General features: G+C 48.6%; 2 protein-coding genes across 2 annotated transcripts; one reads left to right on the top strand and one right to left on the bottom strand.

The window, feature by feature from the left end:
* Window positions 1-5,229: 5,229 nt before the first annotated feature.
* LOC144892455 (galactoside alpha-(1,2)-fucosyltransferase 2-like) lies at window positions 5,230-95,201 on the bottom strand. The gene is made up of 3 exons (XM_078779389.1): window positions 95,185-95,201; window positions 92,265-92,386; window positions 5,230-6,793 (listed from the first exon to the last, which is right to left on the bottom strand). Exon 3 carries the CDS (start codon window positions 6,756-6,758, stop codon window positions 5,880-5,882), a length of 879 nt encoding a protein of 292 aa, XP_078635515.1. The 5' UTR covers window positions 6,759-6,793; window positions 92,265-92,386; window positions 95,185-95,201; the 3' UTR covers window positions 5,230-5,879.
* An 8,757-nt stretch (window positions 95,202-103,958) lies between these two features.
* LOC144892077 (uncharacterized) lies at window positions 103,959-105,387 on the top strand. The gene is made up of 2 exons (XM_078777244.1): window positions 103,959-104,197; window positions 104,632-105,387. Exons 1-2 carry the CDS (start codon window positions 104,026-104,028, stop codon window positions 104,991-104,993), a joined length of 534 nt encoding a protein of 177 aa, XP_078633370.1. The 5' UTR covers window positions 103,959-104,025; the 3' UTR covers window positions 104,994-105,387.
* The last annotated feature ends 38,792 nt before the right edge of the window (window positions 105,388-144,179 follow it).

Raw genomic sequence — 144,179 nt, forward strand, 5'->3', positions numbered from 1 at the left:
AATTAACTCAACCTGACACGGAATTTAAATGTACAAAAATACCGGCTTTATTAAAGAAATTGCTGGTAACAGAATATAACACGGCAAAATAAGATTCCTAAACGGGTTGTCCCCATACAGACTCGAATTCACACAGAGGGAAAAATAAAGGTGAAATTAAATGCTTGTTATTTTTGTGGGCACTTAGCTCCGAGCTGCTCTTGAACCTCGTAGGAGTCGTCCATGCCCCAAGCGCGCAATCCGGACACGGCACCGGCCTTGGCGGGGAAAAGGGCCTCTGCATGCCCTCGTTCACTCAGCCGCGCTCGTCCTCCCGATCGTCCAGACTTCCAATGTCGCCAGCGCAAGAGTGCTACAAAATGTTCACGTGCTCGTCAATGAATTCCCCTCATGCAGGAGCGCTATGAACTCCGACCGCTTACCGTGAATTCCCAAAGCAGAGAGAGAGATAGGTAATCGTGAGCGTTCACCACCAAAGGCAGAGGATGAGTGGAAGTTAAGAAAGAGAAAATGTCCCGGGAGACAACCGCTCACCACCAAACCCAGAAAACGAGAGCACGCAAATATGTCCGCCTTTCACCAACACCTCCATGACCCGAGAGAGAGAGAAAAAGAGAGAAAGGGGGAAACGCACCTTACCCTCTTTTCGCTGACGTCACACTCAAACCAATCCCCACGCCCCACCACTCCAGTCCATGACCATGACCAATCTTTCCCTTTGGGACGGGCCCCTTTTGCCAATCGGAAAATGTGCTGGGTATCTGTCGGGCTTGTGCTGTAATGTGCCTGAGTTCGTTTCCTGACAACCCTCATCTTATCGCAGGCCGATTTATTATAACCACAAAAGTCAGATCACAAGAGGTAGGATGGATTGGGGGATTTATTCTTATTCCCTAAGCTGCATAGCACAAGAGCCACCCTCCGTATGGCCACACGTCACACTTAATCGGAACACACGGAGCTGAATTAAGTTACAGGTTTCTTCTTCTTCATGACATACGGAGCATGGTAATCTATACACTTCTACCTGGACTGAGGTATTCATTGTCTACCCCCCACAAACGTAACAATATCATGCATGTTCTGATCCTATCAATGACCTGATCTAACATGTTATATTTTTATGCATGTCCTGTTCCTTTCAATGACCTGATCTAACATGTTTTATTGTCATGCGGTCTGATCGTTTCATTCACCTGATCTAACATGGTATAATATCATGCATGTTCTGATCCTTTCAATAACCTGATCTAACATGTTATATTGTCATGCATGGTCTGATCCTTTCAATGACCTGATCTAACATGTTATATTGTCATGCATGTTCTGATCCTTTCAATGACCTCATCTAACTTGTTATAATGTCATGCATGGTCTGATCCTTTCAATGACCTAATCTAACATAAGTAATCGTAATAATAATTGGCAATAATAATAATAAGGATAATAACATGACTTCCCCCCGCACCCCCCTGCCGCTCCCGTAATGAGCGTGTGTATTAGTTATGTAGAATGATGTAAAGATGAACCGATTAGATTTTGGGGTCAAGAGGTCAAAGGTCGAAGTCTGCAATGGGTCTATAACTTGAGAATGGCTGAAGTGATCTAATTCCAACTTGGTACAGGCATGTATAATGAAGTAATGATTAACTGATTAGATTTTGGGGTCCCGAGGTCAAATGTCAGAGGTCATGTCAGGTAAAAATGTGATAACTTGTGAACAGCTGAAGGGATTTAAATTAAAACTTGGTACGGGTATGTATCGTGATATAAACATAAACTGATTAAATTTTGGGGTTAAGAGGTCAAAGGTCGAAGTCTGCAATGGGTCTATAACTTGAGAATGGCTGAAGTGATCTAATTCCAACTTGGTACAGGCATGTATAATGAAGTAATGATTAACTGATTAGATTTTGGGGTCCCGAGGTCAAATGTCACAGGTCATGTCAGGTAAAGATGTGATAACTTGAGAACAGCTGAATGGATTGAAATCAAACTTGGTACAAGTATTTTAATGATGTCATAATGTGGGCGGATGCATATCTGTTGACGTCGTGACGTCGAAGTGTCGTTTTAGTTTACAAATGTTATGGGTTGTATTTATATATCATTTATTATCCTTTAAAAGGAATTTTTTTGGTGATGTTGGTTTATATATGAGAAGATGGAAATGCAGTGGGGAATATATGTTGAAAAAATGCATCTCTGGACTGGGATTTGACTCAAATCTTCTTCTTGTAACACAAAAACAGGCAGAAACTCAAATTATGACTTATTAGCCAACACAGATTATATGTGGTTGTTTCTCATATTTAACACAAGAACGTGAAGATATTGTCGCGCGGACCCTTCGGTTAATACCAGGGCTCGTGGATGGACCAAAACGGACTTACTTGAGGCGACGACCAAACACGGATTTTACTTATGCAGTGCGGGAAGAGAAAGGGAAGTGGAAAGCTGCGGCAAAAGCACTTACCTGGAGCGTGCCGACCACGGCTTCGATCCTGCAGGGAAATTAATGAACCGAACAACCACAAGATTTCATGTACGAAAATAGAGATTTATTCACGGACCCGATACAATGAAACGCGACGGCAATCAATTAAACTAAATCCTAATTGGGATCCCACACACCAGACTCAACAACAGGACACAGGAATGAATTACTAAAATAATTGTCTCGTCGTGTAATGCAAAATGTTCCGTGGGTGCGGCCTTATCTTGTCTGTCATCTTGTATTGTCTGCCGTCCAAACACGGCTCCGTTCGGCCCCGCTCGCGCGCCACCAGGCCTCGCTCCAAGCTCCAATCGATTGCACACCAGAAGGTCCGTGCACCACTCTAAGCTCCAAAGCACCGAGCATCGCTCCGAGCACCACGCAGTTGTCGAGCCAATGACCACCAGGGACCTCCCAAGACCAAGCAGGGAAGCGCAGAGCTTCTAACACACCGAGACAACCAGAAAGCACAAGGGTTCGAGCTGGACATGCAAGAGGGCCAGAGGGACGTGCTGCGCAAGAGAGAACTGCTCGATGTGCAAGACAGACATGCTGCGCAAGCAAGAAGAGCCGGATGTGCAAGACCGCAAATGTCGTTCGGCGCGCCCTCATATAACCTTGCGGCGGTGACGTCAGCCTTGGCGCGCCACCAACCAGCGCCCTCCACCGAACCTTCCAGCTTCGCGCCTCCCGCACTCGTTGGCTGAAGGTTCACGCCCACCGCGCCGACCAATCACAGGCCTGTAGCGTGGTGATAGCTCGTGGCACTCTATTTTCCTAGGCCTGCCAGAGGTGTAGCTGGCTGCGGCCCATGCGGCCTGCGGTGATGCGGCCCATGCGGCGGTGCCCCGAACTGGCCTCTTGCCTGTTCTCTTCCGAAGTCCTTGTCAGGGAAGGGAATTCTTTAATGTTGCGCTAAGGGCCTGTCCAAGTGTCTATGTTGGTGTGCATTGCCATAAGGGACAAAGGTTTGATTACCAGTTGTGACACACAGGGGTTTATTCTTAATCCCTACACTATCTAACACTCGAACATCATGGTATGTTCACAGGTATACATCTTAACCCAACAAACCGGACTACACATGGCACTTATTACAGGTAGATTCCCTATCGCGACAGTCAAAGCAAGTTACCTATTCAGATCTACCTGACTCTAGATATTGCTTTACCCTACCGACATAACAATATTCTGTTTTAGGCATGTTTGATGGAGCTGATGCAGTGGGCTATGTTGAAGTCCTGCCAACATTTCCTGACGCTAAGTTCGGGGTCGAACTCCATAGCCTCCAAGATGCGATGGAAGGTGCGGCGGGTATAAGTTTTGAAAGTGGCAACTACCCCTTGATCTTGTGGTTGGATTAGGAAGGTGGTGTTGGGTGGAAGGAAGTTGATTTCCACATTGGGATGGGCCACCTTCAGCTCCTCTGGGTGGTCTAGGGTGTTGTCCACTAGGAAGACCTTGAAGTCGAGGTCCTTTTCTGCCAGGTACCTCTCCACTTGAGGGACAAAACAGTTATGGAACCAATCCATGAATATGGCAGTTGTTACCCATGCCTTTGTGTTGGCCCTCAAAATGCGGGCAGAGTGTGTTTGTTTTTGTCATTGAGGGCACGCGTGTTCAGGGTACGTTGCCGCATCATTGGCTTCATCATGCAGTCCCGTTTGGCGTTGGCGCAGAGGAGAAGAGATACCCGGCCTTTGCAGCCTTGAACCCCGATGCTGTCCTCTCTGACTTGGAGATGAAAGTTCCTGTGGGAATTTTCTCCCAGTGTTTCTTCTCATCAGCATTTAAGAACTGCTCTTGTAGATAGCCCTTCTCTGCAATCAGCTGTGCGGGTTGAGCAGGGAAAGTTGCAGCTGCCTCATGGTCTGCTGAGGTATGCTCACCTGTGATCTTCACATTGTGGAGGTTGTAGCACTTCTTGAAGCGGTCAAACCATCCCTCATCTAGCTTGAAAGGGGCTGAGGCCACTTGTACCCGCATCGCTCATGCTTGCTTCACTCATAATAGCAGCACCACCCACATCACCAGCCGCACCACTTGTATTATCAACACCACCCTCACTAACCAGATGACCATACATGCGCTTTGCCTTTTCACAAATGATAGGTCCACTTAAAGGAACCTTTTTCTGCACATTGTCCTCAAGCCATGCATTCAATGCCTTCTCAATTTTCTCAATATGGATGTCCTTGGTCTGTGTAACGACTTTGGCACTGGGTGCTGCGCTACCTATGACACTTTCACAAATCGCCTTCTCGTTTTTCTTCATGTCCCGAACAGTGGACTCGTTCACACCATAACATCTGCTCACAGAGGCCGCACTCTCACCCCTTTCTAATTGGTTAAGCAGCTCCACTTTCTGGCTCAAGCTCAACACTTTTTCTCCCTCTTGGGAGTAGACGCATCTCCTGCATGACTCCTACGCTTAAGACCCATGGTCGATTTGAAACAATGAGCACAAAAGTTCATGAGCTCGAGGAATCACAGCAGGTCAAGACTGCGGCAGAAGAACAACGAGTAATACCCAGGACACGCTGTGCAGACTGACCCGTGCAGGGGATTGTGGGTAGGGGATTATCAGTAAGGGAATTGTAGGTAGATGGAGGAGGGGGGCAGTGTGACCATTGTTTATGGGAGATGTTTGTGCGAGATGGTGGTGGGGGGAATTATGTGTGCCAACATAAACCGTGAGTATCTGGAGCACGAGGACCCGTGAAGGTAGAAACAGTTCACATTTTCTATACCTCGAATAGTTGGGTTCTGCAAAGTGCGAATCTGCGATTGTTGGGATTCTAACGCACTGATACGTGATCATCGTTTTCTGTTAGATAGTTGTTTTTTTTTCCTATAATAAACCACTGTTGCCATGTCCTTTTGTAGGTCAGAGCAAAAAAATTGTTGTTTGTTCAGGATGCCCATTCATTGTACTAATTCAATCACTTCTGCAAGCCTCGACTATGTAGAGGAAAAAAACCCACTAATCCGACAGTTGAAAGGCAGGTCGGGAATCAAACCCAGATGAGACACCCGTTAAACTTCATGGAAGTCAACATAGCTCATGGCTGCCACTGTCAGTTTTTAGTGTGGAAGAAAAGACGTCCGAAGTGTCCGATTCCCAGTCAATTCTGTTTATTCAAAAAGCAACTGTATATAACCCGCTCATCCTTCTTCCCACTATCCTGGTACTGTAAATCCCTCGATCAACCAGAACACAAGCATAAAAGCACAGATGATGGTGGTGAACACAACATGATGTCACCAAAAGTTAAACTTTGCTCTTCCATGAGGCTCGTTGTTGTATTAAAATAAATAAATCGAGAATTTGACTCAAGTTAATCGGGGTGATCACAAGAACCTGAATATGCAATACTGCACTTCAATCATTTTTGATAGCTGATGAATTGGCTGGGATACCTTTCCAATGAGGGAGGTAAAAAGCTTCATACCGAAAAACTTTAAAAAATGGTGAATTTGGCATGACATATTTGTCCATGTATATGACATCACCACCTGATAGGTACCCAGCCCAAAACCCGAAAGTTCCAATTGTCATTATGGTGTGATTACAGGCCGCCAGGACTGCAAGGTCCTGTCCTGGGCTTGCGTTAGGGATGCCATCAGCTGCAAAGTACACATCTCCTCGTGATACGTTGATGTTTTGACGACACCACGTTACATCATCACTCGCCACCACAAACACAGAGTCAGGGTGGCGCCCGCGCATGTGCGTCATTGCCTTGATTAAGTACTGTGCATCTGCTACGACACCTTTCCATACATTTGGCATAATCCTCACGTAGTCTCCTCTTCGTACATGCACACCTACAAAAATTATATTAGCACCTGAGAGTTGGCTACTGCTTTTTGCTGCAACACTCCTGAGGAATGTGTCTGCTGTTTCACGAATCACCGGGCGGAATGTGAATTCCCGAAGAATTGCATCGCGGTAGCGGTCATAGAATGTCCAGGAGTTTAGATACCCTGTCAAATGAACACGCATTGGGGAGATATGTTCATACGATTCCTCCATCCAATCATGGAGCAAGAAATTGTTAAAATCCTTGTTCTCGTTCTCAGGTAACCTCGGTAGTGTCAGCTGAAAAATTGCTCCCAGTTCATTGGCTGAATTAACTGACAGATACGCTTGACGTCCATTCATTTGTGCAAGTCCATAAAGTGCTGCATATGCACCCATCTGGTTTCCAAGTCGTCCAATTGTTGATGAAATCCACACTCCAGGCAGTGGGTGCAGCATGGAGTTCTTGAAGCTCGTATTTCTACGCCATGGCACTGAAAGAAAACGTGGGATTAAAAAAGACACTTTCTTTTTTGTATACAAGATCATGTAAGAACTAACATTCAACAAAATCATAAACGTGCACATAAAACATGTAATAAAGGGAGTGGGAGACAATATAGAGAGAGAGGGGGGGAAGCACACAAGGACAACAACAGTAGAGACCAGGTGACATCGTCAGATCTGTGGAAGGGAGAGGGCTGGGGGATGGGGGAAGGTGTACACGGTATAAAACAAATTCACAACAACAATATGCATTTTAAAGCCATTTCCCCTACTCAAGCGGGGTTAGCCTTGCGGGCCCCATGACAATCTTCTCCATTTTGCCCTATTTTCTGCATCTCTACTTGTTAACCCCCTTACCCGCATTTCTTCTTCCACCATCTTTAGCCAAGTCTTTCTCGGTCTTCCCCGTCCTCTACTTCCTTCTACATTCATTTCCATCACTCTTCTCAACCAGTCACTTTCATCCTTCCTCAACACATGACCAAACCATCTCAACCTGTTCCTCTTCACAGCATCAATCACAGGCTCTATTCCCATCATATTTCGCAATTCATTATTTGTCTTCCTCTCTCTCAACGATACTCTGCACATCCACCGAACCATTCGCATTTCCACCCTTTCCAGCCTTCATTGCTGCTCTTGTTACATGCTCCTCCCCAAACCCCGGTCACGGTGTACCTCCGAGCCCCGAAAGGAGTCAGGGCAGAAAGATGTGCTATTATGTGGGTGTACCCAATGAGCAATGGTAGAACCACACCAAGCAATTGATACAAAACCAATTATTGTATTCAAACTCACACAATATTAACACTTAGGGCAAAGGGGGGCATTAAGCTCCAGGGGGCATTAGGCTCCACGACACAAAGGGGGGCATTAAGCTCCAGGGGGCATTAGGCTCCACTACATTGTAAATGCATTTTATAATAACTTCCTGTACAAGAAAAACTCATTCTGATTGGTTCTTGAGTCACTGTTGCCCAGAAACAACTTGCCTTCGTCTCCTGGAAAGCAAATCCAACGGAAGGAAATCTCATTTCCTTTCACAAAGCCCGAAACATGTGTGTGTCCACCCTCAGGAGAGCCAGGAAACAATATCTCTCCGTTCTCAAGACCAAACTCTCTTATCTGTCTCCCTCTTCCAAATCCTGGTGGCGTCTGGTCAAATCGGTTTCTGGTGTTTGTTCCCCCTCCATCCCCTCCCTTACCTCAAACGGCTACACAGCTGACTCCGCACGTGAAAAAGCTGAATGCCTCAACTCTGTGTTTGCCTCTAAATCTTGTGTCCCAAACCCATCCCTCTCTGTACCTACCATACCCAGTCGTACCCAGCTGCTCCTGGACTCCGTGTCCTTTCCGCCTGACAAGGTGGAAAAGTTTCTGTCAACCCTCGACTCTGATTCTGCAACTGGACCTGATGGCATCAGCCCACGGGTCCTAAAATCCTGTTCTTCCGCTCTTTCACTCCCTCTCTCTGTTCTCTTCACCCTCTCTTTTGCTCAAGGTCAACTGCCATCTGCTTGGAAATCAGCCAACATCACCGCTTTGCACAAAAAAGGTGCAAAAACAGATCCTAGCAACTACAGACCAATCAGCCATCTCCCAATTATCAGCAAAGTCATGGAATCCATCATTGCTTCGGATATGAAATCTTTCCTCTTCTCCAATGGCTTGATCTCTGATCATCAATTTGATTTCAGACCAGGTCACTCTACTCTGGACATGCTGCTTCTGCTGTCTCAACAATGGATGGAGGTCCTCAATGCCAAACAGGAAATTAGAGCTGTCTCCCTCGACATATCACGTGCCTTCGATATGGTCTGGCACCCTGCTCTGCTCACCAAACTCTCCTCCTTTGGTATCCATGGAAATCTCCACGCATGGCTGGCGGACTTCCTCTCTAGTCGTAGTCAACGTGTGGCCCTGAATGGGTTTCTCTCATCTCCTCTTCCTGTTCAGGCTGGAGTTCCCCAAGGCAGTGTTCTGGGCCCTGTGCTTTTTCTGGTCTTCATCAATGATCTCTCTGACTCTCTTGAAAATCCTCTCTATCTCTTTGCTGATGACTCCACTCTCTGCCGCTCCATTCCTCATCCCTCAGATCGGCAGTCTGCAGCCTCCTCACTCTCTGCAGACCTGGACAAAATCACAGACTGGGCAAACAAGTGGAACATGTCTTTCAATCCTGACAATTCTCACACTCTTACGATGTCTCTCCGAAAAGACCGACTGGACAACCCTCCCATCTACTTTCTGAATAATCCTCTCCAAGAAGTTCTGTCACTCAAGCTTTTGGGTCTCACTATCTGCCATGATCTTTCCTGGGAAAACCATATTTCCAAGCTGGCCTCCAAAGCCAGTCGCCGACTGGGCATCCTTCGTCGTGCGAAGTCCTTCCTTGGCACACCTGAGCTCCTCACGACATACAAGGCTTTCATCTGCAGCTCAATGGAGTACTGCTCTCCCCTCTGGGCTGGTGCTCCTGCCTAACACCTAGCTCGTCTTCACGCTGTTGAAACCAAAGCGTTCAGAATCATTGGAATCTCCCGCGATGACGCTATCTCCGAGGGCCTTTCACTTAATCACTGCAGGCAGGTTGGTGGTCTTTCCGTCTTCTATCGACTCCTCTCCGGCCTTGCTCCTCCAGCTCTCTCTGGGCTCTGTCCCTCAAATATTCCTGCAGGTCGCACAAGATCTGCCTGCAACCCTCTTATGGTTAAACTGCCAAACTCAAGACTCTCTGCTCACCTTCACTCCTTCATTCCTCTTTTCTCCCGCCTCTGGAACAAACTCCCTCACTCTCTTCAATCCCACTCCTCCCTCCAGGTCTTTAAAACGGCTGTTCACCACCATCTCTTATCTTCCCCAAACCAAAACCTTGATCTTTTCTACCCCCGCTAATTTCACCCCAAATCCACTTTTTTGAGGTGACTTTTGACTTCTTTCCTGGAAGTCCTTGGTGTCCTTGCATTTTATACCTATCCTGCCTCCCCCCAGGCCCTCTCCCTCCAAAAACATCTCCCGATGTCCCTGCTCTCAAATGTTGTGTTTGTGTGCTTCCTCCCCTTCTCGCCCCATCTTGTCGACCGCTCCCCTTTTTATATACTTTGTTTGCTTGTTTGTTTGATTTGTTTGTTTGATAAATGTTCGCTCTTTCACGAGCCTCGACTCTGTATACAACAAAAAAAGCAAAAAAAAAAACTTGAGAACATGGCTGGTGTATCATGAAAAAAATATAATGCATTTACAATGTAGTGGAGCCTAATGCCCCCTGGAGCTTAATGCCCCCTGGAGCCTAATGCCCCCCTTTGTGTAGTGGAGCCTAATGCCCCCTGGAGCTTAATGCCCCCCTTTGCCCTAACGCAAGTACAAGGAAACTCTCACTTGCACATCATAAACCATGCAATTCCTATGATGGTACCACCAATATATTCCTGAATCAATAACTCACAGTACTCCAATGTGAGTGAACTGTAACATTCCCCAAAGTCACTGTGTCACGCCACCAGGCCAAGGTCGATCCCCGCTCCAGTGATCACAATAAAAGGTCGTACTGAGACCTGAACCCAGGACGGCTGACAGCCAACACTGCAGAAGAGCCGCTTGATGAGAGGCCAGTCCGACGTCTGTCCGGTAATAGTTCAACCACAAGGTGATTGGGAATTCACACCTTCCGTTCACCAGACAATGAAGCTGACATGAACGATCAGCAGTTCCCAAGCGGAGATCGCTCCAGGGAAAATCCACGACACACACGGGAACCAGGCCAATGGCTGGTACGAGGTGAAATGGCTGACCGGCCGATAATGGAGGCGTCAGCTTGCCCTCCAACAATGATTCACTCTCGAAACCAAAACCCGTAACGCAGGTTTATTTGCAACAGCAATAACGACACTGTCACGGGAATCCCCGTCATGGGAATCCCTTTCCCGGGAAACCAATATTCGCTCGCAACCAATGTCCACAAGGTCAGCTCGACACCACGAAGCAGATAGGCCTTTCTTCCCCAATCTCACTTGATCCTCACGCCCGCCTCTTCTTCTTCTTCCGGTTTCTCCTTCACCCTTGAGCCAAAACCTTGATCTTTTCTACCCCCACTAATTCACCCCAGATCCACCTTGTTTGAAATTCCAACTTCTTTCCTGGAAGTCCTGGCAGTGTCCATATGTTTTATACCTCTCCCACCCCCCTCCTTCACATGACTCCCCCCCCAAAGCCCTCTCCCTCCCACAGTTCTCTCGATGTCTCCATGTCTCTCGGTCCCTGCTCTCAAATGTTGTGTTTGTGTCCTTCCCCCTCTCTCCCCATCTTGTCTACCGCTCCCGATGTTATTTGTTGTATGTGTCTGTTTGTCTTCCTGTGTGATTAATGTTCGCTCTTTCACGAGCCTCGATCTTGTATACAAAAAAAAAAAACCCAAAAAAACCCATTTCGTGTTTCTTCGGAGACTATTTTTTACCTTTGAAAACAGTTATCTCCATTTCACACTGAAACCGTAACAATAATACGAGTAGTACATGAAACTAAAAATGCTTCAAGTAGATGAAAACCACAAAGACGGAAGTGACGAATCCGTAACACTCTAAGTTCATTACCCATGTCTCGCTCCCATAAATCACAACACTCTCACACATGCAGCATACACCTTTCCCTTCAGCTTCAACGACACTCCCCTCCTCGTCAGCAAGCCACTCAGTTCCTGAAACTTCTTCCATGCACATCTCACTCTAGCAACCATTGCCGAGTCTGATCCACCTTCTACATTCAGAATGTCTCCTAGGTAGCAAAATGTTTTCACACCTTCCAGCTTCATGCCGTCTCCAAGATCCAACTCAACATTTCCTCCATCTGCAGCTCCCTCTGTGCACACCTTACACTTGGATGTAGCTGCCACACTGGTTTTGAGCCTCTCAGACCACTACATTTTTGATGAATCCACTCAGCGCACATTGTACATTGAATGGAGTTCACTCCGACACCATTCCTGTTCACAGCACACGGCCAACTTCCAAGTTTTTTCCACCTCACCACATGCTTTACTACTTGCCATCACCTTCGTCTTTCCGATATTTACCTTCAGACCTTTTGCTTCTATACCTTCCACCTCCATAACTTCCAACCAACTTCCTTCCTGGAAGTCCTTGCAGTGTCCTTGTGTTTTATACTTCTCCCACCCCTCCCCCCTTCCCACGCCTCCCCCCCCCCCAAGCCCTCGCACAGATCTCCCGATGTCTCTGCTCTCAAATGTTGTGTTTGTGTGCTTCCCCTTCTCTCCCCGTCTTGTCTACCTCTACCCTTATTATATGTTTTGTGTGTCTGTTTGACTTTTTGTGTAATTCATGTTAGCTCTTTCACGAGCCTCGATCCTGTATACCAAAAAAATATATATATATATATATACTGTTACAGACGCGGATTAAAGATGTTACTTTGCCGAGCGAAGGCTCCGCGACCGAACAGTTACTCCCTGCTTAGAACCCGATTTCACCCAAACGTTAGCCGGATCGCACCGCAGCTAGTCAATAGGGAAAAGACAAAGGCGACACGGATGTGAAGAAGAAGAAGAAGAAGACAAAAAGGTTGGAAATACCACTAAATTTATTCCTACTATTTACATGCTCAAAGTAACCAAGGAGAAGGAAAGATAATAAAATAATATACAGAAGGATCAGAGACACAATGCAATTATTAACTTATACCAGCTTAATTAACCCAGGACAGAACAAACAGAACAAACTCACGTACACAAGAAGGATGGACTGGCAGGAGGTGGATGGCTGGAGGGAGAGGAAAGTCCAAGGGGGTCCCGCAGCTCAACCGGCGTGTTTAGCAGCCGCCGTTCCTTTACGGCCCTGCTCCAAACCGCCGTTCAGGCCCCCAAGCTGCTGTTGTGGCTACTGTGGACGTCGCGTGCTTTGCCAGGCCTTGTCCGACTCGTCTGGTCCAAACCCTCAACTCGTTCTTGGTCCACTCACTCTTTGCCACCGACTCCTCACCGCAACCAACGCAACCACTGACTGACCCTCCACTCACGACCAACACTCTCTGGCAACCGACCCACTTGCTTACTGCGTGCGCGCCTTTATAACGCCTCCGGCGCTTAAGCCGCCGGCCTTTTGGACACGCCCATCGGGGTGCTCACCTCGGCCCTGGTTGGTCGCGCGACCCTCGGGCTCCGCCCTTGATGACGACGGGCGGGCACGCCCCTCTTCCCCTCTATGACGAGGTGGAGACACGCCTTTCTTCCCCGACTCGAGCACATGGTCAATGGTGGTTTTGGAGGGGATGTAATATGGGCAATCGAGGCTCAGCAATGACGAGAGGGGATGTAATATGGGCAATCGAGGCTCGGCAATGACGAAAGGGGATGTGAAGGAAATGTGGATTTTGGGGATGGGAATGAAAGGGGATCTATTCTCTTTCACTGGTGCAATGGAGTACTTCAATTAATGGGAGACACAGCCTTACCCTAAAACACAGAATAAGAGATAACTATCAACAGGGGTATTCTATTACTTGGCTGATGTGTATGCTTGTGGACTAATTATGGGATGCCCTTTCACCTTTACACAGCTCCGGAGGTAGGGGGGCGCAGAATAAACAATAATAATAATAATACAGCACACAATCAAAAAAATACAGTCCTCATCTCCGCAACACTGCACCCTCCTCCTCTTAGGCACGCCCCGGGCCTACAACTTTTATTTAGTGTGACACGTAGGTGTAGTTACCTCTACTTTTAACCTGACCCTGAGTGCGACAGTTTTAAAACATAAATAAATGTGTCCCGCTGCTCCATTGCACCCTGCCTAACAGACTTACGCCCACAGTTAACCGAATTGCGGAATGGTCTTCAAACTACACACTGACGGTGGGAAGCATTATTTACACTTGACGCTACTTTTATTTACAAGACTAACCCAGGACCTGTAATTGTTCTTTCTGGGGGGGAGACAGTCTGCTGTGCATCGACGCACCATGAAAGCACCCAAAAACGCACCCAAGCACCAATCGGCGCACAGTCATCACTGTTCATGAATAAAAATAACCAAACAACCCCTAACCCTGCAGGTGATCTCTTGCTCTTCGGCTCCCTCTGCTGGTTATTATTATTTGGTCTTCCAGATGTTGTCATTCTTTTGCTTTGCTTACTGGCGGCCTATTTGTATTAAAACTTGCACCCAATGTGTCCTTTTTATTTATTTTATTTATGGCCCACAGGGCCGACTAGTGTGGTTCACCTGTGGGGCATCGGTGCCCTGTGGCCAAGGTCCGCCAGCAAGATTTCGGGCCCTCATGGCCGGTTCCAGCAGAGGGGCCATGCCCCAACCCATGGGGTCCATAAGTGGTGCTCGGCCACAGGCATGTGGTCCATAATGTGGTGCATCGATGCAGACAGCTGGTTCTGGGAATTTCGGGCGCACAATGGAGGACTCACGCACGCTCCCCTCGGCACCCAATGGCGCACAGGTCATGTGGGAGACAAAAGGGGAAAGACAAATGAGCGAGGGGTAAGGTCACAAGGGTACACATCAATAAGGCAATGCAAGGCGGAATGCGTACGGAGAGCGAAATGAGAAAGCTCGTCCCTACCGTACGTCACCCCCCTGTCACCTACACTACCCTTGCCCTTACCCCATATGTACAAAAATCTACACATTACCAATCCATCACTACTGTCACGTCTTCCCCATATTTCCCCTATACCAAATTCGTCGCCACAATCCCTCTACTTCAAAATTTGCCATCACCAAATTCATCATCAATCCTCATAAGGAGGCAGAGATGGAACATCAAAGCACAATGTCACACCCACGTCATGATGCGTCTCACAATCCAAACATTTGCACAGTAAAAAATAATTAAACATGGCATGGTGCGGAGTACCTGTCACCTCAGGTGAGTGGATGCAGATGGTGCGAGGAGATCCTTCTTCCTAACTATCCTCTAAATGACTTTAACAAACTTTACACTACCCGGGGTCTCTCCCTGCCAATCCATTGGCCAACTTACACTCTGGGTTCTAAAAACCAATTCCCATTGACCAAACTGTGGTGCTTCTCAATTTGGGGTCTCACTCCCCCGATTCATCTCCCGGTGCCCTCGCACAATTTCTGGGCCGCGACGTGTAGCTCTCCCGGCAGGTCTACCCACCTGCACACCTCCACCACTGCAGTTGCCACCCGAGCTTACCTAGCTCCTCACCCTAACCTAACTAACTGGGGAAGGCCCTCTCCTGGCTCTGTCACCCCCTGGTGCCCTCTGGCACTGGGCTACCCGGGTCCGTCCTCCGGATCCTCAGGCCCCATCCACAACTACCGGCTCCCAGAGCCCACCTGCGGCCTCACCTGGCCGACATCCTCACAGTGGTGGAGTGCCCAACCAACTACACACACTAACAGGCTACACGCCCAGCCATTTCCACAACACTAATGCACCCATCCACAGACCATTCTTTCACCCGCACCACAGATGCCAATATCCAACCACAATTTACCTGTACCCTCTACCTAACACTTACACTACCCGCCCCGGGTATCCGTGATGGGGGTCCACTCTTCCCCCATTCACACCTTCGCACCATCCACTCCACTCCACAATTTCCACCATACTCACTCCACGACCATCCATTCCAATACTCCATACCATTTATTTCATACAACCATTTATTTCACACAACCATTCTCCATTCACCTGTTGTTGCACACCTGTGCAATCACACCTGGTGCCACCTGCACCCTCCTCCTCTTCCTGGACCATTTGGTCAACACAACACACCTCACCATTACTCACTCATACACTGCTCCACACACCTGTTCAGTTGCACACCTGTGCAATCACACCTGTTCAATCCTCAAACACACGGCATCATCTCAGCTAACTACTCCCCTCTGAAACTTGCGCTTCCCAGTCGTCCCTTTAAACTATTGCGCTCCCACGTCATTATCATCCACACTAAACTACCTGCGTCCCCACTACAGGTATCAGTCACTAACTAATCTTAACGTTACCTAATGTCATCTTCGCTAGATCCCTACACACGATATCTCCTAACCCACCCGGGCTAGTTTTCACTGCCATACACCCCATAAGCTATAGCGCATTTGCCCCCACCTGTCTGTGAGGGATGGTGGATTTGCCATCCCACCACATCGGGGGTCTCTCACTATCAATTTCGCACACCTAAATCCAACCAATCAAAAATTCTGCCAATCATCTGCCAATCACCGTACCAATCATCAAATTTCGCCTTTTTCTAATTTTGAGTCCAAAACACTATCCTCATCACCCGTCTACTTATTACATCCTCTCGGTGCGCCAATTCACGTCTACAGCCCGGCTTCGTACAGCCGAGCAATGAACGCGGGTCGTTTTGTGCCAGCGGCTGGATACGTCCGGCACTCGGTGCAGGGACGGGGGCGTACCCGGGCCGAGATCCCACGCACCACCTCGGCGTGGAGCCATCCAATGTCCCGATCTCGACCTGCTGGCACGTCTCAATAGACAGTGGTCGCCATGACGACCCTTCCTATCGGGCTGCCCGCTCCGCCTAGTGGAGCCCGGACGCGGCCGTTCCAAGCGAGGCACAGCGTGGATCGCATACGGCGGTTCTTTCGAAACCGCCATGGTTCGGATCCCCGCTGGTCCTCGCGGCACGCGAAGCTGCCCGACGCGCACCGAGGGCCCGATTCGGCTATAAGTCGTTCTAACCTCTAACCCGGTTACCGTCGATGCCTCACCTGGATGCTTACAAGCATACGCTACCCCTTTCTTGCTCATACCTCCAGCTGTTCCCATGCTCCTCGTACCTTTCCTTACACACCCAGGTACACTCATTCCACTCACAGACTTGGTCACACACCTGACCACCGAACACCTTGGCACACATTCGTCGCTCGCACACCTCACCAACACACCTCTTCGCGCCCCCTCCTCGGTCACCTCCTCTGTGACAATCACAGGTGTGCTCTCACTCGCACACCCAACCACGTGCCTCACTACCAATTCCAGCGTGCATTCCCACTCACGCTCTACCATTCCAGGTGTGCATCCTTCCATTCCAGGTGTACATCCTCGCTCACTTGTCACAACCAACTCACGCTCCTTGTCACTCTCACTACTCTCACCACCACTCTTGACAACGCACTCACCCTTACTCCCGACAGCGCACTCTTTCCTCATGCACCTGTCCGTTACACACCTTTCTCGCGCACACTCTTGCGCACACTCTCCCGTTACACCCTCTGTAACACTCACCACAGGCGTGCATTCTCCTTCACTCTTGACAGCGCACTCTTTCCCCATGCACCTGTCCGTTACACACCTTTCTCGCGCATCCTCTTGCACACACTCTTTCGTTACTTCCTCCGTAACACTTACCACACCGCGCTTCCATGTGCCCCCTCGCACACGCGCTTCGACCAACTCACTCTTGACGGCACACTCACTCCTCGGCGCGCACTTTTTCCTCACACACCCCATGGTCGGACATTCTCGCACACCTCTTTTTTCGCACACCAGACCTGTCGCACACTTCACCAACGGCCTCTCACGAACACCCGGATCCATAGCAACCCCCAAGCCGACTGAAGCTTTCCTCACATCATATACATTGCCACTCACCTCCGTACCTCGTCTCCGCACCTCCTTTGCCACCTGCAAACTCTTTATTTGGTTAGTGAGCATCACATTATGAGTTGAGCACCGACCTTGTACCAATTCCATTACCTCCTCCTGGATTTCTCTCTTAGTTTCTGTCCGTCTCTTCTTAATTTCACTCACCTCTTCTTCCACTTCCTCTAATTTTTGTTTAACCTCTTTTATTTCTCGGTGCGTCTCCTCAAGTTCGTCCTCTAAGGCTACCGTGACCGTCTCTATGTGCATCCTCACCTCTCGGTCCTTCGTCTCCATTATCTCTGTCACCTCGTCCACCCTCATTGTCAGTTCCTCACGTACCATCTGACATTGCCTCTGCGTCGCTATTAATTCGTTTTTAATTTCTTTTTGTGTCGCCTTTAACCCTCCTAGTACCGCAGTGTTCTTTTGAACCTGCTCCACTAGTTCTTTTTGTCCCTCCGTCAGCTGTTCCACCTCCTCCGTCAGATCCTCTATTCCCCCTTGTAACTTTGCCGTATTATTTCTCACCTCTTTCTCCATACGCTTCTCACCTCGCTTTACCTCCTCGCGTAGCCCCGAAACCTCCTCACTTACACCTCGTCGTATCCCCTCCATCTCCCTTGTAGATGCCACCCTCATCGGTCCCAATTCATCCCTCTGAGCATCCAGTTTACTTTCTAACCCGATTTGCACCTCCTCTATCTGGTTCCCCATTCGTTTGATTTGCCTGGCAGATTGTTCCCCTATTTCCCGCAATTTGTCCTCCATCCTATTTTCTAACCCCATTAACCCATTTTTCACCCCCTCTATCTGATTCTCCTGGGCAGCCATTCTATTTTCCACCCCCGTTAACCCATTCTTTTCCTCTTTTATCCCGTTGTCTAACCCCTCACCGGTACCCCTCGCTTCGTCCCTCATTACCCCCATTTGGCCCTCCAATCGCTCACCCAAACGCTCAATTTGGCTCCCCATACTCATCTGTACAGCTGCCTGTAGCTGCGCAATGAGGGCCTGCATGTCAATCGGCTGCATGTTAAAGCCCGTTGATACAGCGGGCTCGGCTACCGCGCGCTCGTGCGAGGCGCCTTTTTGCGCGCCTGAAACCTCGTGCGCGAGAGCGCCATTTTGTGCGTCTGATACTCCCTCAACCGCCTCCTCATTGCTCCCCTCCATTTGATCCTGGGTTACCCCTAACCCCTCCTCTAGCTCACCCACCGGCATCCGATCGCCTTGACCAGCCATGGCGCGATTTCAAAATTCGGGTTTTGTAAAACAAAACAAATTTCGGCCGCTCCAAATTTTGACCAAATTTTTTTTTTTAGATGTTTTAAAAATTTGGTTCGGGCCCCGAATCTCACTCCCAGACACCAATTGTTACAGACGCGGATTAAAGATGTTACTTTGCCGAGCGAAGGCTCCGCGACCGAACAGTTACTCCCCGCTTAGAACCCGATTTCACCCAAACGTTGGCCGGATCGCACCGCAGCTAGTCAATAGGGAAAAGACAAAGGCGACACGGATGTGAAGAAGAAGAAAAAGAAGAAGACAAAAAGGTTGGAAATACCACTAAATTTATTCCTACTATTTACATGCTCAAAGTAACCAAGGAGAAGGAAAGATAATAAAATAATATACAGAAGGATCAGAGACACAGTGCAATTATTAACTTATACCAGCTTAATTAACCCAGGACAGAACAAACAGAACAAACTCACGTACACAAGAAGGATGGACTGGCAGGAGGTGGATGGCTGGAGGGAGAGGAAAGTCCAAGGGGGTCCCGCAGCTCAACCGGCGTGTTTAGCAGCCGCCGTTCCTTTACGGCCCTGCTCCAAACCGCCGTTCAGGCCCCCAAGCTGCTGTTGTGGCTACTGTGGACGTCGCGTGCTTTGCCAGGCCTTGTCCGACTCGTCTGGTCCAAACCCTCAACTCGTTCTTGGTCCACTCACTCTTTGCCACCGACTCCTCACCGCAACCAACGCAACCACTGACTGACCCTCCACTCACGACCAACTCTCTCTGGCAACCGACCCACTTGCTTCCTGCGTGCGCGCCTTTATAACGCCTCCGGCGATTAAGCCGCCGGCCTTTTGGACACGCCCATCGGGGTGCTCACCTCGGCCCTGGTTGGTCGCGCGACCCTCGGGCTCCGCCCTTGATGACGACGGGCGGGCACGCCCCTCTTCCCCTCTATGACGAGGTGGAGACATGCCTTTCTTCCCCGACTCGAGCACATGGTCAATGGTGGTTTTGGAGGGGATGTAATATGGGCAATCGAGGCTCGGCAATGACGAGAGGGGATGTAATATGGGCAATCCGTCGTGCGAAGTCCTTCCTCGGCACACCTGAGCTCCTCACCACATACAAGGCTTTCATCCGCAGCTCAATGGAATACTGTTCTCCCCTATGGGCCGGTGCTCCTGCCTCACACCTAGCTCGGCTTCACGCTGTTGAAACCAAAGCTTTCAGAATTATTGGAATCTCCCGCGATGAAGCTATCTCTGAGGGCCTTTCACTCACTCACCGCAGGCAGGTAGGTGGTCTTTCTGTCTTCTACCGACTCCTCTCCGGCCTTGCACCCCCAGCTCTCTCTGTGCTCTGTCCCCCAAATATTCCTACAGGTCGCACAAGATCTGCCAGCAACCCTCTGATGGTTAAACTGCCGAAATCTCGGCTCTCTGCTCACCTTCACTCTTTCATTCCTCTTTTCTCCCGCCTCTGGAACAAACTCCCTCACTCCCTTCAATCCCACTCCTCCCTCCAGGTCTTTAAAACAGCTGTTCACCACCATCTCTTATCTTCCCCCATCCAAAACCTTGATCTTTTCTACCCCCGTTAATCCACCCCAGATCCACCTTGTTTGAAATTCCAACTTCTTTCCTGGAAGTCCTGGCAGTGTCCATATGTTTTATACCTCTCCCACCGCCCCCTTCCCACGCCCCCCCCCCAAAGCCCTCGCCCTCTCTCAGATCTCTCGATGTCTCCATGTCTCTCGGTCCCTGCTCTCAAATGTTGTGTTTGTGTCCTTCCCCCTCTCTCCCCATCTTGTCTACCGCTCCCTATGTTATATGTTTTATGTGTCGGTTTGTCTTTCTGTGCGATTAATGTTCGCTCTTTCACGAGCCTCGACCTTGTATACAAAAAAAAAAAAATAATAATAATAATAATAATAATAATAATAATAAAAAAAAAAAAAAAAAATCGAGGCTCGGCAATGACGAAAGGGGATGTGAAGGAAATGGGGATTTTGGGGATGGGAATGAAAGGGGATCTATTCTCTTTCACTGGTGCAATGGAGTACTTCAATTAATGGGAGACACAGCCTTACCCTAAAACACAGAATAAGAGATAACTATCAACAGGGGTATTCTATTACTTGGCTGATGTGTATGCTTGTGGACTAATTATGGGATGCCCTTTCACCTTTACACAGCTCCGGAGGTAGGGGGGCGCAGAATAAACAATAATAATAATAATACAGCACACAATCAAAAAAATACAGGCCTCATCTCCGCAACAATACATTCCTTCCACTTGTTCATCTTCTCCTTCAGTCCATCCATACTCTCCACATTCAACACCAGATCATTTGCATACAACTCCCACGGTAAACCCTCCTGTACGTTCAGAGCCAGCACCTCCATTAATTCTCTTAAAAACAGAATCACCATCTTGAGCTAATCTTAAATGATATACTTCTCTTAATGACCTCATCTGACCTTGACCTAAGCCCCGCCCACTTTTCGCGAAGCCCCGCCCACTTTTGCTAAGCCCCACCCACTTTTCCTAAGCCTTGCCCACTTTCCCTAACCCCCACCCACTTTATAAACTCTACCATTGCATCATTTCCAGTTAAGGCTTGCCCAGGCATGCCCAGGGAATTTCCAAAGGAAATGACACCAGACAACCATTCTTATAAAAGGCACCGACCACACAGGCTAAATTTAAACAGACTTCCTGCTTCTCTTGAGAATGGACTACTGTGCCGAGATGGAATGGGATGACTTTGCAATTCCTTGGAGTCCTACTACCTGTATGGAACTCAACCTTCAAATTGATGAACTGGATTCAAACCTCTTATCAATGGAGGTAAGAGTTGTTGTTTTTGTTTGTTTTTTCTTTTACAAAGTTTGATTTATACATATAATAATATTGTATTAAATTAATACATTGTTATTTTCTCTCACAGGAAATTCTATCTGAGATGCAATATGAAAATACCGCTTTTACCGCAACTTGGGGTGAAAGGATTGATTTGTTTGAAGACCTTTTGAGCAACCAAGACCCACAGAATGTGTTCAACCCTGATGACCCAGCCAAAGAGTTATACCTTGGAGACTCACTAAATTTGGGTAAAACATATTATGAGGTCTGCCTAGATCAGCGGTCGGGAACCTATGGCTCGCGAGCCGTATATGGCTCTTCCGGTGACGGCATATGGCTCCCAGACAATTTTGAGTTGAAAAAAAAAAAAAAAAAATCAGTTTGGAATGTCCTGCAAAAGCTAGCTGGCTTTACGTCCAATCTCCTGCAGTCATTCAAAGCACGTTTTGTAGAATTTCGTGCGCGCACTGGTCTTTTCAAGTTCATCACTCATCCACATGAGTGTGCAGTGGGCAAAATCGACCTGACATGCATCCCTGGGGTCTCTATCGGAGACTTTGAGCTGGAAGTTGCTGACCTGAAGGCATCAGACATGTGGATGAGTAAGTTCAAGTCACTTAATGGAGAGTTGGAAAGTCTTGCGCGACAGCGAGCAGAGCTGGCGAGGGAACACAAGTGGACAGAAATGAAAAATCTTCAACCTGAAGACCAGCTGATTCTTAAAACTTGGAACGAGCTTCCTGTGACATACCACACAATGCAGCGTGTGAGTATTGCCGTATTGACCATGTTTGGCTCTACATATGCATGTGAGCAGTCATTCTCGCATATGAGGAACATTAAGACCAACCTACGCTCACGTTTAACTGATGGAAGCCTCAACGCCTGCATGAAGCTCAACCTCACCACGTATGAACCAGACTACAAGGCCATCAGCAAAACCATGCAGCACCAGAAGTCGCATTAAAAGTAAGACATATTTAATTTATTATACGTTAAAAATACTATATGGCTCTCAATGAAATATATTTAGAAATATTTGGCTTTTATGGCTCTCCCAGTCAAAAAGGTTCCTGACCCCTGGCCTAGATGGTTCTAACTGTGGAGCCTACCACCTTCTATACACCCCGGACTTGGCCCTCGAGTGTCCACAGCGGTGTATAGTAGGGGATTGTGAAGCGCCAACCCGTTGCTTTCAAGGGTATAATTTGCTTTGGTTTTGGTTTAGGGTGAGGAAAAGCAGATGCCCCCTTCTATACACCCCGGACTTGGCCCTCGAGTGTCCGCAGCGGTGTACAGTAGAGGATTGTGAAGCGCCAACCCATTGCTTTCAAGGACATTATCTGCTTATTTGTGTCTTTTGTAATTCTTGTGAATAAAATGAACCCAAGATTTCTTCCCCATTCAAATCATATAATTTGTAGGTCCAAGGAACGGTATCCATTATATCAACGATTTTAAAAAATTCATTAGTCCATCTCTTTGTATAACCTTTCTCAAAATGGCTTTTCCATCTGTATATTCTTACAATATCACCAACTTTGAACTTGGGTTTTCTCAAATTAATCTCCTTTTCATATTCTAATTTTGTTAATGTTCCCGATGGTTTTGATTTTGTTGATGAATGAACTGTATTATTGTAATTATCTACAATGTCCTGAATTATAGGTACCCATTGTTGTGAACCGAGTTGTGTGAATTTTTTATATAGTCTCTCTTTCAAAGTGCGATTAAAACGCTCAATAACAACTGCCTTTCCTTCATTAAAGGTGCTGTATAATTTAATACCCTCCCCCTTGAGAAATTTCATAAATATTTTGTTCTTGAACTCTGTTCTCTCATCAGTCCATAACTTCTTTGGTTTTCTTTTACTTTTACTAAATATTCCACTGAAAGCTAACATAAGAGTATTACCCCTTTTGTTTTTCAAAGGAGCAACCCAAGCATATCTACTCCTCAAATCAATAACGGTTAAAGCATACTTGTATCCCTTATCATTATTTAGTTCAATTAAATCAGCGGACCATATGTGGTCGGTGGCTATGGAATAAACTTTCCTTCTTTTAAACTTTTTGATTACAGGTTTATGCAATTCATCAGCCAAAAGCTTTCAGTCTTGATAACATCATTAGAGCTTAATAGTTTTTTGAGGGTGAAACACCTGGATAACCAAGACCAAGTTTCAATTTAGCACTTATCAATTTTTTCACAATAAACCTATCAACTTTCTCTCTCAACGTTGGATTTTGTATCAAAGACAAATTATACAACATTTCTCTGTTGGCTTCGTGTTTTTCATCCAATATAGTGGTATTCCCATAATCAATATCGTGCTTCATACACACTTCATCAACCCTATTTAGAGGTTTAGACCAAGGTTTAAGATTGCCAGCCTCATCTAATCTTTTATCCAAGTTTGTTCCTGGACCACAGAAAAGAATACCCCAGTAGGTGTAATTCCCCATGGTATTCCAGTTGTTGTAAATTTACTCCCTGACAAAAACTTTTAAATATCTTTGACACTTTTGTGCTCAGAAATGAATTGACACTTTTTAGAACCACACACTAAACATATCCCCTTTTGATAAACTCTGTTATTTTTACCTTTAACATACGATATATTTTTAGTATTAGTTTTCTTTTTACACTTAACACAATAACTCATTTATTTATGAGAAAAAATCATACAGAGTGTGAAAACTTTTTCTATCTTGATTTTTAAAAGATAAATAATCCTTAGGAATGCCTTCACTCTCTCCTCCATTTATTCACAAATAAAACTAACTAAAGTCAATAACACCAACATCATCAATCACATAATCTTTTCCTTCTTCTTCTTTATCCACACTTTCTCATTTAAATCTCCTCCCAAAAATTGAAGACAATGATGCCGTTTTTCTTGAAAATAATATTTTCGTTAGACTTTGAAATTCTTCATTTTCCTCCTCAGTGCGTTGAGTTTGATTTATTTTCCGTAATACCTTCAATCTTTTATTAATCTCACTGGTTTCCATATTTTTATATTTTTCCTTCCTGTCTCTTTTCTCCCTCTCCTCCCTCTCTCTTTTCTCCTTTTCTCCCTTTCCTCCCTTTCCTCCCTCTCTCTTTCCTCCCTCTCCTACTTCTCCTTTTTCTCCATTGCCTCCCTCTCCTCCTCCATTTACTCACTTTCCTCCCACTCCTTTTTCTCCCTTTCCTCCTTCTCTTCTTCAACTCCTTCCTCATCCCTTGCTACCCTTGAGTTTGAGCCCCAGAGAATATTGCTGTGGTTTTGAGGTTTGTATAATAAAGGTTAAATTTCCCCCTCATAGTTAGTCACACAAACAACACGTAGCCTCGCGATAGTTTAGTTATTTCATAGTATGTGTGAGAATAGTCCTTTTCCTGTGTTAGTTTTGCATTGAGTAGAGTAATGAGAATAGGTCCTTCTCATACTTCCATTGCCTTATCCCGCCTCCATTGCCTTATCCCTCTTACGCCTCTCTATGCTGCCTTTGGCTTTTTGGTGCAAATTAACACGAGGCCGGCCTAGCAAATCGAGCAGGGACCGAATGAGGACGGAAGAGAAGCTGACGGTAAACGCGAGCCGAAAATCAGGGCTCACAGGGTGTGGCTGCAGCACTGCGTCACAGGGCATGGTTGGAAGGTTAGAGAAGGCTCAGGGCGTGGCAGATATTAGCTGTTGCCCAAAGCCACCAGGATCAGTAAGTGGAGGTCTGCAGTAAGTTGTGTCGAGTGTCGAGCAAGGAGTTGGCGGTGAGTTGGCATTGAGTGAGGAGTTGAAGGAGCGCCGTCAGCAGTAGAGCTTGAGAAATAGGAGATCGGAGAAAGATGCGCATGAACCAAGATACGCGCTCATATGAAAGTGACGCTCGGTTGAGCTTGAAGCCGAGCCGCTATAGTACATTGAGATACACGAGTGATAGCGCGCTGGTTGCTAAACGCGCTGTGGAACCGCCAGCCATGCCGAGAGATGCGTACATTCCTTCCCGCCTTCCTGCCTCATCATCGGCCTTTTGTTCGGGAGATGAGCGATGAGGATCCTTCCACCGCCTGCTTGCCATCGTCGCAGGACGAGTGTGACCGAGGAGAGCCGGAGGGCGCCGTTCCTGGACGACCAAGCCGGCGCATTTGGCCTGAACATCATCCTGCCTGCAATTCCCTGTGTGAGTGTGACCGGGCCCGAGTCTGGGCTTTTAAGAATAAGACTGCTTAAGTTCTGCTCTGTGTCTCTGCTTCTACCGATCATTGTACATAATATTGGGGATAATAATTAAACCTGTGTTCTTCCTTCCATTCGATTGTTCTCGTGATTTCCATCATTGGCTAAGCGTGGTATGAGTAAAACCGCTCGAATCGGGGTCCAATACTAACGGTGACTGCACGGACCACATGGTATGCAATCCGCTCGGTGTACTCAAATTACACGTGGCTCGTGCGAGGCTTGGTTCCCCACTTCCGTGGCGGCGCGGGTATCTAGGTACGAGCGAGACTTGGTCCCGAAACCATAACTTGCGCTTGCCCGGAAGAGGCATTTCAAGTCTCTCGGTTACGCCAGGCCCAGAAGAAACAAGGGGCTTAATCCCCCCTTGGTAAGGGTAAGAAGGGCAGCAGAAAACCATAACAATTGGTGTCAGGAGTGGGATTTGGAACCCTAACAAAAAAAATTTTGGACGAATTGGCTCCAAATTGCGAGCGGACAAAATTTAGTATAAAAACCAATCTTATATTCGTACCATGGCTAGTCAAGGCGGCCGAATGCCGGTGGGGGTAGATGAAGAGGAGAAGGTAATGACTCAGGACCCACAGGAAGAGTTGGTAGACGAAGGGAGAATTGAAGAGGGGCCGGCATTATGGGTAGAAAATGGCAGCGCCTCGCACGTGGTGGCGAGGGCCGAGCCTGCTGCGCAAGTGGGGCTTATGGACATGCAATTATTACTGAGACAAATGTTAGCGCTCGTGAACGAGAACATTGATCAAATGGACAGCAGGGCAGAGGCGAGACGTGAGGAGAATAAAAAGATGAGTGGAAAAATGGACACCGAAATAATCGAATCCAGGTGCAACATGGACACAATGGGGGAGGACATTGGGCACAGGTTGAGCGAAGAGGTCGCATTGGGACTCAACGGGGTGTAGCGATGTTAGGAGTGCGTGGAGAGCGAGCTTGGGCAGAGCACAGCTAAGTTGACCGGGGATAAAGAAATCGCGACGCGGGGTGTAGAAAAACCGGCGATCGTCAAATTGGATAAAGAAATGTCGGGAGCGCCGGGGAAGGTCGAATTGGAAGACGAAATTTTATGCGCGCCGGCGGTTGTCGAAGAAATGGTTATAATTGAAATTGAAGAGACGGGAGAAATAGGAGATAAATCGCGGGAGAAAGAGATGGGATTTGTACAAAGTTTGTATTTGCATCGTGATGTCGTGCTTGCTAATGAAATCAAAAGTTTACAAGTGCTGGCAGAAAAAGAGGTCCCCAAGGTGAGTAGAATTAATGGCGCGAATGTGTTTGGCACAAAAATGGTTTTGGCGCGCTTGGGAAAGAAACGAAACCCGGGCGGTCGTGGAAGGTCCATCGTGCGGTGTACGAGGGCGACTGGCGTGCGTGTGAGAGAAAAGTGTGCACCGGAGCGTGAGTGTGTGTGAGAGAAGTGTGTTACAGAGTGTGAGGGAGAATGCACACCGGACTGTGTGCCGGAAGAGTGTGTAACAGGAGAGTGTGTTACAGAGTGTGCGAAGGAGTGCACACCCGAGAGTGGGGAAAAAGAGTGTACGATGATTGGGTGTGTACCAGGAGAGTGCACACCCGTGGGCGTTACGGAGTACGTAATGAGAGAGTGTGTAACGGAAGAGTGTGTGCCAGGGTGTGCGTGAGGGTGTGCGATGATTGGATGTGCAACAGGAGAGTGCACATCTGTGGGTGTTACAGAGTGTGTAACAGAAAAGTGTGTTACCGAGTGTGTAATGGAAGGTATGAGTGCACCCAGGTGTGCAGGTGCGAGTACGGTGTGCAAGGGAGAATGCACAACAGAGGACGTGGAAGGAGAGTGTGCGGTAACAGAATGTATGGGAGGGGCAAGGATGCCTAGGTGTGCGAGTGCGGAGTGGGTCGCGAGTGGTGAGAACACGGCTCAAGCATCGACACCGACCGGGGTGGCGTTTAGCGCGACGGATAGCCGACGTGAGCCCTCGGTGAGTTGTGTGCAACGGGGACCGGCGGGGATCGATGCCGCAGCGGTTTCACAAGGACCGCCATGCAAGACCCATGCCGGACCCCGCCCTGTATGGTTGGTGCCGCGCCGTGGTGGCAAAGGCAAACGGCAAGGTTCAAGGGGAGGTAGGAGATTTCGGAGCCGCGCACCTTTGCGGGTGCGATGCTCCGACCATGGGCGGTTGGGGACCATCGTGCGTGGGACCACGAGGCCCCGTGCAGAGATGGAGCCCTGAACCTCGGCTCATCCATGCCTCCCCCTTTGGATCGAAAATGCCAGACGGACCCATCCTACAGGAGACAAACCCACCGCATGGATCGCTCGGCCTTTCGAAGCCGAGCTGTGATGACGTACATCCACATGGAGAGGCTTGAGTATAGTGGACTGATGGAAATAGTGTACCCTACATGGAGGAATGGTGGTTTAACCATTCCTCACATGATCAGGGCCCATGAGCATTATATTAGGGGGATGGCAGTGACAGGCACATGGGGGGCCAGCGATGGTTACCTCCATGGGGCACCGAAGCTAGCCGAGGGAGGGCTAGGATAATTGTTCGGGATTTAGCAGACTTAGAGACATGAGAGTTAAGTAGTGACACTGTACTGTAGTGGGGACTTATGTAGATTAGATGGTTGATCATGACGAAGGGAGTGCATAGTGTAACGGGATGACGGGGAAGCACGAGTATTAGGGGAAAAGCAGTTAGATAGATGATGCTGTGTGTGTGAGGAATTGTGTGAGAATAAAAGGAATTGTGTGTGGAAGACAAATGGAACTGTGTTTGAGGTGTGCGAGGAAAAAGGTGAGTAAGCACAAAAGGTGTGCTAGAAAAAAAGGTGTGCGAAATAAATTGGGTGTGAGAATATTTGGTGTGGAATGCTTGGTGTGGGAATAAAAGGTGTGGAATGCATGGTGCAAAGGATTGAATGGGGGAAGAGTGGAACCCATTCGCGAAAGCCCAGGGGGGTAGTGTAAACCCAGGTAAAGGGTATAGGCAAAATTTGTATGGATATTGACACCTGTGGTGCGGGTAGTGGCAAAGTAGTGCTTTGGAGGGTGCGTGAGACTGTGAAATCCCTGGGCGTGTGGTTTAATTGGTGAGTATGGTTATTGGGGCACTCCGCCACTGGTAGTGCGTCGGCCAAGTGAGGCCGCAGGTAGACTCTGGGAGCCAGTTAGGGTCGTTGTGTGTTGTTGAGTGGGGCCCGAGGATCCAAAGGAAGGACCCGGGTTGCCCAATGCCAAGGTGGGCATCAGGGGGTAAAGAGCCAGGAGGGGCCTTCCCCAGTTTAGGTAGTCGCAGGAGCAGGTAAGCTCGGGTGGCGACTTCAGTGGCCGAGGTGCGCAGGTAGTTGGACCTTCAACGCAGGTAGTTGAAGCAGCAAATAGTGGAGCCACATGACCCAGCCTCGAAATTGTGCAAGGGCACAGAGTGAAAATTTGAGGGAGTGAGACCCAAATTTCAAGGGCACTGCAGAGTGGAAAATGGGAATTCGGTTTTTAGAACCACATCGTTTAAAGAGGCCGATTGGCAGGGCAAGACCCCGGGTAGGTTAAAAGTAAATGACAGTAGTGTAGTTAGGAAGAAAAATCCCCTTCGTGCCATCCACAGCCATTCACCAAGGAGGACGAAGCTCCGCACCAACGCTTGGTAAACTGATTGAGTAAGTGAGATGCATCAGGACGTAATGAGACATTGTGTTTGTTCCATTCCTTCCTTCCTGGGAGGGATTGGGGGACGAATTTGGATTAGAGGGGGATATGGGAGACATGACGTAGAGACGAATTTGTAAATACAAGGAAGGGCTAGGGTAGTGTAAGCCGATGATGGGGGGTACGGACGGCTAGGGACGAGCCTGCTCTGCTCGCTCTTCCGCGCCCCTTGTGCTGCATTACCTTGTGTTGCTGTGTACATTTGCACCCTTGCCGCTTTGCTGGTCATGATTTGTCTCTCCCCCACCCCACGACCATTTTGGAGGTGGAACTGTGCAGCACCATCCACCTGTGCAGCATTCCTTGCTGCACCTTGCTACATATGTGCAGCATCCCTGCTGCACTTTGCTACATCTGTGCAGGCAAACGGCGCAGCACTTTGCTGCCATATCCTTTAGTATAACTTTGCTGCACCCGTGCAGCACCTTGCAGCCACAAACACTTTGCTGCACCACACACATTATGGACCACAAGGTTTGTGGCCTGGCACCTCTGCTGTGCAACTCTTTGCTGCAAAATCACCTTGCATCTTCGGACCACTTGTTTTGAGTGGCATGAATGTCATGCAGTTGGACCACATAAGATTGGCCCTGCTTGGCAAAGAAATAAAAGCATTTTGTTGTGCATTTTTATTATGGTGTGCTAGGGACGAGAAGATTGGTAAGTTTAATTAGCCCTGAAGAGCAGGAATGGCCTGTATGCCGGTCCGGGGGCTAGCCGGTTGATATATGCACACAGAAGATGCAAGAAGCAAGATGCAAGAAGCAAGCAGCAAATGTGAATTTTTGAGTGTGTTTTTTTGTATTTTGCTGTGCTTTTCTCTCCCCTCCAATCTTCTCTTTCAAAAAGGACAGGTCCTGGGTCATATAACTGTAAATAAGGTCGTTTTTTGTGCTTGTATATAAAATGCTGCCCACCGGCTCTATGTTTAGTTTGACAAATTCCGGATTCGGTTAATTGTGGGCGTGATTCTGTTGGAGTCGCTACTCAACGCAATAGGTGGGACATATTTAGTGTTTTTAAAACTGTCACACCCATGGGTTAGAGTAAATGTTTGAGGGAATCACATCTATATGTCACATGTAAAAGTAAAAGTTAATTTCCAGATCATTCTCAAAACCGGTCGTTCCATTTTTTTGTTGTTGTTGTTAGGTTCGACTCGGGGATGAGTCTGACGAGGGAGAGGGGTAGTGTTGCGGTTTTGAGTTTTGTATAATAAAGGTTAAATTTCCCCCTCATAGTTAGTCACACAAACAACACGTAGCCTCGCGAGAGTTTAGTTATTTCATAGTTTGTGTGAGAATAGTCCTTTTCCTGTGTTAGTTTTGCGTTGAGTAGAGTAATGAGAGTAGGTCCTTCTCGCACTTCCATTGCCTTATCCCGCCTCCATTGCCTTATGCCTCTTACGCCTCTTTATGCCGCTTTAGCTTTTTGGCGCAAATTAACACGAGGCCGGCCTAGCAAATCGAGCAGGGACCGAATGAGGGCGGCAGAGAAGCTGATGGTAATCACGAGCCGCCAATCAGGGCTCGCAAGGTGTGGCTGCAGCACTGCGTCACAGGGCATGATTGGAAGGTTCGAGAAGGCTCAGGGCGTGGCAGATATAAGCCATTGCGCAAAGCCACCAGGAGCAGTAAGTGGATGTCAGCAGTAAGTGGAGTCGAGCGTCGAGCAAGGATTTGGCGGTGAGTTGGCATTGAGTGAGGAGTTTAAGTAGCGCGGTCAGCAGTAGAGCTTGAGAAATAAGAGATCGGAGAAAGACGCGCATGATGCAAGATACGCGCTCGTATGAAAGTGACGCTTGGTTGAGCTTGAAGCCGAGCCGCTATAGTACATTGAGTTATGCGAGTGATAGCGCGCTGGTTGCTAAACGAGCTGTGGAACCGCCAGCCGTGCCGAGAGACGTGGACATTCCTTCCCGCCTTCCTGCCTCATCATCTGCCTTTTGATCGGGAGACGCGCTAAAAGGATCCTTCCACCGCCTGCTTGGCATCGTCGCGGGACCTGCTGTGACCGAGGAGAGCCGGACGGGGCCGTTCCTGGACGACCAAGTTGGCGCGTTTGGCCTGAACATCATCCTGCCTGCAATTCCCTGTGTGAGTGTGAACGGGCCCGAGTCTGGGATTTAAGAATAAGACTGCTTAAGTTCTGCTCTGTGTCTATGCTTCTACCGATCATTGTGCATAATATTTGGAATAATAATTAAACCTCTGTTCTTCCTTCCATTCGATTGTTCTCGTGATTTCCATCATTGGCTAAGCGGGGTATGAGCAAAACCGCTCAAATCGGGGTCCAATATTAACGGTGACTGCACAGACCACGTGGTATGCAATCCCCTCGGTGTACTCAAATTACACGTGGCTCGTGCGAGGCTTGGTTCCCCGCTTCCATGGCGGCGTGGGTATTTAGGTACGAGAGAGACTTGGACCCGAAACCCTACCTTGCGCTTGCCCAGAAGAGGCGTTTCAAGTCTCTCGGTTATGCCAGGCCCAGAAGGAACAAGGGGCTTAATCCCCCCTTTGTAAGGGTAAGAAGGGCGGCGGAAAACCATAACAATATCATTCATATATTCATCTGGATTTTGAGATATTCTTGTATCTGTAATTATTTTTCTTATAATAGGATACCAATAACATTTGTTGATGATTTCTAAAAGAGTTTTATATTTCATAACTTTTAGAAGTTGATTTTTATTTAATATTTTAATCAAATCTTCTTTTGAGGATTTATCAATATCACTGTAAGGCCAGTCCTTAATTACAAAATTCCCATATCTTTGTTGTAATTCATAAGGAATGTAATATCTAACACCCTTTTTTTGTAAGTATCTTTGAATACAAAAATTATAATTCTCTTGTAGACTTCTCCCTGCCATTTATGGATAAAAATAATTCATGTTTCTGAAATATATGTGAGATCAATATTATGACAGGTAATACCACCCCATCTTCCAATAATTGTTAAATCGGTTTGTATTCCTCGGCTTTCTATCTTTATCCGATTTCCTTCCTTCTTTGTCATATAAACGATCACTTCGCCATCATATAATTTTCTATTCTTGAAATCGTGTAATTGTTGTCTGTTATTTATGCTTCCACATATCTCATTATCCACACCAAGTCGGTAATATTCTTCGATCTGAGAATTATTGAAATCGTGTCGGTCTTGTAAGTTTATTGAAAAAGCCTAATTATACCCCAAATCAGGTATAACATACCCCCATTTTTCTATTCTCATATTAACTAAGCGTCCTTCTTCAAAGAATTCAATTTCAAGTGGATTGTTAAATTTAATAAGGAAAGGTGTATGGTTTGCAGGACCAGATGTTGTGGTTGTAAATTCTACTTGTTTGATAAAGAGGGCTGTCGAATATTTTGTTAAATCAATGAACCCCACTCGCATAACTCATTCAACCCTGTTGAATCATTCACCTCTGTGGGGCTTGGATAATTGATTAATTTATAAGTATTTTTCATATTAATATTTTTTGTTATATTATATTTTTGTCATTCAGCCTGTGCCTTTGTGTAATAATTTGATAAATCAATATCCAACTTTCGGGATACTCCAAAGATAGAACCATCTTTTCCAACATGTCATTTATATTAGATTAAAAACGACATCATAAAAATTTTCATTATTATTGAGTTGAAATAATACATATAAACATAATTGACCACAACATTTAGATTTAATGTCTTGGACTTGAAATGTTTGATAAACACCATTCTGTAAGAATTGTATTACTTCAACAGGTGGTGGTATACCATAACTATCAAAATAATATTTATCCTGGCTATTATGAATACAAACCCAATGAGAACCATTCTGTGTGTCTAAATTCATAATAATATTCTTTGTATTCTTAGATAACTTTGTTAATTCATCTCTCATACAAATATCCACATTATCAATTTTAAGTTTTTTACAATACTGAGCAAGTTCTACATTTGACGTTGTATTCTTTCCAAATTGTTGAAACCATTTATCCATTTATTTATGAGAAAGATATAATCCATTACCCCTGTTAGTTAATTTAACACCTACCTGTGTGAAAGAAGAAAGCATATCTCCAACTAACAATCTCGCTTTATCAGGTAGGCTTTCAAGCTTTTCAGCAAAATCTACAATTCCACCACTTCAACTAATTTGTTTCTCCAACTCCTTGTTATGTCTTTCCAATTCTTTTTGAGCCTGTATTTGAGCCTTCCTTTCTTTAGCAGTTTTTACCACTGCTGAAATACCACCCGTCAATGCTCCTGCTGCACTTAAACCAGCAAATAAAGGAATTAGAAATGGAAGAAATCCTCCTCTGGTCTCCTTTATTGAATATTTCTTCAACATAGGTTTTGACATTTTAAATGTAAGTGAGCCAGTATCATTTAGTGTTTTCACCTGCTCTCTTGTGAGCAAAACATCAATTATTTCTATGCCTTTTCTTTGAATTGTATAAACATTAATAATACAAGGCTTTTGATTTTGAATACAAGACAATAGTTTATTAAGATTGATTTGATTAATATATACCCCAGTTGGTTCTTTCCTACTCCATTATTTATTAGAAAAATCTATGTGATATTAATCATAACACCATTATCTGTATTAATCTGCAATTCTGTTTCTTCCAAAAGCAAACAATATGTATCAACTTCTTCACTCTCCCCTCTTTCAATGTATAGAGAAGTATCCACCCTATTAGACTTTATGGTTTCCTTTTGAGAACTCAGGTCAATTGCGTAGATTGTATGAAGTTTTTGGAACGCATTCATATCCAAAATAGGATCTTTATTACCATTGCTTTCACACACCTTTTGGTAAGACTTGTAGGCTTCCGCATAATCTTTTTTTTTTCCAATCAATTTCCAATCTATCTTGCGTGTAAAATGTACCATCCAGAGAAACCCAAAGTTGTTTCACCTTAGCATTATCACTCAGCGCATTATTCTTATCAGTACCTTCAACTCCATCTGGTTTCTTAAAAATGAGCCATAGGTATCGTGGCTTTCCTTGAAGAACACCCAAATTCCAAGTGTAGGTAGTGTGTTCCAGTTTAATGTGTTGACATCTTATTTTGAGGTATGTTACATTTAGCCGCTTCTTTGAGTTAAGACTTCCATTCAACATCTCTTCCGTTTTAAGATTAGGAGTACATTCACTAATATACCAACATAAATCATTAATAACAAATTTATTATTATCACCAAAAGCATGAGCAGCCACAAAAAGCAATCTATTTACATTATCATTCCTTTGTAGTTGAAATCGAATTTTAAGTCTATACAAAACTTTATCATAATCACAAAATCCAAATATACCCTTAAGGGGTACTGCTGCGGTAAAACTATTCTCTTCTTTGGTATCATCCTTATACATTGCCTTTCTTTGTCTATAACCAGTGTCTGCATTTGTTCCCGTTGACATATCAGGAATAAAACCTTCAACAGCTCCCTTACCCATTCTATCACCTAATGAATATAGTGTAAATTTCATCATATCAGATGTAGCAGAGACATAATCAATCGCTTCAACCTCTTGTGTTCCAATATACAGGCGGACACTATCAAACATTTTCCAGAAGAAATCATTTACGAGTGTAGCATTTGTGTTATTCGCAGCCTCAGTGAATTTAAATTTACACAACAAGAAACTGTCAGCTTGATTCAAGTAAGTTTGTTGATTATTTATTTCAAAACTTTTTGTTCCGTTTGAATTCCAGTCTGTTCCTGTTATAGCATCTACCTTATAATAGTCTTCCTTTTTAGTGGAGGTTGAAATGATAATCATATCATCCAAATCATAAATACTATCAATCGCTTCCACACTTGTATTTATTTAGTAAAAAAAAAAGATGCTAAAACTTTTGAAACCCTGACCCAAGTATTTGAATGGTTTTTTTTGTCGTTCTTGTGAAGATAGTTTAGTTTTGCCTTTTTATTTCTTTGATTGCTTGTAACTTATGAGACTCCTTTTGAGCATCTTTTATACTATTTATAGCACCTGCTACATTTCCCACGGCAGAAGCAGTTGAACCAATTAGGTCTTTATGTTTAAGAATGGTTAAACCAATACCCATTAGAGTATCAATTATTCCATCTCCTTTATTTCTAAATTGATGTCCTACACCCCGTTGTCTCTTAGGTTTATAGTGCCCTCTGCCAAGAAACATACCTTCACCCTTATGGTATGGTGAAAGGTACATGCCTTCCCCATCTTTTGTAATTATTTTATATTTTCCCAACTCGTGTTTTCTCACAATCATTGTATTTATTTATTGGAAAACTTCACGTAGGTGAATTCAGATGGATGTAATTTCTTCATTAAAGGAAATCATGTGATTATCTTGATCGGTTATCTGAAAATTTGGTTATCCTATCCTAATCCTAAATCATGAAGCTGGAAGGTGTGAAAACATTTTGCTACCTCGGAGACATGCTGAATGGCGAAGGTGGATCAGACTCGGCAACGGTTGCTCGAGTGAGATGTGCATGGAAGAAGTTTCGGGAATTGAGTGGCGTGCTGATGATGAGGGGAGTGTCGTTAAAGCTGAAGGGAAAGGTGTATGCTGCATGTGTGAGAAGTGTTATGATTTATGGGAGCGAGACATGGGTAATGAACGTAGAGCAGCAACGAAGGTTGGAAAGGGTGGAAATGCGAATGGTTCGACGGATGTGCGGAGTATCGTTGAGAGAGAGGAAGACAAATGATGATTTGCGAAAGATGATGGGAATAGAGCCTGTGATTTATGCTGTGAAGAGGAACAGGTTGAGATGGTTTGGTCATGTGTTGAGGAAGGATGAAAGTGACTGGTTGAGAAGAGTGATGGAAATGAATGTAGAAGGAAGTAGAAGACGGGGAAGACCGAGAAAGACTTGGCTAAAGATGGTGGAAGAAGAAATGCGGGCAAGGGGGTTAACAAGGAGAGATGCAGAAAATAGGGCAAAATGGAGAAGATTGTCATGGGGACCGCAAGGCTAACCCCCGCTCTAGCAGGGAAAATGGCCTTTAAAATGCATGTTGTTGTTGTTGTTGTTGTTGTTGGTTATCCTAAAATTTACTCTGTATATGGTTTTTCCTGACACAGGTAAATAGACAAGTGAAGAGGAACAGGTTGAGATGGTTTGGTCATGTGTTGAGGAAGGATGAAAGTGACTGGTTGAGAAGAGTGATGGAAATGAATGTAGAAGGAAGTAGAAGACGGGGAAGACCGAGAAAGACTTGGCTAAAGATGGTGGAAGAAGAAATGCGGGCAAGGGGGTTAACAAGGAGAGATGCAGAAAATAGGGCAAAATGGAGAAGATTGTCATGGGGACCGCAAGGCTAACCCCCGCTCTAGCAGGGAAAATGGCCTTTAAAATGCATGTTGTTGTTGTTGTTGTTGTTGGTTATCCTAAAATTTACTCTGTATATGGTTTTTCCTGACACAGGTAAATAGACAAGTTTTTGGTTCCATATTGAATTCATAACCAATCGGGGTTGAGTATGCACTGAATGAAAATATTGTATTTGTTCTTAGTTCATCGTTATAAGCACCATCAATCAAATCACAATGAATTAACACCGAATTTATACCGGAGGATATTTGAATGACATTATCACTGTGAAACATCCCGTTAGTTTCAATCTTTTTTGAAGAGAACCTAATAGCTCTCTGAATGAATTATATCAATCGTAAAATAAAAGTATTGGCATTGTTTCTTATTGAGCGATGATGTAGTTGAAGGTATGATTGACTGAGATAAATGCAATTACAAGAATAATGTCTCCCTCTTGTATAGTAGCTATCCATAACCGTTTGGTTTCTCTCATTAACGCAATCACCAAAGATAACGAGGTTCTTTTTTGGTTTATCTAAATCTTGGGGTGAAGGTATATCATCCGTATTATCACTGAGAATACAAGTTATGGGTTTTGGTTTTGGTTTTGATTTCTGTGTATCACAAAATAATAGTTGTATTATATCTTCAATGTTATAATTATTTAGTTTTTTTGAAGATTAAATAAACTGCTTATATCTTCTTTTTGAAGGCTCGCATTGAAACCTTGGGTGAGTAGTTGATACTCGGGTCGAAAACTTGACTTTGTGAAAATTATTAAATTATCATAAACTAAAAAGTTGGGGTTAAGGAGCATCTTTAAAAGCAAACAGGTTTTTGCACAACCGCTTGAACCAACTATTAGACATCTTAATGAATTTGATAGAATTTTATGGTTGTTAAGTTTCATCTTATTTTCCCAAATGGGTAAAAAAAATCATTCATTTATATATTTGGAAAACAAGTCATGTAATTTTTTATGAGCTTTTTTAGAAACTCTATATTTTATCCTGAGTTCAGGTTTAATTTCAAGATTATTCATTATTTTATTTATATAATATCTTGGATATTTCCCTGAAAATGACAATTGTGAATAGCAAATAACATTAAACCCCTATACAGTTCTTCAATACAAATAGTCCCTTCCCTTGTAAGAAATGGTGTATTATCATCATCATACTTAACATTCATTTCCCTTGTTAAACTTGGAAATTAATTCATTTTTGGTGTAATTTTAAAATAGTTATATTTATTTTTATATTTTTTATGATCATTAATTAAAAGATAATCACAGAATAAACATTGTTTATGGGCTTTTGACTCTGTGTTTAATCCTCTTCTTTCACAAGCCGGACAATCCTCTAATTTATCATATGGAGAATCAGGGAATTCAAGAGGCTCAATATCTGGTATGTCATTTGGATTTATCATATTTATATAGTAAAAGATTACTTAAACTAAAAATCATCAGTATTAGTAGTAGTAGTAGTAGTAGTAGTAGTAGTAGTAGTAGTAGTAGTAGTAGCGTAGTAGTAGTAGAAGTAGTAGTAGTAGTAGTAGTAGTAGTATAATCATCATCTTCATCATCTATAAAACTACTTTCATAGCTATCATTAGAACACAAACTCTCACTATAATAACTGTCGTATGTTCCAATAGAGATACTATCATCGCTATCATACTCCCCAAAGTCTTCACTTGAATAAAAAATAAAAAAACCACCTTTAGAGGCCATTTTTTCCCCGCAAGCGGAGGTTGGCCTTTTTCGGGGACTGTGGTTGTTGTTGTTTTTCGGTCCCCTTTTTGAAGCAATGTTTTACGGCCGGATGCCCTTCCTGCCGCCAACCCTTTTTGTCGCCTTTTACGACAAGCAGGGAATTACCAGTGAACTGGTACTCAATTAGCCGACCTCGGAAGGATGACAGGCTGAGTCAACCCCCCTGGCGTTAATTCAGCGATCGACTGGGATTCGAACCCAGGATCCTAGGTATCCTAAGCTGGCACCCTAGCCGATAGCCCAACACCAGGGCACCAGGGCACTTGAATAATGACTCATATTTAATTAGCAGAAAAAAATATTACCATGAAGGAGCTGGGGCTCCCACGTCGATCGGAAGAATGGACGCGACAAAAAGCTGGAATTCATCCGAGTTGCTTTAATCAAACCAAACACTCAGGCACTCTGAAAAGCCCGTTTATCGGGCAGCAATATATATACATATTATCCCGGAGCGTTTGCCCAGGAAAGGCGAGAGGGGGCATGCCCGGGCGTCCCGACCGAGGCCTGGCAAGTTGAGCGCGGCCTGCCCGGGCGTCCTGGACGAGCCCGGCATGGTGATCGCTCCGCGTCCTTGATAGGTGCAAGGCGATTGTGAAAACCCAGCGGTAGCCGCTACACACGTCCCCCCAGAATCGACTTGCACCGGCAGGGTCAATTTGAGGGGGGTCCGGATGACCCGGCCGAAGCGACCCCTGGCGGGTCGTGGGAGGGGGTCCGGTGTGGTGGTGGGCGGTCGAGTGGGGGGCACCGTGGACGGGGGGCGGCCTCGCCGCGGCGGAAGGGCCACCCGTGGTGGGTGGTCGACGTCCACGTGTGCCGGCTTGAGGCGGTCCACCGCAATCCGGTCCGACCTGCCGCCAATGTCGAAGACGAACGACTTGTCGTCCCGTCGCAGCACCCGGAAGGGCCCGTCGTACGGCGGCCGGAGTGGCCCCCGATGTGCGTCGTGACGCACAAAAACATACTCCGCTGTGCGAAGTGCTGGGGGGACATAGGACTGGGGGTCACCATGGTGGGATGTTGGCACGGGGGCAAACCGTCGGGCGGCCTCCTGGAGGTCCGAGCGCTGGTGAGCTGCGGACCAGGGACTGGTAGCGTCGGGCACGAATTTGCCCGGGACGCGTAGCGCCTGGCCATAGACAAGCTCGGCGGTGGATGCCTGGAGGTCCTCCTTGGGGGCCGTGTGGAGGCCCAAAAGGACCCACGGCAGCCGGTCGGCCCAACCGCCTTCTTGAAGGCCGGCCATGAGCGCGGCCTTCATGGAGCGGTGGAATCGCTCGCACAACCCGTTTGCTTGGGGGTGGTAGGCCGTAGTATGGTGGAGCTTGACCCCCAGGTTGCGGGCGATCGTGCCCCACAGCTCGGAGGTGAACTGTGGTCCGCGGTCTGACGAGATGTCCGCCGGTGCGCCGAAGCGGGCGACCCAGGTGGCGATGAAAGCCTGCGCCACGTCGGCGGTGGTGGTGGAGACGAGGGGAACGGCCTCCGGCCACCTGGTGGTCCTGTCCACCATGGTGAGCAGGTGTGTGAACCCCCGTGACGGGGGGAGGGGGCCCACCAGATCCACGTTGACGTGGTCGAAACGTCGTTCGGGCACGGTGAAAGGTGCCAGCGGGGCCTGGGTGTGTCGGTGGACCTTGGCCCGTTGGCAGGCCGTGCAGGTGCTGGTCCAATCGCGGACGTCCCGACGAAGGCCGTGCCAGACGAATCGCGCCGACACCAGCTTCTGGGAAGCTTTCCGGCCCGGGTGGGAAAGGCCGTGGAGGGAGGCGAAGATGCGGCGTTGCCAGGTGACGGGCACGATGGGGCGAGGCTGGCCTTGGGAGACGTCGCAGAGCAGGACAGTGTCCGCGAAGGGGATGTCGGCCAGGCGGAGGCCCGTGTCCGCCGCCCGGAGGGCTTGCACCGTGGTGTCGGTGGTTTGGTCCGCCGCCATAAGCGCAAAGTCCACGCCCAGGTGGACCGCGTTCGCGCTGGCCTGGGAAAGACAGTCGGCCACGGCGTTGTTTTTGCCGGCGACGTGCCGGATGTCCGTGGTAAACTCCGACACGGCGGAGAGGTGGCGCTGTTGGCGGGCCGACCACGGCTCCATGACCTTGGCCATGGCGTAAACCAACGGCTTGTGGTCGACGAACGCCGTGAAAGGTCCGCCCTCCAGGAGGTGGCGGAAATGGCGGACGGCCAGGTGTAGACCGAGGAGCTCCCGGTCAAACGTGCTGTATTTGAGCTCGTTCGGCCGGAGCTGCCGGCTGAAAAAAGCGAGTGGCTGCCAAACCCCGTTCACCCATTGCTCATGTACGGCACCCACCGCGTAGTCGGAGGCATCCGTGGTGAGGGCGATGGGAGCGTTGAGCACCAGGTGAGCGAGCAGTGTTGCGTCGGCGAGGGCCCGCTTTGAGCTTTGGAAGGCCGCATCCATTGCTGCGGACCAGGCGATGTCGTGCTTGGCCGGCTTGCCCCAGAGGGCTTCGTAGAGGGGCCGCATGAGTTGAGCAGCGCGGGGCACGAAGCGGTGATAAAAATTCACCATTCCCAGGAATTCCTGCAGGGCCTTTATGGTGCGGGGATGCGGGAATGTGGTGATGGCCTCGACCTTGGATGGCAGCGGCACGGCCCCGTTCTTGGTGATGTGGTGGCCCAAAAAATCAACGGCCGTCGTGCCGAAGTGGCATTTGGCCGGGTTGACGATGAGGCCGTGCTCGCTGAGGCGCCCGAACAGTGTTCGGAGGTGGAGGAGGTGCTCGGCCCGGGACGTGCTGGCGACGAGGATGTCGTCCAGGTAAACGAAAAGGAACGGCAGGTCACGCAGCACGCCATCCATCAAGCGCTGGAACGCCTGAGCCGCGTTCTTGAGACCAAACGGCATCCGCAAGAATTCGAATAAGCCGAACGGCGTGATGACTGCCGTTTTAGGGACATCGGCCGCCCTGACAGGTACCTGGTGATATCCCCGTATGAGATCAATTTTCGTAAAAAATGACCCGTCCCGCCAGACGGGCGGAGAAGTCTTGGATATGCGGGATCGGGTACCTGTCGGGGGTGGTAGCGTCATTGAGACGGCGGTAGTCGCCACACGGGCGCCATCTACCCCCCGGCTTTGGCACGATGTGCAGTGGCGAGGCCCACGCGCTATCGGAGCGCCGCACGATGCCGAGGTGCTCCAACGTGTCGAATTCGGCCTTCGCCACGGCGAGCTTGGCTGGGTCGAGGTGGCGGGCCCTGGCGTAGACCGGCGGGCCCGTGGTTGGTATGTGGTGCTCGATCCCATGCCGTACTGCGACGGCCGAAAACGTCGGCCGCGTGAGGGCCGGGAACTCCGTGAGCAGGCGAGCAAACTCGTTCGCCGCCGGGACGGCGCATGCCAGCTCGGTCGGCGCGGAGCTGCTCAATGTGCATACCAGGGAGCTGAAGGTTTCGGCGTTGATTAAACGACGCCGTTGGACGTCCACCAGCAGTCCGTGTGCGCAGAGGAAGTCGGCGCCTAGCAGAGCCATGGGCACGTTTGCGGTTACAAACGTCCAAGCAAAGCGTTGGCCGCCGAAGCAGAGGGTGACGTTGCGCGGGCCGAAGGTGTGGATGGTCGATCCGTTGGCCGCAACCAAGGAGGGGCCGCAAACCGCGGATTGCCTGTCCTGGTCAGAGGCGGGAATGACGCTCAGTTGGGCGCCGGTGTCGCACAGGAAGCGCCGTCCGGACGCTTTATCCGTGATGAACAGTAAGTTGCCCGTGTGGCCGGCGCTCATGGTTGGTAATGAACGCCGGCCCGGCCGTTTCCCGGCCTGCCGAAGGTGCACGGGGGTCGGCATGTCCGGGCCTTCTGTCCGAACCTGGCATGATAGTAACACCACGCTTGGTCAGGTGGAGGCCCCGGTCGTCGTGCTGGAGGTGGTCGGCTCGGTGTAGCGGCCGCCAATTGCGTCGGCAGTTCGATCGTCGACCGTGCCGGGTGCTCGGGCGCCATGGGTGTTGCGTCGGACGGCGGTGGGTCCCATGTCGCCGCTGCGATGCGCTGTCCTGCGGCGGAGATCTTGTCGGCTTCTCTGGCAAGGGCCCGGGGATCTGTGATCGTCGTGCTTGCCAGGGCGAGGCGTACCGGGTTAGGCAGCTGACGGAGGAACAGCTCCCGGAACAGGAATGCCGGAGAGTGCTCGCCGAGCAGTGAAAGCATGTAGTCCATTCGCTCGGAAGGGTGCGTGTCGCCGAGCTCGGGCAGGTCGAGCAGGTGCCGTGCGTGTTCCGCCGATGGGAGGGTGAAAGCGTCGAGGAGAAGCTTCTTAATCGCGCCGTATTTGTCCGCGGCTGGCGGGCTCTCGAGGAGGCTCAGGGCGCGGGCCGCGGTGGCCGAACCGAGCGCTGCTACCACATGGTGGAAGCGGGTGTCGTCGACCGTGATGCCTCGCAGGGCGAACAGGGAATCCGCCTGTGCGAACCAAACCACCGCGTGAGCCTCCCAGAAGGTAGGCAGTTTAAGGGCGACTGCCGTGTCCATGTCGGTAGGTCACCAATGAAGGAGCTGGGGCTCCCACGTCGATCGGAAGAATGGACGCGACAAAAAGCTGGAATTCATCCGAGTTGCTTTAATTAAACCAAACACTCAGGCACTCTGAAAAGCCCGTTTATCGGGCAGCAATATATATACATATTATCCCGGAGCGTTTGCCCAGGAAAGGCGAGAGGGGGCGTGGCCCAGCGTCCTGGCTGCGGCCTGGCAAGTTGAGGGCGAGCCTGCCCGGGCATGCCCGGGCATGCCCGGGCATCCCGACCGAGGCCTGGCAAGTTGAGCGCGGGCCTGCCCGGGCGTCCTGGACGAGCCCGGCATGGTGATCGCTCCGCGTCCTTGATAGGTGCAAGGCGATTGTGAAAACCCAGCGGTAGCCGCTACAACCATCTATATCCATATACTTTTTTTCGTTAACAGATTCAACTACTATATCTCTAATATTAAAGGTAATTTTAAAATGGTTCCTAACTACTATTGAGTGAAATGTCATTTCTCCTGTTATATTAACATCTTTCATTTCATCAACATTAACATCTTTAGGCTTATTAAAGAATATAGAATTTTCACCGTGTTTAGAGCTAATAGTTTTATCCTCCTTTTCGATAGCTTCAGTAAAAAGAGTTTTGTTTTTTGATACTTTTACATCTTTCATTACCTCCTCTAGTTTGTTATAGATCTCCATAAACAATGGTGAAACTTTTGTTGTAATTACTTTAATTGACGACCTCCCAAAGACAGAGAATGCTCTTCCTTTAAAAGGGATTGAGTAGCTCATATTATCCTTCATAATAGGTTTAATCCAAAAGTTATTGTAATCATCTTTGTTCAATTTTACATCAGTGCAATATATTTCAGTATCATTTTTAAATGAGGAAATTGATTGAAATTTGTCTTTTGTGTTTTGAAACATTGTATTTATTAAGTAAAAACGTCAGAGGGGTAAACAGTCTCCTCCAAAATGAAAATTGAAAAATAAGGTCTAAAACCTTAAACAGTCTCCTCCATGGAGCCATACTAATTTGGATCTGTGCCAAGAACTGATTTTCTATTTCAAGTGGAAAAGTATCTATAAATTACCACGACATTTTCAACAAGAAAATGTTATTTTCAGTAAAGTTTTACTATATAAATATGGTGAATACAACGTTTTGCGACGTTTGTAATCATGAGTATAAATATTACAAGAAACACCTCCAAACCCACAAACACACATTCAATCTTTTTCAGCTGATATCCCCGCTTGAACGAGAAAGAAAACATTGTGATGTCTGTTCTAAAGATGTCTTGAAGAAGGGTTTTCCTTGACACCTTCAATCACAAAAACACAAGAAGAATGAAGAGTCAGTTGGATACTCTATTTAAAAATCTGATGGAGCATTTAAGGGACACATTAAGATAAGGGTTTTTGAGTTTGGAACCCCTAGACCTAAATCAATAGCTGATGCGATTCAGATGGTAAAACCTGCTGTTGAAACACTTGTAAAAGATACGTTGACTGAGATGAATACCTTAAAGTTTTATATGGGGGTAAAAATGTGTATGGTAAAAGATGGTGTTGAAGAAACTCCTTATATGAGAACAGTCCCTCACTTTATCACATCATTCCAAGATTTCTTATCATCAGGTGTTTGTGGTGAACTTATAAAACAGGAGCAGGATGTAGATAATACTGTGGTGGGTAGTGGATATAGTATTAGTAAAATCATTTTCCTAGATATACACATTCTGAAATCAGACCCTCTTCATGCTTCTTCTTATATTGATTTACCAAGAGAAATTAAACTTTAAAAAGCATTTGTTAATATTCAAAACATAGATAATAAATGTTTCCTATGGTCTGTTCTCACTCACCTTCATCCCCCACATTGCAAACCTGAGAGCGTATCTCATTATTAGAAATATGAGAATACGCTAAATGTTAAAGATTTCAAATTCCCAATGTCATTAATAGATATTTCTAAATTTGAAATATTTATAAGATACTTCTAAATGTATATGGATTAACAAATACAAAACATAGTTCAGATATTAAAAATTTCTGATAATATAAATAATGAAACACATATTGACCTTCCCTACTTTGCTTCGAAAAAAAAATTACATTATGCATCAAAAGTTGTGCATCAAAAGTTGTGCATCAAAAGATTAACCACTTCACAAGTAATCAATAAAAAATGTAAAACATATACATGTAAGCGATGTCTCAACTTCCTTCAAGCAAAAGAACGATTAGATCAACATTCAAAATATTGTAGTAATCATAAATCAACTGTAATCAACATGCCAAAAGCAGGATCAGGTATATCATTCAAAGATTTTAACAAATCCATAAAACATCCGTTTGTAATATATGCTGACTTTGAAAGTATCCTTGAAAAGATGGATGCTGCTTCTCCAGACCCGAATGGGTCTTACACAAATAAATATCAAAAACATACTCCTTGTGGTTTCTGTTATTATATCCAATCATCCGGTCCCGGTGTGTACCCCGGTTTAGCATAGGTACACCGTATCCCTGCGTGTTGTAAGAGGCGACTAAAAGGGTTGGCGTCAGGAAGGGCATCCATCTACATGTGGGATGTGTGTGTGTGTGTGTGTGTGTGTGTGTGTGTGTGTGTGTGTGTGTGTGTGTGTGTGTGTGTGTGTGTGTGTGTGTGTGTGTGTATGTATGTATGTATGCATGTATGTATATATATATATATATATATATATATATATATATATATATATATATATATATATGTGTGTGTATATATATGTGTATATATATATATACATGTGTGTGTATATATATATATATATATATATATATATATATATATATATATATCTTATTTATATAAAGCAGTAAAGTATGTTTGTTTGTTTGTTTGTTTGTCCTCTTATAACTCGAGAACTACTCATCGCAGAGCAAAACCAAAGGCATATTCGGAATCAGTACGTCTCAGAGCAACTACAGCACACCTTAAAATTTAAAAAAACTTCGCGTTTTAAAATTATGACGTCATCAGCGTATTTCGGAACGTTAATTTTTCAACTTCATATTCGGAATCAGTACGTCCCAGAGAAACTTCGTAACGTTAATTTTTCAACTTCATCCGATTGACATGGGACCAACGGCATGTGACAGAGAGTGAAACATACATGCTACACTTATTTGACGACAATGACGTCCGACTTCCGGGTTCTGAATGCGGGACCAATGCCATTTGACAGGGAATAAAAAATAAATGCGACATTCAATTGACGACAATGACTTCCGACTTGACTCCCCCCTCCCCCTCCCCTCCCCCCTCCACCCACCCCTTCTCCACCCTGCCTCCCCCTCCCCCTACCCTCCCCTCCCCCTCCCATCCCTCGCCCTCTTCTCCCCTCCCCCTCCCCCATCCCATCCCTCCCCCCCCCCTCTCCCCATCCTCTCCTCCCCTCCCCCCTATACACATATATACACATATATACACACACACATATATATATATATATATATATATATATATATATATATATATATATATATATGTGTGTGTGTATATATATAGATTAAGCCCCTTGTTCTCCTTGGGTCGTCGCAACGGCGAGACTTGAGTCGCCACTTCCGGTCAGATGCGGGACAGGGTTTCGGGACAATGTTCGCACGTACCTAAGTACCCACGCCGCCGCGGAAGCGGGGATCAAGTCTCGCACGAACCACGCGTAATATGAGTATGCCCGAGCGGATTGCGTTCCACGTAGTCCGTGCTGTTACCTTGGTATTGGAACCCGATTAGAGCGATATAATTTGTACCATTCTCAGTCAATAATGGAAGGGACGAAACGGTCGAATCAAAGAAATAACACGTTTAATTATTATTTACAATGATCGGTCAAAGAACAGAGACACAGGGCAGATCTTAGCCAGTCGAAACTTTACCCAGACAATGGGCCCATTCACACTCACAGGCAGGATGAAGGAAGGATTGTTCATGCGCTGAACGCGCCGCCTTGGTCGTTCAGGAACAGCTCACCCGGCGTGGCCCTCTTGCGGTCACCGCACGTCCCCGGACGAAGGCAGGCAGGCAGGCGGGAGGGATCCTCGCAGCGCGTATCTCGAACAAAGGCAGGCAGGAAAATATGCGCGTCTCTCGCCCGGCACGGCGGTCCTTCACAGCGCGATTAATACAACTGCGCACTTTCACTCTCGTAACTCAATGGAGGATCTGACTCGAGCTCAACCGCGAACTCAACTTGTAACTCGGCTGCCTCCCTTCCTACAACTTGGCGCTCTGAACCGACTCTTGCAACTTGGCGCTCCAAACGCTCTCTTACAACTTGCTCAACACCGTGCACCCTCTGCACTCACAAGTGCCTCTCCCCATAACTGAGGTGGGGGCTTCGGGCACAGGGTTATATTGCCACGCCCTGGCCCGTCTCGAATGTTCCAAACCATGCCTTTTGACGCAGTGGCAAGCCACTCCCCTCGAGCCGTGATTGGCGGCTCGTGCTTACCGGTCACTCCCACTTCTCCTGTCCCGCCTTCCTTCGGCCTGCATCGACTTGTCAGGCCGGCCTCGTGGTAATTTGCGCCAAAAACCAAAGCATCGAGGCGGCATAAGCATTGGAAGGAGACCTAACTCTCATTAATCTACTCATCGCAAAACGAACACAGGAAAAGGACTATGCTTACATTTACGATGAAATAACTGAACTATCACGAGGCTACGTGTTATAGTGTGACTAAACTATGAGGGGAAATTAACCTTTATTTGTAAAACACAAAACCACAACACTACACCCCTCCCTCATCAGACTCGTCCGCGAGTCGGAACCAACAAATGAAACGACCGGTTAGAGAATGACATGCAAAATTAACTTTTACATGTGACATATAGGTGTGGTTCCCCCCAAACATTTACTCTGACCCGTGTATGCGACAGTTTTAAAACACTCGATATGTCCCTCCTATTGCGGTGAGTAGCTACATATCAGAATCACGTCCACAACTAACTGAAATCCGGAATTTGTCAAACTAAACACATAGCCGGTGGGCAGCATTTTTATATTTGCAAGCACAGAAACTTAACCTTATTTACAATTCTAAGACCCAGGACCTGCCCTTTTTGGAAGAGAAGATTGGAGGGGAGAGAAAGCACAGCAAAAACACAAAACACTCATCAATCATGACATTTGCTGCTTGCTTCTTGCATCCTGCTTCTTGCTTCTTCTTTGTGCATATATCAAACCGGCTAGCCCCTGGACCGGCAAACAGGCCATTTTTGATCTTCAGGGCTACCTAAACTTACACATCATCTCATCCCGAGCACACCATAATAAAAATGCACAAAAAATGCTTTTATTTTATTTCATTTCTTTTTCTTTGCCAGGCAGGGCCACCGTCATGTGGTCCAACTGCGTGACGTTAATGCCACTCAAAACAAGTGGTCCGAAGATGCAAGATGATTTTGCAGCAAAGTGCTGCACAGCAGAGGTGCAAGGCCACAAAGCTTGTGGTCCATAGTGTTTAAGGTGCAGCAAAGTGTTTGTGGCAGCAAAGTGCTGCACATGTGCAGCAAAGTTACAGCAAAAGGATATGGCAGCAAATGCTGTGCCTTTCGGCTGCACAGATTTAGCAAGGTGCAGCAGGGATGCTGTACAAGTCGATAGTGCTGCACAGTTCCACCTCCAAAATGGTCTTGGGGTGGGGGGAGAGACAAAGCACGACCAGCAAAGTGGAAAGGGCGCAACGACACACAGAAACACAAGGTAATGCAATGCGAGGGGCACGGAAGAGAGAGCAGAGCAGGCTCGTCCCTAACTGTCCGTACCCCCCCACCGTCCGCTTACACTACCCTAGCCCTCCTTGTATTTACAATTCGTCTCTACGTCTTGTCTCCCATATTCCCTTCTCATCCAAATTCGTCTCCCAATCCCTCCCAGGAAGGAAGGAATGGAACAAACACAATGTCCTATTACGTCGTGATGCGTCTTACAACTCAAACCAGCTTACCGAGCCTCGGTGTGGAGCTTCGTCCTCCTTGGTGACTGGCTGTGGATGGTGCGAAGGGATTTCTCATATCCTAACTACTCTAGTAACATTAACTCTGTTAAACTACCCGGGGTCGTACCATGCCAATCGGCCATCTTTAAACTATGTGGTTCTAAGAACCCGAATTCCCATTGCCCACTCTGTGGTGCTCTTCGAATTTGGGTCTCACTCCCACAAATTTTCTCTCTGTGCCCTTGCACAATTTTGGAGCTGGGTTGTGTGGCTTCACCAGCAGGTCTACCTACCTGCGCAACTCCGCCACTGAAGTCGCCACCCGAGCTTACCTGCTCTTACGACTACCTAAACTGGGGAAGGCCCCTCCTGGCACTTTACCCCCTGATGCCCACCTTGGCATTGGGCAACCCGGGTCCTCTCCTGGGATCCTCGGGCCCCACTCAACAACTCACAACTACCCTAACTGGGGAAGGCCCTTCCTGGCGCTTACGCCCTCTGTGCCCACCTTGGCATCGGGCAACCCGAGTCCTTCCCTTGGATCCTCGGGCTCCACTCTCAACTAACCTAACCGGCTCCCAGAGCCTACCTGCGGCCTCACCTGGCCGACAAACTACCAGTGGCGGAGTGCCCCAATAACCATACCCACCAATTAGGCCACACGCCCAGCCATTCCACATACTCATGCACCCAAGACACTACTTTGCCACTACCCGCACCACAGGTGTCAAAATCCATACAAATTTTGCCTATGCACTCTACCTGGCTTTACACTACCCCCCCCCCCCCCCCCGTGCTTTCGCGAATGGGTTCCACCTCCCCCCATTCACTCCTTCGCACCATGCATTCCACACCTTTTATTCCACACCAACCATTCCACACCAAATATTCTCACACACCATTTATTTTGCACACCACTTATCTCACACACTTTTTGTGCCCACACACCTCTTTCCTCGCAGACCTCAAACACAATTCCAGTTATCTCAACACAATTCCTCACACACACAGCATCATCTAGCTGACTACTTCCCCTAAAACTCGTGCTTCCCCGTCGTCCCTTTAACCTAAGCAGTCCCTTGTCAATATCATTCACCTAACCTATCTACATCCCCACTACAGTACAGGTGTCGCTACTTAAATCTCTTGTCTCTTCAGTCTTATAATTCCCTCACATTATCCTAGCCCTCCCTCGGCTAGCTTTGGTGCCCCATAGAGGCAACCATTGCTGACACCCCCATGTGCCTTTCACTGCCATCCCCCTAAACTAATGCTCATGGGCCCTGGGTGTGAGGAATGGTCAGACTACCATTCCACCATGTAGGGTATACTACTCTCATCAGTCCACTACACTCAAGCCTCACCATGTGGATGTACAATTTCCATTGTCATGGCTCGGCCTCGGCAGGCCGAGCGATCCATGTGGGTGGTTTGTCTCCTGTATGTTGGGTCCGTCTGGCATTTTCGATCCAGGGGAGGAGGTATGGATGGGCCCCATCCCTGCGCGGGGCCTCGCGGTCCCACGCACGGTGACTCAACCAGCCACGGTCGGAGCACCACACCCGCCAAGGTGCGAGGCTCCGAAATCTCCCACCACCCCTTGAACGTCGCCGTGCGCCTTTGCCGTCACGGCACGGCATGGCGCCAACCATACAGTTCGGGGGCCGACACGAATCTTGCACGTCAGTCCTTGTGAGACCAACACAGCACCGATCCCCACCGGTTCCTGCTGCACACAACTCACCGGGGGCTCGCGTCTGCTACCCGTCCCGCTAAATGCTACCCCGGTCGGTGTCGATGCTTGAGCCGTGTCCTCACATCTCACGACCCACTCTGCTTTCACACACCCAGGCGTCCCCACGCATTCCCATACACTCCATTACTGAACTCTCCTGTGCACACCCTTCTCTTACACACTCAGGTGAACGCCACCCAGGCGCACTCGTACCTTCCACACAATCCGTTACATACTCTTCCCGCACACAGTCCGGTGTGCATTCTCGCTCACACTCCTCGGCCATCGCACACTCTGGAGCACACCCTGGTGCACACTTTTCTCTCACACGCTTCGGCGCACACTCTCTCTCGTGCCGCGTTCCACACTCTCTCCTACACCGCACAATGGACCTTCCGCGAACGCCCGGGTTTCGACTCTGTCCCAAGCGCGCCAAAAACCCGTTCGCGCCAAACACATTTGCGCCATTATTTCTCACCTCGGGGTCCTCCTTCCCCGGCTGCACCTGCAAACTTTCCATTCCGTTAGTAAGCAAGGCATCACAGTGCAAATGCAGACTTTGTGCGCATTCCATTACTTTTTCCCGCGATTTGCTCACTTTCTCTCCCGTTTCTACCATCTCTTCGGCCCCAATCATTTCTTTAATTTCAATTATCTCTTTTTCCTCGACGACCGCTGGTGCCGTTAAAAATTTTTTCCAACTCAGCCTTCGCCGGCGCCCCCAAAATCTCTTTGTCCAATTCGACGATCGTCGGCTTTTCTATACCCCGCGTCGCGATTTCCATAGCCCCCGTCAATTTGGCTGTGCTCTGCCCAAGCTCACTCTCCACATGTTCCTCACACCACGTCACCTCGTCGCGCACCACTGCGACCTCCCCGCTCAGCCTGCGCCAAATGTCCTCCCCCAATTTTTCCATATCACACCTGGATTCCTCCCTCATCTTTTTTAATGTCTCCCCACGGGTGTCCATTCTTTCATTTATTTTATTTATGTCATTCTTTTGGGCGTCCATTTTTGCATTCAGTCGATCCCCCATTTGGTTCATTTCCTTGGTGGTTTTGTCACTTTGGGCATCCAATTTTTTCATTATTTGGGCCAGGTATAACCCAATGTCGAGCCCGGTCCACACAGCGGGCCCGGCTGCCGCTGCCACGTGCAAGGCGCCACCATTTTCTACCCCTGCTGCCGCCCCTTCTTCGGCTTGCTCCATTACCAACTGTCCCTGCAGGCCCTGGGTTATCAATTCTACCTATACTTCATCTTCTATTAGTCCCACCGGCATTCGACCGCCTTGGCCAGCCATGGTACGAATAAAATTTGGATTTTATACTAAATTTCGTTCGCTCGTAATTTGGAGTGCGTGAAGCGCACTCCAGGTCCAATCACACTCCCGGACACCAAATGTTACGGTTTTGCCCGACCCCGTTCCCTTACCAAGGGAAGATTAAGCCCCTTGTTCTCCTTGGGTCGTCGCAACCGCGAGACTCGAGTCGCCACTTCCGGTCGGACGCAGGACAGGGTTTCGGGACAATGTTCGCACGTACCTAAGTACCCACGCCGCCGTGGAAGCGGGGATCAAGTCTCGCACGAACCACGCATAATTTGAGTGCACCCGAATGGATGGCGCACCACGTGGTCCATGCTGTTACCTTGGTATTGGAACCCGTTTAGAACGATATAATTCGTACCACGCTCAGTCAATAATGGAAGGGACGAAACGGTCGAATCAAAGAAATAACACATTCAATCATCATTTACAATGATCGGTCGAAGAACAGAGACACAGGGCAGAGCTTAGTCAGTCTTAATTATTTACCCAGACAATGGGCCCATTCACACTCACAGGGGGGATGAAGGAAGGATTGTTCATGCGCTGAACGCGCCGGCTTGGTCGTTCAGGAACAGCTCACCCGGCTTGGCCCTCTTGCGGTCACCACACGTCCCCCGATGAAGGCAGGCAGGCAGGCGGGAGGGATCCTCGCAGCACGTATCTCGAACAAAGGCAGGCAGGAAAATATGCGCGTCTCTCACCCGGCACGGCGGTCCTTCACAGCGCGATTAACACAATGGCGCACTTTCCCTCTCGTAACTCAACGGAGGATCTGGCTCAAGCTCAACCGCAAACTCAACTTGTAACTCGGCTGCCTCCCTTCCCACAACTTGGTGCTCCAAACCGACTCTTCCAACTTGTTCAACACTGCGCACCCTCAGAACTCACAAGCGCCTCTCCCCATAACTGAGGTGGGGGCTTCGGGCACAGGGTTATATTGCCACGCCTTGTCCCCTCTCGAATGTTCCAAACCACGCCTTTTGACGCAGTGGCAAGCCTCTCCCCTCGAGCCCTGATTGGCGGCTCGTGCTTACCAGTCACTCCCACTTCTCCTGTACCGCCTTCCTTCGGCCTGCATCGACTTGTCAGGCCGGCCTCGTGGTAATTTGCAAGCATCGAGGCGGCATAAGCATTGGAAGGAGACCTAACTCTCATTATTCTACTCAATGCAAATCTAACACAGGAAAAGGACTACGCTTACATTTACTATGAAATAACTGAACTATCGTGAGGCTACGCATTGTAGTGTGACTAAACTATGAGGGGAAATTAACCTTTATTTGTAAAACACAAAACCGCAACAATATATATATATATATATATATATATATATATATATATATATATATATATATATATATATATATATATTAGCTTGGGTCGGCTCGCGCTTGCCTCACCATGCGTCGTTACTGAGCAACGGGCTTATTTTAGCTGAGGATAATGACTGTACCTGAGTTGCTGTGTTGTCATGATTTACACCAATCATAATACTGTAGCGGTTACCGCGGGATGTACATAATTGCCTTGCACCGGCCAGAACACGGCCAGACGCGCCTCTCCCGGGCATGCCCGGACTCACTGTTCCCGGGCACGCCCGAACCTCCCGGGCACGCCCGCTCTCGCCTTTCCAGGGCTCGCCCAGAGCGTCCGGGCATGCCCGCTATCGCCTTTCCAGGGCTCGCCCAGAGCGTCCGGGCATGCCCGCTATCGCCTTTCCAGGGCACGCCCAGAGCGTCCGGGCATGCCCGCTATCGCCTTTCCAGGGCTCGCCCAGAGCGTCCGGGCATGCCCGCTATCGCCTTTCCAGTGCTCGCCCAGAGCGCCCGGGCACGCCCAGCCTCGACTTGCCAGGCCGCAGCCAAACACGCCCGGGCAGGTCCAGACTCGCCTTTCCAAGGCTCGCCCTTGATACCCGGGCATGCCCGGTATAGCTTTTGCCGGGCAAACTTCCCGACATAAAAGTGTATATATATTGTTGCCCGAAAAACGGGCTTGGGAGAATACCTGAGCTGTTTGGTTTCAATAAAGCAACTCGGACGAATTCCGTCTTTGGTCGCGTCAATTCTTTCGACTCGCGTTGGAGCGCAGTTCCTTCATTGGTGACCTACCGACATGGATACGGCAGTGACGCTTAAACTGCCTACCTTCTGGGAGACTCACGCGGCTGTTTGGTTCGCCCAGGCGGACTCCCAGTTCGCCCTGCGAGGCATCACCGCGGACGACACCCGCTTCCACCATGTTGTGGCGACGCTCGGTTCCGCCACCGTGGGCCGCGCCTTGAGCCTCCTCCAGCACCCGCCGGCTGCTGACAAATACGACGCGCTGAAGACGCTCCTCCTCGGTGCTTTCGCCCTCTCACCGGCAGCACGCGGACGGCGCCTGCTTGACCTGCCCGAGCTCGGCGACACGCGCCCGTCCGAGCGCATGGACTATATGCTCTCGTTGCTCGGCGAGCACTCTCCGGCATTCCTGTTCCGGGAGCTGTTCCTCCGTCAGCTGCCTAACCCGGTACGCCTCGCCCTGGCTGGCACGTTGATCACGGATTCCCGCGCCCTCGCCAGGGAAGCCGATAAGATCTCCTCGGCGGGCCAGCACATCGGCGCGGTTACCTGGAGCCCGCCGCCGTCCGTGGCGACGCCCACGACGCCCGAGCGCCCTGCGCGGTTGGAGGCCGAACTGCCGGTGCAACTGGCGGCCGCCACGCCGCACCGCCCGCTTCCGACACGACGGCCGGGGCCTCCACCTGACCGGGCGTGGTGTTATTACCACGCCAGGATCGGACACAAGGCTCGGACGTGCCGGCCCCCGTGCACTTTCGGCAGGTCGGGAAACGGCCGGGCCGGCGTTCATTCCCAGCCATGAGCGCCGGCCACTCGGGCAACTTGCTGTTTATTCGGGACAAAGCGTCTGGACGGCGTTTCCTGTGCGACACCGGCGCCCAACTGAGCGTCATACCTGCCTCCGAGCAGGACAGGCTGGACGCAGTTTGCGGCCCCTCTTTGGTCGCTGCTAATGGCTCGGCCATACGCACTTTCGGCCCACGCGTCGTCACCCTCTGCTTCGGCAGCCAGCGCTTTCAATGGACTTTTGTTACCGCCAGCGTCCCCGTGGCTTTGCTGGGCGCCGACTTCCTCTGCGCACACGGGCTGCTGGTCGACGTCAAACGACGTCACCTTGTCCACGCCGAGACCTTCAGCTCCCTGGCGTGCACAATGAGCAGCTCCGCGCCGACCGAACTGGCGTGCGCCCTCCCGGCAACGAACGAGTTCGCTCGCCTGCTCGTGGAATTCCCGGCCCTCACGCGGCCGACGTTTTCGGCCGTCGTGGTGCGGCACGGGATCGAGCACCACATACCCACTACGGGCCCGCCGGTCTACACCAGGGCCCGCCGCCTCGACCCAGCCAAGCTCGCCGTGGCAAAGGCCGAATTCGACGCGTTGGAGCACCTCGGCATCGTGCGGCGCTCCGATAGCGCGTGGGCCTCGCCACTGCACATCGTGCCAAAGCCGGGGGGTGGATGGCGCCCGTGTGGCGACTACCGCCGTCTCAATGATGCTACCACCCCCGACAGGTACCCGATCCCGCATATTCAGGACTTTTCCGCCCGTTTGGCGGGACGGGTCATCTTTTCGAAAATTGACCTGATACGGGGCTACCACCAGGTACCTGTCCGGGCGGCCGACGTCCCGAAGACGGCCGTCATCATGCCGTTCGGCCTGTTCGAATTTTTGCGGATGCCGTTTGGCCTCAAGAACGCGGCCCAGGCGTTCCAGCGCTTGATGGACGGCGTGCTGCGCGACCTGCCGTTTCTTTTCGTCTATCTGGACGACATCCTCGTCGCCAGCACGTCCCGCGCCGAGCACCTCCTCCACCTCCGAACACTGTTCGGTCGCCTCAGCGAGCACGGCTTAATTGTCAACCTGGTCAAATGCCACTTCGGCGCGACGACCGTTGACTTTTTGGGCCACCGCATCACCAAGACCGGGGCCGTGCCGCTGCCGACCAAGGTCGAGGCCATCACCACGTTCCCGCGTCCCCGTTCCATCAAGGCCCTCCAAGAGTTCCTCGGCATGGTGAATTTTTATCACCGATTCGTGCCCCGCGCTGCTCAGCTCATGCGGCCCCTTTACGAGGCCCTCCGGGGCAAGCCGGCCAAGCATGACATTGTTTGGTCCACGGCCATGGACGCGGCCTTCGCCAGTGCCAAACGGGCCCTCGCCGACGCAACGTTGCTGGCTCACCCGGTGCTCAACGCGCCCATCGCCCTCACTACGGACGCCTCCAACTATGCGGTGGGCGCCGTCCATGAGCAATGGGTGGACGGGGTTTGGCAGCCACTCGCTTTTTTCAGCCGGCAACTCCGGCCGAACGAGTTAAACTACAGCACGTTCGACCGCGAGCTGCTCGGGCTATTCCTGGCCGTTCGCCATTTCCGACACCTCCTGGAGGGCCGCCCGTTCACGGCTTTCGTCGACCACAAGCCGTTGGTCTACGCAATGGCTAAGGTCACGGAGCCGTGGTCGGCCCGCCAGCAGCGCCACCTCTCCGCCGTGTCGGAGTTCACCACGGACATCCAGCACGTCGCCGGCAAAGACAACGCCGTGGCCGACTGCCTTTCGCGGGCCAGCGCGAACGCGGTCCACCTCGGCGTGGACTTCACGCTCATGGCGGCCGACCAGACCACCGACGCCTCGGTGCAGGCACTCCGCGTGGCGGACACGGGCCTCCGCCTGGCCGACATCCCCTTCGCGGGCACCGTCCTGCTCTGCGACGTCTCCCAGGGCCAGCCTCGCCCCATCGTGCCCGTTTCCTGGCAGCGCCGCATCTTCGCCTCCATCTACGGCCTTTCTCACCCGGGCCGGAAAGCTTCTCAGAAGCTGGTGTCGGCGCGTTTCGTCTGGCACGGCCTTCGACGAAACATCCGCGACTGGGCCAACGCCTGCACGGCCTGCCAGCGAGCCAAGGTCCACCGCCACACCCAGGCCCCGCTGGCACCTTTCGCCGTGCCTGAACGGCGTTTCGACCACGTCCACGTGGACCTGGTGGGTCCCCTGCCACCCTCGCGGGGGTTCACCCACCTGCTCACCATGGTGGACAGGACCACCAGGTGGCCGGAGGCCGCGCCCCTCACCTCCACCACCACCGCCGACGTGGCGCAGGCGTTCATCGCCACCTGGGTCGCGCACTTCGGCGCACCAGCGGACATCTCGTCCGACCGCGGCCCACAGTTCACGTCTGAGCTTTGGGGCGCGGTCGCCCGTTCGTTGGGGGTCACGCTGCACCGCACCACGGCCTACCACCCCCAAGCCAATGGGTTGTGCAAGCGGTTTCACCGCTCCATGAAGGCCGCACTCATGGCCGGCCTTCAGGACGACGGTTGGGCCGACCGGCTGCCGTGGGTCCTTTTGGGCCTTCGCACGGCCCCCAAGGAAGACCTCCAGGCGTCCGCCGCCGAGCTCGTCTACGGCCAGCCACTCCGCGTCCCGGGCGAATTCGTGCCTGACGCTACCAGTCCCTGGTCCGCCGCTCGCCAGCGCTCGGACCTCCAGGAGGCCGCCCGACGATTTGCCCCCGTGCCGACGTCCCGCCACGGTGGCCCCCAGTCCTACGTCCCCCCGGCGCTTCGCACAGCGGAGTACGTCTTTGTGCGTCATGACGCACACCGGGGGCCACTCCGGCCGCCGTACGACGGGCCCTTCCGGGTCCTGCGACGGGGCGACAAGTCTTTTATCGTCGACTTCGGCGGCCGGCCGGACCGGATTTCTGTGGACCGCCTCAAACCGGCGCACATGGACGTCGACCAACCACCACGGTTGGCCCTTCCTCCGCGGTGAGGCCGCCCCCCGTCCACAGTTCCCCCCGCTCGACCACCCACCACCACGTCAGACCCCTCCCCACGACCCTCCAGGGGTCGCTTCGGCCGGGTCATCCGGACCCCCCTTAAATTGACCCTGCCGGTGCAGGTCGATTCTGGAGGGGCGTGTGTAGCGGTTACCGCGGGATGTACATAATCGCCTTGCACCGGCCAGAACACGGCCAGACGCGCCTCTCCCGGGCATGCCCGGACTCACTGTTCCCGGGCACGCCCAGAGCGTCCGGGCATGCCCGCTATCGCCTTTCCAGGGCTCGCCCAGAGCGTCCGGGCATGCCCGCTATCGCCTTTCCAGGGCACGCCCAGAGCGTCCGGGCATGCCCGCTATCGCCTTTCCAGGGCTCGCCCAGAGCGTCCGGGCATGCCCGCTATCGCCTTTCCAGTGCTCGCCCAGAGCGCCCGGGCACGCCCGGCCTCGACTTGCCAGGCCGCAGCCAAACACGCCCGGGCAGGTCCAGACTTGCCTTTCCAAGGCTCTCCCTTGATACCCGGGCATGCCCGGTATAGCTTTTGCCGGGCAAACTTCCCGACATAAAAGTGTATATATATTGTTGCCCGAAAAACGGGCTTGGGAGAATACCTGAGCTGTTTGGTTTCAATAAAGCAACTCGGACGAATTCCGTCTTTGGTCGCGTCAATTCTTTCGACTCGCGTTGGAGCGCAGTTCCTTCAATACAAACAATTATTTTGCACAAATTTATTTGTTGTGTTTGTGATATCACATTTTTATAGACTGGTTCAATTTCCAGCAAATGTGATTGCATGAGGCATTTTTGAGGAAAAGCAAACAAATAGGTTTTTCTTAAAGGGAATTTTGTGCTGAATATGAATATCTTGTTTGTGTTTCCCAAACTTGCCTAATTAGGTCATTAATTAAGGTCAAAGGTCAATAAGTGCAAAATTCAAGTTTTCACAGAAATTGTTTTATTTTTAATATTCAATACAGTGGTAAAAAAAGATTTTCCAATATCTATCATATTAAGCCATACATTGCATGTCAAAGATTTGAATTTAATGGAAAATGTGAAAGAAATGTTTGCTTCTGAAGAGAATATCTCCGTAACGGTTGGACTTTTCATGCATTACCATATGGGTTTAACCCCTACCAGTTTAGGTATGTCAATGCACTAGTGAAATGGTTTTTCTGGCTTCTAAATTCTGGCTTCTTCTTTTTTTCTCCAAAGGTGAATTACTATGGAACCAGTTATAATCCTGAAGGGCCAGATAGAGGTATCCTTTGAGCTGTGTATCATATGTCAGCTGAGTGGTCGAGCTGAAGATGAGCCGTTTAACCAGACCAAACGGGGCTTAACTACCGTAAAAGAAGCAACGGAGATGAGGAAGAAGCTACGGAATGATGACTATAGGGCTGCCGTTGACAGGCTGACATCGCTCTTCGCAGAAAATTCAGAACCTGCGCTAGAACTCAAGTGGCACAGAGTGTGTTATTCAAAGTACACACATAAGAACAATATTAATGCTAAACTATCCAATGAACAGCGTGTAATGAACAGTAGGCCTACTGATGAAGGTAGACCAGAACGATACTTGCGCAGCTGTTGTAACAAAATGGACTGGAAGTTATGCATTTTCTGTCAAGACCCGAAAAGCAAGAAGACAACGAGTAATGTATCTACTATGAATATGAGTTCAAACATATATAATAATGCAAAATATGTTCATGAGGTATTTGTACGCATTGCAGATACAAATGACTTGCTTGCAGCTGAAGGATGTTATCATTCAAACTGCCTGAATAAATTCTATGGAGATGCTAATAGAGCCAAAAGTGATAACAAATCGACTGACTTGGCCATAGTTTGGCTCTGTCAAGAACTGAAACATTCTGCTGTGAAAGGTCATGTTCTTGAACTTTCCTCTGTGCTTGAAAGACACAAAGATCTTTCCAGCGAGGCAAACTGCGAAATACCATTGTCGTTTCTTAGCAGGATTACAACTTTCAAAGATACTTTAGTGAGGTTTGTTAGTAACAGTTATGAATTTGTAGTCATGCGCAATGCAATACCATCCGAAAGACAAACCTTCTTAGTTCCAACAATATTCTATCATGTACCTGTGTCAGAGACAGTAAATGAGCCTGTCCAAGAAACTATTCCTATTTTCAAACCAGATGATGATGAGTTTAGGTCCATAGTTCATGTAGCACTGAAACTTCGAAGTGATATATTGAAGGAGGGGTGCAGATATAATTATATAAATGTTATATAAATGTGCAGATATAATTTTATATAAATGAGGAGAATATATTTATATCACTTCAAGCCTGGCGAAGGAGGGGTGCAGTGTTGCGGTTCTGAGAAAGTGTACATATTGATTAATAAAGGTGAAAGGTTTTGCCCCCATAGTTAGTCCACATGCAACACGTAGGCCACTATAGAACGTTAGTTATGTCATAGTATATGTGAGATAAGGCCATTTCCAATAGTGATACCTGCGTTGTGTAAAATAAATAAATAAGAGTAGGCCCCATTCATTTTACAGCCCAACCTCCAATCGACCTCATTGCGCACCATCCAGTCTGCACCCCATTCCCCATTGCGCCCATCCAGTCTGCACCCCATTGCCCCTTGCATTCAGATGCTGAAACCAGCCAAATGCCACGAGGTAAGCCTGGAAAATGGGCGGAGCGTGAGGTTGGGGGTGTGGCCACGTCAAGCAGACGTCAAGGGCGGAGCTGGTAAGACCCCAACAACCAACCAGGGCTCAGTGGGCATGGCTTAAGGGGCGGGGTGAGAACGTGTCTGGCAAATTCCAGAAGGTTCGCTGGGCGGTGCTATATAATCGCGCACGCAAAGCCCTTCCACAGGACTCATGTGATAAGGACTTATGTGCATGTTGGAAAAGGACTGACGCAGCGGCAATCATTGCAGAGGACTCTCGTGGAAAAGGACTGTCCAGGACTGGAGAGTATAAGCGCTTTGTGAAAGGATTGTCACGTTTGGCATTGGTGGAAGGACTCGTTGAGGGTTTGGCTTTGAGCTTGCTGAGACCGCCAGTATAACCACCAGCCGGTTCGTTTATTACGTACGCGGCTAAGCCGTGAAATAACCGCCCAGCCTAGCTCACCTTTCCCCATATAATTGTCCGATCCACGCCAATGACACGTGGAGAGCTTGCCTGCCGTCTACCATCTTCTTCGTTGTACGAGTCGGGGACCGGAGCGAGCTGTGGACGCCATATGTGGACCCTCAACCCGACCATCTACAACCCCCATGTGAGTCTGAGTGCGAACGGGCCCGTGTCCAGGGATAAGTTAAGACCGTATAAGGCTGCCCTGTGTATCTGCTTCTTCTTCTTCTTCTTCTTCTTCACTGTACATTGCTTCTTCCTCTCCATTGTACAAAGTGTAATAAATTCCTTGTTATTCCTGTTTCCTCTTAATTCGACGGTTTTAGTGATTTCTCAATTGGGTAAGCGTGGCACGATCACAACCGCTCAAATCGGGTTTAGTACCTGTTAACGGCCCGAATCGTGGCTTGCTATCGCTCGGCATGACCACTAAAACCGTGGTTCGGGCGGGGTTATTTCCTCGCTTCCTGGGAGGCGCTGGTAATTAGGTAATAGGACTAATTCGACCTACCACCCTATTCAGCGCTGACCGGAAGGAACGTGATAGCCCCGGATCGCGTCGGCTAGATAAAAGACAAGGGGATTCATCCCCCCTTGGTAAGGGGATGGCCGACGTTTGGAGATCCGCAACAATATATATGTGCAGTGTCTGTGTTGTCACTGAACTCCTCCCTCAACCTTTTGTGAAATCCTACCAAACTTCTGGTATGCACCTACCTCTCCCGTGTGTATGTCCTCAGGGTATTTTTTTTGAATTTTTTTCCAATATATATATTATTGTTTTTGAATTTTTTTTTTTTTCAACTTAAGTCTTCAACTTCAATTGTTTATACAAACGTAATATCACGTATATTACAAATACATTTGTGCAAAATAATTGTTTGAATTATGATTCGTGTAAACCATGACAAAACAGCAACTCAGGTACTGTCATTTATCTATATATCTACATGTCTGGGAAGTGTCTGTGTTGTCACTGAACTACTCCCTGAAACTTTTGTTTCCGTGGTTGTGAAGTGTTTTTATTAACGTGGTGGTAGTTTTGAATCACGCGGTGGTGAGGTGTTTTCATTTACTTGGTGTTGAGGTGTTTTTAATTATGTGGTGGTGAGGCGTTTTTAATTAGTTGGTGGTGAGGTGTTTTGAATTACTTGGTGGTGAGGTGTTTTGAATTACGTGGTGGTGAGGTGATGTAAATTACGTGGTGGTGATGTAAATTACGTGGTGGTGAGGTGATTTAAATTACGTGGTGGTGAAGTGTTTTGAATTATGTGGTGGTGAGGTGTTTTTAATTATGTGGTGGTGAGGTGTTTTGAATTACATGGTGGTGAGGTGTTTTGAATTACGTGGTGGTGAAGTGTTTTGAATTACGTGCGGTGAGGTGTTTTGAATTACGTGGTGGTGAGGTGTTTTCAATTACGTGGTGGTGAGGTCTTTTGAATTACGTGGTGATGAGGTGTTTTAAATTACGTGGTGGTGAAGTGTTTTGAATTACGTGCGGTGAGGTGTTTTGAATTACTTGGTGGTGAGGTGTTTTAAATTATGTGGTGGTGAGGTGTAATCATTCCAAACTTCCAGTCTGCACCTCCCCCCCCCCCCCCCCACTATCCCCCCTACCGCCCCTCCCCCACCATCCCCTCCCTCCCCCCCCCCCCCCCCGTATGTATGTGCTGAGGGGTTGTTTTTTGAATTGTTTTTTTTTTTCAACCTAAATCTTCAACCTAAATTGCTTATCTCACTATAATTCACCAAATGTCCATCTGTCTGTTCGAAGGCACCGTAAAAACTGCTGAACCGATCGCAAAGATATTTTGGGTGGGTAATCCTGGGACCCCAGGGAGTAAAATAGGCTATTTAGTTTTCCCAATTTCAGCTTTGGTCTCCAGCATTCTCAGGTTTGGACTCCCGCATAACATTCGCGTTCGCATAACGTTCATTGTGACAATGTTCTCATTGTGACGATGTTGTGACGATGTATGTGTTCACGGTAGTGTTTGATGTGACGGTGTGAACGTAATTTCGTAATGTTTTTAGTTTCGTAATCCTTTAATGAACGTTTAATGTTTAATGAACGTTTAATGCCCTTCGATGTCCGGGGCCGCACGCGCGCTACACTGGACGGGCCAGCGTGTGCCTTGCCCTTCGCCGTCATGCTCGGGTAAACCGCTGAGCCCCATCCGTGATGGGGACTGGGGCTTGAGACAGTGTCCCACGAACGAGGAATTCCCAGTAAGCGCGAGTCATCAGCTCGCGTTGATTAAGTCCCTGCCCTTTGTGCACACCGCCCGTCGCCGCACAAACATCACAATAAAACACAATCACAATTCACAGTGATATGGCTTTTATTGAAATTCTAAAGATACTGTTTTGATTTTGATGATTTATGTGTGATATGATTTGACGGATGTTTATATGAATCGTTTAAAATAAAAAAATTCTGCCTTTAATTTCTGATATTTTGCCTTTTCATTTCGGCTTCCCAATTGAAGCCCCGCCGGTAGGGCGGGTGCCGTTGCTAGTAAAATGTAATATCACAAACACTACAAATAAATTTGTGCAAAATAATTGTTTGTATTATGATTGGTGTAAATCATGACAACACAGCAACTCAGGTACAGTCATTATCCTCAGCTAAAACAAGCCCGTTCCTCAGTAATGACGTGTAGTGAGGCGAGCACCGCAAGCCGAGCCAAGCTAGTATATATATATATATAAAATAAACTCAAGGTACCGCTATGGGTACTCCTGTTGAACCGTCATACGCTAACATCTTCATGGGAATGATAGAGGCCAAGATCAATGCACAACCTTATCACGGCATCTTGGAAAAATCCTGGGTACGTTATATTGATGACATCCAGTTCATCTGGTCAAAATCCCCCCGTAGTCTCACACAATTCCAAAATGAATTAAATTTGATTCATCCGACCATCAAGTTTACATTCGACAGCTCACAGTCCGAAGTTCACTTTCTAGACACATCACTCACGCTTCAAAATAACAGACTCGAAACAGAACTATACACCAAACCAACAGACACTCACTCTTACCTTCTCCCTTCTTCATCTCATCCTAAACATACAATTGCAAGCATACCATACAGTCAAGTACTCAGAGTAAGACGCATTTGCTCAACAAAAATGGCAGAAGAAACTTCTCTCTGCCAATAAGAAACACACTTCATTGCAAGAAACTATGGCCCTCACTCTGTGAAAGAAGCAATAAACCGAGCAAAACGCATACCGAGAGCAGACCTTCTGACTTACAAACCCAAACCTGCAACTAACCGTGTCCCACTGGTAACCACCTACTCTGCTACCTCGACCCAATTGCCAAGTATTCTGAATAAGGCCCTTCCTCTCCTCCATCAATCAGAAACACTCGGCACCACATTTCCTCAACCTCCACGAACATCATTTTGACGTGGTCGGACACTCAGGGACCTCTTGGTAAAAGCAAGGCACCCACAGCCCCACAACAAAGAAACTAGGATACCTGGCTTCTATAAATGCACAGCAAACAAATGTATTATTCACAAGCATTTACTAGAAGGAAACATATTTTGTAGTTCTAGCACTGGACAAAAATTCCCCATCACCTCCTATATGAACTGCAAATCTACATGGGTCATATACCTAATCACTTGCCAAAAGTGCAACAAACAATATGTTGGTAAAACTGAGAATACACTCTACACACGATTTAATAACACCCGGTCAGAAATCAATAACTTCCACACCAGTCAGGGCAAATCTCTACCTTACACGATACACTTTAATCAACCGGATCACTCGATAAATGACATTCAAATCTCTGCCATTGAATCAATCACAAATCGATCACACACCACGATTCTGAAACGTGAGTCCTTTTGGATACACAAACTTCGGACAAAAATCCCTCATGGCATAAATTTTGATGATTAAAGCATGTTCCTACATCAACCCAATCAAATTGTTAACCGTAACCCATTCATTCATTCATTCATTCTTTCCTTCCTTCCTTCCTTCCTTCCTTCATTCATTCATTCATTCATTCACCCATTCTACCTTTATATGTCATTTATATAAATATATAAATATATTATATGAATATAAATGGTACATGAATATATGCTTGTGTGTTTATGTATGTATGTATCTCTATATTTGTATATGCACGTGCACCGGAACTATAACGCAAACGGTAACTGTAAGGTGCGCTTCACTTCCGTTGAACTTGGGGCCTGTGAGTGAGATTCGGCGTGGCTCTTCCTTTTGTATGCATTTTCTACACATATCACACATCTTACACACATTTAACGAGACATACTTGACTGATCTACATAACTGCTGTTTTTGTAGACTTAGCAGAACACCTTTGTTGGTCGAAAGCTTGTCAAATTAAAGATCGAAGTCCTGAAGCTACGTCCGCGTCTGATTTAATCTCCCGATTATATATATATATATATATATATATATATATATATATATATATTTATATATATATATATATATATATATATATATATATGTATATATGTATATATATATATGTATATATATATATATGTATATATATATATGTATATATATATATGTATATATGTATATATATATATGTATATATATATATATGTATATATATATATGTATATATATATATGTATATATATATATGTATATGTATATATATATATGTATATATATATATGTATATATATATATGTATATGTATATATATATATGTATATGTATATGTATATATATATATGTATATATATATATATATGTATATGTATATATATATATATATGTATATATATATATGTATATGTATATATATATATATATATATATATATATATATATATATATATATGTATATATATATATATGTATATATATATATATATATGTATATATATATATATATATGTATATATATATATATGTATATATATATATATATATATTGTTGCAGATCTTCGAAGCCCGTTCCCGTTACAAAGGGGAGATTAAGCCCCTTTTTCTCCTTGGGTCTTCGAAACCGCGAGACCGAGTCGCCACTTCCGGGCAGACGTGGAAAAGGGTTTTGGGACAATTTCACACGTACCTTCAGTACCCACGCCGCAGCGGAAGCAGGGATCGAGTCTCGCATGAACCACGCGTGATTGAGTACACCCGAGCGGAATGCGTACCACATGACTCGGGCTGTTACCTTTCTATAGAACCCGATTAGAGCGATCTAATTCGTACCATGCGAGGCCAATGATGGAATTGACAAAACGGTCGAATCAGAAGAAATCAAAACATAACCTTCCGCTTTTGCGAAGGTAATAACAGAATTTATTTACATGAGTTACAATGATTGGTAGAAGGACAGGGACACAGGGCAGAACTTAAGCAGTCTTATACTAATCCCCCAGACAATGGGCCCACTTACACACACGGGGAGATGGAGGAAGAATGTTCGCGCGCCGAACGCGCCAGCTTCGGTCGCTCCAGGAACAGCTCACACGGCGTGGCCCTCTGCCGGTCACAGCACGTATCCCGGCGAAGGCAGGCAGGAGGGAAAATCCTCGCGGCACGTATCAGGCAAAGGCAGGCAGTAGGAAATATCGCGCGTCTGTGGCCCGGCGCGGGTCTCTCTTTACAGTGCACGATTAATACTGCGCAGAGCGTGGGGAGCAGGGCAAGTTCGTGTACAACGGGGTTATTCAGTTCATACCGTATGACTCGATACGACGCAATCTCACGCGCGTTCTCAACTCCGAACTCCAACTCATCTCAAAACCCCGAACTGAACCAGGACTCACTTTCTCTCATCTCAACTTGAACGCTCACCTTCTCTCATCTCAACTCTGGTGGGGGGCTCTGAGCAGGGTTATGTCGCACCGCCCTAGCCCGACTCGAATGTTCCAAACCCCGCCTTTTGCCGCAGTGGTAAGTCACTCCCCTCGAGCCCCGATTTGCAGCTCGTGCTTACCGATGGCTCCTCCTCCGCCTTCCTTCGGCCTCGGTCGACTTGTTCAGGCCTGCCGCGTGGTATTTCGGCGCCAATACCAACCCAAAGCACCATAAGGACACCTAATTTTCATTATCCTACTCAACGCAAAACTAACACAGGAAAGGTCTACGCTTACATTTACTAAGAAATAACTGAACTTAAACGAGGCTACATGTTGTAGTGTAACTAACTAGGAGGGGAAATTAACCTTTATTACAAAACCGCAACAATATATATGCAGTCACGTGAAAAAGTAGGTACACCCCATGTAAAGTTTTGACTTTTTCAACATATTTCAACATACAGCTATTTGATCTTCATTTCAACAATATTGAGAGATAAAGGTGATATAATATAACAAATATCATGAAACATTTACATTTTGTAGTCCATTGTATAATTTAAATAAACATAAATGCAAATTTCGCATGTGGAAAAAGTAAGTACACCCCTACATTTATCACCACTTCAAATACCTAAAATTATAATCAGGTGCACTAGCTCAGGTGCAAATGCTTAGAACATCGTTAGAGAGGATCTTGGAGGAACCTGTCTTATTTAAACCTCAGACATTTAGTTTGGTTTGCTCTTTGTTGTTGAAGTTTGCGTCGTCACCATGCCGAGATCAAAAGAGCTCTCTGAGGCCTTCATAAATAAGGTTATAGATGCCTACGAGTCTGGGAAGGGATTTTAAAAGATCTCCAAACAATTTGAAATCAATCATTCGACTGTCTGGAAGATCATCTACAAGTGGAGAAGATTCCAAACAACTGCCAACTTGTTCAGGCCAGGCCGCCCCGGCAAGTTCAGGCCAAGAGCAGACCGCAAGATGCTGAAAGAAGTCTCTAAGAACCACAGAATGTCATCACGGGACCTACAGGTAGCTCTTGCCACTGTTGATGTCAAAGTGCACGAGTCTACCATTAGAAAGAGGCTGCACAAATTTGATCTACTTGGGAGGTGTGCCAGGAGGAACCTTTGCTGTCCAGAAAGAACATCAGGGGCAAGACTAAAGTTTGCCAATGAACAACAAGGCAAAAACCAGCACTTCTGGAACAATGTGCTCTGGACAGATGAGTCAAAGGTAGAGCTATTTGGCCACAGTACCAGAAGACATGTTTGGCGAAAACCAAAGACAGCATTTTACCACAAGAACATGATACCAAATGTAAAGCATGGTGGTGGAAATATTATGGTTTGGGGCAGCTTTGCTGCATCAGGGCCTGGGAAGCTCACCCTCATAGAATCCACGATGAATTCTTCATTGTACCAGAGGGTGCTTGAGGATAATGTGAGGCCATCTGTGGGAAAGTTGAAGCTCAACCGAAGGTGGAACTTGCAACATGACAATGACCCTAAACATACCAGTAAATCCACCAAGGAATAGCTGAAAAAAAGAAATGGAGGATTCTGGAATGGCCAAGTCAAAGCCCGGATCTAAATTCCATCGAGATGTTGTGGGGGGATTTGAAACGAGCTGTGCAGGCAAGAAATCCCTCAAACATCGCACAGCTGAAAGAATTCTGCATGGAGGAGTGGGCAAAAATTTGGCCCAGTCGATGTCAGAGTCGAGAGTCGAATCTCCCCCCATACCATTCCTCTCCAATTCTCCCTCCTCCCCCCTCCTCCTCAAAGCTGCCTCCTCCCCACTTCGTCTCCCTTCTATCTCATGCTTCCACCCCCCCCCAACCTTCTACTTTCCTCTGCCCCCCCTCAAAGAACCCCTCACTGTGCCTCATCCCTTCACCATCAAACCTTTCATCCTCCTCATCCTTCCCTTTCTTGGAACTCTTCTGTAATCTCTGACACACTACCAACTGCTCTTCCTACCTCCCCTCTCATCCTTCATCTTATCCTACTCCTCCCCTCCCCTGTCCTGTACCCGATGCTCCCCCTCTCTCTTCGTTAACGGTATGGACCTCAAACATCCGGGGCCTTCGCTCAAACCTGACCGATCTCTCCATACAGGTTGCTTCTGACAATCCAGACTTGATCTGCTTAACAGAAACTTTCCTCCTTCAAGATGTCTCTGATTCCTTAATATCTCTTCCTGGTTACTCCCTCCTCCGGTATGATAGACCTGAGCCTCGTCCTGGTGGTGGGGTGGCTATCTTTATCAAAAACTCTCTTCCTCACTCTCCTTGCACTGCCCTCTCTCCTCCTCACCCCCAGGAGTACCTCTGGCTACGGCTTCCTCTCCGCTCCCACCTTTTGTTCATATGTGTTCTGTACCGTCCTCCAAACAGTGATGACTCCATTTACATTTCACTGTCTGACAACATGGACCAACTTCTATCCACTCATCCCAACTCTCTCTTCCTCATATGTGGTGACTTCAACTGTCATCATGCCAGCTGGTTGGGTGTGGGTTCCTCTCTCACCAGTCATGGCACTTCAGCAAAGGACTTCTGTGACTCAATGGGATTGACACAATCTGTCAATTTCCCGACCCGGATCGCAGCCAATGGAGTATCTTCTCTTCTAGACTTGGTTATGACAAACTTCCCTGCTAATGTCTGCTGCTCTTCTTCTGCTCCAATCGGTTCTTCTGATCATGTGCTTGTCAAAGTGGACATCTCTCTGGCCATTCTCAGAGAGCCTCCTCAGCGTCGACGAGTCTGGCATTTCACTCAGGCCGACTGGGACGGTCTTCAAGCAGCCATCAATCGTCTGGATTGGTCTCCCATCTCCTCTGCCTCTGACATCAATTCTTCCTGGGAATTCTTCCAAAGCAAACTGCTCTCTCTCATGCACAGATTTATCCCATCTCGTCTTCAGTTGTCTCACCCTTCCTCCCGTCCATGGTACACTGAATCTTGTGGTGAGGCAGTTGCCCTGAAACAACTTGCCTTTGCCTCTTGGAAGTGTTACGTGGTCCCTTCGGTGAATACCTGGTCTCGGTGACCCCCGGACCGTGAGAGGAACTCCGCCAGCAAGCTGTACTATATATGCGCTTTCGCCACGCAATCCATATGAATTTCACCCAGGAGACAACTGATGTTCAAGGATATATTTCCAATGGTAATGATACCATACAATTCCAATGACACAACCACGGAGATTTTCCCCGAGCAATCAACAATACACAACCATCAACAATATTTCCCAGCCACAATCAATTCCCTATGAGTAAGATGGCCATCTTATATATGTGTGTCCCGGTGAGTACTCACACCCCCTTTCGGTCTCTGCTCCTCACAATGTCTCTGGGCCCCTCCTGACCAAGATACTGGTCGGCGTCTCCGCACTCGGGCGGTTGAACGAACCCCGGGTGGACGTTTCTCCACCGGGCAGGTATCGTACCAGGCACCGTGGCTGCAGCCCCTCGTGGCCACGCGGAGCGGGTACGGTAGAGCAAGCCAAACCCCACGCCGCTTGCAAGGCGCGTTAGGCCCCAACGTGCGACCCGCACGCGTCTGTTTAGACGGTGCCGCGAACGATACCAGACGCGGGGTCGATGCACGGCCCCACGTCACTTGACGTCTCCACCTGGCAGGTACACGTCCCGGTGATTCCTCTCGCCAGACAGGCTTCGGAACGCCGCTTTTCCACGCAGCGCAAGGTCGATCCCGCCTTTTGGTCGGAGCGGGGCGAGGAAGAATAATACTCGTCCTTTTTTCCTCGTGTCTTTTTCTCTTCCGTTTCCGGTCACTTCCGTTTCCGGCCACTCCCTCAGAAGGGCTCCTGACCCTCCAACCACAACAACTACACAACAACTTAATATACTACACACGGATAAGCAAAGACCTGAATGGTAATTCACATACATTCACATAAATATTGTTATGAATTTGGTAATGCAACATCTAGAGCTAGGTAGATCTGAATAGGTAGGTATTCGGCTGTCGTGACAGGGACTCTACATGTAATAAGTTATTGATGTTCAGGCGGTTGTCGGGGTAAGATGTATGAGTGTGGATCTACCTGGAGATTCGAGTGTTAAATAGTGAGGGATTAAAGGTAACGCCCCTGTGAGTATCACCTAGTAATCAAACCTTTGTCCTTTATGGCACTGCAAACCACATAAACATTAGTTAGGTCCTTAGTGCAACATTAAATAATTCCCTTTCCCTGACATTGACTTCGTAATAAATGGGCACCACCAGGCCAAGAACACCGCCACAATACACCGCCACCGTTTACACCTCCAAGGCCTACAAACCTCGCCTGCGCACCTCAAAGGCCTACCAACCTCGCTGGCACGTGTTACACCAGGACCGCGGGGTCACGGACGGGAGATGTCAGGAGTCGCATGCCGCAGAGGGCGTGACCTGGGCGAGTTGGGAGGCTATGATTGGCTGAGGAGCGCGCCAATGTGACGTCATCGGCCACCAATATAGGCGACGGTCGGACGCCATTTCGGCAGTTCGAGTGGAGTCCAGAGTTGAGAGAGTTGAGTCGCAGAGTTCGTTGTTACAGTTCCGTACCAGAGTTCGTGGCAGTTGGCACAGGACACGGTTCGTTGCACAGTTCGTCGGAGTTGGCACAGGACACGGTTCGTTGAACATTCGTGACCACAGCTCGTTGCAGTTGGCAGTTGGCACTTGGTTTTGGTTGCTTCGTGCAGCCCTGCGGTGGACCGTTGGAGCAAAGGAGCTCGTGGTGTGTGTGGGCCGTTGGACCGACGAGGCCTGGTGGCGCTTGGAGGCGGACGCAGAGGGCCGTGGAACTTGGAGCGAGGTGTGCGATCGGGCCGAAAGGAGCGGTGTTGGACGGCAGCCACAAAGACGACGAAAGACCAGATAAGCCCGAATCCGCGTACATTTTGAACGACGTGACGTGTTCTTTTCGTAATTAGTCTCCCTCGTTTTGTGTTTGATATCAGTCGTGTGGGGACGTCCCGATTTAGTTATTAGTATTACCGGCGCGTGTTTTTTTCACTGTTATTACTTTTCAATAATAAATCCTTATATTATTTTCTGTACATATTTGAACGCAGTTTCCTGGGTGTTTCATTTTAATAGATAAGGCTGTGGAGCTCGTTGCGTCTGGCCTCCCGCGCGTTTAACTTTGTGTTGAGCTTGAATCCGCCATTGAGTTTTCGCCTCGGGAGTGTAAAGTCTCGCAATCGGTCACCCGTGTTACCCTACGGTGTTCACCAAGGGTAGTCACGCGACAAGTGGTGTCAGGAGTGGGATTTGAACCCGTCGGACAAATTTTTTTTGTCCGCGGCGAGACATCGACACGGTCGGACAAATTTTTTTGTCCGCGGGGCGACATCGACACGGTCGGGCGTACATTGCGCCCGACGTTCGAACGCAAAATTGTTATAGGCGAGGCGGAGAAATTTAGTAATCAATTGGGCATACGGAGCGCGATATCGCGTCTTCGTCAAATTTAAATTGTGTTACTGGAATTATTAAAATAAATACGCGCGCGGGAAACAATCTTCCGGAAAGCGGATGTCGGAAATTGACGAGATGGAAGTACGCAGCGAGGCCTCCGTCAGCGTCGGGAGTGAGCCGGAAATGGGGGATAAGGAGGATAGCGTTGGAACTTTCCCCGCCGCTGGGACGGCCCCGATAGATCTCCAGACCATAGTAAATTTAATAAATGCTCAGAGGGCCGAGGGTGAGCGAAACCTTGCAGAAATTCGGGGAGACATGAGGGCTCAGAGTGAGCGATTGGAGAACCAAATGGAGGTAATGAGGGACGAAGCGAGGGCTCGGAGTGAAAAATTGGGGGTAATGAGGGACGAAGCGAGGGCTCGGAGTGAAAAATTGGGGGCAAGGAGGGACGAAGCGAGGGCTCGGAGTGAAAAATTGGGGGTAATGAGGGACGAAGCGAGGGGTACCGGTGAGGGGTTAGACAACGGGATAAAAGAGGTGAAAAATGGGTTAGAGGGGTTAGAAAACAGTATGGAAGGAAAAATTGGGGAAATGGCACAGCAGCTGGGGGAAGCTAAATTGGGAATGGGAGAGAGTACGGCCCATGCAGATGTGCACGGGGCTCAGGAGCCGGGAATGGCAAAATTGGGAATTGCACAGGGAATGGCAATTGAAGTAAATGGGGAGACCGCAGGTCCACAGGTGGATGGGGAATGTCCACAGGTGGATGGGGAATGTCCACAGGTGGATGGGGAATGTCCACAGGTGGATGGGGAATGTGTACAGGTAGAGGGGGAATGCCTGCAGGTAAACGTGGAGAGTCCACAGGTGAGCGGGGAAGGAAATTTGGAATGTGAGAGTTGTAATGGGGAATGTTTCCCACATTCTGGCCTGGTTGTTTATCGGGACCGTGTGGATGTCACAACACCCCAACCGGGGGATGAATTTGGAATTGTGCAGCACCAGGGCGGTGGTGCGGAGCAAGAGGGGGTAGAGTTTTTGGGGGTCCATGCGATAGAGCCGGACCGGGTATTTATTGGGGATATTGATCAAAGCCTGGCGGGGCCAGGAATGATTTCTAATGATGAGGATGAGTTGATCCAGCGGCTGGAGACCTGTGACAGTCCCATGGAGGTAGAGCTTGTTCAGGCCCAAAGGAGCCTGGGAGATGAGGTGAGTTGGTCCGAGGAGGTGGTTGGAATGACCGAGGGGACGCTCACTGTACACTGCTATTTGGAAACAGAGGCTCCAAAATTGGACGACCAGTTGGGGGAGTGTGTTGGCTCCGGGCTGGATTTGGATCTTGGAGGATCGGGAGATAGAGCTTCTGGAGATTTGGTCCCTGTAGGGAATTTGGATCAACTGCAGGGAGGGGCAGAACAACCGGTGGTAGAAGTTGTTCCCTGCAGCTGCGGTTTGGCAGTGGGAATGAAAATTTGTAAAATAAAATTACAATGGGAACTTGATTTGGAGCAGCCATGGTTGGGATTGGTCCCCGGGCTGCGGGATCTGGATATGGAGAGGTCATGGGTGATGGCCTCGGGCAAAAGTTGCCCCTTTCAAAATTTGGGTATGCCAGCCAGCTGGGGGGCTGTGATGGCGAGATTTGGACGTGGGGTCCAGCCTTGGGTGTCGAGGTACGAGCTGGGTCCCACGGGGGGTCTGGTGGAGTGTGGCGTCCCTTGTCCATCGGGGCGCCGTCCGAGCTGGTGGCTCGGGCCGGCAGGGTCACCGGACCCTGGTGGGGGTTAAGACCTCCAGGGAGGTCCGAGGTGGTTTCTCAAGCCTGGGATGGCAAATATTGAGGACCACTAGGGGGAGGTGTTGTGGGTCGCGCTTTGGTGGTGGCACCGCAGATGGCCAGCTTGGGCCTGATGTAGTGATCACCCGGGCATGCGACCTGACACCCTCTCCCTGAGACTCTGGGACAACCAGCATGTGGTGACCTGGCATGGTGGTTGGTCTATGGACGCGGGTCAAACCGAATGGACAGGGATGGAGATAGCCTGCCGGACAACCATTGGGGCATCTGTGGAACGTGATGGTGTGAGTGACCTTCCACAGATGCTCCGTTATGATTTATGGACTCTCGGGTTGGGAAGAGAGCCATGGGGATGTGAATCGGGAGATGTGTAACGAGCCGAGCATATGGGCCATGCTCGGCTGGCATGTGTATGGCAAAGCATCCTTCTTTGGTGAGGTTAGTGAAATGTGACAAATGGTTGGCATGGGTAATCTGTGGGTTAGATGGAAATTTAAGGGTGGATTTTGAAATGCCATGGTGGACACTGTACAGTGACGCCATTATTGATCCAGGTGTGTAGACCAAAGTGTTGGAGGCTGTGATGAAATTAATAGGGTAGCAAGACACAGCTTTCAACTGGTTGCGGGGGCAACTGTGCTGGTATTTGGGACGCGGGATGATGGGGATGTAGTTGTGTAGCCTGAGGGTCAACGTGGTGCTGTGCGTGTCCGAGGTGTGTGGACCATGTCTTCTGGGTGGGTCTCCTGGTGGAGCATGGCTGTTGACTGGACCTTGGTGTGGTCAAGTGTGGGTGAGCACTGGGGGGCTGCAGTTCTGTAGTCGGACTGGGGGATGATGGGGAGGTGCAGGGGACGTGGCTGTAGGGATGCCACGCACTGCGACCGTGCCCCCCAGGGCCGAGGTTGTGTGTGCGGTAGTGTGTGTTGTGGCAGCAAGTGCTCACCACATTGGCCAGCTGGGGCTGCTGCAGCTGTGTTCCTCGCAGGGGGGCCGAAGGATGGATGGTGGGTCGCGCCCTTATGGACACTCATGGGCCATGTTGGCGTTTTGACTGCTCACCTTGTCCCGGTGACCCTTGCACGGTAGAGGTGCAGAGCTGTCGTGGCCACAGGTAGTGTAGTGATGATCACCGTTGGATGCGGATCCACATACCTGCCAGTGTAGTGGGGACAAAAGAGAAATTTGGAAGTATTTGGTTGGCCCAATGTGAAATTTTGGGAATTGTATGGGTGGATGGCACCTTTGAACCTGACCAACCTGCAACTACCTGCACTTGAGGTGAGTGTTTTGAGGAGTACTGTCCCAGGCTTCAGGATTTGCTTTGGGAAATTGGGGACATGTAATTTGGAGTTGGGAAGTGAGAGCGAGTGATGACATGGCCGGTGAGGGGATGGAATGGGAGCCACAGTGTCTTGTGGGTGGCGTATGTTTTTGTGTTGTGGTTAGGTGTTTTGATGTGGTCGTGAGAGTGGAACCTGGAGAGTGAGTGATGATTATTGGAGATAATGAGGGGCGATAAATTGTGCTTTTTGGAAATGTGCTAATGGAAAGGTGTAAGGATTTAATGATTCGAACTGTGAATGGGATTTCACATTGGCAGGCCATGGCAAGCCTTGTAACACCTTTTACACCATCTATGAATTGTACTGAATTGTGCTGAGTTGTGTGGAGAATTGAATGGCAGCGGGGGAGGAAGTGTGTTTTGGGGACCATGGGTGGGGAAGGTGTGTGTGTCCGCAGGTACAGAGCAAGCTCTGAGGAGCGATGCCTGCGGGCCCCCCTCTGCGGCAATTACCCCTGGCAGCCGGTGGTAACTGGAAATTGGAGCTCGTCGGTGGAGGGTCTGGTTGGGCGCCGCGGGGTGAGGAAGTCCCCCGGTGACCCGTGTTGCTGCGCGAAAGCAGGAGGCAAAGGAGCCTGGTGTGTGTGGAGACCCTCACCGGCGAGGTAACGGCGGAAAGGGGCTGTTGGGCTGTCACGGGGCCCAGAGGTAAAGGGGGGGGGGGGGGCAATGAACTTGTAAGTCGGTTGACTTGTTTTTGGGACTGCGGGCACCACAGCCTGATGCGCCCCCACCATCTTTTTGTGCGGTAACTCCCCGCTGCCTAGTTGAGGAATGCACACACACGTGAATGACATCAATGCCATGGTCCTGCAGGGGGTGTATTGAAATAAGAACCTTATTGATTTTTGAAATGCCTTGATGACCTATGGAATGGGAATGAGTGGTTAAGGGGTCTGTGTAGCATGAATGTGGGCGAAATCCACCGAGCCGTGTCACTCACCTGTAACATCTGGACGGGGCCCGTGGAAATTTAGGGGGATGCATTGGGGATGGCCCCGCAGGTAAGGTTGAGTCTTGTGGCATCCACCGGGGGACGCGGTCTGTAGACCGGGGTATGTACAAAGGTTAGAGTTTTGAGTTTTGGAAAGATGGTTAAGTTTTGTGGTTAAGTTAGTGTTGTGTGTTGTTGTTTCCTCCCTCCACAGGAACAACGAAGAAGATGTACATACTTGCATGATGGTTAAGGGGTTCAGCATGTTAAGGAAGTGTAGGTAGGTAGTCCGACTCACTTCCCACAGCCCTTCCTGATTTATTTCATAGGTTAATTAAGTGTGTGACAGTAAGTGTTAAGGCTGGAATGGTAGCCCTGCGGTGAACCTTGCAGGAGCTACGGTTCCAGGGGGGGGGCTGTGTTATGAATTTGGTAATGCAACATCTAGAGCTAGGTAGATCTGAATAGGTAGGTATTCGGCTGTCGTGACAGGGACTCTACATGTAATAAGTTATTGATGTTCAGGCGGTTGTCGGGGTAAGATGTATGAGTGTGGATCTACCTGGAGATTCGAGTGTTAAATAGTGAGGGATTAAAGGTAACGCCCCTGTGAGTATCACCTAGTAATCAAACCTTTGTCCTTTATGGCACTGCAAACCACATAAACATTAGTTAGGTCCTTAGTGCAACATTAAATAATTCCCTTTCCCTGACATTGACTTCGTAATAAATGGGCACCACCAGGCCAAGAACACCGCCACAATACACCGCCACCGTTTACACCTCCAAGGCCTACAAACCTCGCCTGCGCACCTCAAAGGCCTACCAACCTCGCTGGCACGTGTTACACCAGGACCGCGGGGTCACGGACGGGAGATGTCAGGAGTCGCATGCCGCAGAGGGCGTGACCTGGGCGAGTTGGGAGGCTATGATTGGCTGAGGAGCGCGCCAATGTGACGTCATCGGCCACCAATATAGGCGACGGTCGGACGCCATTTCGGCAGTTCGAGTGGAGTCCAGAGTTGAGAGAGTTGAGTCGCAGAGTTCGTTGTTACAGTTCCGTACCAGAGTTCGTGGCAGTTGGCACAGGACACGGTTCGTTGCACAGTTCGTCGGAGTTGGCACAGGACACGGTTCGTTGAACATTCGTGACCACAGCTCGTTGCAGTTGGCAGTTGGCACTTGGTTTTGGTTGCTTCGTGCAGCCCTGCGGTGGACCGTTGGAGCAAAGGAGCTCGTGGTGTGTGTGGGCCGTTGGACCGACGAGGCCTGGTGGCGCTTGGAGGCGGACGCAGAGGGCCGTGGAACTTGGAGCGAGGTGTGCGATCGGGCCGAAAGGAGCGGTGTTGGACGGCAGCCACAAAGACGACGAAAGACCAGATAAGCCCGAATCCGCGTACATTTTGAACGACGTGACGTGTTCTTTTCGTAATTAGTCTCCCTCGTTTTGTGTTTGATATCAGTCGTGTGGGGACGTCCCGATTTAGTTATTAGTATTACCGGCGCGTGTTTTTTTCACTGTTATTACTTTTCAATAATAAATCCTTATATTATTTTCTGTACATATTTGAACGCAGTTTCCTGGGTGTTTCATTTTAATAGATAAGGCTGTGGAGCTCGTTGCGTCTGGCCTCCCGCGCGTTTAACTTTGTGTTGAGCTTGAATCCGCCATTGAGTTTTCGCCTCGGGAGTGTAAAGTCTCGCAATCGGTCATCCGTGTTACCCTACGGTGTTCACCAAGGGTAGTCACGCGACAATATGTAACAGAAGGCTAATCCAACTGAAGGCAATCTCAGTTCCTTCCACCAAGCTCGGAACAAATGTTTGTCTACCCTCAGGAGTGCCAGGAAGCACTATCTCTCCACACTGAAAAATGAACTCTCAAACCTGTCTCCTTCCTCCAAATCCTGGTGGCGTCTGGTCAAATCCGTTTCTGGTGTTTGTTCCCCCTCCATCCCCTCCCTTACCTCAAATGGCCACACAGTTGACATCGCACGTGACAAAGCCGAATGCCTCAACTCTGTGTTTGCCTCAAAATCTTTAGTCCCAAACCCATCTCTCTCTGTTCCCACCTTTCCCAGTCGAACCTAACTGCTCCTGGACTCTGTGTCCTTCTCTCCTGACAAGGTGGAGGAGTTTTTGTCTAACCTTGACTCTGATTCTGCAACTGGACCAGATGGCATCAGCCCACGGGTCCTAAAATCCTGCTCTGCCGCTCTATCTCACCATCGCTCTGTTCTTTTCACCCTCTCTTTTGCTCAAGGTCATCTGCCAGCATCCTGGAAATCAGCAAACATTACCGCTTTACACAAAAAAGGTGCAAAAACAGATCCTTGCAACTACAGACCAATCAGCCTGCTCCCAATTATCAGCAAAGTCATGGAATCCATCATTGCCTCGGATATGAAATCTTTCCTCTTCTCCAATGGCTTGATCTCTGATCATCAATTTGGTTTCAGACCAGGTCACTCTACTCTGGACATGCTGCTTCTGCTGTCTCAACAATGGATGGAGGTCCTCAATGCCAAACAGGAAATCAGAGCCGTCTCCCTTGACATATCACGTGCCTTCGATACAGTCTGGCACCGAGCTCTGCTCACCAAACTCTCCTCCTATGGTATCCATGGAAATCTCCATGCATGGCTTGCGGACTTCCTCTCTGGTCGTAGTCAACGTGTGGCCCTGAATGGATTTCTCTCATCTCCCCTTCCTGTTCAGGCTGGAGTTCCCCAAGGCAGTGTTCTGGGCCCTGTGCTTTTTCTGGTCTTTATCAATGATCTCTCTGACTCTCTGGAAAATCCTCTCTATCTCTTTGCTGATGACTCCACTCTCTGCCGCTCCATGCCTCTTCCCTCAGATCGGCAGTCTGCAGCCTCCTCACTCTCTGAAGACTTGGACAAAATCACAGACTGGTCAAACAAGTGGAACATGTCTTTCAATCCTGACAAATCTCACACTCTTACTATGTCTCTCCGAAAAGATCGACTGGACAACCCTCCCATCTACTTTCTCAACAATCCTCTCCAAGAAGTTCTGTCGCTCAAGCTTTTGGGTCTCACTATCTGCCATGATCTTTCTTGGGAAAACCACATTTCCAAGCTGGCCTCTAAAGCCAGTCGCCGACTGGGCATCCTCCGTCGTGCGAAGTCCTTCCTCGGCACACCTGAGCTCCTCACCACATACAAGGCTTTCATCCACAGCTCAATGGAATACTATTCTCCCTATGGGCCGGTGCTCCTGCCTCACACCTAGCTCGGCTTCACGCTGTTGAAACCAAAGCTTTCAGAATCATTGGAATCTCCTGCGATGAAGCTATCTCTGAGGGCCTTTCACTCACTCACCGCAGGCAGGTAGGTGGTCTTTCTGTCTTCTTCCGACTCCTCTCCGGCCTTGCACCCCCAGCTCTCTCTGTGCTCTGTCCCCCAAATATTCCTACAGGTCACACAAGATCTGCCACCAACCCTCTGATTGTTAAACTGCCGAAATCTCGGCTGTCTGCTCACCTTCACTCTTCCATTCCTCTTTTCTCCCGCCTCTGGAACAAACTCCCTCACTCCCTTCAATCCCACTCCTCCCTCCAGGTCTTTAAAACAGCTGTTCACCACCATCTCTTATCTTCCCCCATCCAAAACCTTGATCTTTTCTACCCACATTAATTCACCCCAGATCCACCTTGTTTGAAATTCCAACTTCTTTCCTGGAAGTCCTGGCAGTGTCCATATATTTTATACCTCTCCCACCCCCCCTCTTCCCATGCCCCCTCCCTTCCCATGCCCCCCCCCCAAAGCCCTCTCCCTCACATATCTCTCGATGTCTCCATGTCTCTCGGTCCCTGCTCTCAAATGTTGTGTTTGTGTCCTTCCCCCTCTCTCCCCATCTTGTCTACCGCTCCCTATGTTATATGTTTTATGTGTCGGTTTGTCTTTCTGTGTGATTAATGTTCGCTCTTTCACGAGCCTCGATCTTGTATTAAAAAAAAGAAAAGAAAAAAAAGAGACTGGTAGACAGTTATAAGAAACGCCTACTTGAGGTTGTTTCTGCCAAAGGGGCAATACCACCTATTAGAGCCAAGGGTGTACTTACTTTTTCCACATGCAAAATTTGCCTTAATGTTTATTTAAATTATACAATGGACTACAAAATGTAAATGTTTCATGATATTTGTTATATTATATCACCTTTATCTATCAATATTGTTGAAATCAAGATCAAATAGCTTTATTTTGAAATATGTTGAAAAAGTCAAAACTTTACATGGGGTGTACTTACTTTTTGCACGTGACTGTATATATATATATATATATACTAGCAGAAGTACCCGGCATTGCCGGGCGGGGGAGGAGGAGGGGAGGAGGAGGGGAGGGGGAAGAGGAGGGGAGGGGAGGGGAATGGGGGGATGGGGGAGGGGGAGGGGGAAGAGGAGGGGAGGGGAACAGGGGGGAGGGGGAGGGGGAAGGGGTGGAGGGGTGAGGGGAAGGGAGGAGGGGAGGGTGTGGGGGTGCCCGGGGGAAGAAGGGCCCCTCCCCCCTCCCCCTCCCCTCCCCCTTCCCCTCCTCCCCTCCCCCTCCCCCCTTCCCCTCCCCCCTCCCCCTTCCCCTCCCCCCCTCCCCCTTCCCCTCCCCCCTTCACCTCCCCCCTCCCCCCTCCCCCCGTTCCCCTCCCCTCCTCTTCCCCCTCCCCTCCTCCTCCTTTATATATATATAATTATATATATATATGGGATTTCAATTTCATCAAGTCTCTATCCTGACGGGGGGAGCAGTGTTCCATGTTGTTGGACACCGTGGCCGATTTCCCTGGCGGCTGGTTGTCTGACTTTGAGAAACTGTTGACACAATATCCCATACTTGGCGTTAGCAAAACATTCTTTCCGAATGAGGCTTATCCTGCCCTGTCAACTTAGTATAGTTTCTCTTTGGGGAGGCAGTCTGTGTCTTTGGGAATGGATGAACACAGAATGTTGTTTTGAGTTCCTTGGTCCTGGAGGGAAGTTTACTAAGCCGACTATGGGTTGTGGCTTGCTAAGATGTTGGGGCTGGCTGTGGAGGACCATGATGTCACTGTGATGTTACATTTGGTGTTACTAGCTTATGCGCCAAGCCATTAATTAAATTTCCCCGCCGCCACAATGACTTACGGACGAACAGACCGGAAGCGGCCGCGCACAACGCCGGCATGATGAGCAAACAACCAACAGGCAGGCCGAGAGCCATGCCCCGGAGAACTCGTGATTGACAGGGGGGAGGGGCGAGTTGGAAGAAGGTCGCTGATTGGAGAGTAGGGAAAATGAAGGACGTGCTGCACTGATTGGCCACCGACAATGAGAAGCCACATGATGACGTGGCACCGGGAGCGTGGGACGCTCGACCGGTCAGTGCGGAGGACACGAAACACTACCGACGGGTGGTGCGCTCATTGGGGGAGAAGCGCAGGGACGTGAGGAAGGCGCGAAAGGCCACAAAGCAGCGACGCACTGATTGGCAGAGGGAGGGAGCGGACGTGGGATGACGAGCGATAAAACAACTCGCCCACCGACATATGGAGTTTCTCGTTTTTGGATTCATCCTGCCCGGACCTCTCTCCCCTTCTCTCCCATTTGGACCTCTTCCCTTCTTGCCTTTTCGTTCCCATTTGGACTTTCGCTTGGTGGACGTTGCAAAGACGGTGGGGCGCCGACGATCATCCTCTCCTGGTGCCTGCGTGCGAGTGCTGGGCTGTGTAGCATGGGACGGACTGTGAAGTGAGGCCGGTGTTCATGCCAACGCCTGAGCAGTTCGTGCCAGCCGGAGCTGTGGTCGGCCGACAAGCTCAGAAGCCAACGATTCCTGACGGACACTGCATCCAGACAAAGATAAGACGCACCACACCCGAACACGACGATTGCTTTATTTATCCTCCCCATCTGTGTGTAGTCGAAGGTCGAAGTCAGTGTGGGAACGCTCCATTAAAGGGGTTTAGTTATTTACCGGCGCGTTTCTTTGTTCTCGGAGTCCGGCAATAAACCTGCGTATTTTTTTTTTACAGCAACTCCGTTGTTGGTTTGATTTATTGATTTTCAGGTTGAAGACGCCTGCGTGCATGAAGGTAAGTCGGCATCCTCCCCAAACCCTCCGTCTCACGTATGATCCGCCTTTGATTTAGATCACGCCACAAAGTAAGCTCGATTAGCCATCCGTGGACGCTCTGTCTTAATAGAGTCGTCCACAGGACAATATATATATATATATATATATATATATATATATATATATATATATATATATATATATATATATATATATTGTTGTGGATATGAGAATGGTTTTTTTGTTGTTGTTGTTGTAGTGTAAATTGTTGTAAAGATCACCCTTTGTAAATGTCATGACCCTTGTAAATACCTCCGTAGTGTAAAGGTCAAAGGGCGTCTCGGTAGTTATTCCATGAAACACCACATTGCAGGACCCGATAATACCCCTGTTCAGTAGTTTATTTCCTTATTATGTGTCTTAGGGTAAGGCTGTGTCTCCCATTAATTTAAATACTCCATTGCACCAAGTGAAATAAGAGTAGATCCCCTTTCATTTCATTTCAATGGCCAACTGCATTTTGGGCGGTTTTCTTCAACCACCATTGGCCACGAGGCAGGGTTGGGGAAGAAAGGCGGGTCCCCACCTCGTCAGAGAGGGGAGGAGTGAGCCAGCCCCACTCGACCAACCATGAACAAGGGGTTTGGCTTGAGAGGGCGGAGAGAGAACGTTTGGGGGAGGTTCGAAAAGGTTGAGGGGAGGGGCCTATATAACCCGCGGCGGGACGCCCCCACAGGAGACAAGAGCTGGGTCGTCAGCAGATGAGCTTTTATGAGATGCGCTTTTACTGAGACAAGAGATGAGTCCAAGAGATGAGCTAAAAGGCTGAGCTGAGCGCGTAGAGAGGTCCATGACAAGAGCTGAGTTGTGTGGTTTTGGTCAGAGCTGAGTTGGTCGTCAGGGGTGGTCAGTGGTTGCGTTGAGTGGTTGCGTTGAGTTGTCGGTGGAGAAAGAGTGGTTGGACCAAGAAAGAGAGAGGAGAGAACCCGTCACGCCAAACCCCCCACCAGCGCGTCGGCTCCACCAAGCAGCTCCGACCCGTGATCCCGCGCACACGACAGGCTCGGTGGCATCAGCGGCCGTCGAGGTCCAGCCCGACGTCCCGTGCGGGATCAAGCTCCAGCCAGCTCCGTGCCGTCCTCCCCCTCCAGCCACACACCTCCTTCCAGCCAATTCCTATCATCATTCCCCGTGTGAGTCGTCTTTGTTTGTTCTGTCCTGGGTAGATAAATAAGTCAGTATAAGCTAGTATTTTCCCTGTGTCTCTAAAAGCTTCTGTATATTATTTTCTTATCTTTCCTTCTCCTTGGTTATTTTGAGCCTGTAAATAGTAAATAAATTTAGTAGTATTTTCAACCCTTTTCTCGTCTTCTTATTCCTTTTCTTCACATCCGTCGTCTTTGTCTTTTCCCCGATTGAATAGCGGTGGCGCGATACGGCCAACGTTTGGGTAAATCGGGTGAATCGGGGAAGAACTGTTCGGCCGCGGTTATACCTCCGCTCGGTAAAAATAACATCCTAATCCGCGGACCGTAACAATTGGTAGTCAGGAGTTGGGATTCGAACCTGGGACTAAATTTATTTAGCCCAAATTTTGGACACCAATTGTGTTATTACAGTAACAAATTGGTGTCAGAAGTGTGGGATCGGACCCGAAGCGCGCTTAACGCGCTCAAAATTACAAGCTGCTGGAAATTGTTTTGTTTTTAAAGAAAAACCCGAATTTTGAAATCGCGCCATGGCTGGTCAAGGCGACGGGATGCCGGTGGGAAAGATAGACGGGGTAGAATCGACCCAGGACCTCGGGGAAATGTATGTGGATGAAAGAGAGGAGGAGAACATTGGCAATATGGTTGAGGGGGTATCAGGCGCACAAAATGGCGCTCTCGTGCATGAGGTTACGGGCGCGCAAAATGGCGCCTCGCACATGGCCACGGCGACCGCGCCCGCGACCGTAGCAGCGCCGCTGGTGGATTCGAACCTTTTTTTTCCTGCAAATGGGGGCCCTTATGGACAAAATGATAAACGGAATGAGGGCCGATAGGGAGGAAAGGGAGCAGAGGGACAGAGACCGCAAGTTGGGCGAAAGGGTCCCAGGGGTGCACGACGAGGTAACGCGGGTCGAGAAGCGCTGGTTGAGCGAAGCGGAGGAAAGCACGGGTACAATGACGGGGGTAGAAATCGCGACACGGGGTTTGGAAAAGCCGGCGACCGATGAGGTAGAGGGAATTTTATTAAAGCCAACGGTCGTCGAGGTGAGTAAAGAAAAAGTGGAAGTGGGCATTGAAATTGAAGAGACCGGGGACTTAGAAAACCACTCGCGGCGGGAGGAGGTGATGGAATATGTACAAAGTCCCTGCTCAAATCATGAGGATGTGCTCACTAACCAAATAAAGAGTTTGCAGGTGCGCGTGGAGAAGGGAATCCCCCAGGTGAGTCGTGCTGTGTATTGTGCGGGTAGATTTTGCAGGAGGATGTTTAACGACAAGAGAATTGTCGCGCGATTGGGATCAAGGAAGCACCCGGGTGTTTGTGAAGGGTCCCGTGTGAGTAAAAATGGCACGCGTGTGAGGAAAAAGTGTGCGTTGGCGAGTGGGTGTGTTATAAAGTGTGGGAGTGAAACCAAGTGCGAGCGAGAATGCACGTCGGGGTGTACGGAGTGTGACGCGAGGAGTGAGTTGGTGGTGGAGCGGGTGCGAGAATGCACGCTTGGAATGGTTGAGGGTGTGCGAGGAAGCACACCTGAGTTGGTGGTAGCGCGGGTGTGGGAGAGCCCATGTGAGCGCGTTAGTGGATGGATGCCAGAGTGCACGCCCATGGTGAGTGTTACGGAGGACGTAACGGAGGAGAGGTGTGGACCGAGGTGTGCGAACGGCGAGTGTGCGCGAGAGGTGTGGTGTGTAACAGGGAGAGCGTTGGTGGAATGTACGGACGGCGTTGACGCACCGACCTCGGTGAGGGTGAAAGGGGTAGCGTATGCGTGTGAGTATGCAAGTATGCAAGTGAAGCATCGACGGTAACCGGGTTAGCGTTTAGGGCAACGGATAGCCGATGCGAGCACTCGGGGCGCGGTGTGATTTGTTGGATGCGAGGCCCGGCGCGGATCGAAGCTGCGTCGTTTCTCTTCGAAGCGTCGTTGCCGATTCGGGCTTGGCCCCGCCCCACACGGTCGAGTCCGGGCCTTGGCGGGCGAGGCGACCGGTACGGTTCAAGGGCGAGTGGGAGGAAGCGGAACGGTGCCCCCTCGTGGGGACGGGGTTCCGACCGGGGGAGATTGAGCCATCGGGCCCGGGACCGCAAGGTGCCACGCCGAGATGGTGCGTGGAATCTCGGGCCGACCAAAACCACCTCCCTTGAACCGAAAGCCGGACGGATTCAACCTGCAGGCGACCAAACCACCCGCGTTCATTGCTCGGCTTTGCGAAGCCGAGTTTAATGAAGTCATGACGCACCGAGGCTAGGATATAGCGGACTGTGATGATGGTGATGATACTGATAGTGTTTTGATCCGAAATTTAGAAAAGTGAATAGAATTGGCAGGAATTGGAAAATTTTTGATTTGTGGAAATTGGACGAGCAAAATTTATAGTAAGAGATGCCCCATGTGATGGGATGGCCAATCCACCATCCCTCACAGGGGGGGCAAAGGAGCACTAGTTTTATGGGGTGTATGGCAGTGAAAACTAGCCCGGGTGGGTTAGGATATATCGTGTGTAGGGATCTAGCGAAGATGACATTAGGTAACGTTAAGATTAGTTAGTGACAAGGATACCTGTAGTGGGGACGCAGGTAGATTAGTGGATGATAATGACGTGGTATGTGCTTAGTTTAAAGGGAAGACGGGGAGCACTAAGTTAGCAGGGCAACAGGTAGTTCAGATGATGCCGTGTGAGTGTTGGAGGTGTATTTAGAAGTGTATTGTGAAAAGTGTATGGTGACCAGGTGTGATTGCACAGGTGTGCAACTGAACAGGTGTATGGAGCAGTGTTTGAGTGATGGTGATGGTGATGTGTGTTGTGTTGACCAACTGGTCCAGGAAGAGGAGGAGGGTGCAGGTGGCACCAGGTGTGAGTGCACAGGTATGCACCAACAGTTGTGTGAAATACATGGAGTGTGGAATATATGGAGTATTGGAATGGATGGTCGTGGAGTGAGTATGGTGGAAACTAAGGAGTGGAGTGGATGGTGCGAAGGTGTGAATGGGGGAAGAGTGGACCCCCATCACGAATACCTGGGGCGGGTAGTGTAAGTGTTAGGTAGAGGGTACAGGTAAATTGTGGTTGGATATTGGCATCTGTGGTGCGGGTGAAAGAATGATGTTTGGATGGGTGCATTAGTGTTGTGGAAATGGCTGGGCGTGTAGCCTGTTAGTGTGTGTAGTTGGTTTGGGCACTCCACCACTGTGAGGATGTCGGCCAGGTGAGGCCGCAGGTGGGCTCTGGGAGCCGGTAGTTGTGGATGGGGCCCGAGGATCCGGAGGACGGACCCGGGTAGCCCAGTGCCAGAGGGCACCAAGGGGTGACAGAGCCAGGAGGGGCCTTCCCCAGTTAGATAGGTTAGGTAAGGAGCAGGTAAGCTCGGGTGGCAACTACAGTGGTGGAGGTGTGCAGGTGGGTAGACCTGCTGGGAGAGCTACACGTCACAGCCCAGAAATTGTGCAAGGGCACCGGGAGATGAATCGGGGGAGTGAGACCCCAAATTGAGAAGCACCACAGTTTGGTCAATGGGAATTGGTTTTTAGAACCCATAGTGTAAGTTGACCAATGGATTGGCAGGGAAAGACCCCGGGTAGTGTAAAGTGTGTTAAAGTCATTTAGAAGATAGTTAGGATTGAAGTCTCCTCGCACCATCTGCATCCACTCACCTGAGATGACGTACCTCCACACCATACCATGTTTTGATTATTTTTTATGTGCAAATATTTTGGATTGTGAGACGCATCATGACGTGGGTGTGACATTGTGCTTTATGTTCCATCTCTCCCTCCTTGTGAGGGTTGATGATGAATTTGAGTGATGGCAAGTTTTGGCTAGAGGGATTGTGGAGACGAATTTCGTATGGGAAATATGGGGAGACGTGACAGTAGCGACGAATTTGTAATGTGTAGATTTTGTACATATGGGGTAAGGGCAAGGGTAGTGTAGGGGACAGGGGGGTGACGTACGGTAGGGACGAGCTTTCTCACTTCGCCCTCCATACGCATTTCGCCTTGCATTGCCTTATTGATGTGTACCCTTGTGACCTTACCCCTCACTCATTTGTCTTCCCCCTTTTGTCTCCCACATGACCTGTGCGCCATTGGGCGCCGAGGGGAGCGTGCGTGAGTCCGCCATTGTGCTCCCGGAACTCCCAGAACCAGCTGTCTGCATCGATGCACCACATGATGGACCACATATCTGTGGCCGAGCACCACTTATGGACCCCATGGGTTGGGGCATGGCCCCTCTGCTGGAACCGGCCATGAAGGCCCGAAATCTTGCTGGCGGACCTTGGCCACAGGGCACCGATGCCCCACAGGTGAACCACACGTAGTCGGCCCTGTGGGCCATAAATAAAATCAATAAAAATGGACACGTTGGGTGCATTTCGTTTTAATACAAATAGGCCGCCAGCAAAGGAAAATGACAACAACTGGAAGAAATAATAATAGCCAGCAGAGGGAGCTGAAGAGCAAGAGATCACCTGCAGGGTTAGGGGTTGTTGATTTTATTTTTATTCATGAACATTGATGAACAGTGATGACTGCACCGATTGGTGCTTGGGGGTGTATTGGTGCGTTTTTGGGTGTTTTCATGGTGCGTCGATGCAGAGCAGACTGTCTCCCCCCCCCCAGAAAGAACAATTACAGGTCCTGGGTTACGTTTTGTAAATAAAAGTAGCGTCAATTGTAAATAATGCTCCCCACCGTCAGTGTGTAGTTTGAAGACCATTCCGCAATTCGGTTACCTGTGGGCGTAAGTCTGTTAGGCAGGGTGCAATGGAGCAGCGGGACACATTTATTTATGTTTTAAAACTGTCGCACTCAGGGTCAGGTTAAAAGTAGAGGGAACTACACCTACGTGTCACACTAAATTTAAGTTGTAGGCCCGGGACGTGTCTAAGAGGAGGAGGGTGCAGTGTTGTGGATATGAGAATGGTTTTTTTGTTGTTGTTGTTGAAGTGTAAATTGTTGTAAAGATCACCCTTTGTAAATGTCATGACCCTTGTAAATACCTCCGTAGTGTAAAGGTCAAAGGGCGTCTCGGTAGTTATTCCATGAAACACCACATTGCAGGACCCGATAATACCCCTGTTCAGTAGTTTATTTCCTTATTATGTGTCTTAGGGTAAGGCTGTGTCTCCCATTAATTTAAATACTCCATTGCACCAAGTGAAATAAGAGTAGATCCCCTTTCATTTCATTTCAATGGCCAACTGCATTTTGGGCGGTTTTCTTCAACCACCATTGGCCACGAGGCAGGGTTGGGGAAGAAAGGCGGGTCCGCACCTCGTCAGAGAGGGGAGGAGTGAGCCAGCCCCACTCGACCAACCATGAACAAGGGGTTTGGCTTGAGAGGGCGGAGAGAGAACGTTTGGGGGAGGTTCGAAAAGGTTGAGGGGAGGGGCCTGTATAACCCGCGGCGGGACGCCCCCACAGGAGACAAGAGCTGGGTCGTCAGCAGATGAGCTTTTATGAGATGCGCTTTTACTGAGACAAGAGATGAGTCCAAGAGATGAGCTAAAAGGCTGAGCTGAGCACGTAGAGAGGTCCATGACAAGAGCTGAGTTGTGTGGTTTTGGTCAGAGCTGAGTTGGTCGTCAGGGGTGGTCAGTGGTTGCGTTGAGTGGTTGCGTTGAGTTGTCGGTGGAGAAAGAGTGGTTGGACCAAGAAAGAGAGAGGAGAGAACCCGTCACGCCAAACCCCCCACCAGCGCGTCGGCTCCACCAAGCAGCTCCGACCCGTGATCCCGCGCACAAGACAGGCTCGGTGGCATCAGCGGCCGTCGAGGTCCAGCCCGACGTCCCGTGCGGGATCAAGCTCCAGCCAGCTCCGTGCCGTCCTCCCCCTCCAGCCACACACCTCCTTCCAGCCAATTCCTATCATCATTCCCCGTGTGAGTCGTCTTTGTTTGTTCTGTCCTGGGTAGATAATGAAGTCAGTATAAGCTAGTATTTTCCCTGTGTCTCTAAAAGCTTCTGTATATTATTTTCTTATCTTTCCTTCTCCTTGGTTATTTTGAGCCTGTAAATAGTAAATAAATTTAGTAGTATTTTCAGCCCTTTTCTCGTCTTCTTAATCCTTTTCTTCACATCCGTCGTCTTTGTCTTTTCCCTGATTGAATAGCGGTGGCGCGATACGGCCAACGTTTGGGTAAATCGGGTGAATCGGGGAAGAACTGTTCGGCCGCGGTTATACCTCCGCTCGGTAAAATTAACATCCTAATCCGCTTATATATATATAAGCTTGGCTCAGGTCGCTACGCTTGCCTCACCACACGTCGTAACAGAAGAATGGGCTTGGTTTAGCCGGATCCGAATCTTCACCGAAATTGAATTGATTCTCTCTTGTCACACACACAACCTATCCAACAAGTTTCGTCCAAATCCATCCATAAATTTTTGAGATATCCTGCTATGTATAGTTTTTAACCCTATCGCACAACGATGAAGAATCATTGTAAAAAATTCAAAACTTTTGATCCGGATCCACATTCTGATCTTGAACAAAATCAAATCAACTTGTCCTTGTCATATAGACAACTTGTCCACAAGGTTTCGTCTGAATCCGTCTGTATCTCTGAGATATCATGCTATATATCGTTTTTACCCTATCTCTCAATGGAGAAGAATCACTGAAATTTTTTTATCTGATCCGGCTTCAATTCTTCACCAAATTTGAAGGAATTCTTCCTTGTCACACACACACACACAACCTGTCCACCAAGTTTCGGCCAAATCCATCCATATCTTTTTGAGATATCCTGCTTTATGTCGGTTTTAGCCCTTTCTCTCAAGGGTGAAGAATCACTTAATAAATTAAATAATTATTATATCCGAATCCATATTCAGATCTTCACCAAAATCGAAGCAATAAGACCTTGTCGGGCACACAACCTGTCCACCAAGTTTCGTCCAAATACGTCCACAACTTTTTGAGATATTTTGTTCACAAACAAACAGACAGGGGTGAAAACAACCTCCATCCACCATTGGTGGCGGAGTTAATGAGGTATTCAACCCTGAGTAAATACTTCATAGAAGCGTCTTTGGCTTCGATTACAGCTTTGAGTCTTCTTAGGTACTGTATGTCTGTATATGGCTCCATTCATTGTTCCTATCTGGTCTCCAAGGTGTCCAACTGGTTTTCTGATGGGACAGGAGTTGGCATAATTATAAATAATACATATGTCAAATGTATCTTGCTGTCCCGCTCCCGCCCACCAAGAATGAAATATATCAGGCTGATTGACAGTCGTTGTCCCGCCCACCCCTCTTGATGCTTCATTGCGCAATTTGTAAATATGAAGTTACACCTGCTTTTCGTGTAATTGTTTCAAAGTATGACAATTTGAGGTCTCATGGACCTTCCCACTCTAAAATGCAGTCGATTCGCGTTTGAACAAGGTGCTGAGATTAACGCAATTTTGAGTTACTCTGAAAAGAAGAATTACAAACAGGTTATTTTTGTTCTGTCAATTATTTATATCAGTGAAGCTGTCCAAATGTTTAACCATTTGCTTGCTTCTCTCAGATTTGAGACAAGATGAAACTTTTTTTTTTAACGACAAAAAATATATGATTTTTAACTCTTAGATGCAGGCGTCAAAAATCCTACATAAACGCAGCCATTGGGCCTCGGAGGCCCAACGGATGTATTCGTGTAATGTTTTTTTTAATTTATATTTTTTATAGATTTTTTTTCTTTCATATCCTTTTTCAATCCAAGTCGATGCTCATGGATGTGTATTTGCTCAGAAAATGCGAATCATTGATCCTATTAGTTGGAAGAATCCCATACAAGTAATGAATCTTTTTTCTTTTTTTTCTTTTTTACTAATTTTTTTTGGTTCTTGGTTTTTCAATTTTTTTTCTCTAAAAAGTTGAGGCTCATGGACGAGTATTTGCTCAAAAAATATGATTCACTAATCTTTTTATTTGGAATGTATATGTCCGCAACTGTCAAAAAACCTACACCAATGCAGCCATTGGGCCTCGGAGGCCACACAAATGTTCCCACTAACCTGAATGAAATTTATACATTTTTGTCACTGAATTATTTGCAACCAAGTTATAGGAGCATAAAATGAGGCTCATATCAAGAAAATAATGATATAGCATAGTAGTACAACAACATATATGCGGGGCCTCGAGGCCCCAGGCCTGCATTCTTGTCAGATTTCCAGGTTTTAAGTGAAGAATGAAGATTTCCCCCCGAGCCTGAATGATTTTTTTTTTTTAATGTCACTGAATTTTGTGTAACAACATCAAAGTTGGTGAAAATGAGGCTCATTCCAAAAATATATATATTGTACAGCATAGTTTTTGCAACAAAAAAAACCGTGTGGGCCTCTGAGGCCCAATCACTGCATCCAAGGGTTAAATGAACACTTTGAAAAAAATGACGCAGCACACAAAGGGTTAATAAGTGTTATTTGATGCGAAATCCTCCACAGACTGACTGGTCGGTACTTTCATAAGTTAACGAGTTTGCATCTTGGTAGATTTTCTTTTGTGAAGAATTGTGTCATCCCTACATCTGATTTGTTGATTTGTAATACTCAGTTCCAGAAAGAGGATAATAAGCTTGTTACGTACATGTCAGGTGGGTCGACGACAACCGTTGACTACCTGCTGGTGTGTAGGCGAGATAGGGGGCACCTCCGTGACACAAATGTGATCCCGGGGGAGGAGGCTGTTTCACAGCACCACTTGGTTGTCTGCGACATAAGGGTGAAAGGTACGAGGAGAACTCGGCGGGTGAAGTACCAACTGAGAATGAAGGTGTGGAGGTTGAAAGAGGTGACAGTGAGGGAAGCATTAAAAGAGAGGCTGAGTATGGTGGAGGATGATGTGGTTGAGCTTGAAAGTGGTTGGATGTCAATGAAAGATAGTCTGTTGGGAGCCGTTGGTGAGGTATGTGGATGGACAAAAGGACCACCGAGGCACTCGGAAACATGGTGGTGGGATGATTAAGTTGGAAAGAAGATTGACGAGAAGAGGAAGAAGTTCAAGGAGTGGCAGAAGGCGAAGGGTATGGGGGCAGAAAAGGCAAAGCATGAAAGTTATAAGGCAGCCAAGAAGGCTGCAAAGAAAGAGGTAGCAAAGGCGCAGGAGGGATGTAGGAAAATGTTCGGAGAACGCTTGGATACGGAAAAGGGTCAGAGAGCGGTATTCAGGATTGCAAAGCAGAAGCGAAAGAGAGGTGTGATGTGATGGGGGTGAGTTGCTTGAAGGATGAAGTGGGACAAATCGTTGTGGACTCAGATGGAATTAAAGGAAGATGGAAGAGATATATGGAAATACTGTTGATTGCAGAGAATGAATGGGATGGCAACATAGAGAGTAACCCAGTTTTCGGACCGGCAGAGAAGATAACCGAGAAGGAAGTTGAGGAAGCAATAAAAGCAATGAAGAGTAGAAAAGCGGGTGGGTCGACGGGAGTTGTGGGAGATATGTTGAAGGCAGCGGGAAATTGGGGTGTGAAGAGAATGACAGAGATCTGTAATCTGGTGGTGAAAGAAGGCCGCATTCCAGTGGATTGGGAACTGAGTGCCTTCGTCCCTCTATACAAGGGGAAAGGTGACCCTCTGGAGTGTGGCTCGTATCGAGCGATAAAGTTATTGAAGCATGGAATGAAGGTATTGGAAAGGGTGTTGGAGAGGAGGATAAGGAAGAAAGTGAAGATTGACGAAATGCAGTTTGGATTTATGCCAGGAAGAGGAACGACAGACGCGTTTTTTATCGTGAGGCAGTTGCAGGAGAAGTATATGGAGAAGAGGAAGAAGTTGTTTCTTGGGTTTGTTGATCTGGAGAAAGCATTCGATAGGGTTCCACGTGAAGTAGTGACATGGGCATTGAGGAAGTTAGGAGTGGAGGAATGGTTGATCAGAGCAGTGATGGTCCCCTTGTGTTTTATACCCCTCCCCCCCCCCTCCCCTTCCCACGCCTCCTGCCCCCAAGCCCTCTCTCTCCCACACTTCTCCCTGCTCTCAAATGTTGTGGTTGTGTGCTTCCCCTTCTCTCCCCATCTTGTCTTCCGCTCCCTCTTTTTGTATATTTTGTTTGGTTGATTTGTTTGTGAAATAAATGTTAGCTCTTTCACGAGCCTCGATTCAGCATACAAAAAAAGAAGAAAAAAAAAATGTACAAAAGAGCGCGCATAGCTGTAAGGACGAAGGACGGGAACAGTGGTGAGTTTGAGGTGAAGGTGGGAGTGCATCAGGGGTCGGTACTAAGTCCACTACTATTTGTAGCTGTGATGGAGGTGCTGGCTCAGAATGTAAAGGAGGGTTTGCCGTGGGAGTTGTTGTATGCAGATGATCTGGTGTTGATTGCAGAAAGTATGGATGGACTGAAGGAGAAGATGAACAAGTGGAAGGAGTGTATGGAGACAAAAGGTCTGAAGGTGAATATCGGAAAAACGAAGGTGATGGCAAGTGGTAAAGCATGTGGTGAGGTGGAAAAAACTGGGACGTGGCCGTGTGCTGTGTGCAGGAAGGGTGTTGGAGTGAATTCCATTCAATGAACAATGTGCGCTGAGTGGGTTCATCAAAAATGTAGTGGTTTGAGAGGGTCATTAACCAGTGTGGCAGCTACATTCAAGTGTAAGGTGTGCACAGAGGGAGCTGCAGATGGAGGAAATGTTGAGTTGGATCTTGGAGACGGCGTGAAGCTGGAAGGTGTGAAAACATTTTGTTACCTTGGAGACATGCTGAATGGAGAATGTGGATCAGACTCGGCAACGGTTGCTCGAGTGAGATGTGCATGGAAGAAGTTTCGGGAACTGAGTGGCGTGCTGACGAGGAGGGGAGTGTCATTGAAGCTGAAGGGAAAGGTGCATGCTGCATGTGTGAGAAGTGTTATGATTTATGGGAGTGAGACATGGGTAATGAACGTAGAGCAGCAACGAAGGCTGGAAAGGGTGGAAATGCGAATGGTTCGGTGGATGTGTGGAGTATCGTTGAGAGAGAGGAAGACAAATGATGAATTGCGAAAGATGATGGGAATAGAGCCTGTGATGGATGCTGTGAAGAGAAACAGGTTGAGATGGTTTGGTCATGTGTTGAGGAAGGATGAAAGTGACTGGTTGAAAAGAGTGATGGGAATGAATATAGAAGGAAGTAGAGGACGGGGAAGGCCGAGAAAGACTTGGCTGAAGGTGGTCGAAGAAGAAATGCGGGCAAGGGGGTTAACAAGGGGAGATGCCGAAAATAGGGCAAAATGGAGAACATTGTCATGGGGACCGCAAGGCTAACCCCCGCTCTTGCAGGGAAAATGGCCTTAAAATGCCTGTAAAATGCCTACATCACTCGTCTTCCGACTTCCTGATATATCATCAATTCAATTTGAAGTTTGATATCAGATTTAAAATTGGTAACTATTTATGCGATTTTATCAAATTCATGAAAATGACAAAAAACATAATCATCTTCTCATAGCCACTTCGAAATAAATTTCCAGATAAGGTCCCCCCTACTTTTAAATAGTGATGAGCGCCACTGCAAGCATCTCTTACTTATATTCGGAGAGGACGATAAAGGTGTGAACAGACCGTAGGTGAAACACAATGCACTGCAGATCACAAGCAGGATAATGACCCTCATCGACATGAGATTTCCAGCTCTAGAAGTCTCATCAGGAACTCTCAAACCGGTTTGTCCAGGTGTCATATTCTTTCATAAAAATGTTTCACTGGAATCTATAAACATAAGGTGGAGAATAAAAAGATGCTTTAAATACATTGGTATTGGTTTACGGATAAATGGCTTCAAAACTACACAGGCATTGGAAAAAGATGATTTAAGTTGTAATAGTCATAATAAAATCATCATCAAAACTAGATGGTATTCATAGAATACTTACCCTGCACAGTCAACTTGGTGTGAACTAACTCTTCCGTTTTTGAACGTTTCTTTTTTTTGATCCAATATGGCTGCCAGACCACGTGATTGATGACATCATAAATTTATATTCTCTAAATAATTGTTGCATAGATCATGCTCAAGCAATTTCAAATTGATCAGACTAAGCGTTGTCCCTGTCGAATAATGACGTCATAAATATGGCACCAATGACGTCATCGTTAACAACATCTATTCCACATATGGAGTAATTTACAATGAGCCATGTTTCAATTTTTTCCATAGAGTGGTTTCAGAGATTTAGAGGTGCGACATTTTCCCAAGATGGCGCCTGTACCACGTGACCTATGACGTCATAATATTCATTAAAATATTCTACAGGAGGAGGCCCTACTATGGTGAAAATCTCTTGTCAATCATACGTACGTAAAGGAATGCTTAACCTCGCTTTTCGCTTCGCGAGCGCAGGGTAATAATAACTAGAACGGCACTCAGTAGAGCGCGTACCTCCACCAGGCTGAACAGTTTATGTTTTGTATCCCACTGATAGGCCGGATCTGGATTCGGACCTGAACCAAAATCTAATCGGCTTGGTCTTGTCATCTAACCAACTCGTCCACCAAGTTTTTTCATAACTCGTCCACAACTTTTTTAATTATCATGTTATATATCGTTTTTCGTCCGATCTCTCAATCGTGAAGGATCACTTAAAAATTAAATAATTCTTGTAACTGGATCCATATTCAGATCTTCATCAAAGTCGAATCGATTCGTTGTTGTCACACACACAACCTGTGCACCACGTTTTGTCCAAATCTGTCCATAACTTTCTGAGATATTCTGCCATGTATCGGTTTTAGCTCTTTCACTCAATGGTGAAGATTCCCTTGAAAATTAAATAATTCTTGTTTCTGAATCCATATTCAGATCTTCACCAAAATCGAATCTGGTAGTCCGTGTCAGACACCCAACATGTCCACCAGGTTTCGTCCAAATCCGTCCACAACTTTTTGAGATATCCTGCTATGTATCGATTTAGGCCCTTTCACCCAATGGTGAAGAATCATTTAAAAAATTATACTAGCCGGATCCGAATCCGGATCTTCACCAAAATCTAATTTTTCTGTCCTTGCAACATACTCTATATCTCTGCCAAATTTCGTCCGAATCACTCGACAACTTTTTGAGATATCTTGTCCACAGACAGACAAACAAACAGACAGACAAGCAGACAGACAGATAGGGGTGAAAACATAACCTCCATCCACCTTAAGTGGCGGAGGTAATAATACGAGTTATCTCGCCGTCACAATGAACTTCGACGCAAGAGGAGGGCATCCTGATTCTAATGTACCATAATCAAGGGTTAGTCTTTTTGAGCAACGTAATTTGAGCGTGTTTGAGCGTAATTTGAGCGTAATTTTCAGGTCACATTGGGAGAGTTGATAATAATAATAATAATAATAATGCATTTATTTTATATAGCGCTTTTCAGGAAGCCCAAAGACGCTTTGACAGAGTGCAAAACATAATGCATAGCAAAACATAAAAACAATTGCAAAAAAAGAAGAATCAATAGGGAAATATTCAAAGCACAAAGGAGGGAGAAGGAGAGGTCAGGGGTTAGATGCTGTGGGTTAAATGTTGAATGCAGTGTTGAACAGGTGGGTCTTGAGTGATGTTTTGAATGTGGTGAGTGAGGAGGAGTCTCTGATGGTGTGAGGTAGCGAGTTCCAGAGGGTGGGAGCAGCGATGGAGAAGGCCCTGTCCCCCCAGGATCTAAATTTGGTCCGGATGGGGGGGGGGGGGGGCGGTCAGGAGGTTGGTACCAGCAGAGCGGAGGTTGCGGGTGGGAGTGTGTCTGGAGAGGAGGTCAGCCAGGTAGGATGGGGCCAGGTTATGGAGGGCTTTGTAGGTCAAGAGGAGGATTTTGTACTGGATTCTCTGGGAGATGGGGAGCCAGTGGAGCTTGTAAAGGACGGGGGTGATGTGGTCACGGGTCCGGGAATGGGTGAGTAGACGGGCAGCGGAGTTCTGAATGTATTGGAGTTTATTGGTGATTGTTGAGGGTGAACCATAAAGGAGGCTATTGCAGTAGTCCCAAATTCCCCATTCCAAATCCCAAATTCCAAATTCCCAAGATTCCCAAAGGATCACCCAAACGAGGTTGTAGCTGGAGGAACAATGTGTGGGAGGCAAGAGGTGGGAAAATGCTTCTTATAGTCAAAAAATGGTGTTTATTTACAATGAAATATGGGGATAAGGGTAGACGGGACAATAAATAACGGCACAGATCTGTGGGTTGACAGACAGATTAGGGATGAGACACACGCGAATTTATATGCAGAAGAAAAATAAAGCCGAACCCAACTGTGGTGCCAATTACGGGACAATTACGGAACGGGACAATAAATAACGGCACAGATCTGTGGGTTGACAGACAGATTAGGGATGAGACACACGCGAATTTATATGCAGAAGAAAAATAAAGCCGAACCCAACTGTGGTGCCAATTACTGATAAGTCGAATTACTTTGGATTCAATTCTGTCCAGTAAGTATGTGGAACTAGAACCTCCCCAGATGTGAGAGCAGATCTCTATACAAGGACGAATCAATCCTTTATATAGTTGAAGCAACTGTTGAGAGGAGAAGAATCTTCGACATCTGAACAGGACTCCCAGTTTCTTCGAGGCAGATTTAGCTATTTGTGTAATGTGTGGATTCCAGGATAGATTTGAAGTTAGGGTAATACCTAGTAGGTTTATTATATCACATGGTGTAATTGTGGAACTTTCAAAGGAGATTGGAGAGTTGAGAGGAGTTTTGGAGAGACGTATGGGAAGAAATTGAGTTTTAGAAGCATTAAATTTAACCTGATTACATTTGCCCCACTGGGAAATCTTGTCCAAATCCGAATTTAAAGAGGTTGTTGTGATAAAACGAGATGCAGATCGATTGAGGGAAGATGGGGCAGATGGGAAAAACATGGAGGAATGCAACGTTGAATCATCAGCATATGAGTGCATTTGGTTATTTGTAGAAGAAAGAAGGTCATTGATAAAAAGAAGGAAGAGTGTTGGAGACAGAACAGAACCCTGAGGAACACCGCTGTTGATAGGGAAGGAGGGAGATGTTGAGCCATGGACAATTACAGAGATAGAGCGGTCGGAGAGAAAGCTCGATATGAGAGAGCAGAGTGAAGGAGGAAAGCCGAAAGAGGGAGCTAGGATATCAGACCCCGATGCCAAACTCTGTCAAAAGCTTTTGAGATATCAAGGCCTACAACAAAGGATTCTCCAAAATCTCTCAGAGAAGAGGTCCAGACATTTGTGACATTCGTGGTTTGCCATTGCCTCCCCCACAGTATTTAGCGCAGGCATTTTTAGTTTGTTCAGGATGCCGGCGATAGCTCGCCGACCCTTCGCGAAGGACACCGACTAATGCCGACAGATAGACTGCCAGGTGTTCCAATTTTTCATTTCATTTCGTGACCTGAAAATCGGGTGGGCATCAAATTGGCATGATAATATAGAAAAAATTAAGAAATAATGTTCATGACTTTTCACAAGTCAGATTCTGGTACGTTAGTCTGTAATATAATGTTGAAATTTATAATTTTATTTCCAAAATCTCCGTTTAGCATTTCATTTATTTTAGCATAACATTAGAATGCATTTCGATGTATTGACCAATGAGGATCGCGCTTATTCGCGCGACGAACGATGTCTGGGCGTCCGGCTGCGAGTAAACAAAATGGCGGCCTCCAGTAGCAGCGACGGTGACGAGGGTTGGAGCGAGAAACGCTGTTATATGTGCATTTCTCCGGCCAAAAGATCAAGTTTAATACCTTTTAGTGATATAACATGGCCGCGATATTTGCAATTTGTTCTTACGTGGCAGAATTTAGAAGGTGATCAAGCTGAAATTGCGAGAAATTTCGTGAAGAACCACGCTGACGAATTCGGCGAACTTGGCAACAGTATGGTAACAATACCTGCTATAGCTATACCGCATGATGCAGCGTTTCATCAAGTGTGTTATTCACGATTTACCGATAAACAACGAGTGAGCAGGGTGCAAAGCAGCATGAAAAAGAGAGAAGAAAATGCAGCCAATACTGGTAGGTTGAATAACTTGAATAATAAATCATGACAATGCTTCAAAACTTAGTTTGATTTTTTTTTTTGTGAGGTATATGTAAAATGATTTTGTGTGTAGTCGAACGATTTTGAATTGAAGGAACTGTCCAATATTTATGCAAGGAGGTAGGGCCGAGGTGAAACAAATAAATTTTTTAAAGGAAGTCTGAGGAAGGGGGGGGGGGGGGTGGGAGGGGGAGGGAATCTCGTCGGGCTAACCATGACGAGGTCTAGACATTTTTAACTCACATAATTTTAATTGTTTTCTTTTATGTGTATTTATTGCAGCTTCAACATGCAATGACATCAACATCAACATTGACAAGGTGCATAAAGGCCCACAACCAGTCAAGAAACGTGCTCTACGCTCCAGCTTAGGCAAGCCCAAATGTTCAGCCAGATCCCAATATGTGTTGCCTAATATATGCATCCTTTGTCAGAAAGAGAGAACAATCAATACAGGCAAAAGGGACGAAGAAAAGAGCCTCTAAAAAAGTGCTCAACAATTGAGGCACCAAGACTGCAGCAAGCCGCTAAAAACAACAACAATACAAACCTGCTGCTTCAAATTCAAGACCGCGATTGTGTTGCGATAGAGGTAAAATACCATGGTCGCTGCTACAAGGAGTATACCCGGTATTTAGGCAAGCTAGCAACAACACCTAATGCAGAGCACCAAGGAGACTCCAACTACTCAGAAGCATACACATTATTTTGTGCAACAGTCAAGGATCTTATAATAGACAACAAGGAAATCTACAGACTGAAACGACTTAATGACATGTTCATGAAACAAATCAAAGCAACACACGGAATAGAATCAAACTACAAAAGTGGCTTTCTCAAGACAAGACAAGACTGATGAAAACATTTCCACAACTATGCTTTCTAACCCCGTGTATGCGCTGCCAAGGACACCTTGTGTATGTTAATGACATCTCCACTGAAGTGCTGGTTGAAGAAAAGAAAGTGTTGCAAGAAACCATGCATGGTTCAGGTGATGACACAACAGAGACAGAACAAACATCCGACTCTGAACCAACCCCACCAAAGCAACCTGGGTATACTGAGAATAACCTTAGAGAACACTACTTCACTGCGCTACAATTGAGAAATGCAATCCATGAGATCAAGCCAAATATGCCATGGCCCCCAACCTCTGAGCACCTGACAACAAATGCCGCAGAAGCAATTGTACCTGCCTGTCTCTATAACTTTATTGCATGGATGGTGGGAGTGTCAGACGAACCTGATTCTGATGAGTTTGTAAAGATAGAATCTACAATACATAGAAGAATTCTCACAATTGCACAGGACATCATATACCTCCAATCAAAGGGAAGGAAACAGATGCCCAAACATTTGTCACTTGCAATGACAGTACGTCATCTCTCAGGTTCAGCCCAATTAATCAGCCTACTGAACGGGTTTGGTTACTGCGTCTCAAACTCTGTCGTCTTAAATCATGACACTGCACTGGCTAACCAAGAACTACATCGTGGAGAGGATGCTCTTCCATTAATCATTCAGGCGGGCAAGCATGTCACACTCGTATGGGACAATAATGACTTCGGGGAGGAGACATTGTCTGGGCGTGGAACAACACACAATACCAATGGGATTATAATACAGCGACCAAGTCAATCCCATGAAGTAGTACAACCAGCACCAGTCACTACAGTTAAGAGGACGCGGGAGAGATCGATGCAGCCACCTGCAGTGAACCTTGCCACATATTATGGAGGGAAAAAAGAAGGACCCGCTCCATTCGCAACCAGCGTTCCATTGGATCGAGCAACGTACTTCCCATTACTCCAGCACCCTAAGACGATAGACCTAGCATACCACATCACCAAGTACAGCATTGACGGGACTCTGCCATCTTGGACAGGATTCAACCAACTAGTGTCTTGTGTTGAAGTTCCACCAAAGAGCGTGATAGGGTATCTCCCTGTCATTGATGCCACTCCGACTGAAATGAATACGGTACTAACAATACTGCAGAGAAGTGTTCAGATCGCCGACAAGTTACAGTTGGAAGCAGTCGTCATTGTCATTGACCAAGCCATCTATTGCAAGGCACAGCTCATTAGATGGAAGAATGCACAGTTCATGAAGAGACTGGTAATTCGACTTGGGGCATTCCACACTGCAATGTCCTTTCTTGGCTGTATTGGAAAGAGATTTCGAGATGGTGGTCTCCAAGACATCCTGGTTGAGTCAGAGATTGTTGCAGTGGGGTCTGTGAATGGAGTGTTCAGCGGCAAGCATTACAACAGGGCAGTTCGAGCCCATAAGCTGATGTCAGACGCGATGCAGCAGATGCTTCTGGATGCATATTTTGAATCTATTCCAGAACATGAGGCGGGTAGAGTGAAGGAACTTTTGTCAAACTTAGCTGAAGCTTTCCCACATCCAAACTACCATGTCATTCTCAACAGTGACAAGTTCAAAGACTTCAAAACCTCCTTTGACAAATTCTTAGAAGCAAGTGACACCAAACCAACATTTCGCTTCTGGAGTTCATACATTGAGACGGTGGAGCTTCTCTTGCTATTCATTAGAGGGACACGAGAAGCCAACTGGGATGTTCACCTCGCCAGCATACGATGTATGCTTCCATGGATATTTGCCTATGATCACATTAATTATAGCAGATACCTTCCAGTATACTGGCTGGAAATGTCAGATGTTCAGCAGACCCATCCCGCCATTCATCAGAAATTTATGGAGGGTGATTTCGCTACCCAGAGAAGCGACAAAGCTTTTGCCCAAATCGCCTGCGACCAGACCATTGAGCAGACAGCAAACAGGGATTCCAAGACCAAGGGGGGAATGACCGGTTTCACTACCAGCAAGGGGACAGTTAACCGATGGATTTGGTCACACCACGCGAGGGGGTCAATTGCACGGGAATGCGAGGTTATGGCAGGGAAGTCCAGATATGAAGAGCACAGCTCAACACGCTCCGATCTACTACAAAGTCGCATGCTACGTGACAAAGCTGATGTTGACAAAATAATCGAGATGACAAACAGCATGATTAATCCATTTGAATATGATGGAGAGGACTTGGTTCATGTTACATCTGGTGTGGTGGCTACGAGAGAAGTTCAGGAAGATCTAAACACAGCATATGAAAGAGGAGAAACAGAGTTCACCACCCTATGTAAAGAACGACTTCAGACGGAGACAGTCGACCTGTTTGGCTCAATGAAGAAACTGAAACTTAAGACATTCACCAACATGTCTAAGGCTGTGAAAAAGAAAATTCGTGGAAAGGATGTGTCTTTGAAGTTTGAAGGCTGACAGAAATCTCTTAGCAAGGCTTGTTGTCATCGGGCAGTTCCGGAAAATTGATCTTCAAGAGTTAATGTCCTATTCTCTTGGCCCACTACCTCTTCCTTTGGCAAGTGTGCAAGGCTGCCTCGTCAAGACCAACAAAGCCAACCTACTTCATGCACTTGAAAGTCAGGCAGAGAAACCTGTGGTTGATATTCCAGTAGGAGGCATGTATGTAATGGATGGTATGGCAATGATACAGAAATTGAATATCAACAAACTCACCGGGGAAAGGACATTTCTCAATCTGGCCCACGAAATACTGAAGCGCCTTGTCAAGGGAGCAGAGGGCAACAAGTCCAGTGAGATCCATTTCGTAACCGATACTTACCGAAAGGTATCGATTAAGAACGCCGAGCGAGAGAAGAGAGCAGCCAGAGGGTCTCAAGTGATGCGAATATATGGCCAGTCCCTTCCTCAACAATGGAAGAAGTTCCTCTCCAACGGTGACAACAAGGAGTCGCTAATCGAATACTTGTTTGAGATGTGGAGTAAGGTCAAGACAGCATACCTCAGAGGAATTACAGTGTTCTTGGCACATGGAACCAAATGCCATATCTTCACAGGAAGCAGCACTCCAGATCAGGTAGTTGAAGTGAAAGAAGAGCCATCACTAAATTCGACGCATGAAGAGGCGGACACACGGATGTTCCTCCATGCCGCGCATGCAGCACACACAAGCAATGACGTCATCATCGTTAGTCCGGATACAGATGTGTTCATAATCGGCATAGCCTTAGTACCCCAAATCTCTGCACATCTATATTTCCACACAGGAAAGGGAGTCAACCTTAGGACAATTGACTTGAAAGCAATCTACGATAGCATTGGGGATGATGTCAGCCAAGCTTTGATAGGCCTACACTGTTTTACTGGCTGTGATAGTGTAAGCGCCTTCTATGGCAAAGGCAAAAAGCCTTTATACTAAGCCTTTAAAGGCATCATACTAAAGAATCCAGAGCTGTGCGGTGCCTTGAAGGACCTTGGAGAACGGTTTGACATACATCCAGACATGATGGAAGCACTGGAGACATTTGTCTGCAAGTTATATGGACAGCACAATATCACTACTGTGAATGAGGCCAGGTACAACATGTTTCGTCTTGCTAGAACGTCTGAGATCACAATGCCTCCCAACCAAGATGCCCTGAGACAGCACATCAAGAGAGCCAATTACCAAGCTGGTAAGTTAATTGGTTGTTTCTTTGAATATTGAACGTCACCTGTAATTTATGTTTGGACAGGAGTACTAGTATATGGTGCAGCATGTGTTAATGAAGATGATTATTTGGAAAGTTTATTGAATTGAAAACAAAATATTGAATGTCACAACAATGCTTTGTAAATGTTCAAAATTAACAGGTCTATTTGAAAGAGTAATTGAAGTAACTATCTGTACAGTTGAGTGGTTAAGATAACATGACATGTAGATGATCCAGAGATTTTTTTGCTCCACACTCAGTCAGAGCAGGATGTTTTGGATTTCGCATGTTTCTCTACACAGAATTTCCCAATAATATGATTGTTCTGTTATTAGTGTTAATGATATACCTCTGATGTTGTTTTGGAAATATGTATATCTCCATTCTTAATGTTATTGATCACTTCAATATTTCAGGAATTTACAAGAGGAGCCTGCAGCCCATCCCTGACATTGCCGACCCTGATGGCTATGGATGGATGATGGAAGAGGAACTTGCCATAGACTGGATGACACTTCCACCTGCACCAGACAGCGTGATGGAGCTTGCTAACTGCACTGGAAGCTGCAAGAAGACACGATGCAGCAACGAAACTACATGCACTTGCCGACAGAATAACATTCCGTGCACAGATTTGTGCAAGTGCGGCAGGAACGACTGCTCAAACATAACTGGCCATGTTGACTTTGATGATAAGAATGATGATAAAGACTCCAGATCTGAAGATGAGGAAGACTCTGATGCTGAAGAGGATGAAATAACTGCACTATTTGTATGATGTTTTGGACAAGTTTCAACATGACCAAGCCGAAGAGACAAATTGTGGCCATAGTTCAGCCCATCTCGAGTTTATCATGACGTGAATGCGCACTGGTTCGCTTGTACGCCGCATAATTGTCTTTGATGGGTTAAAATATCACCCCTTACACACTTATTGGACCTATTAACAGTTTCAAAATAGCATTGGTAAACCACCATGGATCGTAGTAGCAACACCAATCACAAATATTGTACAAAAATTTAAAATTATGCAGGTTTTAAGTTCCAAAAACATGACTTTCTGATAAATGCATCAACAGCATGTTATTTTACCAAGTCGTTAAAACAACATTTTTACTACTTTTGGGGGTCTGAATTAATAAATATTGCTGCCAAGACCAATGTGAACATGACATCATATAGTTTGTGTTGTTTTTTTACTGTGTAAATGGGTATTTCAAATGTAACATACAATTGGTGTATACTGGTGTTTTGGGGCAGCGGTTCTCGGTAACGTACCACGATATCGCTTGTGAAAAAAAACAAGATGTTTTGGAGGTCATAAGGCTTCATCCCACACCCTTCTTGCCAAATCCCTAGGTTCAGGTGATGAAATCAAAAAAAAAAATAGATATCCACCCTATGGCCCTGTGTCTAAGATGGGACTCCCGGTTTAACGTTCATCCGAGGGACGTCACACACATTGATGAATTACCCTGCCTGTGAAACGCCAACATGTCAGGATTCGAACCTTGGCTCGACAGCTCAGAGGTGAGTGTACACACCTGTCAGCCATTGTACCATCGAGTAGCCCATTTAGACCATCAAAGCCTGCGTCATTATTACCAACTAATGGTTGTTTGTCCAAAGTCCATGGACATGGGCGATCGTTTTTAAATGCTGAACAACGGAAGGAATCAGCACGTTGCAATTACTGCACCTGTACAAATTCCATTGTCATCCATTCATTACCTGCGCCATCGAAAGTGGATCGAGGTTATGTTTTCACCCTGTCTGCCTGTCTACCCCTGTCTGTCTGTCTGTTTGGCTGTTTGTGTCTCTGCCTGTTTGTCTGTCTGTCTGTGAACAAAATATCTCAAAAAGTCATGGACGGATTCGGACCCAACTTGGTGGATCGATTGTGTGTGACAAGAACGAATCGATTCGATTTTGGTTCAGGTCCGAATCCAGATCCGGCCTATAAGTGGAATACAAAACGTAAAGTGTTGAGCCTGGCAGAGGTGTGCGCTCTCCATACCGAGTGCCGTTCTAGTTACCTATCAAAATGCACCTTGATGCATGACCGTGACGTCGGGCGACCTTGATGACCCAGAAAACGGTAATAGTCACGGAAAAACTCACAGTAAAATGGGAACGTTTGCATGTCCATATATACCACACGTACTACCTACCATAGATGCACTTTTTAAGTCTTTGGTATGACTTGGTCGGGATTCCAACGGCCGACATCCCACCCATAGAGTAGACGCTCGAACCATTACACCACCGAGTCAGGTACGAGTTGCTCTCGGTATTCTAAACGATTTTACAATTACGATTCAGCAGGTCACAAGGCCAAAAGCTTTTGTCTATAATTAATAATTTCTGTTGTATTTACGAATGCTAATTGTTAATCAGACGTCTTGACTTCAAATTAAATCTTACAAATCCTCACCTGTATTACGTGAAGCAAGCGGAAGGTACGCCGGTACTCCAGGTTTCATGACAACAGGTGTTGCCGTATATAAATGTCACGTCACAAGCAAACGTTTCATCGAAAATGGGCGTAGTTTAATGATATCGGTAAAGGGAGTTCATCCTTTGTTTAACTGCTGTTGGTTCTTGCATTGGTCACAATCAGGGAGCGAAACATTCAGTGAGTGAAACATTCAGTGAGTGAAACATTCAGTGAGTGAAACATTGTTGTTTTTTTTTGTTGTTGTTTTTTTTTTTTTTTTTTTTTTTTTTTTGTATGCTGAATCGAGGCTCGTGAAAGAGCTAACATTTATTTCACAAACAAATCAACCAGACAAACAAAATATATAAAAAGAGGGCGCGGAAGACAAGATGGGGAGAGAAGTGGAAGCACACAAACACAACATTTGAGAGTAGGGAGATGTGTGGGAGGGAGAGGGCTTGGGGGGCTCAGGTACATCCCATTTCCTTTGATCATCCTTGAGATGTCTCTACAACTTGACTGGAGTCCACCTGTGGCCAATTCAATTGATTGGCCATGATTTATAAAGAAACACACCTTTCTGTACAAGGTCCCACAGTTGACATTGTATGTCAGTGATGTTCATGTGACAAAGGCTAAGAGGTGATCTGATCATCTCTCCGTCTTCACAGCGGAACTCTTTGCTATCGTATTTGATCTGGAATGGCAAATCGAATTCAACCCTCTCAGTGCCGTGATCTTTTCTGATTCCCTCTCTGCACTTAAGGTTCTGGAGTCTCTAAAGGAGGGATGCAGATTTGACCTGGTGCTCGAAGTACTGCACCTGATCAACATTGCTAGTTGGAGCGGATCTGTGGTCAATCTGTGCTGGATCCCCGCTCATGTGGTGCTGGATCCCCGCCGCTCATGTGGTGCTGGATCCCCGCCGCTCGTGGTGCTGGATCCCCGCCGCTCATGTGGTGCTGGATCCCCGCTGCTCATGTGGTGCTGGATCCCCGCCGCTCATGTGGTGCTGGATCCCCGCTCATGTGGTGCTGGATCCCCGCTCATGTGGTGCTGGAAACGCGGTCAGGAGTACCGCCGATGTCCAGGGTGAAGTGCTTCGCCCCGGTCTCCAGCACGCGGAAAGGCCCGTCGTACGGGGGCCGCAGTGGTGTCCGGTGGGCATCGTGGCGGACAAAGACGTACTCCGCCGTGCGAAGCTCCGGGGTGACGTGCATTGGTGGGTGCCCGTGGCATGCCGTTGGCACCGGGGCGAACCTCTGGGCGGTCTCTTGCAGAGCGGAGCGCTGCTGTGCCACGGACCATGGTGCCGTGGAGTCGGGGAGGAACTCGCCCGGCACCCGCAGCGGTTGCCCGAAGACCAACTCCGCCGCGGATGCGCGCAGGTCCTCCTTGGGCGCCATCCGGAGGCCCAGCAGGACCCAGGGGAGCCTGTCGACCCAGCCGCCGTCGCAGAGGGTGGCCCGGAGCGCAGCCTTCAATGAGCGGTGAAATCGCTCACACAGGCCGTTAGCCTGGGGGTGGTAGGCCGTGGTTCGGTGCAGCCGGACCCCGAGCCCCTGCGCGACCGCCCCCCAGAGCTCCGAGGTGAACTGGGGGCCGCGGTCGGACGAGATGTCTGAGGGGGCGCCGAACCGGGCGACCCAGGTGGCGATGAAAGCCTGCGCGACATCTGCCGCCGTCGTCGACGCCAAGGGCACGGCCTCCGGCCACCGGGTGGTGCGGTCCACCATGGTGAGGACGTGCGTGAAACCCCGCGAGGGGGGCAGAGGTCCCACCAGGTCCACGTGGACGTGGTCAAACCGGCGTTCCGGCACCGTGAACGGGGCCAATGGGGCCTGGGTGTGCCGGTGCACCTTGGCGCGCTGGCACGCGAGGCACGTCCTGGCCCAGCCGCGGACGGCCTTCCGGAGGCCATGCCAGACGAACTTGTCGGCGATCAACCTTTGGGAGGCCCTCGCGCCCGGGTGGGACAGGCCGTGGATGGCATCAAACACCTGGCGCTGCCAGCCCGCGGGCACGATGGGGCGAGGACGCCCGAGGGAGACGTCGCACAAGAGGGCCGTGCCCGCGCCGTCGAACGGCACCTCGGTGACGCGGAGGCCCGTGACGGCGGTCCGCAAGGCCTGGACGTCGGGGTCAGCGGCCTGGTCCGCTGCCATCCGGGCATAGTCGATGCCGAGGTGGACTGCGTGGGCGACGGCCCGGGAAAGGCAATCCGCCACCGGGTTGTCCTTCCCCGCGACGTGCCGGATTTCTGTCGTGTACTCGGACACGGCCGAGAGGTGACGCTGCTGCCGGGCCGACCACGGCTCGGTGACCTTGCCCATCGTGAAGATCAGTGGCTTGTGGTCGACGAAGGCCATGAACGCACGGCCCTCAAGCAGATGGCGGAAGTGCCTGACCGCCAAGTGAAGCCCGAGCAACTCACGGTCGAAGGTACTTTAATGGCGTTCGGGCGGGCGAAGCTGCCGGCTAAAGAACGCCAGCGGTTGCCAAGCTCCACGCACCCATTGCTCGTGCACCACGCCCACCGTGTAGTCCGAGGCGTCGGTGGTGAGGGTGATTGGTGCATCGGGCGCGCCGGGTGCGCGAGCATGGTGGCGTTAGCCAAGGCGAGCTTCGCGCCCGTGAACGCCGTGTCCATCTGCTCGGTCCAGGTAACGTCGCCTTTGCCCGGCTTACCTCGGAGAGCTTCGTGCAGGGGGCGCAGGAGCTGGGCGATACGGGGCAGGAACCGATGGTAAAAGTTCACCATGCCCAGGAACTCCTGCAGCCCTCTGATCGTGCGGGGGCGTGGAAACCCCTTCACCGCCTCCACCTTGGCCGGCAGGGGGACGGCTCCGTGCTTGGTGACACGGTGCCCCAGAAAATCGATTACGGCGGCGCCGAACCGGCACTTTGCGGGGTTCACAATCAGGCCATGCTGGCCCAGGCGTTCGAAGAGCGTGCGGAGGTGGCGTAGGTGCTCTTCGCGGGACGCGCTGGCGACGAGGATATCGTCCACGGAGACGTAGACAAAATCCAAGTCGCGCAGGACGCTGTCCATCAGTCGCTGGAACGCCTGAGCCGCATTCTTCAGACCGAAGGGCATCCGCAGGAACTCGAAGAGTCCGAATGGCGTGATGACCGCCGTCTTCGGGACGTCCTCCGGCCTGACGGGGACCTGATGGTAGCCGCGTATGAGGTCCACCTTCGAGAAGAAGGACATGCCCGCCAAACGGGCGGAAAAGTCCTGAATGTGGGGGACGGGGTAGCGGTCGGGAGTGGCGGCGTCATTGAGACGGCGATAGTCCCCGCACGGTCGCCATGCCCTGCCGGGCTTCGGCACGATGGGCAGCGGCGACGCCCAAGCGCTCTCTGAGCGCCGAACGATGCCGAGTCGCTCCAGGGTAGCAAACGCCGCTTTTGCCACCGCCAGCTTCGTCGGCTCGAGGCGGCGTGCCCGGGCGTAGACCGGTGGCCTGACGGTGGGGATGTGATGGGCCACCCCGTGCTTGACGGCCCCCGCCGAGAAGGTGGGCCGCGTGAGGGCCGGGAAGCCAGCGAGGAGGCAGGTGAATGCGTCTGCTGCCGGAAGCGTACAGATCAACGTGGCCGGAACCGAACCGTTCGGCAAGCCGCTTGGCAAGCCGCTCGTTGAGCTGCTCGACGAGCTGGGCAGTGCACAAGCGAGCGAGCTGAACGTCTCGGCCTGGACAAGACGTCTGCGCTTTATGTCGACCAGGAGCCCATTAGCGCACAGGAAGTCCGCGCCAAGCAGTGCCATGGGCACGTCGGCGGTGACGAACGTCCCTCGGAAAACCTGCCCTCCGAACCGCAGAGAGAGGCAGCATTTTCCGTACGTACGGATGGGCGTCCCGTTCGTGGCAAGCAGCGCGGGGCCCCTGCCCGTGGTGTGCTTGTCTGACGTGCCGGCGGGAACGACACTCACCTGCGCTCCCGTGTCGCACAGGTAACGGCGCCCGGATAAGGTGTCCGTTATGAACAGCAGGCTGCTCGAACGGCCGGCGCTCATCGCCACTATTGAGCGCCGGCCCGGGCGTTTCCCGACCTGTTGAAGGAGCATGGCGGATGACATTGCCGAGCCTCGTGGCCAAACTTGGCGTGGAACCAGCACCAGGTGGTGGAGCTGGAGGAGTGTGGCTGGCTCCGCCAGGCCGGTGGAGTTGGCGGTTTTCGCCGCGGCGGTGGGCGGGGCGTGGCGGCGGTCACGAGGGGCGTATCAGCATGCTGCGTATGCTGTGTAAGCTGATGCTGTGGATCAGCATCATCAGCAGCATCAGCAGCATCAGCCTCGAGGTCCGTGACGGCCGCGCCGACTCTCGCCCGCGTATCCGAAGCCGCGAAGTACCTGTCCGCCTCGGCTGCCAATGCTCGGGGTTCCGTTAGCCCGGTCCCGGCCAACGCGAGGCGAACCTGCGCTGGAAGTTGTCGATGGAAAAGCGCCCGGAATAGAGAACCGGGGGCTTCGTCGCCCAACAGTGACAGCATATGGTCCATTCGGACCGACGGGCGCGTGTCGCCGAGCTCGGGGAGATCCAGGAGGCGGTCGGCCCGTGCGTCGTCCGTGAGGCCGAACGTGGCTAGGAGTAGCCGCTTGAGTGCCTCGTACTTGTGGCCGTCCGGTGGGTGGCAAAGGACGGACACAACTCGAGCGGCCGTGCCGGGCCCGAGGGAGGCGATGACGTGGCAGTAGCGCATGTCGTCGTTGGTGAGGCGCCGAAGCTGAAATTGGGCTTCGGCTTGAACGAACCAGACTTCGGCCTGGGCCCCCCAAAATTCGGGAAGTTTAATCGCCATTGCCTTGTCGTTTGCCATTGCAATGGCGTCGTGTTCGGAAGGATCGCTACGGCAGATCCAACATCGAGGTCACCATATAAAGCGCGATGCTGCGCACGCTAATGCTTACGCAAGGAGCAAGCGGACAACGTGGTTCATAAAAGAGTCTTTATTCAAAGTACTCAAACTGCAGCACTAAGCTGCTCAGGGCTGCGCACCCCGTGTATATCGTGAGGCCACGCCTCTCTCCCTGGCGTGGCCCATCCCCACTTGGTGTGCGGGGTGATGTCACCACGTCAGTGCTTTCGTGTCCGCCACAATATTCTTTTTTTTGCAAGACGGGTGATGTTCAGGCGCGTGGCGTGTATAGAGCCTCACAGCTCTGAAAACGCCATGAAACCTAAAAGAAGAAGAAGAAGATTGAATGTCAGAGAAGAAACTCCACCATGAAGTCCATCGAACTCCAAGATAGAATTGTAAGGAGGCATAGATCTGGCGAAGGTTATAAAACAATTTCTAGAGTGTTGAAAGTTCTCAAGAGCACATGTGAGCTCCATCATCAGGAAATGGAAAGAATATGGAATTAGCCTGACTCTTCCGAGAGCTGGCCGACCGACCAAATAGAGCAACTGGGAAAGAACCTTGGTCAGGAAGGTGACGAAGAACCCTATGACCACTGTGATTGAACTGCAGAGTTCCTTGTCTGAGATGGGAGAACCTGCCAGAAGGACAAGTCTCTGCAGCACTTCACTAATCTAAGCTTTATGGGAGAGTGGCCAGACGGAAACCACTCCTGAGAAAAAGGCACATGGCAGCACACCTGGAAACCGAACACAGCTCATCACACATCTCCCATCATCCCTACCGTGAAGCATGGTGGTGGCAGCATCATGCTATGGGGATGCTATTCAGTGGTGGACTGGGCATCCTCCATCATGTGAAGTCATTATTTTGCATACTAAGTCTAGGCTCGTGTAAGAGCAAACACATTGAACATGAAAACATGCACAGACACTGTAGTGAAATTATACCAAGGTGAACCCAGGGGTGCTCGCTACGGAAGGGGCCGTCTATAAGACCCGGGACAACCGGGGCGTGCGGACACTTCAGCGGAACTCACTGTGACATTATCCAGTAGTTTGAATGGTATGTACGCCCCCAAATGCTGCGCTGCGCTAACCATTGTTATATTGAAACTACCATTGCTGCTCATGAATGCTCTGATTTAATGCCTGTTGCATGCATGTATATTTACAGGATGTACTCCAGATCTAAATGATATTAAAGCCTACCCAGAGGTCAAGTCGTGTCTGAGCTTGATTTTCACGACATTTAATATCATTTAGATCTCCGGGGAATGGCTGACCACAAGATGATCGTGGTACCGATTCCCGGAGCCGACCCTCAAGCTGAGGGATCTGCATCGGAGTTCGCTCGTTGGCTCAAACGCTGCAGATACACTTTGCGGCTCACGAGACAGAGCCCACCGCTGCGATAAAGCTGTCCGGGGTCCATCACACTGTTTGGGACATACGCTACGGCCCTAGCCGAGCTGAAGCGCCTCTACGTACACGGAGCGCTGTGCACGGCCGGCATCAACTCTCTCAGCGGAGACTGCCAACCGTCTGAATCGATCGATCGCTTCGCGCAGGAGCTGCGCTGCTTATTGGCAGCAGACATCGCGCTGCGTGCCGTTCGGACCCATGAGCAAGTGCAGGACGATTTGCTCCGAGGTTCATTCATCACCGGAATAAGTTCTGGAGTCTTGCGGCTCCGTCTCTTGGAGGTCGCAGAGCTGACATTTACAGAAGCACTACGGCTGGCACGCGTATACACAGATGCCCGAGAAATATTGACCGCATATGATCACCCACGAGTCATGGCAGGGACCTCGCGACACGCGCGACCTGAGAGGGCTACCGCCGAGGATACGGAGGAGGACCCGACCACCACGACGGCCGAGTCTCTGGGAGCTCCGGAAGCGGAGTCCGCTTCCGGCCTCACTGCTGCCGCCGCTGCCCGGCCACGGCCTGCCCGGTATGCAAAACGTTACTTTTGTGGTAAATCGGCAGCATCCTCGCTCTGAATGCCCGGCCCGAGAGGCGACGTGTCACCTGTGCTCCACTAAGGGCCATTTTGCAAAGGTCAGCAGAAAGGCCGCTCGGGGCACGCATTCCGCTGATCGTGATTCCGTGACGAGCGGAGATCAGCGGAACATAGAGCTACTCGGTGGAACCATCTCCTCCGCGCGAATCGCGCACTGCTCGTCGGAATCACGCCGTCACGACCGGCTCACTCCGACCACTCGCTACTCGGTGGCCCATCTCCTCCGCGCGAATCGCGCACTGCTCGTCGGAATTACGCCGTGTCTCTCACGACCGGCTCACTCCGACCACTCGCTACTCTGTGGCCCATCTCCTCCGCGCAAATCGCGCACCGCTCGTCGGAAGCACGCCGTGCCTCTCACGACCGGCTCACTCCGACCACTCGATACTCGGTGGAACCACCTCCTCCACGCGAATCGTCGTGCACTGCACCCATCGCGTGCTAATACTCTGGGAGGCCCGCGATCCCATCCTGCTTCCGATCACCTCCTCGCCGCGAAGCCGCACGTTGCTCCCTTTTGCGGGCCCTACTCGGCGAGGCCCACTATATCGGCGAGGCCCACGATTCCGAACGTTGCTCGGAATCACCTCCTACGCGAAGCCACACGTGGCACCCATCGCGGGCCCTCTCTGCGACGCCGGCGATTCCTATCGCTGCTCGTCGGAACCCCTCTTACGCGCGAGTCACGCGCCGCACCGTCGCTGGATGGAATCACTACAATGCACGACGCGCCAGTTGCGCGCGCCGCATCTTCGCTGGATGAACCCCTTTGCATGCGGTTCCTCTCGCGGGCCCTACTCTGTGAGGCCGGCGATTCTGATCGCGGCCGTCGCAATCCCACCTGCATGTGGCTACTCCCCGAGGCCGGCAAACTCCGCTGCCCGGAATCGCCTCAATGGAGGCTCGCTTGGCACCATGCGAGGACTCGTCGCAGCACGGATGAATTTCTAAGGACGTCGAGCGGGACCTTCATAGCCTTTCACTGCACTCAGGCTTATGCTTATGGAGGTTGATCGTATACCATGTGTATCCTAGATGATCGTTCTTCTTCGTCCTGGGTTTTACCTGATTTGTTGTTCCCGATCTTCAAACGGCGTATACGTGAAACACCTGCGACCTTTGTACACCGACTGCTTTCATTCCTGTTTCACACCCCGCGTTTCACCCAATTAATTTAATATGATAACTGTTGGATTAATGTGGTGTTGGTGTAGAGCAGGCTTGACGGACCAAATGGCCTCCTCTTCATCCTTCATGCTCTGACCCGAAAACGAGACGCTACTTCAGGTCGTGCAGTCTATCGCTGCCGAGCATGCTCGCCACCTCGACTCGGCGGGCTCACCCGCACTGGATCAACAGGCCGAGCTCAACTTTCGGTTTCCCTCGTACGCGGTGCGCCCTAGATATTACTTTCGCCCGTCGGCCGGGTTCGTATTCCGTATACCGATCTCGAGCTCGCTCGAATGCTGCTGCCCCATGGACGCGAGACTTTAGATTTCGGAGTGCTACTTTACTCCGTCTGGGGATGCCGCTCAGCTAGAACTCGCCGTCAAACCCGCCCGCACGCACGCGCCCGAACTAATTGATGATGTCATCGACTATATCACGCGTTTGCTTTACAGCGTCATTAACGTAATTGCGTGCTTCCCGCGAACTCGTCGGGGGATTCGTTTACATTTCTCTGTACCTTGGTAGACTACGTACCAAATGTCCTTTACGTAAACGCCGTAAACAACGTAACGCGGCGCTACCTCAGGGTTGTGCGCCAGCGCCGTTAGGGAGTACACGGTGACCTCGTGAAATGGTGACATTGAGCGTCGCGCCCGACTCCCTTGTCACCTGCGCATGTAACGGGGCACCGTACCGCATGCTCGCCCTCGACCTTGGGCTCGTTGTTTACTCTGGGCTCGTGTTTATCGGACAGAGCTCTTGGCTCGTACATTTCGAGCCCACGAGACGCCTCGTCTGATTCCATTTTCCCTCTGCCCGGACTGCCTGTGACTCAGCCTGACCCAGACTGTGAAGGTCGTCTGTCTTCGGTATGCAGCGCGCTGCTGCACCCCCGGTGGGGCTCAAGGTGGTGGCAGCTCAGTGATGATATGAGCCGGCATCCATTATGGAGGGAAGGTTCGGGTGCCTTAACAGATGTTTTGTGTACCTCGATAATCTTACGGTTTGTGGATATGTCCAAGGGATATGACCATGATGCTAATTTGCATGTCGCGCTGTCGCGCTGGTATTACTTAACTATGCACGAGGATACGTGCAAATACTCCCTACGCACGTGCAACTCCCTACGCACGATGGATATATTTCTGGGGTACACCGTGACCCATGGCTCTGTCGCTCCGGGTAAGGAGCGTCTGCGACCTTTGCTCGATATGGCCCCTCCCTGTGATCGGGCCACCTCGCCCCTTGGGAGCATCTGCGACCTTTGCTCGATATGGCCCCTCCCTGTGATCGGGCCACCTCGCCCCTTGGGAGCATCTGCGACCTTTGCTCGACATGGCCCCTCCCTGTGATCGGGCCACCTCGCCCCTTGTGGGGGCCCGGGAGGTTAATTGATGCTCGCCCGGGTGCCGTCCGGTATAACGCCTCCCACCTCGCCCCTTGTGGGGCCCAGGATGGACACTTTGAGTCCATGGATGGTCGATCCGCCATTCCATGATGGTGTTGAATGGATGGATTGGTCGGACAGCCATGGATGGACAGTCCATCCGGGGCGATGGCTGTCTTTGGGTCTCTGTGCCATTGTGTCCGTGGATGGTCGATCCATCCGCGGTCCGGCTGGATCCGTGCCATGCAATGATGGCGTTGTATGGATGGATCGGTCGGACATCCGGGGATGGCCTATCCATCCGGGTCATCTAGCATGACAATCATCTCGACATCTAGACAATCCATCCGGGACGACGCTGGGACAAACATGGTTTGTCCAGCCGGTCGTCCAGGCAGCCTTCAGAGGCCGCTCGTGTCTCGTGCGATCGCTGCCAACGGTAGATTCGCGTGCCGAAACAAGAGTTTGTAATGCGTATGTACCCTTGGGAGCCAAGGCAGCTACAGACTTACTGTAGTGCTTACTGTAATGGACTTACTGTAGTGGCCTCCTGTCATGTACTCTTACTTACTGTAAAGAGGCTTACTGCTTTACACATCTTCCACTTTGACACATCTTCCTGTAATGCGTTGCCTTGCGACGAATGGACAGTCGCTCTTCGTCAAGGCGCACCTTATGTAATGAGTTGCATAACGCAAAGGTACACCTTATCCATCTAGCTGCTGTGCCGACTACCCCACAGTAAGACTACTGCTACCCACGGGCTCATCGTCTTCTCCCTGGGATGAACACTGCTTGCTCGGTTCGATATCTTCTTGATTGGGATTTCCTCCTCAATACTTCTATATCTGGGGATTGATGCTAACCAGGCTAACAGGTTGAAATGCAGTAACCCTGCCATCGACATGGATTGACGTGACCCATTCGTTTATTGCTGATGCTTGCTTGCAACCTGCCGAGCGGCAGTATAGTTCTAACGGCGGGGAGAATGTAGTGAAATTATACCAAGGTGAACCCAGGGGTGCTCGCTACGGAAGGGGCCGTCTATAAGACCCGGGACAACCGGGGCGTGCGGACACTTCAGCGGAACTCACTGTGACATTATCCAGTAGTTTGAATGGTATGTACGCCCCCAAATGCTGCGCTGCGCTAACCATTGTTATATTGAAACTACCATTGCTGCTCATGAATGCTCTGATTTAATGCCTGTTGCATGCATGTATATTTACAGGATGTACTCCAGATCTAAATGATATTAAAGCCTACCCAGAGGTCAAGTCGTGTCTGAGCTTGATTTTCACGACAGACACATAAAACATAAGATAAAGGGAGCAGGAGACAAGATGGGGAGAGAGAGGGAAGCGCACAAGCACAACAACAGAAGAGAGCAGGGACGTCGGTGGATCTGTGGAAGGGGGAGGGCTGGGGAGGAGGAAGGGGTACACTGTACAAAGCAAATGAACACTTCTAGGAATTTCAGGAAAGAAGTTGGGGATTTAAAGAGGCGGATTTGGGGCGTTTTAACGGGGGAAGAAAAGATAAAGGTTTTGGATGGGGGAAGATAAGAGATGGTGGTGAGCGGCTGTTTTAAAGACCTGGAGGGAGGAGAGGGATTGAAGAGAGTGAGGGAGTTTGTTCCAGAGGCGGGAGAAAAGAGGAATGAAGGAGTGAAGGTGAGCAGAGAGTCTTGATTTTGGCAGTTTCACGAGAAGAGGGTTGCTGGCAGAGATTGTGTGTCCTGCAGGAATATTTGGGGGACAGAGCAGGGGGAGCAAGGCCAGAGAGGATTCTGTAGAAGACCACCTACCTGCTTGCGGTGAGAGAGAGAAAGGCCCTCGGAATCAGCTTCATCAGGGAGATTCCAATGATTCCGAAAGCTTTTGGTTTCAACAGCATGAAGACGAGCTAGGTGAGAGGAAGGATAGACTGACAAACAAGATTCTGTGGTCTGATGAAACCAAGATAGAACTGTTTGGTCTCAATTCTAAGCATCATGTCTGGAGGAAACAAGGCACCGCTCATCACCTGACCAATAACATCCTGACGGTGAAGCATGGTGGTGGCAGCATTATGCTGTGGGGGTGTTTTTCAGCAGCACGGACTGGGGGACTGGTCAGGGTTGAGGGAACAATGAATGGAGCAAAGTACAGAGATATCCTTAATGAAAACCTGAAACAGAGCGCTCAGGACCTCAGACTGGGCCGAAGGTTCACCTTCCAACAGGATAATGACCCTAAGCACACAGCCAAGACAACGCAGGAGTGGCTTAGGGACAACTCTGTGAAGGTCCTTGAGTGGCCCAGCCAGAGCCCTGACTTGAACCCAATCGAACATCTCTGGAGAGACCTGAAAATGGCTGTCCACCAACGGTCCCCATCCAACCTGTCCCCATCCAGCGAGGGAAAAAGAGAGATCAGAGCCAAGGAGGACAGGGCAGCAGAGAGCGTTTCTCATTCAGAGTCCTGGGCTAGAGAGAGTGGGGGCAGAGAGTCCTTGCGAGACCGACGCAGCACCAATTCTCTCCAGTCCCCGCGGCACGCAACTCACCGGGGGCTCGCGTACGCTACTCGTCCCGCTAAGCTCTACCCCGGTCGGTGTCGAAGCCCAGGCCGCGTCCTCACACCTCGCGACTCACTCCACACTCGCACACCCAGGTGCACACGCACCCCCCACACACACTCTGTTATCGCACACTCTGGGGCATGCTCTTCTCTTACACACTCAGTCATCACACATGCCGGTGCACACTCTTCTTTTACACACTCCGGTGTGCACTCTCTTGCACTCCGGTGCACACTCTCTTTCCACACACTCCGGTGTGCACTCTTTCTCACACTCCAGTGCACACTCCCGCTCCTCGCACTCCGGTACGCACTCTCTCTCCACACACTCCATACCACTACTACTCGTACACCGCATAATGGGCCCTTTGCGAACGCCCGGGTCTCGCCTCTCTCCCAAGCTCGCCGAGCACCCGTTCACACCAAACACATTCCCGCCATTTTAACTCACCTTGGGGCTCTCCTTCTCCTGCTTCTCCACCAGCACCTGCAAACTTTTTATTGGGTTAGCAAGCACGGCATCACGGTGCGAACACAGACCTTGCACACATTCCATCACCTCCTCCCACGATTCATTCCCTGTCTCTCCTGTCTCTTCAACCCCAATTATCTGTTCTAACTCGACAATCGTCGGCGCCCCCAAAATTTTCTCTTCCAATTCAACCTTCGTCGGCGCCCCCAAAATTTTCTCTTCCAATTCGACGATCTTCAGCTTCTCTACCTCCCCCGTTCCTACTCTCATTGCCCCAGTCAGTTTGGTCGTGCTCCACTTTAACCCGCTCTCCATGCGTTCCTCGTACCACTTCACCTCGTCGCGTACCACCGCGACCTCCTTGCTCATCCTACGCCCAATCTCCTCCCCCATGGTGTCCATCCGATTAGCCATTCGACCACCCATTTTGTTCATTTCCCTGGTGGATTTCTCACTCATCTTTTCCATGTATGCCGTGATTTGAGTCATGAATAATTGCATATCAAAACCCGCCTGCACAGCTGGCTCGGCTTCCGCCGCCACGTGCGAGGTGCCGCCATTTTCCTCACCTACTGCCACACTCTCTTCAGCTTCCACCACTACCAACTCTTCCTGCTGGTCCTGGGCCATTAGTTCTTCTTCATTTCTTACACCCACCGGCATTTGGTCGTCTTGACCAGCCATTGCACGTACTCACGTAAATTTGGTTTTAAAACTAAATTTCGTACGCTCGTAATTTCGAGTACGTGAAGCGCACTCCAAGTCCAAAAATCCCACTCCTGACACCAATTTGTTGCGGATCTCGAGCCCGTCGATGTACTGAGGGGGGATTAAGCCCTTCTCCCCCTCGATCTTCGAGTCCACGAGGCCGCTACCAACTTTACACTCATGGGGGCGGATTGCTGAGCAATTCCAGCTGCCAAACCCGCAGCGAGCGCGTGGAAGGGTTTCCGGTCAAATACCCGAGTACCTTCGATACACATGCTGCCGTGACGACGGGGGCTGGACCTCACACGAGTCACGCTGGTCTGATATGCCCAAGCGGTTTGCGTGTCACGTAACTCGTGCCGTTAACTACTATGAACCCCATCGAGCGGTTTTATCTCGTGCAATGCGAGGCCAATGGTGAAAAGACATAAGCGGCCAAGTTAGAAACAACACAGGTTTATTAACAAATGTACAACGGTGAGAGAAAAGAGACACAGGAGAGAAACTTAACCGTTCTTACTTAGGGCCCAGACAAGGGCCCTCTGACTCACTCGGGGAAAGGTAGGAAGGAGAGGACACGCTCAAAGCGTGGCCGCTCAGTGCAGTTCGCCCCGAACGGCTCGTTGGGCGTCTCCCCTCGAGGATGTTCGCAGCAGGGATGTCGGCTTCAGCCGTGCACGTACGGGAATCTCCGCAGCGTGTCCCGAAGTCGGCGAGGCAACCGCGCACGTGCAGGGAGATAGTTGGAGTACAGGGCCACGAGAGAGATCATCCTGCGAGCGCATTTCCCAAGAGAGCGAGGGCAAAAGAGAGATCAGAGCCAGGGAGGACAGGGCAGCAGAGAGCGTTTCTCGTTCAGAGTCCTGGGCTAGAGAGAGCGGGGGCAGGGAGCGCTGAGAGCTTCAGAATCCCAGGACAGAGAGAGAGACTGGGGGTCCGGGCCAGGTTTTATAGCCCCCCCCCCCCGGAGTCCCACCAGAATGTTCCAAGGGCCTCCACTGGCCACCAGGGGTCACGTGTCGTGATAGCCCCACATCAGTCACTCCCCATAGTTCTTATTGGCTGCCTGCTGCTGGCCACTCCCCTTTAGCTCCATTGGCTGTTTGCTACTTGCCAGCCACTCCCTCCGGCTCCTCCCTCGGGCCTCCTCGACTAGTGCTAGGCCCAGCACATGGCATTCCAGGCCCAATGAGGCCTACCCTTAATTACCTGCCTCAACGCATACTAACACTGGGAAGGAGACTATACTTAACATTTAATAAGAAATAACTGGCTAAAGCGAGGCGACATGTTGTGGTGCAACTAAAAAGGGGGGTTGCTTTTATTTCCAAAACCACAACAATATATATGTATTTTTTTCCTCAATTTTCATCCGATTGACTTGAAATTTGAAAAGAATTTTCATATCAGCTAACTGAATTCAACCATCAACTATGTTTGAGATCAGCGTAAGCCAAATGGTCAACATCGGCCAAAGGTGAACAACAATTTCAAATTTCAAAAATCCTCAATTTCCATCCGATTCACTTGAAATTTGAATAGGATTTTCATATCAGCAAACTGAATTCAACCACCAACTATTTTTGAGATCAACATCGGTCACAAGGTCAACATAGGCCAAAGGTCAACCATTTTTTCAAATTTCTAAAATCCTCAATTTTCTTCTGATTGACTCGAAATTTGAATAGGATTTTCATATCAGCTAACTGAATTCAACTACCAACTATTTTGTGATCAAAATATAGGATTTTATCACCTGGGGTTTGCACAAACCAGATCAATATATGGGATCAATATGTAGGATCACAAGGTCACCATAGGCCAAAGGTCAACCACTTTTCCAAAATTTTTAAAATCATGAATTTTCATCCGATTGACTTGAAATTTGAATAGGATTTTCATATCTACTACTACTACTTGTATATACATAATGTTGATCAGACAATCACAAACAAAACACCAAAAATAAACCAGAGCACCAAAGAACAAAGTTACTTTGTCAGATTTGCCCAAACAGCTCTATCAGCTGCGACGGATTTCAGCTTGTCCGTATGCGGCCCAGTGTCGCTGCAGACAATATTAATCAACGTCAGGTTCGGCCGACCAACTCTCCTTTCTGATAGCTTCCAAAGCAGGACGCTTTTTGCTGCTTCTTCTTCGTGCCGGAGGACATGACCCGCCAATCTCAAACGTCTCTTCCTCACAACATCAAAAATTTTGGGCAAATTACCAAATAGTTCAATGTTTGTGACGTGGCCTTGCCAACGGATGTTGAGTGTTTTATGGAGGAGCTTGGTGTCGTTGCCATCGATTTTACGTGTCATGCTACTAGTCAGCGTACACGACTCACACCCATACAGTAAGATTGTTTCAACTGTAGCTTTACATAGCCGGATTTTGGTGCTTCGTTGCAGCGGGGCGCACCATACTTTCTCAAGCTTGTTTGCTGCTGCCCACAACTGTCCAATGTGGCAGCTGACGTCATAGGCAGTGTTCGTGTATGAGCCAAGGTATTTGAAATCTTGAACTATCCCGAGCACTTCATCATTTGCTGCCCTGAGAGTTCGTTGTTCATTCGGTCGACGAAGTATGTGCATGTACTTTGTTTTTGAGGCGTTGATAAGAAGACCGACTTTTCTGGCTATATCTTCGATTCTTTATAGGATGTGCTGTGCATCTTGTCGTGAATCAGCAGATACAGCGATGTCATCAGCATAGTCGAGGTCAGATAGTTTCTGAGCAGGGTGTCTTCTGCTCATGCGGCGTTGCAGTGTGACACCCTCTTCCTCCGTCAATGCGGTTCGCATCGCATAGTCGAGCACCATAATGAACTTGATGGTATTCATAGAATACTTACCCTGCGCCGTCAACTTGGTGTGAGCCAACTCTTCTGTTTTTGAACGTTACTTTTTTTTTGATCCAATATGGCTGCCAAACCACGTGAGCGATGACATCATAAATTTATATTCTCTAAATAATTGTTGAGTAGATCATGCTCAATACATTTCAAACTGAGCAGACTAAGCATTGTGCCTGTCGAATTATGACGTCATAATTATGGCACCAATTACGTCATCGTTAACAACGCCTATTCCCCATATGGAGTTATTTACAATGAGCCACGTTTCAATTTTTTCCATGGAGCGGTTTTGGAGATATGGTGGTGCACCGTTTTTTGTTTTTTCCAAGATGGCGCCTGTACCACGTGAGCTATGACGTCATAATATTCACTAAAATAGCCTACAGGAGGAGGCCCTCCTATGGTGAAAATTTCATGTCAATCGACCAACAGTTGCCGAGAATATGAATTTCTAAAATGCAGACACGGCACACACTTTACTTTACTGAAATGCAGACCCGTTCGTATGTAACTGAATGCTCAACCCCGCTTTTCGCTTCGTGAGCGCAGTAAAAGCAGCATGTTAGCCCCAATATGCAGGAAAGGTAAAAAAAATTGCAACAGAATTGATTCTTGCACAATGCATTTCTATAAGGTCTCTGTATAAACATACTGGCTCCCCATCCCCCAGAGAATCCAGTACAAAATCCTCCTCTTGACATACAAAGCCCTCCATAACCTGGCCCCATCCTACCTGGCTGACCTCCTCTCCAGACACACTCCCACCCGCAACCTCCGCTCTGCTGGTACCAACCTCCTGACCCCCCCCCCCCCCCCCCCAATCCGGACCAAATTCAGATCCTGGGGTGACAGGGCCTTCTCCATCGCTGCTCCCGCCCTCTGGAACTCACTACCTCACACCATCAGAGACTCCTCCTCACTCACCACATTCAAAACATCACTAAAGACCCACCTGTTCAACACTGCATTCAACATTCAACCCACAGCATTTAACCCCTGACTATCTCCTCTCCTTCTCCCTCCTTTTGCTTTAAATATTTCCCTATTGATTCTTGTCTTTTTGCAATTGTTGTTTTCATGTATTGTTATGCATTATGTTTTCCACTCTGTCAAAGCACCTTTGGGCTACTTGAAAAGCGCTATACAAAATAAATGAATTATTATTATTATTATTATTATTATTAAAAGTCTGGAAAGATCCAGCCGGGGGAAATAAGGAAAAAACAAAATGGCTGCCAAATGGACATAAATAATAGAAAAACCATAATAGCAACATATCATTCCCCTGTTTAATGAGTAGGACTGCATATTTTAGATCTGCAGCGGATCAGAGTCCAATTCTGAAAGGCAATACCTTTGTGTGAGCATTTTCCTTTTTTGAAAATGGCCGCCAAATTTATAAATGGCTGCCGAATGTGACCATTATGGCCCGTGTTTTCCACATATCGTACACTGACTAATTGAGTGCCCAGTTTTATCAGTGTTCGACGTATGTTTCTATAATATATTTGTGTGTTTTGTACTGGCATCACACTAGAATCTGTTCTTGATCGAGGATGGAGGTTCTCGATATTCTTGATTCTTCTGCTTGCAGACGTATTCAACCTTACACTGCCAAACCTGTCTCGACCTGCACGAAACGTCAATGAAGTAGATCGTGAACGACAAGAACATTGCAGAACCCAGTCAAATGCAGAGGAATTGTTAGGTGCTGATGAGACAATGCATCATGATCAGTCAGCAGAAGACATGTTAGTAGTGGAGGAACCTCCAGAAGCAGAATCAAGTCTCAGAGAAAACTTCACTGAGGAGGGATGAACAACAGGCTTTGTGAATGAATCTTGTGAACCAGAAGTAAGTTCCACAGACAACTGTTCTGATGAAGCAATGTCATTGTTTGTGAAGTAAATGTCAGCTCTTTCACGAGCCTCGATTCAGTATACAAAAAAAAACTACCCCCGCTAATCTCACCCCAATTCCACTTTTTTGAAATACCAACTTCTGTCCTGGAAGTCCTTGGTGTCCTTGTGTTTTATACTTCTCCCACCCCCCCCCCCCCCTTCCCACGCCTCCTCCCCCCAAGCCCTCTACCTCCCACACATCTCCCTGCTCTTAAATGTTGTGTGCCCTCAAGTGTTTGTGTGCTTCCCCTTCTCTTGTCTTCCGCTCCCTCTTTTTATATATTTTGTTTGTCTGAACTTTTAATATATTTTGAGAGTGAAAGTGCGCAGTTGTATTAATCGCACTGTGAAAGACAGCCGTGCCGGGCCAGAGACGCGCGAATATTTCCTTCCGCCTGCCTGCTTTGCCAATACACGCACCGCGAGGATCCTTCCCGCCTGCCTGCCTGTCGTCGCCGGGGAACGTGCGGTGACCGCCAGAGGGCCATGCCGGGTGAGCTGTTCCTGGACGACCAAAGCTGGCACGTTCAGCGCATGACAATTCCTCCTTCATCCCCCTGTGAGTGTGAATGGGCCCATTGTCTGGGCGGATAAGTTAAGACTGTTATAAGACTGCCCTGTGTCTCTGCTCCTTCTACCAGTGTACATTGTAAATAATAATAATTAAACCTGTTATTTCTTTGATTCGATCGCTTTTGTCTCTCCATCATTGACTAAGCATGGTACGAATTATATCGCTCTGATCGGGCTCCAATACCAAGGTAACTGCACGGACCACGTGGTACGCAATCCGCTCGGGCGTACTCAAATTACGCGTGGTTCGTGCGAGACTTGATCCCCGCGTCCGCGGTGGCGTGGGTACCTAGGTACGTGCGAAAAGTGTCCCGAAACCCTGTCCCGCGTCTGACCGGAAGTGGCGACTCAAGTCTCACGGTTGCGAAGACCCAAGGAGAACAAGGGGCTTAATCTCCCCTTGGTAAGGGAACGGGGTCGTGCAAAACCGTAAATATATATACAGTCACGTGAAAAAGTAAGTACACCCCATGTAAAGTTTTGACTTTTTCAACATATTTCAACATACAGCTATTTGATCTTCATTTCAGCAATATTGATAGATAAAGGTGATATAATATAACAAATATCATGAAACATTTACATTTTGCAGTCCATTGTATAATTTTAAATAAACATAAATGCAAATTTCGCATGTGGAAAAAGTAAGTACACCCTTGGCTCTAATAGGTGGTATTGCCCCCCTTTGGCAGAAACAACCTCAAATAAGCATTTCTTATAACTGCCTACCAGTCTCTGACATCAACTGGGAGAAATTTTTGCCCACTCCTCCATGCAGAATTCTTTCAGCTGTGCGATGCTTGAGGGGTTTCTTGCATGCACAGCTCGTTTCAAATCCCCCCACAACATCTCGATGGGATTTAGATCCGGTCTTTGACTTGGCCATTCCAGAACCCTCCATTTCTTTCTTTTCAGCCATGCCTTGGTGGATTTACTGGTATGTTTAGGGTCATTGTCATGTTGCAAGGTCCATCTTTCGGTTGAGCTTCAACTTTCCGACAGATGGCCTCACATTATCCTCAAGCACCCTCTGGTACAATGAAGAATTCATCGTGGATTCTATGAGGGTGAGCTTCCCAAGCCCTGATGCAGCAAAGCTGCCCCAAACCATAATATTTCCACCACCATGCTTTACAGTTGGTATCAGGTTCTTGTGGTCAAATGCTGTCTTTGGTTTTTGCCAAAAATGTCTTCTGGTACTGTGGCCAAATAGCTCTACCTTTGACTCATCTGTCCAGAGCACATTGTTCCAGAAGTGCCGGTCTTTGCTTAGGTGTTCATTGGCAAACGTTAGTCTTGCCCTGATGTTCTTTCTGGACAGCAAATGTTTCCTCATGGCACACCTCCCATATAGATCAAATTTGTGCAGCCTCTTTCTAATGGTAGACTCGTGCACTTTGACATCAACAGTGGCAAGAGCTACCTGTAGGTCCCGTGATGACATTATGGGGTTCTTAGAGACTTCTTTCAGCAGCTTGCGGACTGCTCTCGGGCTGAACTTTCTGGGGCGGCCTGGCCTGAACAAGTTGGCAGTTGTTTGGAATCTTCTCCACTTGTAGATGATCTTCCGGACAGTCGAATGATTGATTTCCAATTGTTTGGAGATCTTTTTAAATCCATTCGCAGACTTGTAGGCATCTATAACCTTCTTTCTGAAGGCCTCAGAGAGCTCTTTTGATCGAGGCATGGTGACGCCGCACACTTCAACAACAAAGAGCAAACCAAACTAAATGTCTGAGGTTTAAATAAGACAGGTTCCTCTAAGATCCTCTCTGACGATGTTCTAATCATTTGCACCTGGGCTGGTGCACCTGATTCTAATTTTAGGTATTTGAAGTAGTGATAAATGTAGGGGTGTACTTACTTTTTCCACATGCTAAATTTGCATTTATGTTTATTGAAATTATACAATCGACTACAAAATGTAAATGTTTCATGATATTTGTTATATTATATCACCTTTATCTATCAATATTGTTGAAATATCAACCAAATACCAAATACCAATACCAATGGCTTGATCTCTGATCATCAATTTGGTTTCAGACCAGGTCACTCGACTCTGGACATGCTGCTTCTGCTGTCTCAACAATGGATGGAGGTCCTCAATGCCAAACAGGAAATCAGAGCCGTCTCCCTTGACATATCACGTGCCTTCGATACGGTCTGGCACCCAGCTCTGCTCACCAAACTCTCCTCCTATGGTATCCATGGAAATCTCCATGCATGGCTTGCGGACTTCCTCTCTGGTCGTAGTCAACGTGTGGCCCTGAATGGATTTCTCTCATCTCCCCTTCCTGTTCAGGCTGGAGTTCACCAAGGCAGTGTGCTGGGCCCTGTGCTTTTTCTGGTCTTCATCAATGATCTCTCCGACTCTCTGGAAAATCCTCTCTATCTCTTTGCTGATGACTCCACTCTCTGCCGCTCCAATTCCTCTTCCCTCAGATCGGCAGTCTGCAGCCTCCTCACTCTCTGAAGACCTGGACAAAATCACAGACTGGTCAAACAAGTGGAACATGTCTTTCAATCCTGACAAATCTCACACTCTTACTATGTCTCTCCGAAAAGATCGACTGGACAACCCTCCCATCTACTTTCTCAACAATCCTCTCCAAGAAGTTCTGTCGCTCAAGCTTTTGGGTCTCACTATCTGCCATGATCTTTCTTGGGAAAACCACATTTCCAAGCTGGCCTCCAAAGCCAGTCGCCGACTGGGCATCCTCCGTCGTGCGAAGTCCTTCCTCGGCACACCTGAGCTCCTCACCACATACAAGGCTTTCATCTGCAGCTCAATGGAATACTGTTCTCCCCTATGGGCTGGTGCTCCTGCCTCACACCTAGCTCGGCTTCACGCTGTTGAATCCAAAGCTTTCAGAATCATTGGAATCTCCCGCGATGAAGCTATCTCTGAGGGCCTTTCACTCACTCACCGCAGGCAGGTAGGTGGTCTTTCTGTCTTCTACCGACTCCTCTCCGGCCTTGCTCCCCCAGCTCTCTCTGTGCTCTGTCCCCCAAATATTCCTACAGGTCGCACAAGATCTGCCAGCAACCCTCTTATGGTTAAACTGCCGAAATCTCGGCTCTCTGCTCACCTTCACTCTTTCATTCCTCTTTTCTCTCGCCTCTGGAACAAACTCCCACACTCCCTTCAATCCCACTCCTCCCTCCAGGTCTTTAAAACAGCTGTTCACCACCATCTCTTATCTTCCCCCATCCAAAATCTTGATCTTTTCTACCCCCACTAATTCACCCCAGATCCACCTTGTTTGAAATTCCAACTTCTTTCCTGTAAGTCCTGGCAGTGTCCATATGTTTTATACCTCTCCCACCCACCCCTTCCCATACCTCCCCCCAAAGCCCTCTCCCTCCCACAGATCTCTCGATGTCTCTTGGTCCCTGCTCTCAAATGTTGTGTTTGTGTCCTTCCCCCTCTCTCCCCATCTTGTCTACCGCTCCCGATGTTATTTGTTTTATGTGTCGGTTTGTCTGTTTGTCTTTCTGTGTGATTAATGTTCGCTCTTTCACGAGCCTCGATCTTGTATACCAAAAAAAAAAAAAAAAAAAAAAAAAATGAAGATCAAATAGCTGTATGTTGAAATATGTTGAAAATTCAAAACTTTACATGGGGTGTACTTACTTTTTCACGTGACTGTATATATATATAAAGGTGGGCGCGATTCGGAAAATTTTAAGCCCGCTTACCGCTTATCCGCTTCAGCGGCCGAAAATCTTAGTCCGCTTACCGGTTATCCGCTTATCCGCTTCGATTCGATTTTTTTTTTTTTTTTTTTTTTTTTTTTTTTGTATACAAGATCGAGGCTCGTGAAAGAGCGAACATTAATCACACAGAAAGACAAACCGACACATAAAACATATAACATCGGGAGCGGTAGACAAGATGGGGAGAGAGGGGGAAGGACACAAACACAACATTTGAGAGCAGGGACCGAGAGACATGGAGACATCGAGAGATCTGAGAGAGGGCGAGGGCTTTGGGGGGGGGGGGCATGGGAAGGGGGCGGTGGGAGAGGTATAAAACATATGGACACTGCCAGGACTTCCAGGAAAGAAGTTGGAATTTCAAACAAGGTGGATCTGGGGTGAATTAGCGGGGGTAGAAAAGATCAAGGTTTTGGATGGGGGAAGATAAGAGATGGTGGTGAACAGCTGTTTTAAAGACCTGGAGGGAGGAGTGGGATTGAAGGGAGTGAGGGAGTTTGTTCCAGAGGCGGGAGAAAAGAGGAATGAAAGAGTGAAGGTGAGCAGAGAGCCGAGATTTCGGCAGTTTAACCATCAGAGGGTTGCTGGCAGATCTTGTGCGACCTGTAGGAATATTTGGGGGACAGAGCACAGAGAGAGCTGGGGGTGCAAGGCCGGAGAGGAGTCGGTAGAAGACAGAAAGACCACCTACCTGCCTGCGGTGAGTGAGTGAAAGGCCCTCAGAGATAGCTTCATCGCGGGAGATTCCAATAATTCTGAAAGCTTTGGTTTCAACAGCGTGAAGCCGAGCTAGGTGTGAGGCAGGAGCACCGGCCCATAGGGGAGAACAGTATTCCATTGAGCTGCGGATGAAAGCCTTGTATGTGGTGAGGAGCTCAGGTGTGCCGAGGAAGGACTTCACACGACGGAGGATGCCCAGTCGGCGACTGGCTTTGGAGGCCAGCTTGGAAATGTGGTTTTCCCAAGAAAGATCGTGGCAGATAGTGAGACCCAAAATCTTGAGCGACAGAACTTCTTGGAGAGGATTGTTGAGAAAGTAGATGGGAGGGTTGTCCAGTCGATCTTTTCGGAGAGACATAGTAAGAGTGTGAGATTTGTCAGGATTGAAAGACATGTTCCACTTGTTTGACCAGTCTGTGATTTTGTCCAGGTCTTCAGAGAGTGAGGAGGCAGCAGACTGCCGATCTGAGGGAAGAGGAATGGAGCGGCAGAGAGTGGAGTCATCAGCAAAGAGATAGAGAGGATTTTCGAGAGAGTCAGAGAGATCATTGATGAAGACCAGAAAAAGCACGGGGCCCAGAACACTGCCTTGGGGAACTCCAGCCTGAACAGGAAGAGGAGATGAGAGAAACCCATTCAGGGCCACATGTTGACGACGACTAGAGAGGAAGTCCGCCAGCCATGCGTGGAGATTTCCATGGATACCAAAGGAGGAGAGTTTGGTGAGCAGAGCGGGGTGCCAGACCGTGTCGAAGGCACGTGATATGTCGAGGGAGACAGCTCTAATTTCCTGTTTGGCATTGAGGACCTCCATCCATTGTTGAGACAGCAGAAGCAGCATGTCCAGAGTAGAGTGACCTGGTCTGAAACCAAATTGATGATCAGAGATCAAGCCATTGGAGAAGAGGAAAGATTTCATATCCGAAGCAATGATGGATTCCATGACTTTGCTGATAATTGGGAGAAGGCTGATTGGTCTGTAGTTGCTAGGATCTGTTTTTGCACCTTTTTTGTGCAAAGCGGTGATGTTGGCTGATTTCCAAGCAGATGGCAGTTGACCTTGAGCAAAAGAGAGGGTGAAGAGAACAGAGAGAGGGTGAGATAGAGCAGCAGAGCAGGATTTTAGGACCCGTGGGCTGATGCCGTCGGGTCCAGTTGCAGAATCAGAGTCGAGGGTTGACAGAAACTTTTCCACCTTGTCAGGAGGAAAGGACACGGAGTCCAGGAGCAGCAGGGTATGACTGGGTATGGTGGGTACAGAGAGGGATGGGTTTGGGACACAAGATTTAGAGGCAAACACAGAGTTGAGGCATTCAGCTTTTTCACGTGCGGAGTCAGCTGTGTAGCCGTTTGAGGTAAGGGAGGGGATGGAGGGGGAACAAACACCATAAACGGATTTGACCAGACGCCACCAGGTTTTGGAAGAGGGAGACAGATAAGAGAGTTCGGTCTTGAGAACGGAGAGATATTGTTTCCTGGCTCTCCTGAGGGTGGACACACACTTGTTTCGGGCTTTGTGAAAGGAAAAGCGCTTCGACGTTTTTAAAGCGATTTTTGACGTTTCTAAAGGGAATTTAATGCTTTTTAAGCCTAAATAGCCATTTCTAACAACTACAAAGACAAACAAAGCTTTTAAGATCAAAAATATACATTTTTATTTAAATAAAATTTATTCTAAATTTATTGAAATAAAGTTTTCCACTCGACTCTACTCTACTCTACAGTTAATTTAAATATAATTTTAATATATGCAAGTTACATTAAAGAAAAATCAATTTGCCCGTCCTTTCTTTGACAAGAGAGTCTACTAGTCAACAGACTAGCAGTCTGTTGACTAGTCCTCGTCTTCCTCCTCCACCTCGTGGGCCTTCTTGAGGATTTGGAGGTTGCCTTTCATGAAGACGAGGGCCTCGAAGTTCGGTGCAGCCAGGGCCGACCTCTTAGGCCTGAGGATGTCCGACCCGTAGCTGAACACGCGCTCGACCGAGGCAGAGCTCGGGAGCGGCGTGTTATGCCTGAGAAATAGAGTTACCCAAGCATCACGGAACTCGAGCGGGAAGAGATTGGGCGAGAGCCCCGGGTTCCCCCTCAGCGGCTTCCTCGACCAGTTGTTGACCTCTTCCCTGATCTTCTCCTCGAGGTTCTCCTCCTGCTGCCCCTCCTCCATGGCGAACAGGTAGTCCGTACTGCTCGAGCCGGGCTGGGGTCCCTGCTGGGGGGCAGGGTCCAGGTGCTCGTCAGGCAGGACGAGGGCGAGCAGGTCCCTGATGAGCTTGTCCCTCACCAGGTCGCAGATGGCGTCGTTGTTCTGCCTCCTGCAGATGGCCCTGACCGTGGCGAGCTTGTGTTGGGGGTGCAGCGCCGTGGCCATCAAAAGGTCATGTCCACGAAGAGGTGGCTGAACCTGAAGTAAAAGAAAAGTTATAAAACAAATGTCAAATAATTTCAGATTTGTAAATTGAAAAATTAAATGTCATTCAACTGATTTTAATTCATTTCAAATGAATCATTAGACCGGCAAGGATTTTTTAATCATTTAATAATAATATAATATAAGAAGAAAGAAGCACTTATTAATTTTCAACTCGTTGCGATAAAATATAATAATAATATAAGAACTAACCTGCCATCACGTTGATCTCAGCCGACTCGATCGAGTCCAGCGACATCCTGCTCTCGCTGCGCGCGAGCTGAGGGGTCAGGGTGCAGATCTCCTGACTGTCCTCCACGTCCCCCATCATGTTGACCGCCGGGTTGTGGATGTCGCTGTGCTGGGACTGCTGGTTTGCGTCGCTCGTGAGCCTGTCCCTGGCACTGCCGCTGGGCTGGAGAGTCAGAAATCTCTCCATCTTGACGTTATTGCCGCTCTAGCGTCCAATAAAATATTCAGTTTTCACTTATTATTCACTTAAATAAATATTCACAATTCTAGAGTAACGGCTCAGGCTAATAGCTGATTTGGCGAATCGCGATGCGCTTTAATTTTTCGGTAGACCGCTTACGCTTATCCGCTTTGGTTTCCGGGGGTTGTTCCGATTTGCTTATCCGCTTCGAAAACGTTAGTCCACTGCAGCGGATAAGCAGATAAGCGGACTTTCGAAGCGGACCGCCCACCTTTGTATATATATATTGTTACGGGTCGCGGACAAGATGTTACTTTGGGCCGAGCGGATGGTCAACCGCGACCGTTACAGGATCCCCGATTAGCCCGACTCCCCCAACGTTGACCAATCGCGCCACAGGTATTCAATCGGGAAACCTCTAAAGCGACCGAATGTAAAGAGGAAGAGAGAAGAAGACAGAGTACGGAGGAATAACAGGATTTATTATACACACAAGCAAAAAGAAGGAGCGATTAAAGTTATTTACAAGCAATGGATGGAAGAAGCAGTCACACAGTGAATCGTTAGCTTATCTATGCAGTTTACTTAACCCCAGGACAACGATTAGGACAGACGACGTTCACACTTACACGGGGGAAATTGCAGGCAGGAATGGCGGAGGTGGGTTGCTGGAGAGGGAGGCAGGGTCAGGTCCCTGCAACCGGCAGGGCTGGAGGTAGCAGCTCCCAATTCTTCGCGTTTTTGGCGGGAAAACCCTCGGTCGCGTCGACGCTGCTGATGCGTCACGCGCTGGCTCGGTCACACCTGCTCCTCTCCTTCTGGTGGAGCCATCTCCCTCCTCTCAGCACGTCTCTCAAAAGCTTGTTTCATCTCCAAGTACCTCTCCTTTTTGGTTTGGAGCGTCTCTCATCTCTCATCTCACAGCTCACAGCTCATCTCACAGCTCATCTCTCCTCTCATCTGCCGAAGCAGTCCCTTCCAGTCGCTTTTATTACTCGGGTCGGAATCAAGCCGCCGGCTGCGAGGGCACGCCTACCGGGTCGCTCACCGCGGTGCTGGTTGGCTGTTAGGGTTGTCCGATTCCCCCTTTGATCATGACGACGTGCCACGCCCGTGAGTTGGCGGCTCCTACCCCCCTCTTCTCCGAGATTAGCACATGGGCAATGGCGGCTTGCGGGATTGAACACCACTCGCACCGCTTTTGAAAGGAACTTTGGAGAGCGGAGATGATTGGGGAAATTGAAAGGGGCCTACGCTTATTTCGTTTGATACAATGCAGAGTCAATCTAGTGGGAAACACATATTTAGCCTACATAGAATAAGGAAATAAGCTATTTAAATAGATATATCGTGGCCTGTCTGTAGGTTCATGGAATTAACTAGGGGGACGTCTTTCGATCTTATTTACTCTACGAGGGTCAGTTAAAACACAGCAAACCAGTTCTCACATTCTTTACACTTTCCAAATTCGTTACAATATATATATATGTATATATATATATTCAACGACATAACAGCGTGACGAGCGCTGTCCCGATCTCCTGTGGACCGAAGTCCTAGACCAAAGCATCACCTCCGACCCGGAGGCCTCAGCCCGGCCACTCTGTCAACAGACAGAGATTTATTCATTGGTCCCCATTGGCTAAACATCAAGCAGAGCCGCCAATCCAGATTTCGGGCTTTTTAACCCTCGTCAGGACGGCATACTGCAAAAAATCTAACCAATGAGGACCAAAATATATATACAGGGCGTCCCAACACCTTGCCACCCCCCCCCCCCCCCCCCTGCCCAGCTCTACTGGGTCGCCACTGCACAATGGCGGTCATATAGCGGGAAGGATCATTCATTTGACATCTCATATATTGTTGACATATATTGTTGCGGATCTCCAACGTCGGCCTCCCCCTTATCAAGGGGGGATTAATCCCCTTGTCTCTTTACTAGCCGATGCGATCCCGGGGCTATCACGTTCCTTCCAGTTGGTGTTAAATAGGGTTGTAAGCCGAATTAGTCTTATTACCTAAGTACAAACACCGGCCGTGAAGCAAGGAAATAACCCCACCCAAACCACGGCGTTAGTGGACAGGCCGAGCGAAGCGAGCCGCGATTCGGGCCGTTAAAGGGAACTAACCCGATTGGAGCGGTTCTTAATCGTGCCACGCTTACCCAATGGAGAAATCACTAAGACGGTCGAATTGAGAGGAAAAACAGGAAGAACAGGTAATTTATTTACAATTGTATGGGAAGGAAGAGAAGTACACACTTTGTACAAATAAGAAGAGGAAGAGAATAAGAAATGTATAGTGAAGAGGAAGAAGCAGATACACAGGGCAGCCTTATACAGTCTTATACTTATCCCTGGACACGGGCCCGTTTGCACTCAGACTCAGACTCACTCACACAGGGTTGTAGATGGTCGGGTTGAGGGTCCACCGATGGCGTCCACAGCTCACTCCGGTCCCCGACTCGTACTACGAAGCAGATGGTGATGGTAGACTGCAGGCAAGATCGTCCCGTGTCGGTGGCACGGATCGGACAATTACACTGGGGGGGGATCGTTAGGCTCACGATTATACTCGCGTATGTAATAGTTGTGGACTTATATACCGGCCGGCGCCTTATATGCCTTATAACCGGCGCCTTATATGCGCTCTCGGTCTAACTTGGTACAATGCGCCTCTTTCCCAAGTCCTCCGCAATGCGCCGCTCCGGCAATGCTATGCGCTCCCACCAAGTCCAAGTTCTTCAATAATGGCGCCTTCCACAAAAGTCCTTCTGCACGAATGCCAAACGTGACAATCCTTTCACACGAGTCCTTCGCCAGTCCTTCGTAATCGCATCAGTCCTCTCAGCACGCCCTTTCCCCACGAGCCCTTCAGAGGGCTTTGCGCTCGCGGTTATATAGCGCCGCTTTTCGAACCCTCTCGAATTCTGGGAGATGCACACTCATCACGCCCCTGGTTGGTTGATCGGGTCTTACCGGCTCCGCCCTTGATGGCTGCCTGACGTGGCCACACCCCCGCCCTTGCGCTCCGCCCCCTTTTTGGGCCTTACCTCATGGCATTTGGGCTGGTTTGAGCGAGCAACTGGCAGCTAACGCTGCCGGCCCAACGCGAGGGGCAATGGGGTGCAGACAGGATGGTGTGCAATGGAGTCGGGTGGAAGGAGGGCTGCGGAATGAACGGGGCCTACTCTTATTTGTTTTACACAACACAGATGCAACTATTGGAAATGGCCTTATCTCACATATACTAAGAAATAACTAACGTTCTAAGGTGATCTACGTGTTGCATGTGGCCTAACTATGGGGTGCAACCTTTAACCTTTAATGATGTTACCTGTGTGGGTTCTCAAAACAGCAACACTGCACCCCTCCTTTCGCCAGGCTCGTCCCCGAGCCGAACCACATACCAGTGAGGACGGCCGGCTTCAAGCAAGGGTCAGGACTACCTTTTAAGTTAGAGTGACACTTAGGTGTAGTTACCCTCTACTTTTAACCTAACACCCTGTGTGTGACAGTTTTAAACACTAGATATGTCCCACCTGCTGCGTTGTGTACTATCTAACTGACTCACGCCCATAATTAACCGAATTACGGAATTATTTCCAAACTAAACATGAAGCCAGTGGGGAGCATGTTATTTACAAGACTACTAATTATTTACAATACTACAACCCAGGACCTGTCTTTTGTGGGAAAAGAGAAGAATGTTTTTGAAAAGAGGAAACATCAATTGCACTGCACTGCACCAATACACCATACACCCATATGCACCAAAATTAAAAAAATGCACAAAAAGCACCATCACCAAAAATGCACAATCATCACATTTCAAAACTCCTGAATGACGCCTTGTGCTTGGCTGGCTGCTGGGCTGCGACGTCTTCTTGCTTCGTGTTCTTCGGTGTGCCATCATCAAAACCTGAGATCTTCTTGTCCTGGCACACAAAAGATTAATAAAAAGGCACAAACCGTGTCCGCTTTTTATTTTGGCCAGCAGGGCCAACTTAGGTGGTCTGACTGCATGGCATTGGGGCCACTTAGAAAACAGTGGTCCGCAGGGCAAGATAACGTTTGCCGCGATTGCCTGCCCAAGCAAAGGTGCCAGGCCACAGAACGTGTGGTCCATATGGTGTACCGGTGCAGGCAGCAGGCAGCAGGGTGCAGCACAAGAGTGCGGCCGCACCACTCAGGTCACCTGCACATGCCCCTCAACAAAAAAAATGGGTCCATGGGTGGGGAGGAAAGACAAAGCAGAGGTTAGCGGGGGCAAGGGCGCAAGGGTACACGTCATACAAGGTAATGCGACATGAGGGGCGCGGGAGAGCGAGCGGAGAAAGCTCGTCCCGAGCCGTACGTGACCCCCCAAGTCACCTACCCTAACCTTGACCTTCCCCGTATTTACAAGAGCCGCAAGGCTTCTTCTGCTCAGCACTGACTCCACCCCATCATGCATCTCTGCAATCAAATACCACGGACTCCTGCGACGACCCAGATATATTCATAGAGGCTCTGGTCGTAAGTTTGTTTACTTACAAACAGGTCACTTCATTCCCGTACTCTGGTCAGCTCAGCGCACTCCCACTCATCGTCCCAGCCCACCTGGTCACAACAACGCACATGATCGCACCTCCTGTCTGCAAACCCTGGCTAAATCACCTGTTCATCCCCACCGTACAAAGCAACATCAAGCTCACCCTGTTCAATACCCGGTCCCTCAACAACAAAAGCCTCACCCTGAACGACTATATTCTGGATAATAAACTGGACTTTCTCTGTCTCACTGAAACCTGGCAACAACCACTGGACTACTTCTCACTCAACCTCACTACACCCAATGGATATTCTTACATCAATAAACGATGCTCGGAGGGCCGAGGTGGTGGAATTGCGGTAATTCACCGACAGGACATCAAGACCAGCCTCATCTCCATCTCATCTGCTCCATCATTTGAACACCTGGCTTTTAAACTCTCTGGTCACACACAGTCAGTCATGGCTGTCGTCTACCGCCCTCCCAAACCACACCCATCATTCCTGTCTGACTTCTCCTACTTTCTGACCCAGCTCTGTTCCCTCTCCCCCTCAATCCTCCTCCTCGGTGATGTCAATATCCACATGGACTCCACTGACTCCACGATAACCACTGACTTCACTGATTTACTCACCTGCTTTAACCTCACTCAACATGTCAACTTTCCTACCCATAACCGTGGTCACATTCTGGACCTTGTCTGCTCTACTGGATTAATTTTGCACCATCTCTCTGGCTCCGACCTCACCCTCTCTGACCACTTAGCCATCACTATGACCATCAACATCCCCACCCCAGCACCAAGGCATTATCGCACTATCAACTTCCGTAAGCTAAACGCTCTTTCACCGACCTCATTCTCATCCACCCTCTCTGAAAAAATGTCCACTTCTCCCTTCGTTGACCTCCACACCCCTTCTGACCTCACTGACTACTTCAACCACACTCTCTCCTCCTGCCTTGACCAGCTTGTGCCTATAAAAACCAAAACAGTTTCTTTCACCCATTCTGCTCCCTGGTTTACCCCTGAACTCCGCCTGATGAAAACTCGCGCTCGCCAACTTGAAAGACTCCGCAATAAAACAGGTCTCACAATTCACTCCCAAGCCTACAAAGACCACCTACAACACTACAAAGATGCCCTCTCCCGCGCCCGCTCAGCCTACTACTCTCAAATTATCCACTCTGGCTCCGGAAACCCAAAAGCACTCTTCTCTACAATAAACAAACTCCTCAGCCCCCTGAACACCACCACCCAGTCATTCACAGTAGACAACTGCATCTCCTTCCTTTCATTCTTCCAATGCAAAATTGACAACATCTACAACAGCTTAACAACCACCGCACCCGCTCCCCCTCAAACCACCTGCTCCCCCTTATCCTGCCAACCCCTGTCTCACTTCTCCCCAGTCTCCCCTACTGACCTCTCTGAACTCCTCATAGGAATGAAAACTGCCACCTGCACTCTTGACCCCATCCCCTCCAGCTTTGTCAAGGCCTCCCTTCCTGCTCTCTCTCTCCACTTATCACTGCAACAATAAACTCCTCCCTGTCTACAGGCATCGTCCCACCATCCCTCAAAATTGCTGCTGTTACCCCCATTCTGAAAAAACCTGGACTCAACCCTGACACCCTAAATAACTTCAGACCCGTCTCCAACCTACCCTTTCTGTCAAAAGTTTTGGAACGCGCTGTAGCCACTCAACTCAAACATCACCTCTCTGCCAATAACCTGTATGAAACATTCCCATCCGGATTCCGCTCCAACCACAGTACGGAAACTGCTCTCCTCAAAATCACCAACGACCTTCTCCTCTCCTCTGACACTGGCAACCTCAACATTCTCATCCTCCTCGACCTCAGTGCCGCCTTTGACACCATCAATCACACCATCCTCCTCACCCGACTTGAAACCACCTTTAACATTACCGGCACTGCCCTCTCTTGGATCAAATCATACCTCTCTGACAGACGCCAGTTCATCTCCATCAATAACTGCAAATCCCCCACTGCTACCCTCCCCCAAGGTGTCCCCAAAGGTTCAGTTCTTGGCCCCCTCCTCTTCATCCTGTACCTGTCCCCCCTTGGTCACTTAATCCGCCGTCATGGTCTCCAATTCCACTGCTTCGCCGATGACATCCAGCTTTTCATCTCCACCAAGTCCATCTCCACCGCCACCCACTCTATCCTGACAAACTGCATCACTGAAATAAAATCCTGGCTTCAAATCAACTTCCTCAAACTTAACTATGATAAATCTGAAATAAACATCATTGGCCCAAAAACGCTCACCAAATCCACCCATAACTTTGCCCTCAACATCGACGGTTTCCCAGTATCCACCTCCCCTCACATCTGGAATCTTGGCATCATCTTTGACCAAACCCTCTCCTTCGACAAATACACGAAACAGATCACAAAGACAGCCTTCTTTCACCTGAAAAACATCGCCCGTCTCCGTCCATCCCTCTCCTCCACGGCTGCAGAAACCCTCATCCACGCCTTCATCACCTCCCATCTGGACTACTGCAACAGCCTCCTCTATGGTTCACCCTCAATAATCACCAATAAACTCCAATACATTCGGAAATCCGCTGCCCGTCTACCACCCATTCCCGGACCCGTGACCACATCACCCCCGTCCTTTACAAGCTTCACTGGCTCCCCATCCCCCAGAGAATCCAGTACAAAATCCTCCTATTGACCTACAAAGCCCTCCATAACCTGGCCCCATCCTACCTGACTGACCTCCTCTCCAGACACACTCCCACCCGCAACCTCCGCTCTGCTGGTACCAACCTCCTGACCCCCCCCCCCCCCCCCCATCCGGACCAAATTCAGATCCTGGGGGGACAGGGCCTTGTCCATCGCTGCTCCCACCCTCTGGAACTCACTACCTCACACCATCAGAGACTCCACCTCACTCACCACATTCAAAACATCACTCAAGACCCACCTGTTCAACACTGCATTCAACATTTAACCCACAGCATTTAACCCCTGACTATCTCTTCTCCTCTCCTTCCTTTTGCTTTGATTATTTACCGATTGATTTTTGTCTTTATGCACTTGTTTTTTGTACTCTGTCAAAGCGCCTTTGGGCTTCTTGAAAGCGCTATATAAAATAAATGTATTATTAGGTTTACTCTCCATGAAATGGAGAGTAACCTATTATTACTGCTAGAGTTTTTCTTATTATTATTCTTCCACGCTATTTTGCACCTCCGAAAACTTCATAATTAAGTTTCTCAGCAACCGCTGGACGGATTGACAGGAAATTTTCATCAAACGATCGGCTAGGCTCGTAGAATTTTTAAATGCTAATGATGACGTCATAGGTCACGTGGTATGGGCGCCATCTTGTAAAACACCTTCAAATTTGCCCCTCTGTATCTCCGAAACGGCTCAATGGAAAAATTTGAAGAATGGCTCATTCCAAAGAACTCTGCAATGGGAACAAAAAACATGTGTATTGAGTATATCAAAAATGCTAACGTTAAGAGGTTAGAATTCGTCAAACACAGTTTTTCTCCCCCGAAAAAGAGATTTTTCCCCCATATGCTTAGTTAAAAAAAACTCAGAATGCGAAAATTTTCGAAGTCATACGTCACATGGTTCGGCCGCCATCTTGTTTTCCGTGAAAAAACACAAAAAACCCTTTTTCTCCGCAACGGCTGAACGGATCGAGCCCAAACTTGGCATGCGTATTCGGATACCCATGACAAACAAATAAGTCAGCGAGCACGACGTCATCCGACACGTGGTTTCAGAGGTATGACGTTTTCAATTCACAAACTAGAAATGGAATCACCTCCATAATTTGTGGAGTTATCGAGTGGAAACTTTACATAAATGTTCCTCATGGGGGGATGTTTAATCGTTACTTGAGACGTTTTTTTAAGTCACATGGTTTGGCCGCAATAAATAATGGAAGTTAAATTTTAAAAAGCTTGTAACTCTTGAACCACTGCATGGATCGACTTGAATTTCTAATGCCATGTAGCTCTCATCGGGTGGAACAAGTCTGCAAAATTTCAAGATGATTGGATTTACGGTCGCGAAGCTAAAGTCTTTATTGTTGAAAGAAGAAGAAACACACCATTTTGTCCACCCAGGCCACATCTCCCAGTGCTTTTGCCATTTTCAGTTTTAATTTCCTTTAAAAAACATTTTCTCTGCAATAATAGGGCCGATTGAGATAAAATTTTCACCATAGGAGGGACTCGGTCTGTAGAATATTTCAATGGTAATTATGACGTCGCAGGTCACGTGCTTCGGCCGCCATCTTGTTTTTCGTGAAAACACGAAAACCCCTTTTTCTCTGCAACGGCTGAACAGATCGAGGCCAATCTTTGCACGCAGAATCGCATACCCAAGACGAACAAAAAAGTCAGCGAGGGCGACGTCATCCGACACATGGTTTCAGAGTTATGACGGTTTAAAGCATGAACCTTTAAAACGTAGCTCCTCCCTCATTTTTGATCCAATCGAGGAGAAACTTCACAGGTCTGTTCAGCATGTCAGTCTACTAAAATGTCATTTTAGAATTTGCGATAGGTCACGTGGTTTGGCAGATATCGTTAATTAAACGATTTTTTTTTTTTTGGATATCTCTTGAATCGCTTTATTGATCGACGTGAAACTTCATACTCTAGTAGAAGTCATGAAGAGTAACAAGTGTGCAAAATTTCAAGATGATTGGATGTACGGTCGCGAAGCTATAAGTCTTTATTGTTGAAAGAAGAAGAAACACACCATTTTGTCCTGCCAGGCCACGTCTCACAGTGAGTGCAATTGCCATTTTAAGTTTTAATTTCCTTTCAAAAACATTTTCTCTGCAATAATAGGGCCGATTGAGATAAAAATTTTCACCATAGGAGGGACTCGGTCTGTAGAATATTTTAATGGTAAATATGACGTCGTAGGTCACGTGGTTCGGCAGCCATATTGTTTTTCGTGAAAACACGAAAACCGCTTTTTCTCTGCAACGGCTGAACAGATCGAGGCCAAACTTTGCAAGCGGCATCGCATACTCATGACGAACAAAAAAGTCAGCGAGCACGACATCATCGGACACATGGTTTCAGAGTTATGACGTTTTAAGCATGAACCTTTAAAACCTAGCTCCTCCCTCATTTTTGATCCAATCGAGGAGAAACTTCACAGGTCTGTTCAGCATGTCAGTCTACTAAAATGTCATTTTAGAATTTGCGATAGGTCACGTGGTTTGGCAGATATCGTTAATTAAACGATTTTTTTAAAAAAATGGATATCTCTTGAATCGCTTTATTGATCGACGTGAAACTTCATACTGTAGTAGAAGTCATGAAGAGTAACAAGTGTGCAAAATTTCAAGATGATTGGATGTACGGTCGCGAAGCTATAAGTCTTTATTGTTGAAAGAAGAAGAAACACACCATTTTGTCTTTCCAGTACGTGCTCAGGATAACGCGATCTCCCGCGGTCATTTGAACCGCAAAAAAAATTATAATTGCAGCTTTGTCAATAGCTGAGACATATTAACAAACGAATGAAACAGATTTGCTCAAATTCTGACTATTTTTAACTCGATCGTATTTCACTGAAAGTAAGCCCATCAAGGCGCGTACGTAATACACGAAAATACAATGGCCCATTTGCGCATATGCAAACATCCATCCACATATTACGTAAGGTGCTGTGCGAGAAGGAAATGGCTGTCATGGTCGTAATTGGTCTTGAAATTTGCGCAAATAAATGCCCTACACGATGCCGTTTATTTCGTCACAATCCATCCAGCCGATCTGAAGTTATATGAAGAAATGCATTTACGTCGTGACGTCATCACGCGATTTTCGAATTCAGACGTCTTTTCGGAAATTAAATAAAGATATTAATCGAAATGAATCATGTCCGCGATATGCGCATGCGCGGTTTTCTCAGTCGCTTTTCAGTGGCATCGCAGTGCAACCCATCTGCGCATGCGCCAGCTATTGAAAATTGGCTCGCCAAGGCAAAATCCAAGATGGCCGCCACCATGTATGTCTGAACCTTGCAACCTGCATATCTTGAAAAATAAGCGAAGTAGCAACTTCTAATTTGGTGTGTGGGTGTATCTAGGCACAAGGAAGAACGCTATCGAAAATTGGGTCGCCACGTCAAAATCCAAGATGGCCGCCACCATATATATGTCTGACCTTGCAACCTGCTTATCTTGAAAAATAAGCGTGTGTGTGTGTAGGGGGGATGTGTGTGTGTGGGGGGGTGGAGGGATGTGTGTGTGTGTTTGTGTGTAGGTGGGGGGGGGGGGGGTTGGTTGTGTGTGTGTGTGTGTGTGTTTGGGGGTAGGGGTGTGGGTGGGGTTAGGGGGGATGTGTGTATGTGTGTGTGTGTGTGTGTGTGTGTGTGTGTGTGTGTGTGTGTGTGTGTGTGTGTGTGTGTGTGTGTGTGTGTGTGTGTAGGGGGGATGTGTGTGTGGGGGGGGAGGGATGTGTGTGTGTGTGTGGGGGGGGGAGGGATGTGTGTGTGTGTGTGTGTGTGTGGGTGTGTGTGTGTGTTTGGAAGGGTGTGCATGTGGTGGGAGGGGTGTGGGTGTGTGTGTGGGAGGGGGTAGGGGGGATGTGTGTGTGTGCGTGTGTGTGTGTGTGTGTGTGTGTGTGTGTGTGTGTGTGTGTGTGTGTGTGTGTGTGTGTGTGTGTGTGTGTGTGTGTGTGTGTGTGTGTAGGGGGGATGTGTGTGTGTGTGGGGGGGGGGAGGGATGTGTGTGTGTGTGGGGGGGGGGAGGGATGTGTGTGTGTGTGTGTGTGTGTGTATGGGTGTGTGTGTGTGTTTGGAAGGGTGTGCATGTGGGGGGAGGGGTGTGGGTGTGTGTGTGGGAGGGGGTAGGGGGGATGTGTGTGTGTGTGTGTGTGTGTGTGTGTGTGTGTGTGTGTGTGTGTGTGTGTGTGTGTGTGTGTGTGTGTGTGTGTGTGTGTGTGTGTGTCGGGGTTGTATCCAAGGGGGTTGTGTCAAAGCATGTCCAATGAAAGTGGGGTTGTATCACAAGTGGGGTTGTATCAAAAGTGGGGTTGTATCAACAGTGGGGTTGCATCAAAAGTGGGTGCGAGTAAACCGGTCATCACTGCCAGCAGTTTTAAAGTGGCAGTTCTAGTTATTATTATGACTAGGACGTGCCCGTACGTGGGTGCCCGTTCCTTGGTGCGGCCC

The sequence above is a fragment of the Myxine glutinosa genome, chromosome 5 (genome assembly GCF_964187855.1).
Source record: "Myxine glutinosa chromosome 5, kmMyxGlut1.1, whole genome shotgun sequence".
NCBI classification, from domain to species: Eukaryota; Metazoa; Chordata; class Myxini; order Myxiniformes; family Myxinidae; genus Myxine; species Myxine glutinosa.

Excerpts from the sequence above, each read along its gene's own strand:
- LOC144892455 (XM_078779389.1), bottom strand. The coding sequence starts at position 6,758 with ATGCTGCACCCACTGCCTGGAGTGTGGATTTCATCAACAATTGGACGA.
- LOC144892077 (XM_078777244.1), top strand. The coding sequence starts at position 104,026 with ATGATGGAAGCACTGGAGACATTTGTCTGCAAGTTATATGGACAGCAC. Across the intron at positions 104,198-104,631 it reads GAGAGCCAATTACCAAGCTG|GAATTTACAAGAGGAGCCTG; the intron begins GTAAGTTAATTG and ends TCAATATTTCAG.